Source organism: Antennarius striatus, chromosome 4 (genome assembly GCF_040054535.1).
Source record: "Antennarius striatus isolate MH-2024 chromosome 4, ASM4005453v1, whole genome shotgun sequence".
Lineage (NCBI taxonomy): Eukaryota > Metazoa > Chordata > Actinopteri > Lophiiformes > Antennariidae > Antennarius > Antennarius striatus.
In genome coordinates, this window is record NC_090779.1 from 6577106 (window position 1) to 6692922 (window position 115817).

The 115817-nt window shown below is 40.2% G+C and overlaps 1 protein-coding gene across 1 annotated transcript; it reads left to right on the top strand.

Moving 5' to 3' along the window:
* Window positions 1-1356: 1356 nt before the first annotated feature.
* On the top strand, window positions 1357-108731 carry necab2 (N-terminal EF-hand calcium binding protein 2). The gene is made up of 13 exons (XM_068313129.1): window positions 1357-1683; window positions 5728-5752; window positions 33035-33143; window positions 37924-37949; window positions 38271-38368; window positions 61531-61667; window positions 62123-62247; window positions 70627-70706; window positions 76981-77037; window positions 99751-99863; window positions 106024-106101; window positions 106897-106988; window positions 108234-108731. The coding sequence occupies exons 1-13, from the start codon at window positions 1357-1359 to the stop codon at window positions 108260-108262; spliced, it is 1296 nt and encodes a 431-aa protein (XP_068169230.1). The 3' UTR covers window positions 108263-108731.
* Window positions 108732-115817: the final 7086 nt, after the last annotated feature.

Here is a 115817-nt window from a genome sequence, read left to right on the forward strand (position 1 = left end):
GCTGATCAAGAATCATCCAGTTGACTGTGGCACCAATTTCTCTAGAGTTTTTGAAATAATGGCATTATGAAGTGGCACTGAAAGTTTTACCATGGAGCAAATGTCCTGTGTTTTTGAGACTTTTCCTTGTGCAAGATACTGACGCACAAAAATTACTCAGGGGACCCAGACGAACCCCTTCTACATTCAAACACTTCCAAAACCTGTCATTATGTTTTAGTGGCAGATGTGTCTGTTGTCAATAAAGCTGACGAAGTTTAACTTTACATGTACTGACTTACTTGCACTTTCAGTTTAATTTGAGTGGCAGAGAGAATTACGCTTTATCAGTGTTTGTCTTGCACCCTCACTTATTTTGGAATCCGAATGTAATTATGAAGCACTTGGTTGGTTTATCAAGAAAAGTGCCAAAATTAATAGGCTTTATTTCCTTATCAATGTTGTCATGAAATCTGATTTGTTCCAAACAGGTCACACAGATTTAATTGAATCGAGTTCTCAGATCGTGCTCAGGCCTGTCATTACACCCCTGCTCCACGTGGGGGCAGTCATATCTAGTAAATTGACGATGCATCTTTTTACTTCTCATGGGTACCGTTTGATCATCATTATACCCACAGTTTTAAAATGCCAACTCTCCACCAGGAGTTGATTTTTCCAAATTGTGCTGTAAACTCACCACTGGCTTCTCAGTTGGAAACTAGAGGACAGGATCATTATAAAAGATCAGCTGTGATTATCTAACAAGAGAAGAAGGGAACTACGAAAAAGACTGTGCTGCGTTTTATATAACACAATGATGATGCTGTAGATTAATACAACAAATAAAAACAATAATGATGTTAGTGACTGACTGTAAGTGCAACAAGGTCCCAATGAACTCTAAATAGCTCCTTATAATGAAATTGATGGATGATAATAATCCTCTAACATGTAGTAAAAGGAACAAACAAGTAAATACACACACACACACACACACACACACACACACACACACACACACACACACACACACACACACACACACACACACACACACACACACACACACACACACACACACACACACACACACACACACACACACACACACACACACACACACACACTCAGGAAACAAACCACAAACTCCTAGAGCGCAAGTTTGTGTAACGGAGTTTGAAGGAGTATACTTTTTATCATAATATTATCAACATTTATCAATTTTCGTTAACTTCGGGGGAGCATGTGTGATCTGTGGGTGTGTTTTGAGGTGGGTGCTATGATGTAACGGGTGGAGGAGGTGGGGGCTTCTCTCTCTCTCTCTCTCTCTCTCTCCCCCCATAGAGCGCAGCATGAGCGCTCCGCAGCAAAAGGATGTGTGAGCAGGCAGCGCGCTACTGTAGGGACGGAGTCCACAAACTGATCAACAAAGAACAAGCCAAACTTCGTGCTCAAGAAAGCCGCGAGCAGCCGAAACCCGTAGCCGGTCAGGACAGCGAGTCCGCGACGGCAGCACAGTCCGGAAACAGCGGCGCCCAGCCCGGTGGAATCGACGGGCTCGTCCGCTGGATCGTCACCAAAATGAGCGACAACAAGAACATCTCCAGCCGGGAGTACGCTTCCAGCAAGGAGGAGGTGGCCGTGGCGCAGGAGCAGTTCTTCGCCCCGGAGCCGCGGAGAGGCATCTCTGTGATTTTGGATGTGAGTATGGAGAGGCGCCAGGCAGTGGTCAGCCTCACGCCGGGTGGGAGGGTGTGCGCAACGGAGACGTCCAGTCAGCGGTGCGTCCTGACGCACTGGAACTGCCTTTAGGTGTTCTTTTTTAAACTGTAGTGCTCAAAACTTGGTTTGATTTATACTCTTTACGGCTTCACCCCAGAAGCCCCCATGAATACAGGTCGTTGCTGCAGGGCGGTGGTTTTAGGGTTTTAATGTCAGTTCAGAGAAAGTCCGGCGCGTAACGCGCGTCACCGGTCCGAAAGCCTCTGTGGTTAAAGAAGCATCAGCGAGTTAGAATCCGGTGGTCTGCAACGATCCTTAGGGAAAGTAATTACTTCTGTCTAAATAAATAATACTTATTGGTGAAAATGACATACTGTTACATTTCGGAACATTTAAAGATGCTCCAGATTTGGAAGAGGCCGGTACGCAGGGTCAGGTTTATACAGTTCAACTCATCAATACGTTTTTGGTTACATTTCATCAGGACCTACTGAACAGTTCCGTGAGGCTTTAATGCTTAAACGAGGTTGAAAACAAAAGAGAAAAGTAGTTGAGTTTCTGCAGATCCTGACCAGGACGCAAATGGAATGAAAAAGAGGAGAACCGATCAGTCAGCTGAGATCAGAGGGCGGATACATCCCAACACACCCTCAGGATTCAGAATTCTCTCTCTGTCTCTCTCTCTCTCTCTCTCTCTCTCTCTCTCTCTCTCTCTCTCTCTCTCTCTCTCTCTCTCTCTCTCTCTCTCTCTCTCTCTCTCTCTCTCTGTGTGTGTGTGTGTGTGTGTGTGTGTGTGTGTGTGTGTGTGTGTGTGTTTCTGTTGTGACACAAGAGCTGCTGTATGTCAGTCTGTACAAATACCACAAAATGATGAACTTCTACAAACAACTCCATGCCCAACATTTTAATGCAGCCACACTTCAGTTCACAGTCGAGTCAGTGGAGGGGAGGTTGGGTTTTCTGCACACTCCAGCTCTAAATGAGATAACTTCATATTTATTTCTGGTTATTCCTCAGGATGCTTTCCTGTTTGTTTCTCTTTAATCGATGCCCCCGGGGTTAGTTATCTCTTATAACCGGCTGAATGGTCAGTGCCCTGTGTAACCACACTTTATGACAGCAGTGAATCTGGCTTTTTCTCTCCAGCTGTAAAATGATAGATATATATTTTTGGTATTTTTCGATATTATTGACCTTATCATTATTACTGTGGTCAAAACACCGGCCCAGAAGGACTTGAGTGATTACTTACTGTGTGTGTGTGTGTGTGTGTGTGTGTGTGTGTGTGTGTGTGTGTGTGTGTGTGTGCGCCTACAGGCAGCATTCTTCTCATTAGATCGTGTCCGCTTTGCTTTCCCCTCATCCTTCTCTCATCTTGTCTTCGTCTTCATCCTAACCCTCATGCACCTTCCTTTCTATTATGTAAACTCCTTTCATCCTTTGTGATGCCCCTCCTTCCTTCCCTATTCTCCTTCTTTCCTCCATATCCTTCCCTCCCCAGTCAGGCAAAGAAAACATCCATTCTTAATAAGGTTAAGGAATGGATGCAGCTCTGCCCCTCCCTATTTCTATCTACTCGTTCTACTCCGTTCAAACATATTCACTCCTTTCCTCTCTATCTTCTAACTCTTTATCTCAGCTACATCTCTCATCACACACACACACACACACACACACACACACACACACACACACACACACACACACACACACACACACACACACACACACACACACACACACACACACACACACACACACACACACACACACTGCTCTCTCTCCTCTCCAGCAGTCGGTTATCCTCCGTGGAGCAGCCTGATGCTCGGTGCAGCCAGAGAGGTGAACAGTGCAGAACAGCTTCGTCATCCGGGGCGTCATGCGTCTCAGTAGTTTATGATTTTCATTTTGGATCCGTCCACATGGATGCAGATCTCTGCCTGCATGCACCACATACTTACAGTTTTACTTCTAGCAATAATCTTGACACAACTCCTTGTGTTTTATGCACTTTTGTACTTTACTGGATGATTAAATGAGCCGTATGGACGTGTGCATAAACTTTCCTCCTCTTCATTTCCAAACACAATCATGAACTCTCAACATAATGCACGTACAGTATGTCGTCTAGTAATTTATGATGGTTTTCATCAGCTATTAATCCGCAAACTTTTCAGGATAAGTGATTCATCAAAATGTCATAAAATGCATTTTTTAATTCCTCAAAGTGTCAAACTTGTTTATTTTATCCAACGAGCCGACAATTTACTATAATATCTGTCAGAAACATCTTGAACAAATCCTCATTGTTCAAGAATCACTAGTCAAAAGAAATGTTCTTCATCAGTTGATTAATTGTTTCAGCTCTCCTTCGAATAATAAATGTGTGATAAATCTAAAAAAATTGCTTGTTTGAAAAATAAAGAGCTCTATTTTGTTGATTAATTCCTCCAACAGAAGTCACTACCGGGTTCTTAGGAATGTTATTCTGACAGTTTTGTTCATTTTTATGTGATGCTTCATAGAAGCTGCTCTCACTGATAGAGAGGAATGTGTGTACATCACACACTGATGCATCTTCCCTGTGTAATGAGACAGAGTTTAAGGCACACCGTACCGTAAAGTGTAGCGCTCACCCACCCGTAGGCTGGAAGGCATCCATTAAAGTGATTTCTCTCATAAAACAGTTGCAACTACTGTTCAAAGGTGAAGACAGGAAGTGGCCTGTCTCTCTCTTTTTGTTTTTACTTTCATCGATCGATCGCTCTTTCCTCACCTTGTCTCTGTCATGCTTTGTTTGGGGTGTTATAAAAGTTTATGTCTCTCTCTCTGGCCGGATGACGGGGCTCCTGGACTGTCTCATTTAGGTCCATAATGATAGACTAGTTAGACACTAGTAAACAAGGACCAATCAGATCAATTAATATTTATGATTTAATAGGAAATAATTTGTTATCCGCTCTGCGATGAACTGGCGTCTTATCCAGGGTGAACCTGACCTCGACCTGTAGTCAGCAGGGATAGGATCCAGTGTAAACGCATGACCTGGATCCTGATTAACAGCTAAAGACTATAAAATAAGAATGAATGAATGAATGAATTTGTCATTCTATTCCACTGTGAAACATGGCATTGTGTGTGGTTACCCGTCCGTCTTCTGTTTTATTTCTTTTATTTCAATCCAGATTCATGGTAATCTGTCAAGTGATTTATTATACGTACAGAAATGGTTAAAAGTACAGTGGCCCTAATGTGCAAAAAGAAAAAAACCCACCTCTCATTAATCAGAAATCACAATGGTTAAACAGAACCTACAGCACGGAGAATATATTAACTTGTAACTGCTAAGGTCGTCACTGATGGGACGTGTTTGAATTTAATTTGAATGTATTTTAATTTAGTTTTTGGTGTCTTTTTTTTTTCTTTTTTCCCACGTCAGGGGTTCACAGCTTTAATTTCTGGGTCCACCATGCTGATGGAATGTGGTATGGAACATTTCCTGAAAAGACCTCCAGTGCATCCCTCATGTTCTGGATATTTAATGCGTATTACATCTAATTGGTTATCATCCAACGCTGATCACATCCATCTGTCTGCTCGTAATCTTTTTTTGTTCCATAGCTTATTTTAAACTAGGATTTCCCGTATTTACACATCTAATTAACCAAGAATGGCTGCTGTGATTTACAATTCAGTATTTATTTATTCATGTTTGTATTAATTTCTCTCTCTCTCCTCTTCTTGATGCTACTTATCTGCCTTGCGGGTCACAATTCTGCTAGAGCCTATCCCAGCTGGCTAAGTACAAGAGTTGCGGGAGGACACACCGTCTCATTATTATTCTGTTTAGAACATTATTACATAACATTTCTCTTCCTATTACTGTTTCCCTCTAATGTAACTATAAATTAAGATATGCTTTGAATTGAACTGCAGTTTGTCAAGGACTTTCATTTGACTGCTGTTCATACGCCCTGCAGCCTTCAGTCATACCAACTGCACTTGTTTCCTTTCTGTTCACAGATATTCAGAAGAGCTGACAAAGACGGTGAGTGAATTCATTGATTTTGTTAACGACTCTGCAGACTCTGAGAGAAATCACATCAGTCATATTCATATATGATGTAGCTATTGCCCATCAGCTAGTGTACATTACAGCTGTACTAAATGCTGTACTGTAGTATTAAAGGATGTGTGATGATAAACAATGACTTTATTTGATCTAAGGAGAAGCACAGTTATACACCTATTTGGTCTCAGATGGAACATGTATTACGTTACAGTATACAGCTAAAAAGGTATTTGTGCATATGTTGTCTTTATTCATGGACTGGATATATAAGGAGATAGATTGGGATGTAAATGTTTGATCTACCAATATAAGACATTGGTACAATAAGACATTGCTCTTTAAACAGCTCCCACAAAGGGCCATATCAATCATCAGGGACCCCACCCACCCCCAACACGGACTATTCACCCTCAAAAACTCTTTCTTCCCCTGTGCTATCAGACTCCTGAACATTCCATAGTGTTTCATCAAAGTTCAACTCCTGGCAGTTTGGCACACTTGTATTCAACCATTCATTCATTTTATACACCCGCTACATCTGCTGTTGCGGGTCGCGAGAGCCTATCCCAGCCGCCTACAGGCGTGAAGCAGGGTACACTCCGAGCGCGATGCCGGTGCACCGCGGAGCCACATGTAGACAGACTAACATGCACACACCCACTCACACCTACGGGCAATTTCAAACCGACCAATTCGCCTGAAGCGCATGTTTTTTGGAGGTGGGAGGAAGCCGGAGAACCCAGAGAGAACCTACACAGACACGGGGAGAACACAAGAACTCCACGTAGAGCAGGACTCAAACCGGGAACCACCGTGCTGCCATCTGCTGCCATATCCATCGTGCACATTGTGTGAAAAAATGTCAATATCTAAATAGAGTATTTGTGGTAGCTTTTTATATACATGTTATTTATTTAACAATTCTAGTGTCATTACATGGGGATGGGAAATTAAGTTTTTCATTGTACAGGAAAACCCTGTTTCTTTACTGTGCACATGACAGTAAATGTTTTAAATCCTTTGAATCCTTGAATCCATCTGCACCGGGCCAGAGATTGGACATGTTTCTTATTGAAGTGAATGGTAAGGTCAATGCAATGTTAAAAGTTAGACTAGTTGGTGGTGACTAGTGAAAGTTAGTCAACTAATCATGTTGTTTGTGTGTTCCAGTTGAGTGTTTCAGGGCCATGGCAGAGAAATATTTACAGCTCCTTGTTGATGTCAGGGACAAAAACTCCAGAAGAGAATCTAGTCCAGTAGCTGGACTATTTCAGCCTCACTGCCTGGTTTTTCACCTCAATATAACATTTCTCATCTCTGAAGCTTTTTGCATAGCAGCAAACATGAAGCTCTGTCTGTTTGCTGTGTGAGCTGCTACAGTATTATACCATATTTTTATCATGTTGGGAAATTAAAGTGTCTTCATAGTGGAAACTTTATATTGCTGTATTGCTGTGCCAGGAAGTAGCTTGTTCAAACCCTCTGGCGTTACATGTGCTGCTGCTCTCTGTCTGCCTGCCTGTCTGTCTACGACGTCTTCTTCTCCACAGCTCTTTGTCTTCTCCCTGTGGACTTCTTCCTCCAACTTTTTTGTTATCCTCTTCTTCATTGCCTCTTTTATTTCATCAGTGACATAGATGTATGGATGTAAGAATGTATGTATGTATGTATGTATGTATGTATGTATGTATAGATGTATGTATGTATGTATGTATGTATGTATAGATGTATGTATGTATGTATGTATGTATGTATGTATGTATGTATGTATGTATGTATAGATGTATGTATGTATGTATGTATGTATGTATGTATGTATGTATGTATGTATGTATGTATGTATAGATGGATGGATAGATGGATGGATGGATGGATGGATGGATGTATGGATGGATAGATGGATGGATAGATGGATGGATGGATGGATGGATGGATGGATGGATGTATATATGTATGTATGTATGTATGTATGTATATATGTATGTATAGATGGATGTATGGATGGATGTATGGATGGATAGATGGATGGATGGATGGATGGATGGATGGATAGGTGGATGGATGGATGGATAGATGGATGGATGGATGGATGGATATATGTATGGATGGATATATGTATGTATGTATGTATTTATGTATGTATGTATGTATGTATGTATGTATGGATGTATGTATGTATGTATGGATGGATGGATGGATGGATAGATGGATGTATGGATGGATAGATAGATAGATAGATAGATAGATAGATAGATAGATAGAGCTGTAAAAGCTCTGGTCTCAACAGGGGGATAAACAACATACACACACACACACACACACACACACACACACACACAACAGGGGGATAAACAACCCTCCCTAAACAACGTCTGTTAGTCTGTTAAACACAGAAAATAATCACGAAATGGCTGGCGAGAGAAAAAACAAGCTGCATGCTTTTGAGCACATAGTATACAGTATATAGATATGTGTGTGTGTGTGTGTGTGTGTGTGTGTGTGTGTGTGTGTGTGTGTGTGTGTGTGTGTGTGTGTGTGTGTGTGTGTCTACACATAGATAGATATATAGATAGATAGATAGATAGATAGATAGATAGATAGATAGATAGATAGATAGATAGATAGATAGATAGATAGATAGATAGATAGATAGATAGATAGTTAGTTAGTTAGTTAGTTAGTTAGTTAGTTAGTTAGTTAGTTAGTTAGTTAGTCAGACAACAATTTTTACCAGTTGATCAGATTTGCAGATGACATTCTCTTCTTGCCTGGAGGTGTTCACTCTGGTCTTTACAACAGACACAGTGGCATCTGCTGTCAACATTGTATTTCTTGCTCTTCAAAATAATGTACAATGTACACTATTATGTCACTCTGCTCTGTGAGCAGTGTCCAGTTGGATAAAGAATGAAACAGTTTCTGTCTTTCTCAAACAAGCTGCAGGACTGTGTGCAGCTTTATGATAACAGTCCACTTGGGCGTTTCAAAAAGTCACTTCCTGCTTGAAAAATTTGCAAAAAAGGCCAATTTGAATTTGGATGAGTGAGGGGCTGAGAAATTAGACTGAGAGTTGGAGGGAGAAAGTTAACAGAAGGAGAAATGATGGCTATTATGGAGAAATGTGGTTATTTGATGTATGGACCGCTGACTGAAAAGAAAAAAAAAAACGCTAGCAGAAGCTGAAGAAGAGTTATTTTTATCCTCCTCCTCTCTCGGGGACTGAGGAGCCGTTTTAATGAGTAAGAGAGGAACAGAAGAGATGCTAACGGGGAGAGAATGGTTGAAAAGAGGAGAAGGTGCTGGGAGAAGGAGGATGACAGAAAGAGAAGTGGGAGGTGGCGAAGTCTAAAAGGAAGAGGAGGATGAAGAGAAAGAGTCAGAAGAGCAGGATGGGGGGTGGGGGGGGGAGAAGACACCGTGTCATGGAGCGGACGAGCAGGAAGTAATTGAGGTTTCATTGGCTCAATCCTGTCTTTACATTCGTAGCACACATTTTAAAGATTGGCCTTCCTGGCCCCAAGCTGCTGAAACAGCAAGTTGTGTGTGTGTGTGTGTGTGTGTGTGTGTGTGTGTGTGTGTGTGTGTGTGTGTTTAAATTATCTCTACACATTTATTTATGTACTGCTGTGATGTGTGTGTTTGTGTGTGTGTAATTGAGATATAGGTATACGTATATATCAGTATTCCTGAACATGTTTGCACGTGTGTTCATAAGTGTGTGCATCCATACAGTCACACACACGGTGTGTGTGCTTGCAATTAACACAGCTGAGTATTAGCCATTGGAATGCAGCTGGTGGAGCGTTTCAGCAGCCAACAGTTCTCAAAAAAAAGAAAAGTTGCATCATTTGACAGCACTTAGCTTACAGTTTGCAGTTGCAGTCACACATTTGATACCAGTTTACTGATCGATCTATCTATCTATCTATCTATCTATCTATCTATCTATCTATCTATCTATCTATCTATCTATCTATCTATCTATCTATCTATCTATCTATCTATCTATCTATCTATCTATCTATCTATCTATCTATCTATCTATCTATCTATCTATCTATGTGTAGACACACACACACACACACACACACACACACACACACACACACACACACACACACATACACACACACACACACACACATCTATATACTGTATACTATGTGCTCAAAAGCATGCAGCTTGTTTTTTCTCTCGCCAGCCATTTCGTGATTATTTTCTGTGTTTAACAGACTAACAGACGTTGTTTAGGGAGGGTTGTTTATCCCCCTGTTGTGTGTGTGTGTGTGTGTGTGTGTATGTTGTTTATCCCCCTGTTGAGACCAGAGCTTTTACAGCTCAGAGGAAATAAGAGGGGGCAGCTGCTTCTGTTCACTGTGACCAAATACACCTCTGAATGAAGAGATGTCCTTGTTTCTAGTCCCGTCTCAAGATTTGATGCCCAAATGTGAGAAGCTTACACTGTTAAACTATCCACTGTGAATCAGGCCAGACTTCACTGTAAATGACACTTTATGTTTTTAGTGTGCTCCAGGTTCACCTGTTGATTTGGTGTCATCACCTCCATAGATACTGATGTCACTGGTGGAATGACACCATGTTTTCTCAAGTACCATACTGATGCTGAAGGATTCACTTATAACGTGTGTTTCTGTTTCTGTTTGTGTGTGTGTGTGTGTGTGTGTGTGTGTGTGTGTGTGTGTGTGTGTGTGTGTGTGTGTGTGTGTGTGTGTGTGTGTGTGCGTGTGTGTGTGTGTGTGTGCGTGCTTGCATGCGTGTTGTGAGCTCGTAGAAGTAATTCACACTTTTAAGTGCCATTGCTTGAATCCCCTTGAAACCTGCTTAAACAGCAGTTCTTGGGGGGAACTTTATCCAAGGCCATAATATTAGGAAAGGTTTATGGACGAGGTTTATTCTAATGTCTGATGGATATTTGCTTTGAACAGTTCCTAAGTAATCAGTCATAATATTGATAACTGCATAATCTCACGATGATAAATAACAGACAAACATTATTAGACAACCTACTTGGTCGAGGTAACAATTTCATAAAAAGGTCAAACAACGATAAAACGGTGTCGTCATTTTAAGTTGAATGGTGTTTAATTTTACATTGGTGATATAAAACGTTGTTTTTATCTATTTAACATGTGTATATTATTATAAGTGATGTCAGCAATATGTGGGTGAACTGATGTACTTGAGAGACGTCTGATCCATTGTATGGACAGCTCATCGTAGAGGGGTTAGATGATAACTAATGACGTCCCTATAGTTAGAGGCATCATTGGTTACCACACTTAGCTGAATGTTTACATTTTTTAGACCAAAGTTTAATTTAGCAGCAGAAATCCAAATATCACACAGAGCCCTCAGGTGATTAAAATCAGTTACGCATGCAGTATATATTAAATCTGTCTGGAATGGCAGTGGAGAAGAGTTTTGACTGTGAAACGTTTACAGCTTGTCGCTGAGCCAGTCAGTCAGAATGGTGTCATGTGTATCTAATTACCTGCAGTGTTTAATCACTGAAATTGCTGCTAATGAGCCCCAGTCCAGAATGCTGAGGGAGGGCGAGAGGAGAGCTGACAGGAAAAGGAAGGAAAGGCTCAAGATGTGTTTTTGCTGTAGGAAAAAAAGTCAGAACATTTTCTTCCCTTCTTTTCAGAAAAAACCTCCAAAAACCGTTACTTTTCTCAAATTAAAGTGAAAGGTATAATTTTTAAGATGCCCAGTATGCTGTTGCTGTCAGCCGCCAAAATCCTGCTTCCCACATACCAACAATGATTCTGATTCTGAAAAGCATCCTGCATTCCCATGTTCACATAATCCCATTTGAGTTTGGGAACATCATTCAGATGCAGGAACAATACGAAGGCTGGAAAGAGGATGTGATATCTAATGCTTCTAACAACTGTGAACACTATCTTGCAATGATTTTTCTCACAGACTTGTTGTTTCAATAGTAATACATACTGTATATCACGTGCATTAAAGGGTTTGGTAGGGTTATTTTTTTCCACCTGTATAAACTATGACGTGCCTCCTGATCAAACCATCGTTGCCCCAGTAGATTTGTGCGACGATGAACTGATGTTATTGTTTGGACCTGTCTTGTTCACTATGATCTACAGGATCATTCACTTTTTTGACACTTAATGTATCTTTGGTGTACTGAAATGTATATACAGTGCACCCTTGTTACTCGCGGTTAATGCGTTCCAGGAACCACATGTGAATAATGAATTTCAGGGATTACTGTATTGAAATAATTTCAATGTAACTATCCATGAATTTTTCAGTGTTTCATTCATTTTATTTGTAGATGACTTGATTGCTATCATCTCGTCTGCAGCTGCTGATCCGCCTTATGCTCAGTGGTCTGCTGGAACCTAGCCCACCTCGCCACAGGTGACAAGCAGAGTACACCCCAGATAAGATGGCAACTCTCGGTGTAGGAAAGACAAACATACAGACTTATGCCTATGAACAATTTAGTGTGACCAATTCACCTGAGCTGCATGTTTTTAGTGGTGGGAGGAACCTAGAGAACCTGGTAGGAACCCATGCAGACAGAGGAAGAACAAAGTTTCAGCTTTTTCCCAAAGGCCTTGATGTGTGCAAACAGTAGTCCCACTATTACATCTTTCCTTGAAGGTTGGCATTCAGTGCATTAAGATTCTTGCCTCTCACTTAACATTCTGCTCCTACTCATAGTTAGCATTTCCTCCACCATTGTCTCCTCTTCTTCCTCACTGTATCTGTGTAATAGCCTGTGTTACCCCTGCTTTCCTTTTTTCATCCTCTCCTCATCCCCTGATTTCCTCTTCAAAGCAAGTAAAGCACATAGGATAGAGGAACACCAGAGAGAAAAGGATGGATAAAGGACGTCTAAACAGATTCACAGGAGCAAATTGTCAGTGTTTTTTAAATGTGGTAGTTTAAACAAGGTTACCAGAGTAGGATGAAGGTCTTCAAACTGTTAGATGTGCCTTTCTGAGGTGAAGTGAGGTGATGCATCAGTATGACCTATGGAGTTGATACTGCTTCAGATACATACGGAGAAGATGACCAACTGTCAGAGTCAACGTAGAATGTAACAGAAAAGACTCTCATAAGAATCTCAAACAAGAACGATCCCATCTAAGTTTTCTTAATTTTCATAATAATCCAGTGATTATTGTCTGTACTCCAGTGACTACGTAGCAAACATTAACTGCTGTTGTCTCGTTGGAGAAGTTCTGAAAGACAGTAAGACAACAGTATGATCACAGTGACCAACCTGCCTGCGTAGACTGAAGAATAAAACTATCTTGTGTGTTATTACCTTTCATTCTTTCATTCCTCTGAAATTCATTCTGATCTAAATCATGAGCCAAACCTAACAAAAAAGCACTTAGACCATCAAAAAGACTGCACTTCGTTCACAGACTCTCCAAAAGAGACCCACAGTGATATATTTACGTAATCAGAATAACCTTCTTTACCTGAATTAGTGATCTTCACAACCACTTTTATTGAACCTGCACACAGGTTTTAGTAAGCGCAGAGACTATTGATCGGTGTTCTGAGTGAGGGACGGTTTGAAACCAAAGGTCAAAGAAATTATGAATCCAAACAAGTCATCAGAGCGAAGCCTTTAATCAGTCCACCCAGAGTCTCTGCTTCAGTGTCGGAGGTGTGGGAGAAAATCATTGATTCACTTGTTTTGACCTTTTCAGCCATTCACTCACGCCCACTACATTGTGTCCTGAACTGATTACTCCTACTTGTTGTGTGTGTGATGTGTGTACATTGGTGTGTATATGATTATGGGCTTCTTCCCATACCTTTAGTGTTTTATAAGTCATTCATGCATGTAAAGCATCAACAAAATTAGAAAAACCAAACTCTACAGTGTAGGTCACACTGTCCTAAGTACTGTCAGTGATTTTTGTTCTGCTCGTAATGCAATGTTATATAATGTATAAATTACTGTGGATGAACAAGATTTTTCATGTTTGAATATGGTAATCAGTTTAAAATGGTTCATCATGAGTTGGATTAATGATCACTTAAGTTTACATTACTTTACTTGATCACTCACCCTTCCTTCATGCTGTCTGTCCTTTTTATACAAATACACTATTTACAAGCAAAGATGCCAACCCTAATTTAGTTTGAATTGCATTTTGTGTGCTTGTACTGCAGGAACAGCTCAGCGAACTTTAGCTTTGCTGCTCCATAAAGTCTGTTTTGTGTGTGTGTGTGTGTGTGTGTGTGTGTGTGTGTGTGTGTGTGTGTTTATGTGTGTTGCTACATGCAGGAATTCATTTACTTAGTGTATTTTTGCTAGATGACAGTGTTCAAAAGCAGAAACAAAGCTGTACCATTAGAGGCCTGCTGGGCTGTGAGGTTGAGGATAATATGGATCATATTCCTTCTCCAGTGTGTGCTGGTACAGTTTCTTGCTTTGTAGAATTTCTTGTTGTGATATAAAGTACAGGGATGCTCCGAACTGGGAACTAAAAATGCCAGCAGCTGATACAGGCTGTATAGAGTACTATTGTTGTTTTTTGGTACTATGCCTTGTTTTGGTCAATGAATCATATAAACCTTTATGGGTCACTTACAATGATAAAATAAAATTAAAAATTAGCACTAAGTTTGTACTACACACCCACGGTTCAGCAAAGGAAACACTGTGCAACTTCACAGGTTTTCTAATTCATCCATCCCTCCAAATGTCTGTAACCCCTTATCCAATGTAGGGTCCCAGAGTGCGACAACCTATTTTAGCTGACACCAGACGAGACGTCTGGGACACCATGGACAAAACCGAAGTTTTACTGTAATCCAAATTAAGAAAGAAATCAATTTACTAAGTAGAAAAACTTGGCTTGTTCCAGAAAATCACTGCTGTGATTGTTTACCGCTGTGGGATTCATGTCAACTGAAATTTACTGTGGTGGGAGAGATAAGTAAGTGCTGACTGGTTTTGGAAAAATAAAAACCACTGTAAAACAGGGCAGATGCACTGCCTGAGTTGTAACTGTGAAAATGATCTTTTTTGTGTGGCTCTCTTTGGTCAGTTGAAAAGGTTTTGTCATTTGGAGAGAATAAGAGTCGGGCAATGAGTTGTGAAGGCTCGGGTAAATGTTTTACTCCATTTTTGGAGAAAGTAAACAGGTCATGATGGATGTACATGGCAAATTTTCATTTGATAACTGAACCTCTCGAAATCCTGACAAAAGCAGTCATGCTTTTATAATATACATTAGTTTGACTAGACATTGTAATGCTTAAATCTGAGTGAAATGTCAATGCACGAAAAATATTTATCAAAGTCAAAGTCAGCATTATTGTCAAACGTGCCATATATGCATGACATATAGCACAGATTAAATTGCAGTCCTCTCAGACCCACGGTCAACAGGCAGTACAACACAGGCATACAGGTAACACAACACAGGAGTACAACACAGGCCGTACAACAGGTAAACACAACACAGGAGTACAACAGGCAGTGCAACAGGCAGTACAACACATATAGAACAACTCGGGCAGTACAACAGGCAGCACAACATAGGCAGTACAACAGGCAGCACAACATAGGCAGTACAACAGGCAGTACAACAGGCAGTACAAAAGGCAGTACAACAAACAGTCCAAACACAAAGCATAAGACGAAACACAAAGGGCCAGTAAACATCTCTACACTCTCTAAACCCGTAGGAGAAAGTGACGTGTGCGTTGTCCCTGAGTCGTCAGGGGGTTGGGGGGTGGGGTGGTCAGGTGCTTGGGAGGGTGGGTAGGGGGGTGCTGGGGACGGTGAGGGTAGAGTTCAAGGCTGTGGTAGAGCAGGGAGGGAGTTGAGCCTCCTGACTGCCTGGTGAAAGAGCCTGCTGGTTTTGACGCGCAGACGCTGCAGTTTCCTACCTGATGGCAGCAGGCTGAACAGGCTGTGAGAGGGGTGGGTGGGATCACCTGTAATCCTGATGGCTTTGCAGGTAAGGTGGGTGTTTTAAATGTCTGTGGGGGAAGGGAGACAGACACCAGTGTGTCAGAGTTATGTGCAGTTATTAGAGTTATATGCAAAATTTGAGGGAAAACAATTCTGCCCTCTATCCAAGTGATTGTAAAATAGGGTGTTGCTTTTAACAAAGCTTCCCTTCTCATGACTAGTTAAAGCAGCTAAATTAGCGTATCAGGCTATCTTAGCCTTTTTGAAACCTCAAACTGTCTGAGATGTGAATGTTTTCAACATCATCTTATTATTTTCATGTTATTGTTTTAGTATTATCACTCATCTCTTTTTTGTGACACATTAGTCCATTGCTACCAAACGTAACTGTTTTACACCACTCAAAATCTGAAGAGATGCAGTCTATCTTCCGGATTTAGTTTTGGGAGACAATTCAAGGCAATTCAGCTTTAGGAAAGCAGTATCCAGTCTGTCTGTCAACTGTCTTTTGTGCTGGGTTACACAATCAGTTGCGGAGGGAGTACCTGCCAAAGCACTTAAAAAGAAGCACTTCCCAGCGTCAAAACACAGAGGTTACCATGGTGAATGCAGCCGCAGCAGATGATTGGCAGTGCTGATCATGAGATGTAAAGACGCTCTATGTTTGTTCTTTCCCGGGCTTCATATTGGGAGAGAATCTAGCTCTGGCTGTTAATTCCTGACTTTTTCTCTGTTAATGAGCAGCGGCTGGGCGCTGTCACTCAGGAAAGGATGCATGTTCTCTGGTTAGTATCTGTGGGTATGACTGGAAGAGTGTGGCTCTTCTGTTATGAGTCTGAAAGCACCAGGGGCCCTTAAGACATGACATTTACGTGCCTCATAATTAACACTCTGGCCTTGCTGTGTGTGTGTGTGTGTGTGTGTGCGCGCGTGTCGCAAGGCCCCCCCAGGGGAACCAACCAGAATGGGATAGACTCAAAGAGTGATTGCTTTTATTCATGATTTCCAAACTCTGCATTGTGAGACTTATAAAACCTGAGGACTACTTTAGATACACACAGAATAGTGATACTCAATCTTAACAAGTCAAGAACCTCTTGCGCATAGAAATGTAAAAACATAGATGGTTTCTCTATTTCAGCGTCTGTATCAAAGCATTTAGCTTGAGATCAAGGATTTGGCACTCAGTTGCCCCTGGTTACAGCATCCCTCCGTTTTCCTCCCAGGGGATCTTATGGGCTGTTGTTGCCATGACACTAAAGTTAGCCCCTCTGCTCTTCTCTCGCCAAATAAATAACCTTGCACAAGGCAAACATCACTTTGCTCAGATCAAACTTTAATCCTATAGTGGTTCACGGCTGGTCCAAATGTCAACATTTAAAATGCAAATATTCAGTCTCAGTTCAGTTTAATGGAAAGCAGAAAATGAATTGAACAGTAGATGAGTCAACACAACCTTATATGGCATTCATCCATGGTGCAATTTGCTGGGGGAATTGGTGGGGGCACCCCCCCAGGTTTTTCCATGTCTGCCGAATTGATTTTATCCTCGGGGGTGTAGAGGTTAGGCCAGGCTTTAATCCACTGAGGTATTCCATCTAACTACGTGAATAAAGCGCCGATGTGTTTCCTGCTAATCAAAGGTCCGAAACGCCACTTACTCTGTTTTATTTCCATTAAGTTTCTCATTTAACTCGAGTTAAATGAGATGGCCAAACATTCAGAGTTCAGCGTTCAAAAAACTGTTATGCTTCCAGTCAGAAACCCAACATTGGTTCCTACTTAATACCTGAGCATCGGTTGTCACAGCCTTGCTGTGTGGCGACAATGCCACCCACTGCGCCATGGTGCCGCCTGGGACAATACATGTGAATTTTTAAAAAAATCAAATGACTGGTATGTTTTGAGATTTCTTACAGGTTGCCTGTAGACGACATTGCCAACTCTATATTTCAACCTGAACCGAATTGTCGACAATCTCGATGTTGGTGAATGTCTCCATGAACATTAATACACTGTGCGTTCCTTCCCTGCTCAGAAGTTCACAGAGATATGGATAAAAGAAGAACAAAACTCTGCAGCTGACGCTCCAACATAGAAGAAGAAAAGACCACATGAAGTCTGACAGAGCAAAGTGTTCACTTAGTTTGAGATTTGCTGAGTTATTTTGACATGACAAGAAATCAAAATTTATGGGTTGTTAATGTTATGCTTTATAGACTGTTAGCATTAGGCTAAGTCTCCTCGCAATGTTGGTGTGATCAGCCCTTATCAATGTTCCTAAAGCCTAAGTAGGCCGTCCTACACATCGTGGCCAGCACAGAACATTAAATGTTTCATGTCTTTTTAAGTCTGTGTTAAATATGAATGTTAAACAATTAGGAATTTTGGCTCATAGGACCAACCATTAACCTAAAAAAGAATTAGACTAGTTATTTACACATTTTCTCATTATAAAAAAAGAAATCTTTTTTTTTTTTGACAAATTACGTCTATAAATTATATCTTTCCATCTCAAAGGTTGAAGGAGCAGCAGCGGACATACTTCCTGGACTGTTTAGTCAGACACATCCTTTGTTGTAACAGTTCTAGCTTTACTCTTATCTGAAGGAGTATTCTGTTTGTGTCGCCATTCACTGATCTTTACTACTGAGCCCCTCACTTCACAGGAGTTCAGTTCAATGCAGCTACTTTCAAGTATCTCTCGATGACATGCTTGAAGTGGAGCTGGGGACGGACCAGTGGTCTTACAGCTCCAGATGTTTCACCACACGCAGGGTCTTTGGGGCTGAATGGGGTACAAATGACCCAACCATCTGAGTGAGGATTGTGAAGATGCTGCAGGGGTTAGCACGCCCTGATGTCTGTGCACCAGTGGTCTGGATGTTCACTAAACAGCTTAGGCAATGATGGTGAAAGATAACTGACCTCTGTTCAACACTGTTTGTGCGGAGCACACAGGTTGATAACACTTGAGCCCACTAGCCTGAAGGATATGATTGTTGTTTACATCACTGATGCAGCCATAGCTGTCCTGTTTCCAGAGTCATTGTTGAGAGATGACATTTTTGTCCAAATCAAGCCAACATGGGTGAACTTGAAGGGTATTACTCTCCACTGAGTTGGAGGGAGGAAGGCTGATATCATGTCAGACTGTTGAGGTCCTGACCATGTTTTATCTGTCAGGCAGCATCATCGACAAGAAGCACCTCATGGAAAACAGCAAAACAACTGTTATCAAGTTTTTATGTGATTAATATATAATAAATCAATACACATCGTGTGTACATTGCAAGACAGACCTCAAAGTGAAAACTTTGCAAATATTATACCTGGTAAATCAATGTATGGAATGTTATCATTTTATTTGAATGTTAGCTAAATTTGGTTTTCAAAGCTAGTACTGTACTTTGATTTATGACAGTAGCTCAGAGCACTAGCTTTGATCTTTGACCTATGCAAGTAGGTCATGGTAATATTTTGAATTCAGGGGTGTCGCAGGACGTTGCAGTCTGTGACTGCATTGGTTCTTGATTGTACTGTAACATTTGCGTCATGTTGTTTTCATCACCACCATATCATTGACTTTAAAATTAAAAATGTTCCTCAACAACAGTAAGAAATTTGAAGACATCCCCGTGGGCGGCAATAAAGTTGCGGTTGGTGAGTTTTACCACATTCTACTGTACATCTAATCATTTAGAATGAATTAGAGACTGAATCAAGCCCAGAGGAGCCTCCGGGTCATGAGTGACTCCAGAGGTCATTCCCACATGGTTACGTCTTTCTGTAGAGGTAGCTTTAACTTTCAGCTCTTCCACTTGTGGATATAACTTGCGGCCCCAGCCAGAATCTGCTGAACTCCCTTAAACAACTCTCTGTTGGGCAAAACATATTTGGCATAACTACCACCTCTGATCTTCGTACGATTTTAATTTTTATTTGATATGTGGCTCCCTGTACACCTGCAGCTGTGCCTCGGCCCTCACATCGCAGCTGCTCCCATATTGCCGATACACTTCACTGATTTACTGTCAGCTTAGATTTAATATTCACTTCGCAGCTGCCATCCCGTCCAACATCTGTTACACACAGACAGAAACCGTTTCACGTCACGCAAACAATTGTTTTCAAAGAAGAGAGATTGTTTCTGAAAACCTAATTGTAGCATGACTCAGTGGTTTGCAGTGCTTTGGGTTCGGTTCCACTCTGCATGGAGTTTGGCGTCGGTTTGGGTTGGATTGTTTATTTGTTTTTCAACACATGGATGGTCAGAGTTTTCGGAAAAATCAGTTCCTGCAGTCCCGGTTGACCGGAAAAAGCGACACGAACAAAATGAATGAATTTAAATTCATATCGATCAGACACTGAACATTGTCATGCAAATACTTCAATTCTTCCAACATTATTCATGTCCCCTTTATCTCACAGCTACACTGATCACACGACTGCCTAGAAGAATAGGCATGACGTTAGCAGCTCGAAAAAAATTCTGTCCTAACAACGCGTTACACATCCCAACAGGTTTTCCTGGTTTGCCACCAGCTGTGTAGTTTTCAGCAGAAACGCACATACAGTCAGCCCTCAGTTTTTGAACATAATCCGTTCCAGAAGGCTGTTCGAAAAGCGAGTTGTTCGAAATCCGAAACCATTTTTCCCATTATAAATAATGTAAATAATTTTAATCCGTCCCAAGTCTAAAAAACGGCTTTTTCTAAGTTTTTAAAAAAAAAACTATTTTACACCATAAACTGCACTGTATACTGTTTACCATAAATAAAAAGGGGTAGAAAAAGTCACTGTGTTTTATTTTAATAAAAGATATCCTGTCGAACTCTGAACACGAATGCGCTACGGAGGAAGCATCCCGGGCTTTCGAGTTCGCTCGGCTCCCGACTGAGTCGCGTTCAGGTACGCTCGGCTTCTTTCGGTTTGGTCGAGAGCCGAATTTTGGTCGAGTTCAGAGACGTAAAATTCTCGGATTTTCTGGTCGAAAACCAATTTGATCGAGAACAGAAGCGTTCGAAAACCGAGGTTTGACTGTAATTGGATATATCTAGCAAACTCTGCCTTGTAATGCTTTCCAAATATGTAATAGAAAAAAATATTTAGCAAACTTGTTTTGGAATAAATAAATAAATACAGAGAACAGAGAAATACAGAGAGATACTCTGAGGTAAAGAAATATAGAATACAATAGAATATGCATACAATAGAAAGTGTATATACTGTATACTGTATATCCGTCTACAAGGATCAGTTTTCATTGCTATTTAAGCTTTTGTGTACCTGAATTGTTCGACCTGTATTTTTAATACTGGTGGGGTCTGTTGGTGTTGTCCTCCTCCACTCACTGGCAAAATGTAAGATCAAAATATGCAAATTTTGACATTTTTCTTCCACTCCGTTCTTTTATCTTCTCTCTTATAACAATGCTGTCTTTCAAGGCAAATATATCGAGGAGTGGGGAAACAGTGGAAATATAAGGGAAACATTTTAATCTTCTGTGAAAATAAAAGTGGTTTTTCATTAGTAGTTGTGTGTGAGGAACGAGGGAGCAGATAGCTGGCAGAGAGGATTCAGACTCAAAGGAGGAGAAGGGTGGGAGGTGTGAGGAGGCAAAGAGGAGCAAACAGTGATTAAAACTCTTTCCTGATCTCTCAGGATTCATTTTCATTTTGTCACGTTTTTCTCTTTTCTTTTTTTCTCTCTCTAATTCCTGTCGGCTCCTGTCTTTGGTGTGTCATTTTCTCTCTACCTGCCAGAATTTATCAGTCATCTGAACGTGTGATTATAACGATGTGAAACTCCCTGTTAAGTCTTGTCGATGGTCTTGTTCCAAACGCCTGGTTAGGTTCTAGTAAAAGTGTTTCTTCCCCACCTCTTTGCTTATTAGACTGTTCAGTCATGAGCAGGAAGGCAGATGTGAAAGTGATTGTGATGGATGATGCTAGTCGGGCTAAGCTTCGAGCATTTGTGGTGTCGACTCAAATTGACATCTCTTCTCTCAGGGCTAAACATTAAACTTCATTAGGATATCCTCATTACTAATGGAGGATAATTCAGAACTGATGAGGGATAACCCATACCCGCTGTCCTTTCTTGAACATTACCTCTTTGACGCAACCCGTTCAAGGCTGGACCATTGTGCGTTTTTGCCCTTAACAGGTGTGAAGGTGTAATGAAGGCTTCATTGTTCCACCTCTGAGTCGACACATGGAGGAACCTGGCAAGGCTGCATTATAAGACAGAGGTGTACTTATGTTAGGGCAGCTAGTGAAAGTTAGCAGCTAACCCATCGATCAAAACTGTGTATGAATTAGTGAGACAAAATCAAGGAGCTCCCGGAAGACACAGTCTTCAATTATTCATTCATTCATTCATCTTCTAACCCGCTTAATCCGCAAACGCAGGTCGCGGCCTTCAATTATTTCTTTGTTTTATTGTATTTTTACCCTAACCAATGACATTTGGAGGACATTCTTTTATTGTCTACGTTTGTTTGAAATGTTGAGTTTGGTGGATGTTTTTGACAAGGAGTTAATAATAGCAATTATCATACATAACTGGGTTTCAATCATGGTATGGATCACAATCAGAATACGAGAAAATACAATAGAGGGCAAAATGTGTCATTTGATAGTGTCTGTGGCCTGAATCCTGACTGAAATACATCTCAGATAAACAAGTCAAGTGTCTGGGCTGAACAATGTCTGGAAACTGTTTCCTGATCGTCCAGGTTTCAGCGTTGGCGGAGGTATGAGATCTCAGCTTTCTAGTTACCTCCGCCAAGGAGTTTGTATTTTAGAAAGGGTTGCATGGAACATATGGAAAACGTCACAGGAGCTGCCAACACTGCTGTAATACACGTCACACCTCAGCTTATGTCTGCTTATGTACCATCAACACACTGTCCCAATATCTTGTTCAGAATAAAGAAATAATATATGGCATTTTTCTCCAAGGAGCACCTGAAGACGTTGCTTATTTACTGTATTCTTGTTCTTTTTGCACCCGCTATTTTAAATGAAAGCTCAGTAATTTTATGATGGAGTGATTAAATGTCTCGCAGCACAGGACCATGTAATCATCTAGCTTAGTTCTCATGTGTGTGAGCATATGAATTCTTGATACAGACCATGTCATGGAATTTGAGAGAGGTCACATTGTAAATTCCAGTGTTAACTGAAGTCTTGTGTTTGCAGACTGAAACCAAAACTTTGTGTTCTACTCATTGGCACCCCTTATTAGGACTCATTTAAAGTCACGTCTAGGAGAATATAGCGTCCAACTAAAAACACATAATTATACAAATGTCCTTTTATCCAGCCTGAGAGACATGCAGAGCATTCCATGGTATATTTATTCCACATGTACAACCATTGAGAGGGTCAGTCAGTAGCTTACACTATATCTCCAGGTCCAAGAAAATCCATGAAGTACTGGCTAATTATTGACATCATTTTTATCAACCCTTTTGTTCTGGATTATGGCCGTTTGACAGTAACAACACACTCTTCAGACATCTCCCATGGAAATGATTCCCTCAGTCAGATGCAATAAATAATAAGCATCCCTGCTCCCGTTTAAAATGCATCTTTTTATCCATCCATGCATGTGGACAAAATGGACATCCTCGCTGGCAGGCTTGTTAATCTGCCAAACCACCAGGGCTCTGTGTGATAATGTTAACAACAAACAGGGTAGTGCAATAAGTAGAAACAACCTCGTTTGATGGTTGACGGCCTATTATCTGCCATTAACCACCATCACACCGCATTAAAAAAGCACTGTTGTGGGCAACAGTAGTCAATTACAAGCTGCATTACTAGGAGCATATCTGGCGGTAACAGGAACCATGAAACACCATTTGTGCAAATGAGGCCTCCCCGAAGGGATGCCGATTGGTTTTATTTGGTGGGATCTGCAGTGGAGACAGGCACCTGAATGCATCATTCTCACCGGGGCACTGACATGCAGCTATTATCTGCCATCACCTAGGATTACTCATCATTAGGATGGACCACAACACACATACATCCGATTCCTACATCATACATAGATACCACACACACACACACACACGCGCGTACACACGCACAATCACATGCACACACACACAGACACAGACACAGACACACACCATTACATTCTCGGTGTGTTGTCTGCAGTCACACTCCTCTAATGATTACATTATTATGTTCAGCCAGCAGATTGATGATGATTACATCACTCCACTCTCCGCTGAGACAGAAAATACATAAGGGTGAGTGATGATCATCTACTGGGGCTCATCTCTTTTTACCGAGAGTCACGGTGGGTTGTTTACACAGGAGAGCCATCTGTCTCTGGGGAGATGGAGGGACAATCATATCCTTCTCATTAAAACAAATTATGACCCATATCTCTGTTTTTATTAAAAATTAGGGGGACGGCGATGCTTTAGCTGCTCACAAAGCAGCTACTTGAGTTTAGAAACATTAAACACTGTGAATGTTTGCTGTGCACCATTATCTTTTATTTTGATTGTTCTTGTAAAAACTGTTAGGGTTCCTTAGGGTAGCATCTTTGCCAAATTATTTAAAGGTTGTTTAGGTTGATTTCCACTGGTTTTAATTTCATTACAAAGTAAACATTGAGACCTCAAATGAATGTTGATGCATGATGTCAAGTAAAATTCAAACGCCTCATTCCATAACTTTTTATGCTGCTTTACGCCAGAATACAAACACTCATAACTCATTTTGTACGATTTTTCTGCAACAAAAGTTTTTTGGATAGACCATAATGTATGCTGTTAAGGGCTCTTTGCTGGAGCTGTGCTGTGAGGGCTGACAGAATTCTTTCCAATTTAGAGCATTTCAAGATCAATTTTCTGGTGAGAATTCAGCTGGACAAAAGAACTTGTCATGAAAAACATCAAATAGCTGAAAGTCCAACATCAACACCAGATTGATTGGACAGGAGGGACGTAATCTGACATGACAGCAAAACATATCTTAAAAAACAGATTTTTCTAACCATTAGATTTATAATGACTTTTATAGTTAAGGAAAATCCTACCAATATGTTTACATCATTTTAGTTCAGATGTTGTAAACAAACACTTTCAACGCCACGGAAAATATCACAATCAGCAGTTTGTCTGTTAAATGACTATCATGACAGACTAGGGACCAGTGATGCCTCATTGAAGTGTCTCAGTCTCCATTTACTATAATCGCGCTCTCTATCAAATGCTACTAAAGACCAAAAAAAAAAACAGAACTAAAAAAATTACTAAGAAACTAGGTCACGCTGCAAAAAACAAACAAAACCTGCAGCAAACTGACTGAAAAGTCATTAAAAGGGTGAAAATATTCAAACAATCCCCTAAAATCATGAAGGATACCGTGACCGTGAGTGCTTTACAGATGTGTTCCATTGTAGCTGCTGTCCAGGTGATAGTCATATAAACGTCAGGGGAAAATTCCATCTTAAATGCAAAAGTACAAAGTGAGCAGAAAAGGTTTATAAAAATTCAATGAGCAGCTTCTATTTGAAGTGATCACGTTTAAGTCTAACAAAATCAGGTGAGGAGAGAAGGACAGTGTGTTTTATCTCCTGAACTGGATTTGCAGCCTCATCAGTATTTTATCCAGCTGTTTAGGCTGCACCAGTATTGGTGTTGGCAGAACTATCACTCAAGGACACTTTAGCAGAGCAGATGCTGGCCAACAAACGCGGCACACAACAAAGCTGATTGGTTGGAAAGGAAAACACCACTATTACGTTTAAAAAAAAAAAAAAAACTATGCTTTTTATGTGAGTGTGAAGCGGCATGTAGAATTTTTGTGTGAATGTGTGTCTACCTGTGTGTGTTTTCCATCTGGCTGCAGTGACGGATAGTAAGAAAGGACAAATCCTGACATCTCAGTGAAAATCAGTCCTATTCCTCATCTATCAGAGGAAACAGTTTTCTGCAGCCTCACACACACACACACACACACACACACGCACGCACACACACACACACACACACACGCGCGCACACACACACACACACACACGCACGCGCGCACACACACACACACGCACACACGCACCCTTTCAAATCAGAATTAGTTCCAAAAGCTACAAAGTTTATAAACTCATCTGTTTTTCCCTCGCACAAATCTATACTGTTCTACTACATGAAATATTCCGTTCAATATAGTTTTAAGATCTAGTTGTTCTTTACTCATTTATGTTCATATAAGTTTTCAAAAAGCTCATATGTGGAATCACGGAACTTGTCTCATGACCTTTCATCCATGAAAAAGACCAGACACAGGATGTGATGTTCCATCTCTTTGACAAGTTCTTTTTTTTGCAGAGGGAGAAAGCGAGGGTGATGTAACACAATTCAATTTTATTTCTATAGCACCAAATCACGACAAGTGTAATCTCGAGGCACTTTTAGTAAACAAACTGACTGGTCGGTACCGAAGTCGTCATTCTACAGAGACCCAGCAGTTTCCCCATGAGCAAGAACATGGCAGCATTGTGAAGAAAAAAGCTGCCTTTTAAACCTCCAGCAGAATATGAGCCCAAATGGAGGGTCAGTTCCCATCTTCTTGTTGCTATGACAACCCATCATGTAGTCCCCCCCAAAAAATCATGATGTAAACAGCAAAGAAACCAGGAGCAAATCTGTTGTTTATAGACAAACACGACAAACACATGCAGACTGTGCGTGTCACACGTGTTTTGACAGAAACAGAAGTGAAGAGGTGTCTCTTCTTCCTCAGTGCTTTGTGCAGGATGTGGAGCCCAGCAGGAAGAACTAAGTGCTAATTCCTTCTCGATAGTGTGCACTGAAAAAACAGAGCAGTTAGCACAGTGGGTCCGCTGCTCTGATCGTCCCCTCTGTCTTCACACACTTCTCTCTCACACACAAACACACTGCAGTTACTCCGGGTCTGTAATATAGAACTTGAGTAGTAAAGCCTATAGACTCTCCTCACAGTGTTGCTGCTCAATCCTTTCATTCTGTCTTAAAAGCCTAGAAACAATACCTCCCTTAGTGCTAATCAGTCACTGTTACACAAATATACCACATTCTGGATCGGATTCTTTCGCAGTGAATAAATAAAAATGAATAAGAAACAGTTGTTGACCATTTTTTTGGTCACATTTTGTTTTGTTGTCATTTTTTTGGTTTGAAACAAAGTCTGATTGTAAGACTCCTCGCTCTAACACGCTGAGATAATCGCCTGAGGAGTTCTTTGTTGAAATCCTAGCACTTTTACTTTTCAGCATAGGAACAATTGGACACTTGATAACCTGATTTGTGGACATCTGAATCTTTGTTCAAAAAAATCGATACCATCAACACTGCAAAGAAATGCTGATTATCTTTGAATACAAATGTTTAGGGACACAACAAATAAGAAAAAAAAGTGAGTTAAAAATGCTTGTTCTTAAGTCTCAGGTGTGTTAATGGCCATTAACATTGTTACCATCGATTCTACTGCTTTGGTACTTATAAGACACATTACCACAGCCTTGACTGTTCAACTACGTTTGCATCAATGACATTTGGAAGTATGTAGGCATTGGCAAACAGGTCACCTAGCGATGGATATGTTTCCCATGTTGCACCAGATGTCTTATTGCTAACCTGGTCTAAATCAGACCTGTTGAGATAGTTCTGAATCCTGAGGTGAATATTATTTTTCTGATAGATGCCACTGGAAAATGCTGGAATGACATGATGCTGTCAGAAGGATTAGTGGTTTAACAACATTTTAAGAAATTTAAATCCAGTACTTTCAGATCTATATACATGGACATCTTATATTATTTGAATGTCTCTTTGTTTCTTGTGTTTGTTGCTATGTTTGTATCCTTGCAAGCCTGAATGTTTTCTGTCATCACAATGGTTTAATGTATTTGCAGTTGCAATGTGCAGATGACTGGGATCAGACTGGACTAGCATTCATTATTTTCCGTTCCCTTTTACCCTTCATTTAAACAAATTTGTATTCTTTTCGTGTAATATGTAAATATTCTGAATCCAAAGGAGAATAAATTGAAGTAAAAAAACAACAACCCCTAAAACAAACAAGTTTAATGAAGCAACTCTTTTCACTCAACTAACAAACAGGTAAGAGAGTAAAAGATGTTAGATGTTGATTGATAATGATCTGACGTGAAAACCCCCCCCCAACATACTGTATTAACCTTTATGCCAAGTAATAGATTCAATGGGGCGAAATGTTGATTTAATATCCAATAGTTTTCTGACTGATCATCAGGTGATGCGTTTGAATGATGTGGGTTTTTAAAAAAAAAAAAATCAATGTTCTACTATCAGCATCTTGGAGAGAAGACATTAACCAACAGACCAAAGCTCTAATCCTACATTCAGACACATCAGTAAACATAACGTGAGTGATCAATGTCACGGCAGCTGCAGTCTGTTTCATATGACTGTGACTGTTTGCAGGTTGGTCACTTTACAAAACAAATGTCACACATAAATTAGTCACGTTTGCAGCGGTTGTTTGTGAATCAAACTGTTCTTGAATCAACTCACTGAGGCGGTGTGATGGTGACATTTTCACTATATTTAATCTGAGACTGCAGATGACATCTCAACTACTTAGACCGACTGCTCCACTGATTGGCTGATTGGTATGGTTTTGCAATTTCATTCTTTTGGTATTTTCTAATTGAAGAAGTCTGGTGAAAGAAGAGGTGTGGAAATGTCATCCTGTTTATGACTCCACTTCAGAATGGTATAATGAGTGTAACAAGGGAATACAGCAGGGTCACATTCACTTTGCATAATGTAGAGGTTTGTTTTTGCCTCTGCCCAAGCAGTTTTTAATCAACTGTTCTGCGGGGTGTGTTAATTCATTTATTTACAATTTATTGACAAAATCAGAGCTGATTGACTGTGTTAATGTTCAGAAGTCAAATTTGCACAGGCCGATTATGTTTATCTCTTTTCCAATAACCCCATCCCCTGCTGACATCACATCTGTAATAAATGCCACAGTTTTGTATAAAAAAATACTTAATATCTTCAAACTTCAAAGTAGACAAAAACAAACAAGAAACACACACACACACACACACACGCACACACACACACACACACACACACACACACACACACAGACATATACAGTAGTACATTGAGATGCAAGTTTAATTTGCTCTGTGACTGAGCTCGTCAGTGAATCTGCTTGTATCTCAAATGAATTTTCTCAATTTAAAATAACTAAAAGCATTTTAATCCATTCCAGCCTTGTAAAAAACAGCCCCAAACTCCCTAAATTAGGAAAAACAAATACTCTTATCAACCAGTAGACATGCATACTTTACCTGTGCATAATTAGTTATATATGTTACATAAACAATGATAAAGTATGAAATGAAACACAAAAGAGAGTTTGTTTTTTGAGCAGGAGGACAGCTGAGCAAACATTCATGAGATGCATTTGTTACAAAAACCAAAAAAAGCAGCAAAATGAAGTGGCAACAGAATCCATCCAAGGAGACGTGATGCGTGTAATCGGAGCAGCACCGGGTAGTCTTCATTGGAAGAGCACATTTCAGCTAAATGTAATCTGCTATCACATGCAAATCCACTTCATTCCTCATTCTTTTCCTTCAAGCTTCTTGGGAAAGGAAAGGAGTGTCTGCACAGCCAGTAGGGACAGTTAGATAGCCACTGTGTGAGTCAGATGAGAACATGGATGTCTGTCTGTATGCAATCCAAAATATGAGGCTACAACCAGCAGCAGTTCATCTTCACTAAAAATACTTTCATTCTAGTTCTACACTATAAATGTAATGTTTAAGGTGTGTGCCTGGACTGTCTCCACATCTCCTCTCTGCTGTTTCAGTCTTCATCTTCTGTTCATTAAAGTGATTTCCCTCCACGGGCCATTTTGGACGGGGAAGTAATGATAATTTCAGAAAACAGGGCTACCAACAGCATCTCATTTGGAGGAGATGGGATGCTCTTGGCTTCAGCATAATCTTTTAAACATATGCAGATGGTGAGGAGTGTAGTTCTCAGGGTGGTGTAAAGATGGTGAAGGAACCCGGATGTAGATCACAGGAAGCAGCAGAAATGTGTGTTCTCTCAATGATGTCCTCTATGATGCCTGGCTGTCATATAATATTGGGTTAGTGGAGCAAGACTTATTCCCAATAGAGAACATGCATGTATATGTAACAGGGCACTTTTGTGTGTGTGTGTGTGTGTGTGTGTGTGTGTGTGTGTGTGTGTGTGTGTGTGTGTGTGTGTGTGTGTGTGTGTGTGTGTGTGTGTGTGTGTGTGTGTGACATGTTTACTTTATCAAGCCCATTACCAGATGGAATAAGTTCCAGCTCCCTAGTGTAGCTACACAAGGAAAGTGGTTCCGGAAAATTTATGAATGAATGGATGAATTGACGTGTACTTCAAAAATATTTCATGCTTCATGAAATGAGGTTAGCTAGTTATTTGCTTTTCTTGATGGTTCTGGAGAATGGAGAATACCTAATTGGGTCTAACCAGGCTAGCTGGCTGGATGCAGTAAACTGGGTCACTGCTGAATTATACCCCAGTGACTGTGCTTTCAGTTCATGTTAGAAATAGTCATGGCTGCAGAGTCCAAATTAACAGTCAAGCCTGGGCATCTAGGCAGAGTGGATCTGGTGCCATGAACATAGGATGTAGCAATCTAACACAAACAAATATTCTAGCTATGTGCTGAGCTCCACTCGAAGAAAACCATTGTTTAAGAACAGAATAGTGAGGAACAACCGAGGTTCGGCTTGTACCGTTAACAGTGAGCTCTAAGAGAGGAGACATACAAGATATGGTGAGACTAATAGGGAGAAGGAGTAGAGTGAGATGGTGGGAGAGGACATGGTTGTAGAGTTTGTGATGTTTTTCTGACAGTTTGTTGGTCTGCTTTGAAAACCCTCTGGAGCCTTTTCTTGTGAGCAGTCAAAACCCGACCCATAGTCAGGAAGTACAGCTCGCTGTCACACTGCTGACTGCATGCTAAAGTGAAGTACAGGCATGAAAGTAGTGGCAGGAAGGTTGAAAGGAACAATGAAAAATGGGGGAAAATGCGGTGAAAAGTTGAGTTCATAAACCTGCTTTCCTGATGCCACAACTGATTAATGAGTTGTAGTAGATTCCTGTCTCCAGCACATGTGAATCCATCTGTCTTTAAGGCTGTAGTCCTCCTTTCCCCTCTGGTTTCCAGTGCTCTCATCTTGGCTCAACCTGCTGAATCCAGTCAGACACACTCAAGGACAAACACACTTTGAGGGCAAGGGGATTAATATTTGATATGTAGCTCTGTGCCATGTGGTGAGACAGAGAGGCATGCTAGCAAGCAGATGCAGATAGAGTCATCGCCATGACTCGCAACCAGAGAGCCTTTACCTCTGCAAAGACAAGCTCACAACAACAACTTACAACCCAGGAGCAAAAGTATTGATTGGTTATTTGTGTTGTTAGTAATTTAGTTGGTTGGTTGGTTGATTGGTTGGTTGGTTTGCCGGTCGGTCAGTTGGTTTATTGATTGGGTAAGAAGTGTCTTCTGTAGTATTAGTTGGAAATAGATGCAAAAATATAAATGTTATCTAACATGTCATGGTTTGACTGGTTCAGAAGCTCTGCTAACGTAAGTTTAGGTAACTCATAAATCTTAGTCAAAGTTAGTACAGGATGGTTATTACCTCAGTTTTGCTATAACATCCACTGGAAAACAAAGAAAGAACAGAAAGTGAACACTCTTGACAACTTTTTGCGGTACTATAACCCCACCATGGACACAGGTTAAGCAGCCCACAGTTCTGTCTACACCCGTCAAAGGTTAAACATTTTTGAAACATAAACACAACCATCTTTCTATTTTATCATCATTTTCATCGTGATTTTAAACTTAAAAAATATATATTATACAGTGTATGCTAAAATGCTACTATATTATGCAGTTGTGTTTGTTACATTTGTGATATACCCAGTAATAACACAGTTAAAATAGAAATAGCACTCACTGATATTTTTAGCATGGATGTACCACATTATAGGGAGGAAAAAATGATTTAAATTGACTTAATTTACAATATTGTGTGTCAGTCTTTGGCAGTACAGCCTGGTAACTACTGCAGAAAAAGTTCAGTATTGATTTAGCAAATCTTTACTACAATAAAAATAATTTAAACTCAGTAGATTCTTCAGTACAAACTAAATTAGAACACACTTTAGTTTTCTTTTCTCCCTATCCATAGACTTGGTTGTGTAATTGGCATACACAAAGTGAGGTTGTGTCCTCATTATTTTCAAATATTTTTATTTCAGTTTGTCAAACACTGTTGTTCGTCGCTTTAGGGTAACACCAATTTTGTTTAAATGGCACCTCGGGACAAAACAGTTCTTAGAATGTTACGTTGGTGATGTGGGTGAAGTGAACTAGATCAGCGGTCCCCAACCTTTTGATGGAATGAAATGTTTGCTCTGCAGAGGGTTCTGAGTTGTCTAAAGATCTTTTGAAGATCATTGTTCACTCAAGACAGAACCCTAAATATTTGGGATCTTTATAGGTCTAGGAGTAGACCTCCACACAGATGTTGTGTTTTCAGCTAATGCGTTTTGGTTGATAATTCATTGTTACCTATCTTGAAACGACAGACACTTAAAATATCATGAAGTTTGACGTCAATTCCTGCACCACTGGTATCGATCTTTATATTGTACTTCTAACATTACCAGCTCTTGAAAATTGAAATGAAAGCCAGTATGGTTTTGTTCAGTTTGCTTGTTCGATTGCCTGTAAAAAGTAGTTTTAGGTTTTTGCAACACAATCGCGTTACGTGCAGAGAGAGAGCAGGAATAGAGCCACAGGTTTGTAGCTGCCTGTAGCGAGTGTTGGATTGATTTCACAGAAGCTTGAGACATCACTGATGGCAGGATCAGTCCGAATATGTGTGTGTGTTGTGTGTGTGTGTGTGTGTGTGTGGGAGAGGGAATCATTGTGACTTAAAGTCAGGTTGTCAATGATTGATTTTGATTTAGACTCAAATTTTAACATTTAAAAATATACAACATGCATAACTATGACCTAAACAAAAGTCTTTAGTCTAATATTAATTAAACTTTTTTTTTTTTTGTCGTTGGGCGGAGCTGGTGCAGGTTGTATTTCCTTTCCATCCACAGGCAGGTTCATGCAGCAAAGGTATCACTGTGCTAGAAATCTTTCTTCCAGCGATAATTTCTCAATGTATGTGTGTGTGTGTGTGTGTTTGTGCATCCATGTGTGCGTGCGTATGTTTTACAGATGATGGTAAGCTGTCTCTGGATGAATTCCAGGCTTTCTTCTCTGATGGCACGCTGAACGAAGAAGAGCTGGAGAAGCTGTTTCACACCATTGACTCTGATAACACCAGGTCAGCATTACCACACTATTTGTTGCATGGCTGTGTTTGTCTACAGCACGCAATGAGGCTGTGTAGCTACACGTGAAATAAATTGGATTAGTACATTTACACGTATGTACTCATTCCTTTGTTAATTGTGTTTTCTGATTACATCTCACTATCAGTTATGAAAAAAAGAGAGAAATACAACAGGATATTGCTACGCATATCCTAGAATTATATTTTTTCTGCATGTGTGTGTGTGTGTGTGTGTGTGTGTGTGTGTGTGTGTGTGTGTGTGTGTGTGTGTGTGTGTAAGTGTGTGTGTGTGTGTAAGTGTGTCAGGAGTGAACTGTTGTAATTCAAGGGCTACGTTTTACAAATTGAGGCCAGTTTCAAAATAATACCCATGCATATATGATGCACCACATAAATATTTCATTTTTGTTTGTCATTAGCTCCATACCTTTTGGAAAAAAAACCCATAATTATACATTTTGAAAAAAATTCCAATTTGACACTGAAAGCACAAGACATTGGATTTTTCTTTCCAAATACACAGACTTAAAAACAAGGCATGTAAACTAATAAAGCACGTAGAGCAGAAAATTAAAAGTTAGCTCAGCTGTTAAAGAGAGTATATCTTTGAATGGCATGTTTGCAAACAAGGATAAATCTTACGAAAAGAAGAAAATGACAAAAATTTTCATCATTTTCCTCTCAAAATGAAATACCGGTAATTTGACTGTATGAGAAAAGCCTGGGACGAAATACTCATCTTCCTCATGGAGGACTCATACAGTCATCTCACGTCAGTGTTGTCAGGTGACTTCACTCTGCTTAGGGCTCAGACTTTTCTCCCCTGAAGCATCGCTGACAGGAATGACGATAAGTTTACCTTTAGAGATGACATATATTATCGGATGACAAGTCATAACTGCTTTTCCATCTCATGGTCTCATCTCCCCTCCTATATATTTGAATAAGCTCACTTGAAAACCTCACACTGTCACGCTTTAACTCCACCCACTACCTGTCAATCAAGCGCCCAACCAATCACGGCGCATCTCCCGGTAGGAATCACGTGAACAAGAGCTCCTGTACAACACACACGGAGTCGTTACGGCTTCGTCGGACACACCGTTTTGATTTCTTGTGACGGTGAAAAAAAACAAACAAAAACAAATAAAGTCCGATATTATTATTTTATCGTAGAATTTCCCTGGGTTCCCGTCAGTTAGCAGTTATAATGAAAAGAGCAGTTTGGTGCGATTGTAGTTCCATTATTAACAGGATTTTGTCTTCATCATATCTTTTCAAACATTAGTTTAATTTAATGATAGTTGTGGCATGACCTAAATATTACATCATAAAAAAGAAGAGTCTTCCATGTGGTGAGTCTAGCTGATGGCTAACAATAGGATGTTGGAACCAATGACCTTAAGAAGCTGAAGCATTAGCCAACGTTAGCTAACTCAAAAAATTGTGGATAATCATAACTCACCATGAAGCTCCTGTAGGGATGGAAACATCACGTTTCCACACAGTATTGTACAGGTGCTCATGTGAATGCACAGCATGTCACATCAGATTTACTCGTTTCCCACCTCTGCTGCGTCAAGTCACGTCAGAATCACCACATCTCACTTGTGAATAAGTTTTTCATTGACGTCCAAATTGCATGAAAAGTTGAAAAGTAGGAATCTTTCCCAGTGTAAGCTTTCCTCCCACAAGAAGTTAAAGTAGTGTCGATATACAGTACCTGTAAGACTTGACCGGACAGTGGCACCGCAGGAGCCAATCAGATTTCAGTAGGACCACTGCTCATTTGCTCCCACCCCTGGATTTGCCCATGGTGTGTGTCTGGGTGTTTGTTGTTTTTCGATATTTATATATATATATATATATATATATATATATATATATATATATATATATATATATATATATATATATATATATATGTTGTTGGTTTTTTCAACCAATCAATTCATTGGAAAATGACAAAGTAATCCAATGATGAAGAGGGGGATGGAGGTGAAGATACATTGGAAGAAAACAAAGAAAGAGTGAGAAGTGAAGGAAAGCCTGCTCCATCTGTCTTCCATCTTCTCTTTGTTTCTCTTCTCATTTCTTTTAGCTTCGTCATCCAAACCCTTCAGGACATAAACCTCTCTACATCTGCTGCTCCCTGGGACAGTCTGTCCTGATTTGCTGTCATTATATGACCCTAATGAGCCAATCAGCTCCTCCGGCCTGTAATCAGGAGAAGTGTGCTGACATAGTGGGATACAAAAAAGCGCCTCAGTCAATTTACACAACCTAGGAAACCTGCAGGGGCTTGAAATAAAATGAAACCAAGCAGAACAAATGCTGACCTTTATGGTGGTTGTTGAATTGAATTAGGTTTCATATATAAATCCATCACGCCCAGCCATTTACGGAGAATGTTTTTCTGTTTCAGAATTGGCTTGGTAAGTGGACCATGTGGTCGCTGCCATCTCTCTTGACATCATGAGCTTTCTAAATCTTAGTCACTGCAGTGCACGCAGTCAGAAAAGATTCCACTCATTCGAGTTAAGTAGACTTGGCAGCCACATGCAAGACCTCAGCATTATCATGTGGCAGCATGTAAGGAGGCTGATTGGTCGAAGTGAAAGAACAAACGACGGTGCAAGCGTATCGTGTCGAATCAGGAAGTTGATGGATGGTGAGGAGGGAGGGAGCAGACAGAGAATGAGCATCTTCTTGTTTCCAGCCGTTTATCGCTGTCTCTTCATCTCCAAGCTTTCTTTCCCCGTCAGCCTGTTGTGTGAGCTTTCTGTCACTCTTCCCTTCGCCCTCTGTTTCTATCCTGTCTCAATCTGTCACTTCTTCCTGTCTTCAGCCATGTGTGGCTTCAAGTCCTGACTGTGTTTCTTTTTCAGCGACACGAAGTCTCAGGTGATAAGCAGTCAACTTGTGACAGTTTTCATTTAGTTTATAAATTGTTTTTTATCCTCGGCAGATTCACAAGGAGGTGCACACATCTTTGCTGATTATCTGACTTATAATTGTTCAGATAAAACCCACAAAATTAAAGAATTCAGAATAAAAGAATCATACACTGCTGTCATCGTTAACCTGCTTCATACAGTATTTCTCTGTGTTAAAGAAAGTTATGAACTGTTCCTGAATCTGTCCATCTAAACCAAAGTAATAATGAAAGGATGAACTGGAAGGAAGGAGAAATCTGATAAATCTGAGATTATGTGTTCAGCGTCTGCTTGTCTGTTAGCAGCATCACAGTACGTGTCAGCAAAAATAGACAGAGAAGATGAATGTCAATGAGACAGGAATCCAATTCAGCTTCCTAAAGGTAAAGACTGAGCCAAAATCCATGAAAAAAGGAAAGTTCAAAACACCCTCAATTAAGACATTAAGAATTCTTTGGGGGCAAAACTCCAATGTAAAGCCAAACACAAAGGAAATGAGGACACACTTATTATTAGGTGCCAAACTTCCACATTCAACCTGACCACTTTAGGGATGGGGGTACCTTCAGACTATTATATATGGAAATATACAACATTTTATTACATTATCATAATATTTAATTAGTACTAGGATGACATACTCAAAACGGTTCAAAATGTTGGTATGGAATAAAGTGTACGCTTCTCCCTCCATGGTTGCCATATTGGCTTGGAGGAAGGGGAGGGGCTTACAAGATTGTGAAAATGAAATCTAAGGTGGTGAAAGTTATGGCAGACGACAACAGAAAACAGAACTAATCGCTTTAGTCAAATGATGAAGAAAAAGTCATTTATATATTCATTTAAAATTTCTGCGGTTATACAAGATAGGTTAGATTAATAAATGGGAATGTAATTAAAGGGACTGTTGGGCTGAGAACAATATAATTATTTGTTTGTTTCCTCTGCGAAAATTTGTATTCGAATAGTAAACAATCTGCCACTTTTTCATTTTAGCCAAGGAACAGTTTTCAAACACAGATAAACATCCCCAATGCATGTTAATTTGAAAATAAAAAATAAAAAACATTTAATGATTCTTAAATCTAAATGTTTTGTGGTATTTTTAAGCCCATCTGTCACAGTGACTAATTAGAATTCATTCTGCCAGAACCTCATGTATTTAAAAGAATCTGCTGCTTACTGACATAAAATGGACCACTTCCAAATCATAAATGTCAAACAATGATCAGTGAGTCCAAACAAAGCATTAAGGACATGTTGCTTTCCTCATAAATATATAACAAAAACCCAAAGAAGATGTGGCTTTTAACCTAAATTTCCTGTTTTCTCTTTATTGTTCACAGTGTTTATAATTAAGAGGAACAGATGGAGGGTTTCCTCCTGTCCATCATGTTCAGTCTCACATCTCACATCCATCTTTGGGCTTCTTTCTCTTCCTTTTTTTAATTTCAGCAATTCATCTGCATCCTTCTATCATCCATTGCTCTCATCCCTGGTTCTCTTCTCAACCAGGAAGTGTTTTCAATGCCAAATGAGTCCCCACTCAGAACGGAGTATGAAGGATGGCAATGGATTGATTCAGACTCCTGTCAGAGTCCTGTTAGATTGCTCTTATCTGCCAAACTGCAAGAGTGTGTGTGTGTGTGTGTGTGTGTGTGTGTGTGTGTGTGTGTGTGTTTGTGTGTGTGTGTGTGTGTATGTGTACATATGTGTGTATGTGTGTTTGCATGCAAGAAGTCTCTCCTCTATTGCTGATCCTGTTTCTCTCCATCACTCTCCCTTCCCTTCCTCCTTTTTTCTCCCTCTGCTGCTCCTCTACAATTCTGTGATAGTAATGTTGACACTAAGGAGCTGTGTGGTAAGTATGCTGCACACACACACACACACACACACACACACACACACACACACACACACACACACACACACACACACACACACACACACACACACACACACACACACACACAGACACACAAATACACACACACACGCCATTGCAACCGACATCCTCTCTCTTATCTATTATTAAAAAGTGGTTCTCAGTTGAAATGCAATTATTTTTTAAAATCTCTGATATTACTTCAACTACATTTTTAACCATGGCAAACTATTTTGTGACTTCAAAACTTGTATAAATTTTGTAATGTGCCAATTTGCCTGTGTGTGTTTTATACAGACTACTTTGCTAAACACATGGGCGACTATGAGGGGGTTCTGGCCTCATTGGAAACACTCAACCTATCCATCCTCAAAGCCATGGACTTCACCAAAAAGGTGTGTATGTGTGTCTGTGTGTGTGTGTGTGTGTGTGTGTGTGTGTGTGTGTGTGTGTGTGTGTGTGTGTGTGTGTGTGTGTGTGTGTGTGTGTGTGTGTGTGTTGACAAAGCTCACCTGAAACACACAGACATAGAAGCCAAATTCTCCACCGGTATTTAACAACTTTTTAGCAGCTCACATGCAGCAGCCTCCTGTAGCTCCACAGGTGCAACAAAATTCCTTAAAATTCGAAAAGCATCACCTTGAGTTGAGCTGACGGGAGGTTGATGGGATGTCTTTAACATCAGAGTTTTTTCTGCTGTCTACTTCTGCTTGGGTTTTGTGTGGTTGTGTTGTGATTGGTTTTATACCTGGCAGAGTTGGTTCTGCACCACCGTTTCACGGTTTGGTAGCTGCTGTGTGCAAGGCGTTATACCGTTCTAGTGTTTCCTGGAGGTGAGAGTGTTCTTCCTCTTTTGTTAATAGTGGTTGCACGCGTACTGTATGTGTTTTACCACCATCCTCTGGCTCTAATATGGTGCTACCACCAGATGCAGGCAAAAACCTTTTTAAATATTTTAAAAGATAGTCACTGAACCATTTTTTAGTCATTCAATGTTTGTATATTCAGAAAAGAAGGTCTAGCTGTTGGTTCAGAGCCATCTCATAATTACAACCTGATCACCATCGAGGTTTTTTTTGTATAAATTGTTTTGTATATTTGATATTATTTCAGATGTCAGAGGCGCAGGTGGCTGCTTTCAAAAAAAGAGCTCAACTGATTAACAATTAGCCAAGACCATATTTCCCTCAGAAATTGGTAAAAACCATATGCAGAAGAAAAAGAGTGTAAAATTTATTATTACACGTGTTCGCATGTTGTCTCTGTTAGCTCCATGTGACCAAACATGTGAGTTCCCTCTGTGGAGTTCACTGGTTTAAAAAGACTCTTCCCTTGGATCTGGCTTGGTGTATGTGTGTGGTGTGTGTGTGTGTGTGTGTGTGTGTGTGTGTGTGTGTGTGTGTGTGTGTGTGTGTGTGTGTGTGTGTGTGTGTGTGTGTGTGTGTGTGTGTGTGTGTGTGTGTGTGTGTGTGATTATGTACGTGCATGCTTGCATGTCTACGTGTACCGACCAGTTTATCTTTCTTGGCTATATTTCTTGGCTATCTCTCTTACGTGCACACACACACACACACACACACACACACACACACACACACACACACACACACACACACACACACACACACACACACACCCCTCTCCTCTCTCCCCTGCCTCTCCTTTGTATGGGATGTCATTATACTGTGATCTAAATGAGCGTCATGGAGCTGCTGTGTAGAGGAGTGACCGGCTGAAGGAGTCAGGTGAACAAACGTACGCTCAGACACTGCTGAGGGAGTTTTAGTAGATTTTTAGATCCGTCATTTCCCAAACAATTGACCTTTCCTGGTTCATTGTCACACAGCATTTGGACGTTGTATACATGTCATGAACAGAGACTGCAGTCATTTTCAAATTTAATATCATTAAATGTATTTCTTAAATGGCATTATAAATTAATTTAATTCTTAATTTAAAGCACACATTTATCTAAATATAATGGTTCCCTGTTTATGATTGTGTAGCATCACTTTTTTTGAGCTTTAAAGTGAGTTGTGTCTCATTCTTTTTTGATAGATGACTTCAGAATCTCAGCTGTCCCTTTGTTGTCATATTTGCTCTTCATAAGGCTGCACACATTATCAATGGGTTACAAGTTTTGCTTTCAAATGCACCAGTCTATTACTTGGAGTCTTTTACACACTTGTGAAGCTGCAGAATGAGGCTTCATTACTTCAACAGTTGGACTCTTTGCCCGCACATTTCCATAAAGCATTGAACTTCCTTCTGTTGTTGCTTTTGACAGACAAAGCCTGTTCCACTCTATCACGTGTCAACGGGCTGGTTTTTTTTAGGAGCTTTCTATTATTACCCCTTGACTTTTTACCGTTTTTAATTGGACTGAACGTCAAGAAGGATTAAATGACATGTTTAAATTCTGTGATATTAATGTTTCCCAACTTTCTTGGAGTCATGAATTTACCCTCTTACTCACTTTTTTGCACTCGTGCCTAATGACCCACCTCTTAGCCACCTGTTCGTATGAACCTTTGTCCTCAGCCAATTATGCACTTTATTTCTTTTGTCAATTGTCACATAAATAAATGTAGAATGTAAATCCCACGCCTCTGCTAACAATCCTACATATGTCTGTTTGGCTGTTAAAAAATGTCCTGTCTAGTTAACAAAGGAAGGAAGAAAAAAAATCCTGGATCTGCTTCTTAATCCAAATCATTTCTGGCCCAAGATCAATCCGTCCGCCACAATTCATGGAATTGTCTTGTAGTTCTTGTGTTATATGGCCAATAGACCAACAAACAAACAAACAAACAAACAAAAGAATTGTCAGTAAGTCTTTCTTCTGGACACATTTGGTTAATCCTGTACATTACAAGATTTTTCCTAAGACTTAAATGTCAAACTTATTATTTGTATTTAATGAGTCATAATTTAAAAGAAAGCATCAGAAATGAAGGGAGCACTGAAGTTGCAAAGAACTAACAGAACTGATTGATGCTTGATCATAATGCATCTAAGAAATACAAAGCGGCTAAAGTGGAGATGGTGATGTTCTTAGCTATCATTTTGTCAAAATGCATTTTAAAATGAGGACAGGGAATGTGTAGGAGCGTCTGTCTGTATCATTATACATCATTAACATAAAGAGGTTGGCCTTGGATCAACGCTCGTTTCTTTTACGTTGGCCTTTAAAGTTATTACAGTGAAAGGCAAAGGTCTCAGGTTACATTCTGCTCTTACTAACCATTCACTTCATTTGAGTTACTCTTTCAGTGTTTCACGGTCAGACAGTTCACACTTTAAAAAGTGTCTTCCTTCTGAAACTGGAGTTTCTCTCCTGAACAAAGGTGTAAGTGGACCGTCTGAGTGCTGCTCCCTGAGTGGGGATAAGAGCCCGAGTCACTGGGCAGCCAGTAATCACTGCATATGTTCCAATTTGCATCACCTAAGCGCTGCTCATTTCTAGTTCTCCTCTCATTATTCTCACACTGCACCATCTTATTTACTCCCAGTCCTACCTTTATCTTTTCTCTCCCCATTCGTCCATATTAAAAATATTCATATAACTTATTTGTACACCATCCATGCAGTCATCTTCTACAGTCACGTACCCGCCTTACGGGTCTGACTGAGCCTATCTCAGCTGGCTACGGGCAGAAGGTGAGGTACACATCATCGCGGTACCACACAAAAGACAAACAAACACACACACTCAAAGGTCAATCTGGAGTGTTCACATAATTCACATAAGCTGCATGTTTTTGTAGCGGAGAAAACCCACGAACACACGAAGAGAACATAAAAACGCTGCACAGAAAGGAATCAAACCCAGAACCTTCTTACTTTGAGGAAACAGCGCGACCCCCCCCCCCAGGCAAGTATTTGCAAACCTTCCAGGTAAAAACTGGATCTCTTGATCAAATCAGGACCGATGTGAGGAAGTGGAGTGGGTGAAGTTTAAGATAGAGCATGATATTATAGCTTGAGCAGAACGCTAAAGCCTGGGCCACGGCCTTTTGGAGCCCAGTGAAAATTGATTAGCTTTCCATTCACTCCAGTGGTTTGAGACACGGAGAGAAGGAGAGAAATATGAAGGCAGACTTTTTACTCAGTATTTTCCCACAGTACTCTGCAGGAGAAGGATTTATACTTTCTCTGAAGTGCGAGGTTGGAACATTAGGGCAATCTGCAGTAACAATAAATTCTCCATATTATTCAGATGAAATTCATACCCTAGCAGTATTTGGCTCTGCTGTGGTGTAATAACCTCGCCAATCCTTTCAAGATAAGATGAAGAAAATTACAGACTTCTTCTGAACGAAACAACACGTTCAATAACAAAAACCTGCACAAATGTGTAGGCTTTTGTTTTCTGTCAAGAAAAAAAGTTTAATATGTACAAACTGCTAGAAACTAAAGCAGTATATGGAGGGTTCTTTTTTACCCATCATCTCTCCCTTCATGCTACCACACTGACAACAAACACACTAACAGTATCTCATGCAAATGTGATATTTCCATTCAGCTCATGCAGTATTCATTATTTTCACTGTCGAGGTATTAGTTATTGGCAGCAGTCATTCCTGCCTGTCTGGAGAGGCTCTTGTCATTCCGCAAAAGAGGCTGATCATGAAATAATTAGTGATAATTAATAACCTGAAATCACCTCTGACCTCAGATCAGCCATGCAGTTAAATGTAATTATCATGCTAATGCTCAAAGGAAGTGACAGTTATTTCAGACACAGACACAGTTGTACCTTGAGATGCGAGCTACTCCACACAGGAGTTATTCGAGATACAAGTCGTCGCTCTGTCTATAATTTTTGTTCGACATAAGCAAGAAAATCTGAGATCTGAGTCATGTGTTGGGACACCATCACTAGTTGGCGGATGGATACAACATCAGCTGAGACCAGATCACATTCTCGTTTGCGGAGTAAAAACATAACACGTATTCTCATGACTTTTGCATTTCTTTTCATGCTTTATCATTATTTTTATAACTTATATCTAATTTTTAACTTTTTTATTTAAGGGTTGGGTTTTTTTGCAAGGCTGGAACAGATTAAAATGTTTTGAGTTATTTTAAATCTGGAAAAACTGAGTTACAAGTTATTTGAGTTACGAGTTCAACCACGGGACAAATTAAACTCATATCTCAAGGTACTACTGTAATTCTAAAATCCTCCAAACATAAATGAGGGAGTACTGTTTCATATCCAATCAGAATCATCATACAGTGGCTGTCCAGAGAAATGAATCTTTATGCCAACATTCAAATTTTTTTTTTTTTTTACATTTTCTTTAAATGTTGAAGCCAGTCCAAGGCACAGGATGGAAGCTTGTATAATAATTTTCACTCTTAGAGAGTAGGATTTTTATTTTTCTGGCTACAGAGAGCAGTGGTAATTTGGCGAGTTAAGCAGTGAGTGAAGAGAGGGAGCAGTGTTCACAGCAACAATGCAAAGAATGAGAGAAATAAAAATTATTCTCTATTTTTTTAATTAAAGCACAAACAAACACTCCCACACCTCCGTACAGCCTGCAGGAAGACGTCACACTGATGTCTTTACTGATGGTGCAAATCGAACAAACACACCTAAGCTTTTTGTACATTTGATACACACCGAGCAGAGGACAGTGATGTCACCTGGTCACTGCATTACCAGCACAGTCTGACCTTTAACCCTGCACAATGTTAGGGGTTCATCGCAGAGCCAAACATATAAACAGATAAACACGCACATGCAGCGGGAGAACTCAGAGAGAACCCACACAGACACGGGGAAAACACGCACAATGCGCATAGAGCGGGACTTGAACACGGAACTGCCTCGCTGTGCGGCAACAGCGCCACCCACTTGCGCCACTACGCCGCCCCACACTGCATCCACGTGATGAAATCACTCTGATCAACTGCATTATGAGGCATAGTGGGTTTATTGATCACAACATCTAGTGATCACCTCAGCCAAAGCTAGCTACATTTACCCTTATAGATGCACTGGGCTTGTGTTGGGGAATCAAAAATGTTCAGATGTATTGAAGGTCGCTGGAAGTGTAGTTTAATAATACCTTAAGCACATTGCCTTCTTTTTAAATAAATGGAACAATATCACCATCCAATCAAGGATGACATTTGTCAATAGCAGGATCTTTTTTCCATTACTTCATGTTGGTTTTTTTTGTTTTTTTTAATTTTATATACTGGTTTGATCCCCGAAGGGAAATTAAGAAAGCACACTTATTTCAGATTTGTTCTCTTGTTTTCTTTTTTAGCTGTTTTATTTGTGATTTGTTGTTGTGTTTTATGATTTGGTGTTTTTAAAAAAAAATTGTTTTGTGATTTACACATCTGGGCCACCATAGGGCATTCTTGACTGTATGTGCAAACGGAAAAATATCACAAAAAAAAAAGTCTGAGAATTTTGAATGAACGTGATTCTCACTAATGTAACCCCAACAACAACAACGCGCAGGAGCTCCTGAAGACAAAAACCTAACACTGATTTTATATGAATGCTGTACACTTCAAAGTCATACTCTGACAAATTTATCTTTCTTTATCTTTGATTTATATGAAATCTGGACAAAAAAAAAATAGTAAAGTTGAATGAAAACACACTTTTTGACTTCATTGGCAATCTCAACTCCTGAGATTGCAGCTCATGTCAGCAACACAGCGAGCATCTGTGCGAGTTATGGTGACAGTTACCATGGAGGCAGAGTACTTTGGGGACTGTAGTCATGGAGACAGGTTGAGTTAATGTCACTCTACATTTGAGCTCATTAGGCGATTGCTCAGCTAACTTGTGAAGGCAGATCCCACTCATGTCGTCATTCAGCATCACAGACAGAAAACACGGTGGGCTCCTTCAGCATCCCTGACATCTGTCTGATGTTACATCCTTCAGCATTTCTAGCAGCTCCCACGTTCAGGAGCCACAACCAGTTTTGTGCAGAGAGAAAGACCACTGCCATTATGGTTTGTGCAAAGCATTGAAAAGTTTAAGAAAACACTTCAGGGAAAAAGAAAGTGACAGTCAGTTTGTTTCGGACTTGTAATTGTGGAGTATATACCCAGATGTCAAATGTCAATGTTAGAGATAAATACACATCCCGTTGCTCAGGGATGGAGTAAATTCATTGAAATGCTTCCAATTCAGTGCCTGTTCAAATATATTTATGTTTCTGGTAGAAGTTGTGAAAGCTTTAATGGTCAGAAGTGGTTCCAGAAAACAATTTTAATTGGCTTTTCATCAGGTAATGCTAGAGCAAGAATTGACCCCTCCCATCAGGGTGTTTGTGTGTGTGTGTGTGTGTGTGTGTGCGTGTGTGTGTGTGTGTGTGTGTGTGTTTGAGGGTAATGACAGCATAAGCAGGTAACAAAAACAAAAGAGGAAGGATTCATTAAATCTCCTGTCCTGTCTGTCTTGTATAAATGTTGTTTCATGAGCCGCTCTCATTAGCACTTCAGTTTTTCAAGCTTTCACTGTGCGAGTCATCACAATTGGTGACGGCACTACAAGAGCAACACATGCACGCACACACACACACACACACACACACACACACACACACACACACACACACACACACACACGCAAACGGGTTTTCCAGAATAAAATCTTGTTAAGCTCGTCTTTTTTCACAACCTGTTCAGGAAATTGTTTCGTGCCGCTGAGTGACCCTCGGCAAGCTGTTTAGCCACTCCTCGTCTCCTCATCTTCTCTTTCTCTGGTCTCTCTTTTCCTCTCATCTTCGCTCCTTTCATCTCCTATCTATTGTCTTCTTCCACCCCCAAAGCCATTGCCTCCTCCCTCTCACCTCATCCTCTCATTTCTTCATGAAGATTGAGGTGAAGCAGATCAGGAGGTGCAGAGGTGATTCGAACTGTACAGAATAACGCCAGTGAGATGAGGGAGATAACAGCAGAGGAAAATCGATGGAGGAGAATGGGTAAAGCAGACAGTGCACTGAGGAAGACAATGAGAGGGGCAGAGTAGGGAAGGAGGAAGGGGTGTGGTAAGAAGTGAAGATGATAATGAATGAAAGGATGAAACAGAAGCCAGTGGCTGTCTCAGAGGGTCTGATGTGACTTTGTGTTGCATTCATCACTTATTCATCAGGAATTAATGGGCTTTAGAATGAACATTGTTCAGCTGGTCATGGAGTGTCGGAGTGGATTTTATATTAGCTTGTGTTTGTAATCTGAGCCTGAACATTAAAGTACACTAAATCAGTAAATCAGCAGCTCCATGATGTAATCACACACGGCTTCAATATAGGTAGATTTATGCTCATATTGTGGTAGTACATTTATTTTTTATAATGCAATAGAAATTATTTGCATTATTTGTACAGTTGTTGTAGTCTGCGCACACACACACACACACACACACACACACACACACACACACACACACACACACACACACACACACACACACACACACACACACACACACACACACACACACACACACTGTATATAAAGTGTTTGGTTAGTATATTTAATAGGTTCATTAATCTTCTTCTTGAGGCTGTTCTTGAGCTGTTGATTGCATTTATCACATACACACACTGCTTTCATTAAATACTTTATGTCCACTCCTTTACTACAGTGTCCTCAACAAGATTTATCTTCAACATGTGTTAAAAAATCAAAACTTTGATCACATTATAGTAATAGAAATCGTAATAATTCGATGGTTCTGCCAATTCATCATCCTCAAAAACAAAATGCCACGTGGTTGTTTCGGTGTTCGGGGCGGGGGACTAAACTCAGCAGGACGTCTCAGAACAATGGGCACTAGATTTTAAGAGTTTTCGGTAAAGTAAAATCTAAACTGAATTATGTCGGCCGGTGATCGCAATGCAGTCTGTGATAAATATTATACGATTACATCACTTTAAAAGGACTGTACCGTAACATGTGCTGATGGGACAACTTCCATTGATTGACTTAAGTTGACATTCTTATTGTTACTGGGGTCATATACGGTAGAATTATGGCCTTTAATTCAAAAGTGCCTTCCCTTGGATGAAATCCAATATTTGAGTGGTCAGTCAGGACAGAGCGTTTGCTTATTTATTATTTTTAATGGTGGCATTACATTAACATTCCTGATCATGAATACAGGATACACACTCTAGAATCAAATACAGTCAATGAACTTTGGCCAGTATTGGGTTTCGAATTTACAAGAATACAGTAATGAATGGAATATTTGTTTTTAACATTTCAAATACTGTACTAATCAATGGTAAATAAATAATTCAATAATTCAATAAAAATTCAGTCTTTTGCAGATGAAAGTGCTGCAGGTCATTATGGTTTACAGTATAATATTTTACAGTGTAGATGTAAATCAGAACATACAATACTGTACAACCCATACTTGGGTTTTGTTCAATTTATACATGGATTGAGAAAAAAATACTTAAGTTTACATTACTGAATTATAGAAATGCAGTTTTAAGTTAGAAATTGTACGATTAAAATTGTGAAACATTATACTTACCTTATTTACCCTGAGGAGTATGTTACGTGATGGTGAGATGGTACAGTTTTCAGACCACAAATAATGCAAATTTGTCTTGACAAGAAAGTCAACTAGATTGTTGGAATAAATTGATTGTTTGAATAAATATACATCTAGTTTACCTTAACTCTGCGTGCGTGCTTCCTACGGATTGTGTGTTGAGACTCGTATTGTCGGAATTGCCACTTAAAAGTTCTCAGTACCAGCCTATTTCAGACGTGACTTCTGGCCAAGTCTCAAAAGAAACAAGACAAGACCAGCCACCACCAGAACTGAAGAAGCCTCTTGGATGAGATATGAATATTTTTCAAGGAATTTACTTAAAATTCCAGTGGATTGATTTAAAACAACGTGGATCTCCAAGTTTAACTTTCAAACCCATATTATTATTTTCATGTCAACTGAGAATTAACAGCGATAACTCATTGGAATACCGTGATCGCTCATTGGAAGAAAATTCTGAATATTGACAAGGTTAAATGAGTGTTAAAATGTAAAATAACAAAAACAATTTGGGTCCAGTGGTCCTCACAGCAAGAGTTCCAGGATCGATCCCTTTCTGTTTGTTGTTTGTGTTTCATGTTGCCCTGCGAGAGAATCAGTAAAAATCTTGTGCTGTCATGGACCAACATTTTGTTGTCAGCATTGTGAAGAACAAGGACAGCACCATCATGTAATTGGAGGGAAGTGACATTTACAGGCTCATTCATATGCTGTTTAATGTCCTGCTACAGAGCTAGCTATCCAGGCTGCCATTGAGTATGTTTGTTTGAGAATCTTTCAACACGGTAAGGTTCAAGACAAAATGTGCGCATGTTTGCGAGGTAGATGAGGAGGGAAACTGATCTGAATTTGAAACCTCAGTGAAACCGCCACCAGCAATGAAAACTACAAAACTGAAGCATGATTACAGAATATACATAGTACAGTGAATAACTGCTGTATAATTAAAAAGGTCAAACCTAAAAGGGTTTGACTTAATGAAAAGTATACATTTTTATACTTATTATTCTATTGGATAAACTTAAATATTTAAAAGAAGGTATTAGTAAGAAAAATACTGTTTTCGTAGAAATTGCATCTGTAGTTCCCTCTGAAGAGGGGACTACAGATGAAAACTAGCCTTCTGGCTAATTCTGGCTTTTTTAACCTTATATAATCATGTGTTTTATGAACTTGCATTGTCCCCTTTCAAATCAACTAAACTAAACTAAAAAAAATTCAATCCCATCCCATATCCTTTTACTTCATTATATTTTAAGTTTAGCTGCCCCTAATGGAACATCAGAAGGTGTATACATACTCTGACCATAACAGGGCCTATGTGAGATAATATTATCCAGAATATTGTGAATTTAATACTTCTTAACTTTATTGTTTCTGAATATCCCAACATGATTTCACAGCACAAAGGCAGCTGTGTGTTTTGTGAGGCTTGTGTTATCAGTGGCCACCGGGCAACAGGCATTCGAACAGCCAAGACACACACATACCTTTATTATACATACAATACACACTGATGGGAAATGCTTCCCTCATTCTCTAAAGGATGGCTGCTGAGGTTTGCATTCCCCTGTCAATCAAAAAGCACAAGGCTGAAACCAGCTGGGGTCTGATGCTAAAGTAGTGAAGTTAGACGAACAAGGCAGATAATAATTAAAAACGTCTGGGTGAGGAAGGATTTCACAAAGGGCAAAGAGGTAAGGAACAGACTGTAACAGAGGAAGAGAAGGTGAAGCTGAGGGAATAAAACGGCAAAAATTAATTAATGTTCCAGCAAGGAGCTTTCAAGTATCTGACAGAAGTGTAGAAGTACGTAGAACACGAGTCGAAGATGAGGCAAGAGGTTAGTGAGAGCAAAAGTTAAGGGAGGTCAAGAGTACAACTCGTTCTCATAGCTGGAAAGTATCCCACTTGGTATCGTTTCATCTTTGGTAGATCAGTTAACTCCGTTCATAAAGCCCACATTATCGCTTTCAACTAATTTTGGAGGTTTTCATGCACTGCAGCTATGGAATAAATGACTGTGAACTGTGGCCATAGCATTCAGAGAACGTGTTTATTGTGGGTGAGCCGGAGCTGTGTCAGCTATGTGGTGTAGTGAAACACGTTGGTTCTCCTTTCATCTCATGACATCCCTCAGTCCTACACATTCTTCTATTTCTTATAGGCACCTTCAATAAAATGAAAGAACCTCACAGCACAGCAGAGTCACATGACCAGCCGATCGGAAACTAGTTTCCCTAATTATTCATGAGTCAAGTTTCTACTTTGTATACCTTGAGCATGCAGGGATTTATTCATCAGTGCGTCTGCACTCATTTTATGCATATTCCAAGAACTGTATAGCTTCATCAGAATTTTACAGATATTTTATTCTTTCTACAAACGGAAATTTTCATTGAAAAATGTCATTTTCAGGTTATCTTGATTTATAGTCATTGTTTTCATAGAATACATCCAAAACATTGTCCACTGCTAAAGGATTGAAGGAGGTATGATATAGTCATGCACAGTTTTTTTGGTCAGGTTGGAGGAAATATCTCTTTCACTTGACTTGTTTGATGATACAGCAGTTGATTTTAATATATTAGCTCTGACTAGGTGGCAGTAGGTCAATATACACTGAAAGCAGCCACAGAGTGACAATAACTGTGCTAACGAATGCAAATGCACATTAACATTAATTAGGACCAGGGCCTTTAATGGGGTGGAAGTGTTGTCTCCAAAATTCATGAATTATATGGCAGCATAAAGAAAAAGAGGATCTACTATCATGACTTTTTTTAAATGAGATTTTACGTCATGGTGCAGCTCCTGCCCACGGCTCCTCTCTATGTAACTGTACTGTGAGTTATTTTTAAATGCATACCTTTGCAAGAGTCCTGAATTTGACCCACAACCGTTAAAGATGTGGACATGAATAATTTGTCTGAATGTGTGAGAGTGGGAGAGAAAGGGTGTATGTGGTGTTGTCAACTGGGTGTGTGTTGACTGATGCATGAATAATGCAGGGTACTGTAGCAGTGTGTGTGTGTGTGTGTTTTTTGTGTGTGTTTGTGTGTGTGACGGTAATTAGAAAGGAGAAAGGAGAGCAAAGAGCTCCACTTTGGGATTTGATATGCAGTTGAGTGAGAGAGAAAGAACAACCTACAAATGAAACATATTTTCGCTCACCCCCCATTTTTTGTCTTTTCTTCTCTACAACCCCCCAGCTCGTCCTCCTTTCTCCTCCTTCCTCTTCGTCCTCCACATTATTGAACTCACACCTTTTTGAATAACTTTTTTATTTTTTACCGTGTTTTCAGTCTTACCTGGAAACACACGTATTCCCATTGCTTTAAGTTAATTACTTATTTAACTCTATTTCTATGTTTCATAATTATGTATTAAAGCCCCGCATCCATTGTTACTATTGCCATCACAACTTTCTGCATTTCATAGCTTTATGATGATAACAGTTGCACAAACAACAACTGAAACCTTTCAAACAAGGAGTGGAGTTGGACTGTAATTAAACTCCATTAATGAGCAGGACAGAGCCACTAATGTTGTGTCTTATCAACAAAAGCTGAGATGGGGAGATACAATCCCTCCAGAAGGGGAGCAGTTGAAATTCATGCCAGAAGCACAAACACAAACAAATGTAGCCTGGTTTGACTCAGTGGATCCAAAATAAAATTAAACAGGACTGTCCGAGATGAGATGAGGCAGGATAGGATATACTAGGTCAGGTTAGGGTAGGATAGGATAGATCTAGAGGTCTAAAACTTGACAGGCGGACCAGCCGAAGAGCAGATGGATGGAGTGTTTATTTGTATTAATGCAAATGACATGTAAAAACCATTACATAAAAGTTTTGGCCTTTGACAGGCAGGAAAGCAGTAATAAATAAGGCTTATATCTGCTTTACAGCAGCATTTATGTCAAAAAATTAATTATATACACCGCTTCATCCGCTGTGGGGGGTCGCTGGGAGCCGGAGCCTATCCCAGCTGACTGAGGGCGTGAGGCGGGGGAAACTCCGGGCGCGACGCCAGTGCACTGCAGAGCCACACAGAGACACAGACAAACACACACGCACACACTCACTCCTAAAAACTACAATTAAAATCTAAATTTTGTTGCTTAAATGTGTCGTATGAGATCCGTATGTCTTAACTCTGACTGGCAGGAAATAGATGCTGATAATGAAGTATGTGTGTGCGTGTGCGCATATCCGTGTGTGTGTGTGTGTGTGTGTGTGTGGGTGTGTTCATGTGTCCATTCTCAGCTTAGTGTCTTGCTAATGGACTGGTAGATGTCTCCAGAGGAGAAGCAGGGGGTTGTCAGTCATACTAACTGACCATTAGTGTTCTACCACATACAGAGACAGACAGACAGACAGACAGACAGACAGACAGACAGACAGACAGACAGACAGACAGACAGACAGACAGACAGACAGACAGACAGACAGACAGACAGACAGACAGACAGACAGACAGACAGACAGACAGACAGACAGACAGACTCAGCCAGTGAAAACTCATCAAACTCTCAATGACCCAAGAGTATGAAGATTGAGTAATTAATCAGAACACACTCATGCATGCTGCTTTTATTTGTTTTGTGTGTGTGTGTGTGTGTGTGTGTGTGTGTGTGTGTGTGTGTGTGTGTGTGTGTGTGTGTGTGTGTGTGTGTGTGGTTGTGTGTGTGTTAGTGTGTGTGTTTGTCTGTCCTTCATGTGGCTCTGCAGTGCACCGGCGTCGCGCCCGGAGAGTACCCTGCACCAAATCCACTGACATAGACTCCATGAACCCTGTGACCTGCGACAGAGGAAGAAGCGGGTATTGAAAAAGAATGAATGAATGAATGAATGAATGAATGAATGAATGAATGAATGAATGAATGAACGAACAAACAAACTTTTAGAATATTACATTGTGTAATGCGAGAACCTTGTGTAAACTTACGCTCCAATGCCTCTTTGGGTTCTCTCTCTGGCACCAAGGATATATTGACTGACTGATTTTTAGCGAGTCTGAGTTGGATCTCCGTCTTCAGTCTGTGAATGAAGCAGACTGTCCTGAGGTCCAGCATCCTTCTGCAGATAAGGCAGAGAAAGGGATTGTTACAACAAGGCTGTGATTGCACACTATCCCTGCCACTGGTCCCTCTAACACTCCCACCGTCTCCCCCTCTCCTGCCACTGAATTTCATCCAAACCCCATTTAGGTTGTGGAAAATATACAACACATATTGCACATGTTCTGTCCAGAAAAATAAACCATCTGCTATCAGCAATGATAAGAGTAACTGAGAGTCTGCATTGACTGCAAATGAGGCATAAAACTGAAGACCTGCTGCTTAATTCAGATCATTGTAATGTGTAGGTAATGTGTAGGTAATGTGTAGCTGCTGTAGAAGATTCATCCAGAAAGATCCGTGTGACTTAACAAAATTGTGAGTCTGTGACACATTTTGTAATACTCATATTTTTTATTTTGTGTGTATTAAGATGTTTGCTGTTCAGATATGATTTCCTGCATATTGCTAAAATGGTATTCCTTAGAGACATATTGACTGCGGTTGCTAGGAGACCATTTTAATTGGTTGATGTGTGTGAAGCTGAGCCAGGGTAGTGGGGGTTTTCAGAGGTAGCGGACCAGCCAGGGAGCTAGGCTTGTGCTTCCTAATACATCAAACCTCTATTATTCCTCTGTTATCCAATCAGAATGAGAACTGCCATAGGGAGACGGCGCTGCCTCTACACAGACTTGTGAAATAAAAGTTTATTCCGCTTAAGGCGTGAACTGAAAGAAACACCACCACCTACAGTCAACACAACCTCTAATGGTCATATATGTTGCAATTGAAACAACGTTTATTGATCACCATGGTGAGAAAATATCAAACCAATAACAAGTAATAGAAATTCTAGAAATAGACAGCTGGGGAAGCTTGTAGAGGCACGTCTTGGTTGGCTAAGATGTGGGCGTTGTACTGCCTGCGGTTATTTGAAGACCAGTGGAAAGGAAGTTCACGAACAGAAACTGCTCACAGGATAGATCCTGTGAACCACAGCTTTACATTATCTTCTCTCTCTTACCTCTTCTTGTCTCTCCAGCGGTGACGGAGTGGCAGGAGGAAAAGAGGATTGGGTAGAACATCTAATCCGATCGAAACCAACATTATCACCTTTTAATTGAAAACTTTTTCACCCCCCAAAATAAGCCTCATTCATTATCTATTCAGTCTTATGTTGATGAAATGTTGGGCAAAGTATTGCGTTTGTTAGGCTTAGCTGCAAAACAGGATTGCATCATTCTGCTGAACAACAGGACTATCAAACAATAAAAAATAAAAAAAAAGCAAAAAAGAAACAAAAAAGAAACAAAAACAGCTGAAAACAAACAGAAAATGACTCTACAGCTCTTTTGGCATACGTATTCCACGTCTCCGTAAGCCCCAGGATCCCAAACCGATTTAGCTGAAGACTTTAGCCTCTAAAGTAAAAGCATTAAAACCGTCTTAAGATGCATGTGCTTTTCCTGAAGGATTAAAATTAAAGGTTACCACTAATAGAATGTTGTCTGTAGAGTGTCTACTTGATATTTGGTGTATATTCATTATTTTGAGCAAAACAATAAATTTACTATGTATGGCTAATTTAACAGTTAAAGAGGACAAAAGGAAAGATGTTCATCCCGTTCTATTTCAACATCTCTGATATTAAATACTGCTTAATGAAGGACAAAATCCTCTCCTCTGGTCCATCCAATCTGATCTGATTCCGAAGAGTGAGTTTAAATTTGAATGGTTTTCAATTTCAATTGTATCCCCTTGTTTTCACCGTGTTAGTCAGTTGATTGGATACACCCAGTGTTTGTTGGGAGGAACGGCGTCTACTGAGAGATCACCTCCGTCCATTCAGCAAGGGGTTCAGATAGTTCTGTCAGACACTCATGTGAGGGTGGAGAATGTTCTGTTTGTGGCTGATGAACAGGTGGGGTGGTTTGCTGCTAGAATGAATACTGCTGCGGTTTTATTAGTTTAGGATGAGTAGCTGGTTTTCCAACTTACGTATATAGAGGTGCTGCTGTTTGTTGCCTAAATCTGGTTCTGGTGTTCCACTGGTTCTGGTTCTGGTGTTCCACCATACATTCCGAATGAGCTGTTGGGGAATGAACTCCTTAGGTTTGGTCAATTTGCTAAAGTTTTGTAATGTAAAAGCCTCAAACTTAAGCAGGTGCCAACTCTGAGACAGCAGGTCTTCATGTTCCTGGATTGTCACTCTCAAACTCTGGAGGTGTCCCTCAGGGTCCTGGAGGTGAACGTTACCTGGCGTATACTAGCTCTGCTTCGAGTGAGGTGATGTCGGACACAAACATTTTACATGTCCACATAATAAGGTGGATCTCAGGTTAATAGAACCGCTCCGTCATAGTCTGTATGTAGTGTAGTTGTAAAGGGGAAGCCCCAGTCAAACAGACCAGGTGCTGCTGTGGCTGCAGATAACAGGAACAGCTCTCAGGATTCCACTGCTGATGTCCAGTCAGAAGGCTGAGGAAACCGGTTCCTGTGATGGTAATGAAAATGTCATTTCTGCTGAAGAGCAGTTTGTGCTCAGATGTCTGTTGAAGGGGACATGGAGTGTGACTCTGATAAGGTGTCAGTGAGTCACACCGTGAGTCAGTGAGTCCTGGACTTGTAGACTTTGCCTGAGGTAAGGAAGACAAGGTGGACGGGGTTTTGTGGCTCCGTCAGTTGGGGGCTCCTGTACAAGTTTGTCATTGAAAGATGGATGGAAGACCCCCAGTGGAGGACTGCACATGATCCAGAGCAGCCACAAATACAGTAGATACCGACCTCATCTGGATCAAGGGGTGGGAGATGAATGAGCCTTTTGTTCTCAGTGCAAAGTATCAAACCATTTGCTTGTGCAGTATTCTGGTCTGTTGACTTTTAAAAAGATGGTTCCCTTCGCTTTCTGAGGTTTTTTCTTTCCATTTATTCATATTGATATATTGAGCTAAGAAAAAGTCTATACAGTCTTATAAACCTTTCATCAGGCTCTGTGTAATTGGCCATATGGCTGATGCACAAGAACCAACTAGAGAAGTCTGGGTGTCCAGAACATCTGTGAGTTCTGGAAGGACGTCTGAAAGCCAGACTGAGAGTGTCACATACTTCTTTATGAAACGATGGACGCTTTCTCTTCTCTCCTTTCCTCTCCTCTCCTCCAGATGACTCAGTTTTCTTTTAACATTGAGAACGAACAATGGATAAATATCAGCATCGCGCCCCCTCTCCTACGCTCATAGCTGTATGGTTTCCAGCTTTTCTTCTCTCAGACTGCTTCATGCATACATTCAAGATCTCTACTGTATCATTATGTAGATGAATCACCACTACAGTCCAACACAGACACTACACTGGATCAGAGGATATACAGAAGAGCCACTCAGTGTCTTGTTATGCAGTAGCCTGTCATTACAGATTGGGGGACGCTATTGTGAACTGACATTCTTATGTTGACCTCAATCCTCCCAGTTTGTTAAGAGTGAATGAAATCAATGAGATTGACTTTCTGTGACGTGATGAAGCACAGCAGAAGGAGAGCTCAATGTGTCTGGAGATAGATGGATGGAATCTACAGACAGCATCATGAATTTCAGTGAGCAACGACCAGAGACAGGTCTGTCCTTATACGCAATTAATCTGTAGACGACAACACAGACAGAAGGTTGTTTATGTTGTCTTTGTTTATTAAATGGAAGCCGCTTGTGTTGTCGTGGAATATTTATTTCATTGTATCCGCTGGAATTTTATATTCATTTAGATAATTTCTAATTTTCCTAAATGATCTAAAGTATTGTACTACTTTCTACACATAATTCCTCATTGCTCAATGTACTGAATGATCCAACTTAATAATTTGTATTTCACAGCATAGTTGAACATTCAGTACATTTATATTTGTACTTTAATAAGTACAAATATATATTTGTACTTTAAGAAGCCAGAGAAGTGTGTAAGGGCATACAGTATTTTCTGATTTGATTCAAAGGTGATTACAGTCGCACAATAACTGTTGACTTAATCACTACATCTTATAAGATAAAAAGAAGATTCTGTTTGTTCTGTTTTTTATAATGCGCTGTACGTCTCATTTTTAACAGCAGGCTGTGTGACCACATCTCTGACTCTCCCATCCCTCTGTCGATGGGCACATCTGTCTGAGCAGCATTTCACCAAGTGAATTAGACACAACCGTGTCATAGGCTGCTTGAAATAGAAACACTGCTCTCCATGATTGTTCTGAAGGTCCAGATGAGATGTCAGGGTCTGGATCACACAGGTCGGGGGACAGAGTTGACCATTTTTTTTAGCGGTTTAAAATTTGTAGTGAAAATGAAGCACACTGAGACTTATTTTCTCATGTCTTCTTCTTCGCATGTTATGTAATAGTAAAATATATGGAATTGAAGACTAAATCCACAGTTCTAAAAAAGATACGCATTAGGGGAAAGCAGATACAGCAGCTCTGTTTCCAAGCGTAGAAAAACTCCTGCTTTATGTCTGGATATATGTGTGCGAACATTCCAAGCAGATAACTGGAAGGCTTTATCTTTCTCCCTCTGCCCCTACACAAAGCCCCTCTATCACCATCTGAAGATGGAATAATTTCCCCCAACTAGACAAACCACTGTAATCACTGATTACCACGTTCCACAGCCTGCTGTAATCATCCACCATCCATCTTATCACAGGAGAACGCGTGTGAGCACTCTGCAGTCGAGGCTGTGATCTCCATATGGGGACGGTGTAGGTGGGTGATAAGAAAGTGATTTTTTATTAGCCTCAAGTACAGTACACCAGATTTAAAGCAAATAAACACACACACACACACACTCAACCACACACACAGAGTGGCTGCTGGCTCGGTCAATTACTCGTACCAGATTAGATATTTCAGGTCTTATAGAAGTCACGTCATTTTTGCTTTACAATGAAAAGGCCAGGCTGATTGCGTCTGCGTGTGTGCTGCCATCGTGCGCTATTTCAAATGATTTGTGAACAATGACAATGAATGATTTGTGAACAATGACAATAGACATCCTGGAAGGTGTGACGACCTCGACAGAGGTCCTCCATTAATCATTGCACATAAGCAGGCACAAAAACACACACTGAGACACACTCACTCCTCCATCTTTGAAGCAAGCACGCACCTACCAGAGCATGTCCAAATACGGGAATGGCATAAATATTACTGTTTGCAGGAATGCACTGTAAACATAAATGTAAAACATCAGAGCATCATGGGATGTCAGGATTCAATGACATTTCACACAGTTTGTCAGACCCCTAAAGTTTTGATTCTACTAATTAATTTCAGGCAGATTAGTCACATTAGCACAAACAGTAGTACGTTTTTTTTAATTGTTATCTTTGACTTTTATTATTTTTATTTCTTTGTATTACGAAAAACCAGTTCGCTTTTAACAAAGTGAAGTGTTTGTGTAATACGTATGCTGGGCTGTGATATCAACATTTTTAGAAGAGTTGAGATTGAGCCCATTTCCAGAAGTTCTCTTGTTAACAAATGACCAAAAATAACAAACATTTACCAGTTTGTGGTGAACAGCCTCTTAGTATTGGTGTGTGGATGATGATAAGTGCTACTGGTGAGGAGAAGGTGCCTTCCCCTGTGTGTGTGAATGGGTAAACGCTGGCTTCTGTTGCGAAGGGCTTTGAATAGTCAGTCAGACTAGACCGTTATATAAGTACAATCTATTTCTTTAAATATTATCAAATTCAGCGTTGATTCATTTTTTGAACATTTACAGTAAATATGCTGACACAGCAGCAACCAGTATGGTCTTGTAAATTTACAAGCACACTATAACTACTTGTAATAGTCACTGTCTATCCATCCCAAGTAATACACAGTACTCCTAAAATGCAGTATGGATCTTTAATAATAATAAATTAAGTAATAATAATAAATGACTTGTCGATGAAGCTGCTGCCAGTGAAACATTTGCAGTGTGCCGTAACAAATCAGCAGCCTGTGTTTGGAGAGTCAGCAGAGACTGACGGTGTATCTCCTCCCAGGTCAGCGATCTGTGTGAATTATAGATCACAGCTTTTCTATCCCAGGGTTTGAAGCCAGGCCCCTGGGACCGAAACAGGGAGAGAGGGGGAGATGGACACATTCAGCAAAGAGAGAAAGACAGATGGTAAATAAAAAAAAATCACAACGCGTTGATTTATGAAATTTTTGCATTGAAGTTTCACAAAATTTTCAACATCCTTTTTGCCAAAACGTTTTTGAAGCCCACATTCACAATCATGCCGACCATTTCCTTCTTTCAAAGGCGATCCGTGTTGAACTTCGTCCGCACTTGTGTGCCCGTGTCTCTTCATGGTTGTGGTTACTGTTTCACTATTGTGATGTCTGATTTCTGATTGTGTTTTCAGCGCCTCATGGATGAGAGCAGGACCCCTCTGATCCTCTCATCATAGTGGTTTCAGTCGGTAGTTGTGTACCCAGGGCTGTGATTTATGCTTTGAGCCAATCACGTTATGAACCAGAATGACCTGACTGGACCACCCAACAGATGGGCACACTGAGAAGAGAATTGTAGAAGTTTGAGGGTTCATATGTTATGTTTGGACACGTGTGTGATTGTGAGTAAAAGCCATTGACTGTGATAATGGAAGTCAATAAGGCCTGGGTGATTCTCCGTCTCGTGGGAGTGTTTATCTGTGATTAGAGTGCAGCAGAGAATGGCTGACTGCACAGGAACTGTAATTGTCTTCCCAAATCGCTGCAGTGTGACTTCTGACAGCACAGCTGACCCGACCCTCTCCGGTCCCTGGAGACCAAACTGGAACATGTCACATATGGTGTGATGGTTATTTGAAGATACGATTTCATATCATTTTGTGACTTGAGTCTTCAGGTGTTGATCAAACCCCATTCTCCTCGGTCAGTGCTGCACCTACCTACATTCATAGTGAATTATGGCAGATGTCAATTCATCAAAAATCCATTTTGATATGAAGCAGAATGAAGGAAGCATCGTATTGCAAGGTAGCACGTCAAGATTTTGCTGAAAATAATTGTTAATTTAAGAGAAACAAGAAAAAACCTGAATTTTGAACGTTAATCGTATCCAGGAAAAACTTCAAATGTTAAATTATGCACTAAAAAGGAAACAGGTTGCGTCTTACCTTGCAGAAAGAACTATGATTGCTGGCGTCTGTAACATGTAGGCTGCTCTCAGCTTCCTTTTCCAGGACCTACTTTATTTCTCATGGACAACATATTCCAGAGATTTCAGGGTGGAAATGGAAGTTTATTACAAACGAAACCTCAGACAAGTGTCCCATATTTTGGAGTAATATAATAACAGTCACTTCTGTGTGAATCTATTACTGCTGAAATATAATGTGAAACAGCAGAATCAGGCCTTTTGACTCAGTAATGCGATGTAATTTCAATTATGCATGTTCTGCTTGGTGCTGTGGTTTCGAAAGCTAAACCTGGAAACAAACTGCTGGTTATGCAAAATAATCAAATAAAAAACATTTATTAATTACATCCATATATTTTGAAAATTAAACAGGTGCCATGTTGCTCCTGTTTAACCCACCTAACAGTGTAATGGATTTTAATCATGAGTCAGAATTTGCTGTTATCTTGTCATGTAAATGTAAATGCAAATGTAATCTACTTTATTAAACCCATAGGAAATTGTTCTGGTTGTGAATTAGTTAGTTCAGATTTGATGTTACATGTAGATGTTTTACTGTTGTCTTTGTCTGCTGGCATCTCACAGCTCTTTCGGAAATATACTGTATGTTCATATATTATTATCCTTTTATCGTTTTGTTTCTGTGCCCGATACACATCGATAAAAGCAAAAATTGAAACAATGACTTTAAGTTTGCCAAAGATGTTACATTGCATTAGAAGAGCTTTAAATTTCAGATAGAAATAATTAAACCCACCACTGTAGATTCTAGACCCTTCAGCTGTTATGACCTGCAAACCTGATTTATAGCCAATCACCAGCTTCTGCTGAATTCCTGAGGAATCTTAGCCTCTTCCCTTGTGAATGTGTCTGTTATTGGATATGATGTTTGAGGAGTTGAGTCATTTTAACTTCACTCGGTAAAATTGATATTTGTCATGAATGTAGTAAAAAAACCCAACAACAATCATGATTCCAATGCATTGAGATGCTTTTTCATGTTTGATGTAGTAGCTGTAAACATGATTAATAATGTACTCTACAACCGGATTGACTTTGCTATAGTGACATGCTTCCGTTAAGGTCATCACGTCATGAAACTTTGCTTTGGTGTATCTGAATTTTGAAGCCTGTGGAGACCCGCTGTGCCTGGTTACTGTTGCTAAGCCATGATTAGACAGGTTGTGTTCAGGGGAGGTGTTTTTAACAAGCAGTCAAATCCCTAAATAATTAATGGGTGCCAGTGATAAAGCCTTACCATAGTTGCAGTCTTATCTGAAACATTCAAATCCTCTGACAGTTCAATGTGTTCCCCCGTGAGAGAAACAGTTCAGGGACTCTTTGATGATGTCATCAGTATGTTTCATCTCATATTTCAATCCTCTCTTTGAGTCTTGTTGAAGGTAACAGAAGTCAGGCTCTGCACGTTAACTAAGAAATTCTGTTTCTGGATAGATTTCTTCACTGCAGCAGCTCTCACTATATAAAGCAGATCAATGAAAACAATTGATTACCTATGAGTCAATACTTTTTCTTTTTTTTACGGTGAATCAGATAGTCTAGAGAGTAATGACTGATGCTCTCATGTAGAAAGCTTAACGTGGAAGTTCAGAGATTGATGCTGTAAACATGTTGTCAGAAGTGAAGCAAACAGTAGAATCAGGCTGCTCTGATGTGTGAAAAACGTGTTAATGGAAAACAACCTTTAATTCTTTTCTTTTTTTTTCATTCACTTGTGTTAAACGCTGATATTTTTTCTCAGGTGTACGAGAGAGGAACCAACGTGGAGCAGTTTGTGACCCGGTTCCTCCTGAAGGAATCAGCCAATCAGATCCAGTCTCTCCTGAGTTCTGTGGAGAGTGCTGTGGATGCCATTGATGAGCAGCACAGCCAATCAGGGTGAGCTAATCAGAAAGTCCCCTTGTCAGACTATTATGGGACGTGTACGTAAGTGTTCACGACCGTCCACATGTCCCATGGTGCAATGCTGTATGTAAAACTGAACTCGACACCCAGTGTGAGCCAAAACCCAAATTAATCTCCAATTAAAACACCTGTTGCTCATAAACACACACACACACACAAACACACACACACACACACACACACACACACACACACACACACACACACACACACACACACACACACACACACACACACACACACACACACACACACACACACACTTTTACTAGTTCTCATCTTTTTCATCCATTCGCGATATTCAGCGGGATGTGCACAACTTGGTCGTCCGACCACCTAAATTCTGATTGAAATATTCCCATAATCCCAAAATATTTTAATATTTTATCATCTACTTTCTTTCCCTGCCCTTCCTCACTCTGTTTCAGTCACACACCTGCCAAGGTGAGTCCACGGATGTCAGGGAAACGCAATGAAAACACCGTTCCTGACTATCCCCCCAACAACAGAGTCAGTGCCAGGGAGGCTGTCAGGACCATCAATACTGCTTCAGGTGAGAGACACACACACACACACACACACACACGCACGTGTGCGCGCACATACAAACACACACATACAGTATGTACCGTATGTACACACACTCATACTGCAGCATTGAATTCATGGTCGGAGGCCATCGTGTGCGTCTTTGATTACTCTCATGTCGACAACTTCTACAAAGGGCACATCACTCTAGTGTAGAAATCAAACTCCAGCTGCCACTCAGCAGTTTTTCATCCACTGCACACAAACACACAGAGAAACACACTTTCACACTTGTGACGTTCATCCTCCGTTTAAAAAAGAAAACAGTCACACACCTGCACAGCTTTGATGCAGCGTTCCTACAGCGAATGAGGCAGAACAGACAAAAGAAGGGAATAAATGAAAGAGTAGGCTTTAGGGAAGTGGAAGGGGGAGGAAGAAGACAGTTCGGTGAGTAAATAGTTATATTTCACATTAATATATCTGTTGGCAGCACAGCTAGTAAAGATCTAAACATTACAGTCAAAGCAAAGGGAGAGTAGAGTCTTGATTGTCAGTTCCAGAGCCTCGCTGCAGTTCTTTAAAGGTCAGTGTGTCATTCTGTCGACGTCCACTGTTGTGGTTCGCTCTGTGAAAGGTAACACGCCAGAAGTGTTATTTATAGCGTAAATAGTAATCGCATACAGTAGACACACGGGCATTGCTGCTGTTGCTGTTCCAACAATCTTTCGCTGTCTTGTGCTAAAACCCGTCGGACATTAATCAACAGTCTGCGTTGTTGATTAACGTAATCAAGCTCACAACTATACCTTAAATTACAAGTAGAAAACACCTAAAAAAATGTAGTTTTTCAGCGGAAAATAGAAACCAGTGCTACTGCGGTTCATTCTTTCAGACAGACGAGCACGACTAACCAAACCTTTATTGATTATGAGAGTGATCAGGAGAGCTGACATCAATCTTCAGTTTTAGTGCTCAGTGACTGACCTGCGGACCTCCGTCCTACATCAGTGTGTCCTGGGGGCCAGATAATGTGTGAGATGTGACTGACATAACGTGGACATGACAAACAGGCCGACTCAGTGTCATTTGACCTAATTTAACACTGTTGAACATAAAACCCAAGTTAAATTTAAGAGTTGGCTTGCCTTGAGATTCGTTTTTGATTTATGGTCTCACTGCTGCAGTGAGTTACTTTGCTCTGTATTAAATCTTTTTTCATTGAGATGTCACACACACACAAACACACACACAAACACACTCATGCACGCATGTATGCTCATACACACGCGCACACACTCATCCTGACATCTCTGTCAGACTGCATGAAGTTCGGCAGCGACGGCTTTTTAAAAAAATTTTATTCCACCTTTACTCTGACAGTACTCTGCTGAGGAACGGTCTCTCCTGTCATCCTCGTACACGATCCACACTCTGCTGTGACAAAACAGGCCATTATTTTTTACTTTGGTCAGACAGCAACACATGAAGGCAAACACAGGGAAGAGAACATCGGAGAACTTCAGATGTGTAGAATACTACTACAGTATATTAAGTGTTACACTGAGCAGCTCCAGTTGATGCTGCAAACTAACTTTCCTTCTCTGTAATCACACATCTGGCATTTTTATGAACACTGAATCAAGTCAAATATCTGCGCCTTTGATTTCTGCTGCTGGTGGGGGTAACTAGGTGGCGCACAGATGCTTCGTGAAATCCATACAGTGATCTGCTGTAATAATGTCTTATAATCTAAAACTGTAAAAAGCAATGTAATGTGGGAGTAAAGAAAGTATTACAGCAGTTTGCTTTAATTATTTATTTTTAAGGAGTTCCTCTTCATTTATTTATGCCTTTCACTTTGTGGAAGTGTTAGAATACAAGACACCGACATCAAATTATGCTAAATATTCAGCTCAAACAACACCTACTTGAAAGACTAGAAATAAGAAAAGAGTTAGCTCTACTGAGACTCTGCCTATCAGAAACCCTAAAGCTCTGAACAAGCTTGTTTTTCTGTCCCGAAAACCGAAGTCAAAACTTTTTTTTTTTTGCCTGGAGTCCTGACATGTTCACATAGTTGAAAGTGAAACCACAACATGATGTTTTTAATGCTTCTATTTTGTACAGATTAAACAAATACAACATTTAAAGTTCTGGCGTGGAAATCTTTATTTAGAGAAGTGGCGTCTTAAAAAGCTGCTGCAGGTTAATTTTCCAAACCACAGACCAGGATCTTACTGGATTAAACTTAATTTACATCAGGTTAGAGTTTATGTTCATGCACTTCTCCCAGCTAAATTATTGATGAACACCGTCAAATAAAGATTTATGTTATTCTAATTTTACACCATTCTACATTCATATAAACCCTTGTGCAGAAAGACTATACTGTGAGAGCATCCTGATGAAAAATTAATAATGAACATACTAACCAGACAGTGGAGTGAACAGCCACACCTCACCTCTCATCCAGTGTCTTGATGGATGAATGGATGAATGGTAGGAAGGAAAGATGAACGCACAGACAGACGGATGGATGGACCCACAACGACAATCCAAACCACTGCAGAAGCAGCTGATGATTAAAACATTTTGTGTTCTTAATCACAAGATCAATAATTAAGTTTTGCTTTCAATCTGAGTAAAGAATTGATCATTATTTTTATTATTAAAAAGCTTCTCTGCTGAATCAGTAGAGGATCAATTAAATCACCCTAATGAAAAGAGGCTCCAGCGAAGGCGTTGTGTTTATTCCTTTGCTGCCTATTGGCTGTGGACGGTCACAGTACATCTGATGCATCTGGCTCAACACAAACTGCCTCAATGAGGACAAAACACTTTTTGTAATTAATAGTTGAAAATACACTTAGACCACGTCCAGCATCACAATGAAGAAATTATTTTAGGATTATACTCTTTGAAGCACACAGCGCACTAAAAGAAAATTATTGCTTTTGTTTGCATCACACTAGATTTTCCTCCTCTCTCTTTTTTTGTTTTCGGGGCAACAAAAGTTTTGTGTTTGTGTCATGCACCAGTCTGGTTTAGCTCCAAAGTTTGTTGAAGTGCATGAATTGAAAAATGGATTCATGCTGGATGACTTGTACAAAGATGACAAACCCAACTGATAGCTTACGTTAGAATTGGCCACTGAGCTGAGCATCCTCCTGACAGAAACTTTCAAATGCATTACATTTTAAGTTGAAGGTTTAATATCTTTAAAATCTGTGTTTACTTTTTCTCTCTACCATCAAGTTTCACATCAGAGTTTCACAAAAATATTTGCCGTGGCTGCTCTGGGTAACACAATCAAACAGTAGTGGTAGCTTGCATTAGCAACTGCAGTATTTAACGTCAGAAGCACTGTGTAGCAGATGTACCGTAGCATTTAACAGCTATGTTGTGTGATATTTTCAAGCTTTCATTTCATATCAGAATGTGTCACAGCAGGAGTTCATCAGTCCCTTAATTCTTGCTTTTGGATGTTAAATTTAGAATGTAAATCTCATAGAAATTATTTTCTCCCTGTTCTCCATCATAATGGGTGTAATGTACCAGAGGCTTCTCAGTTCTTCCTTACTTATTTTAATGAGGTTCATCCTAATTCCACATCCAAGTCAAAGTTTCAAAACTTATTCAAAATGCTCATTGTCAGGCTCAAAGTCTTTTAATGCCAAATTCAATCCTACTTTGTCCCTCATCTGTTTTTCTACATCACCTCAGAGGCTGTGTGGCAGCTTTAAACAGTTGAAGACTGATATCAGCTATACTTTGTCTTAAAACAGGATAAGCTGATTAAGGCTCCAAAATCCTCTTTTTTTTGTCCCTCTCTACTCCTTTACCTATCTTACACCAGAAAAAATACCCCTGTGCTACCAGTTCTTTCCTATGTACTGACGTTCTATGCTGTATGCACAATTGTAAACTCTTCTACTGTGTTTGCTTTCCATTAATTGACCAGAGTTTCAGCAGAAACTCTCAATACAGCTGGAATAGAAGCAATAAATTGGAAACAACAGAGCTAAGAAACAAGCAATGAGAAAACAAAAGCTGAAAGAAAAGAATAGTGTGAGCGATAAAAAAAAAAAGAAATTCCACCGTATTGTTGCTGCATTCAGCGCTTCAGCGAATTTCCCCTCTAAGTACATTTGTCACTTTGCAGAGGAGTTCTAATTGAACTACGGTTTATCGCTCACTGCTTTCTCAAACGTGAACTCGCTCACAGAATAAACTGTGTTCTGTGTTCCACTACACTGGCGTACAGTAATGTTCTTACATTCGTACGCATGGTGGTGGTAATGGACAGTGAATCCTCATACGACTCTGTCATAATGAAATATTTCTTGTTAACAGATGTTCAAATGCGACACTGATTGTTCAGCCTTCCATACTGATACCCCTCTTGACCTTTGCTGTGACTGCATTCTCATGTAAAATAAGTGTAAGAGGTATAAAACTAAAGGAGCAACAAGTGTTTTTCCAGTGGACTGTTTAGTACAGTTCAGTTGAACCTTCCTCACATGCGTCACGTCTCCTCTTCTTATCGATATATTCTCACCTTATTAAACCCAAAGCTGAGGGAGACCCACAGTAACAGCTAACATGTAGTTTGTGCCCCAATAACAACCACTTGTTGACAAAGTCTTCACTATACAGTGAAGACTTTATACTATACGGTGATTCTATCATTTCATCCCTGATTACTCCCTGACCTCCCTTTCACTGCTCATCTTCTGGGTGAAATTGTCATCATTATGAGGAAGGCGTGCCCACAGGACGGGGGTTTGATAAAGACAGAGAGAAGGACAGAGACGGAGAGAGATCCACAAGGGTCTGACCAGGGCCATGACCATGGGGGAGCCAACACACTGCAGGATCTTCTAGAAATGAGGAGACCAGATCTGTCTTATCTACACCCAGACTGTCCACTCTCAGACACGGGAGCGGGGAACGGCCTCGGAACATCCGTCAAACAAAACCCCTCCCCTCAATATACTGAAAACTAATGAGTGAAGCAGGGGTGGTGACTGGACTGCACCCCAATGCCACAGACGTCAAGCAAGAGGATGATGATGAATTGAGGTGGAATCTTTCATCCAGCATACAGATGAAGGAGACCTTCCCCTCTATGACAGCCTCAGAGGGGGGGGGGTGGTGTCACACCCGTCCCAACTTGCTATGGCACCTTTTTTCTGGAGTTCTCCTCCCTGATTATGACAATTTAGTGGAGGTGTGTGCAAGTTGGTGTATTTTGCAGAGCCAGAGAAGTTCCGGTTAGCATTTTAGACCCAAGCACCCTGACAGTTGATGATACCCGGCCACCCCTGTAGCTCTGGGGATTGGACATGTTGTTCTAGTCTATATGGTTGTTTGTGACATAGAGCGGTAATGACCCTGGGATGCTGTGGCAGCTCTGCTTCTTTGGGGAGGGTGTTACAGAAGTCCCTGTACATACGTGGCTGGGAGGAGTGTGTAGGATGAAGACTTTGCTTTGGTGATGGCCCTGATGGCTTCAGGCAGCAGTTTTTCATTGTCGACACAAATGACATAAACATAAACGCAAACTTTGCTGCTTCACAGATTTTTTTAATCTTTTCAGCTTCTTGTCCACACGTTTCTGTTTGAAACAGGCAGACTATCCCTACGTCCAGCATTCTATGGCATCATTCCCTCAAGCACTCCCTCTGCCTTTGAGCTCTAACCAAACCCCACTTCCACAGAGATATAGTCATGGTATAGTTGAGGTCAATAGGTTTTGTTGTAACAGCTGTTCCATGGAGGGAGTCTCCCTACATTGGGTTCACTCAGAATTAGGTGTCAATTTAAGAAAACCAGGACAAAGACGCACGACGGAGCTCATATGCTCTGTCTTTGCAGCAGCACAGCTGGCGCCGTCCTGCAACATTATCCATGTCATCTGTCAGGGGTAGACAATTCCTGGGACATATGGAATATGCCCCTGTGTGGAGAGATAGTTTTCACTCAAACAACATGGTTACAGCGAAACCCACAGTTCTAAGGTCAGGAGGAGAGGTCAGTAAAGCCAGAGGAGCTCACCACACAAAGCAGCATCACTATATGATTGTGTGACACTCTAACACCTCCAAAAGGAGAGCAATCGAAGTGAAGTGTATAGGAGTATTAAAATAAATATCGTACATTTATTGCTAAGGCAGTTGAGCTATACGACTAGTTTACATGTTCTCCCCGTGTCTGCGTGGGTTCTCTCCGGGGTTTCTGGCTTCCATGTCACCTCCAAAAACATTCCCATTTGGTGAATTGACCACTCCAAGTTGTTCAAAGACGTGAGTGTGTGTGTGTGTGTGTGTGTGTGTGTGTGTGAGTAGTTGTCTATGCGTGGCCCTGCGATTCGCTGGTGACACATCTGGGGTGTAGCCAGCTGCAATAAGCTCCAAAAAGTTGTGACCCGCAAAACTGAAGAGAAGACGCTTTACGATCATCTCGTCGACAAGAAGGTGGATGGATGGATGTTTAAATACTGGTTAATACAGAAGAGAACATTAAATTAGGAGTGTGTAGAATAACTGAAACCAGCTTGAACTGAGGAGAAAGTCAACAGAGACTCATCTCGTCTCACCATGCTCTAATTCCTATAACCACCTCTCTAATTGACTGGGCCACTTATTTTTTTAAGTCTGTCAAGTGACCGCTAGGCTTTTAACTATCACCATGGTTACAGTCTATGGTTTAGTGGATGAGTGTGTGTGTGTGTGTGTGTGTGTGTGTGTGTGTGTGTGTGTGTGTGTGTGTGTGTGTGTGTGTGTGTGTGTGTGTGTGTGTTTGAGGTGGGGGGAGGTAGCTCCTAATTGACTGGTTGTTAAAGCTTTTAATGAAGAGTGGGCAGCCAAGTCTCCAATTAACTGTGAGGGGCCATCAGGGGATGAAAACACGAGAGGGAGGAGGAGAGACGAAGACAGAGGGAGGAGAGGAACATTTAGGGAGAGAGAGAGAGGGCAGCGATAATAAAGAAGGAGTAGAACAACAATTCTGTCAGATTTTTTTGCTGGTAATGTGCAGATTTTCAGTCGTATCGGCACAAATAAATAAGAGTCATCAGAAACAAAGGTGATTCTTCGTTGCCTTTATTGTTGAGTTGCTTCTATTATTATCCTGTTGCTGCCGCTAACAGTTGTTCTTCAGTCTAGAAAGAGCCCACTTACATTGATTACCCAAATACATCCTTGTACATGTGCACAATGAAATCGAAACAGGGGACCGGACTCACAAATATATCGCAGTCATTTCATCACTCTGAAAGCAATCAAAACATTTGTTCACCAATATTTAACCACTTATGTAAATGTTATTGTTAATGAGACATGGAGAAAAATTCTTGCCCTGATCCAGATCTCTCCTTTGATCGACGGGTCACTCTTCTACCATTTAATTGAAATCCATTAATAGTTTTTTTTGTTTTTACATAACTTGTACACAAACAAACAAATACACAACATGCTGATCACAAATACACAGGGGGCCATTTATCAAGCAGTGTGTTCAGATTCATTCATATTAACATGAAAAATATTGACTTGTTCGTTCGTTTATTCATTCATTCATTCATCCATCCATTCTTTAACTAAGTAAGTCATTTGAGAACCGGCTCTCATTTACAGTGATGACCCCACCAAGAGGCGGCATGAATAACAAATCAGTTATTAACAAGCAAACAGGCAGATTCTGTCCAGAATAAATGGTCATACATGGTGGTGAGGTAAACACACTCCATCATGTTTTGTTATCAATAATGAGATATTTAAAATCATCAGTTCGCATGATGGATCGCTCTCTTTTTTTTTTATCATTAGAGATGTTTCCTGCAAAAACATTGCACAAAACAAAGTGAAATATTGCTTTAAGACAAACCCTAATTATAAAGGGTCCAGAGTGGTTTGGTGTCTAAATGCTGGAATAAGAGCCAATTAAACAGAGTGCCTCAGAGAAGCTGGCTTCACATCCATCCATTTCCTTACAGTCTCTTCTCTTACACTTCCCTCTGATAAAGAGACGTAATTGCTTACTTTTTTGTTGCCTCCTTCGATGGTAACTTCTTTTCTGATTTATGTGGGACCTCATTAGCTGCTTCTGAGGTAGCATCTCTTCGTCCTGTGGACCGCGCACAATCAAACATGCGACAAAATGTATGAATGGCTTATCAAGGAGCAGCATTGATTTTAGTGATAGAAACCAAATGATGTGCAGAAAGAAACAAATCACAAAGAAAAACAAAGATATGACCCTTGTGGTAACTAGACAGACAGACAGACAAATGATAGATGTTTTGGGGTATTTACAGTGTGTGTGTGTGTGTGTGTGTGTGTGTGTGTGTGTGTGTGTGTGTGTGTGTGTGTGTGTGTGTGTGTGTGTGTGTGTGTTACAGGTACAGTAGAAGTGAGAAAAGAAGGTCTGGATGCTCAGATCAACCGTCTAGCTGAACTAATTGGACGACTGGAGAATAAGGTAAAGGATACTGCACACACACACACGCATGCACGCACGCACACACACACACACACACACACACACACACACACACACACACACACACACACACACACACACTCATTTATGAAGATTTTGCAGTGCCTCACATTAGTTCCCCGCAGGCTTAACCCAACCATGACTGCTACAACCTCATAAAGGCATAAGGGTGGCAATAGTCAATATTTTTTTATTGTCAACAAATCCCATAATAGAACCAAAGTGAGCATGAGTAGAATCTGTTAACATGTGCTGTGTGTGCATTCAAAGCCTGAAATATCTTCATCTGTGTCAAAGGGCCCCATTGTTTTCCAAAAACTAATTACATAGCAGCGATCCTCACTGCTGCACAGGGTGACATTCATTACCATGAACACTGTAGTTTATTTAAAGTGAGTCCCACACCCACTGTCATAAACACTTACTACTGTATCTACTGTGTATTAGACCACAGATGAAAGTAAGACACATATTTGGCTCCAGTTTGAGTTCTTCAGAAAACATCAATTGACAAATGTTTTTGAAAACTGGAAAGCCATATTTAAAAAGTGAAACATACAGTATGTATGGCCCATTTCAAAGCTACTGCCTTGATCTATGAAAGCAGGTCAAAGCGCTAGCTTTGATCTTTGACCTATGCAAGTAGGTCAGGGTGCAATTTTGAAATCAGGGGTGTCGCGGAATGTTGCAGTCTGTCTTTTGAATGTGTGAATATGTGATTTCTGAGAAGTACCTGATGTTACCGCATGTATCTTTAGATTAAGAAAGAAAGATGAGGGAGGAGGCCAGTGTGTGTAAGACTGTAAATCAAATGTAGTGCTTTGATCTATGAAAGTAGGTCAGGGTAAAATTTGAATTCAGGGGTGTCGCGGGATGTTGCAGTCTGTGACTGCCTTGGTTCTAGTTCCTAGTTGCTCTTGTTTGTAGCAGATCTCCAGATCATCCTCACTTATGTCTTCCTCCATTCTTGCTGACCCTCCCCCCTACCCCTTGCCTGCGTGTCACCCAGCGGTGAAAATGTGAAGGCTAATAGGGCCTCAGTAGACTCAGCTGCCGTTTAAAGAACAGGTCCTACAGCAGAACGAGCCAAGAATAACTGATCACGATATGCTGCATCGGAAGGGGTTTGCAGTCAATGCAAACCTCCAACTAGGCAATTTCCCCATCCCTCCTGGGCATGTCATTGTCTCTTTATTGTCCAAGCACTAGGCCACATCCAGGGAGTTAGGGGGAAAAATTGTGAATTGTTCCAATCATAAAGCCTTTTAAAAGTGAAACCAAGATCCAGATCAGAATCTGGATCAGAATCTGGATCAGAATCTTGATCTCACATCACAATTAATCCTGGGTTCATAACCAACTTTGCTAAAAAATGTCATCACAATCTATTCCTAAGATTGAGGGTGATCCTGTCACAAGATGGAAAAACAAACACACACCTCTCTAGTGGAGAGGCTGAATATGTGATCACCGTTGTTACGTGTTTATTCCAGACCATTGCCTTCAATCGTTGTCCCTGTTTAGAAAGGACTGGCAGCCCTTAACCCTACACACTAATTTAATACACTTCTAATGAAGTGGCCAGGATAGAGTAGAATTGTTTCACTCAGTTGAGTGACCTCCATTCTCAAATGACTGATCGAAGTCCTTCACCTGGAGAATTGTTCTCTAATCACTTGTGACCCTGATGCCCTTTGAGAACCTGGGGCTTTTCTCCGAGGCCGACTCATTCATGTTAACATTGACACAAAGGCACATCTTTTCACGCTTGGGTAAACACAGTCAGGTCTGATTTTTCTCTTCTGGAATAAAAATTCAAATGAATCATCAATTAAAAAATTTGAGATATTGAGGAATAATATATATAAAATGAAACATTTTCAGTTATCCATTCTTTTTCCAGTTACTTAACAATCCACCCTAAGACTCTGTTTTCGGTCCAACTTTGTTCCAGTAACCAGCCAGTCACATGGAAGGTTAAATAAAAGTTTAGATTACAGGAACTTATAAATTTATTTAGAATCAGTAAGAAACTTACATACCATATATGAGAGCCCAGGCCACACGGGGATAATTGTGTGTTAGTTAAATTTAATGGCAAATCAATTGCATTATTGGTTTTTACCTAATTGAGTTGACATAATCTCATTGAATTCAGAATCAGCATCGAGCATGATTTCTTTCGATTTCACATGTCTCCTAGGAGACAGTTGGTTAATTGTGTTTGGTTAACACACACAAATCAACATGTATGTTTTGTTAACATGTGACATGTCGTGGTGTGAGTCACACGCCATCTGACTCCACCAGCCTGACCTATGACCCTGACGCTAACTGACTGTGATAACTACAGCTGCAGTCAGAGGAGCACACAACTCCAGCTGAGCCAAGCAATCCAATGATACTTTTTACAGTATTATACCCCAGTCCCTGGGGTCAATGCAGCCTCCCTTCAAAATTATTAAAAACAAACAAATAAACCGACCATCAGAGAAAGGTACACACATCGAGTACTGAGAACAGACCTGCTGTTGGGAAACTAGAGCGCAAAAAGAAACAGGAATGAATAACTTTTTAAAATTATGACACAACTGTACAATCTGCTTTTATATGACGTCTTTGTTTTCTCCATTAGCTTTCATTGGCTTGGTTGATCTGATGTTTGACAAGTTGATACTTGAGCTCTTTTTCAAAGAGGTGGTGGGAAAGTAATGTGCGTCAGTGAAGAGTTTTTACTGGTTAATCCAGTCATACCTTGAAGAAATAGTTCAACACTTGGTAAATATTCTTCACCATTTCTGACCACTTCCTGAATCTCTACGTGGCGTCTGACAAAATAGTTGGCCAGAAATTCTCAGTGCCATCTGTTGAAACTTGAGCTTTAAAGGTTAAAATGTTCCCTTGCTTTTGAGTCAGAAGTGATAAATATTTTGGAGCTCAGAAATGGAACTTTCATGTAAATTTAGACCTCGGTACTCCACTGCTAAAGCACATCTGTGGAGGTTGGCTCAGTGTTTTAATATCATCTGGTGTGTACATATGTCTCATATGAGGATGCTATTAAGTAATTGTTGTATTTTGTGTTGAATGAGATAATCAGACAGTTCTTTATTGTTTGATTATTGATAACAGCAGATAAATATCTTTTGTTAAATTTTTTACAAACAACATTTGGGGTTGAATAATAATGCTTCCAACTGTAGCTGCATGAATCTCAGTGTGATGACTATGCAGGAGTTTGGAAGAAGAGATGATCTCATGCTGACTCCATGTAAATTTGCTGAATGCATAATAAGCAATGTTGCCTCTGAAGTTGAAAATAATGCCTTCTTTTGGCACCATTGCTCTGAGGAAGCACATTGCAAATCCCGATACCCAAGCCCAATATGAAAGATTGCATCTGAAGGTCTCTTCCTCCACCTTGCTGTGTTCTGTTGGTTAAAAGTATCAGGCTTTATTACTCTGTGTGCAGAAAGGAAATGCGTTTCTCTTCTGGAAAAGTTGGTCTGAGATAAGGATAGGGATAAGACTTTGATTGTAGCTGCAGGTCTGGTCTGGGCGATACTGAGGCTGTAAGTGCTGAGTGGATGTGACCCATTTTAATGGATCAGTATTAACTTAAATAGCCCTGTTAAATATCAGATCTTTTTTTTTTTTTTTTCACAAAAAGCTGCTTTGTCCAGACTCTCCTATTGTTGTACATAATCACTATTTGAAAGAGAACATAATAATCACCAAATAAAGAAGACTATTTGTCAATTAAACTCAATTAAACTCAATTAAAATATTTAAGCATCAAGTCACATCTAGATATTTTTTATTTCCACAAATAGCAAGTGAACAATACTAAGATAAGTGATCTTAAGCAATAACGTCATCTAGTTTGTGATTGGCAGAGAGAAAACAATATCAGTCTCAATAATCTGTTTTCCAGACTGGTGTTTTCTTATTTTTGTTGGTATGATAGGGACTTAATGTGTCACACTGCGTTCATTTATTTTTATTTAGTTATCACTTTTCCCGTGTTGGATTGTGAGCGATGGGGCTTGGAGGGGGGTTCACCCTGGGAAAAGTCAACGGTTTATCACAGGTCTACACAGAAAACAATCACACTCACATTCCTGCCAATAAACAATTAGGAATCTGGACAACTCAGAGGGAACGACACAGACACAGGGACGACGTGTCGTAGGGTGACACCAGCATGTCGCCCCAACTGACTAAAAGGTAAAAGTTAATCCAGATTAAAACATCAGCCTTGAGGAAAAATGATACAATAAAACGCAGCAGCTTTACAGAGAAGTGACAGACCTCACTTATTTATGGACAACAACCAGCCGACACAGACCTCCTTCCCCTCCAATCCAGCTGCGAGCAGAACGGCACGTTTAACCATTAAATCAAACCATTTGTCCCAGAAATCAAGATGTTTCTGGAGCTTTCCTTCATGCATTTTACACGAATCTCATTCACCCTGCAAGTGATGCAGAAACTATTAATTCACGGTTGCAACAGTGATCCTCATCAGTCACCGTGTTGACAGAATGCCGCCATGCTTACTGTGATTTATTGGATCCCATGTGTATTGCTCTGACTTGCAGGCTTTGAAATTGGAGGAGAACATCAGAAATCATTGTCACATTATCTTCAAACACAGACACAGCAATAAGCAATCTACACCAGCCCCCCCAGTGTTAGTTTGATGTTAACTGTGTCTCGTTCACCAAAGTCATGAAGGGGAATAATTGACCTTTTGCTAATTGCAAGTCTTCCCCTGCAGTAGACACAAACCTCCTCTATAAAGACAAAAAATGGTGGTGTCTCTTTCAAACCTTTATAAAAGGCTCATTTAAACTCCCTCTAAATTACTAACACGTAAATACGTCCAGTCCGACGAACGTGTCAGTGACCACATACATAAATGCATCCTTTATGTTGATATTTATATTTTCACAAGTGACAATCAAGTGTCAAACGACCGTACCTTTTATAAAGAAACAAACAGTTTAGGAAGTGATGTTCACTCTGATCTGCGAGGACTTTAATCACATTAGTTTGTAGACAGAGAGCTTTTTTCACTTTATTTTTGTGTTCTTCTTGGTCGGATGACATTTGTAGTGTCTCCTGGCTAACCTGCTCCTGATGATTTCTGTCAGCACTGCTCCATTTTGTCTGTTTCAGAGAATATATACAAATATGGACAAAGGCTCCATCTGTACTGCTATTTGTCTTTAAAATGTTTCATGGAACTGAAGGAGTTGCAGTGACAACCTGTAAAAATTCCCTGTCTGGCCAACTATCGTAATCCATATTACATCTACGGTACATACCATTAGTTCCAAAGGCAGGGTCAAACACATGTGTTCAGGGCCAGAACAAACAGCGTGTGGCAGAAGATGGTAAAACGTGGGAGTCCAGAGGAGTGACTGATGAGTTCTTTTAAGAATGTGGATGTCATTTTTTGACAGGTCATTACTACAAAACCCTAGTAGCCTGTAAAATGCCCCTTTGGGTCCAGAGACAATATTTCCTTTGCAGTGTGGCCATGAAAATAGAAGTATTCACTGGTCTGAAAATACGCACTAAATTCTGTCTCAATTCTGAGAAATGGATTTTTGGACAAGTGGGGGGTTTGATCCAGTTGGACATTTGATGTTTTGGAATAATGGGACATTTAAATAGTGGTCAGTAGCCCTGAATTTCCAGCCAAACTTTGACTGTTTATTAATTAAAGTGATGTCAATGAAGAGATACAATGAAGACTTTGAAACATAATTTGCATCGCAAGTACTATTCAGTCATCCATCTTTTAGGATTATTTAATGCAAGCATTAGTTATTTGCATAATTAAAAGCTTATTGTTTCTAAATAATTGTGCTGGAAAAAAAGCATTTTAAATCAGTTACATCAAAGTTCCATCCACTGAATTTTCACATTAGCAGATGAAAAGCAATCGAGTTGGTTTATTCCTACAATCACTATTTGCTGTCCTGCTGTTGGTTGTATCTGTTTCTGTCACGCTGACGTCTTTCTGTCTTATTTTTAGCTTCGCTCATGCATGCATCCCCTCTGCTGTGAGCTTATCTTCATGTCCTGCTTCACTGTTTCTCCTCCCATCATGTCCACTGTACCTCTTCTTGTGAATGACCGATGCCTGCTTGACGATGCGTTTGTTGTACTGTAGTTGCCGTTGTTGGTCTTGTTGATTGACATGTTGCTGTTGGTGTTGTTGTTGTTGTGCTTCTCCTTGCAGACAGTCTGGTTTGATCTGCACCAGAGGCTAACAGACACAGATGGCACTGCCAGCGCAGTAAGTAGACGCTAAACGAATGACTGTTACATTACACTGCAACACACAGCCCTGGGTTTGGCATCATTTACTCCTGCGGCACAACAGCAAACAACCGTTACAGCGTTCCCTCCGGCTGAGGTCTACACATGATTTTGTGTTGAAACCAACATGAGACAGTGCATCTGGTTCTGTCCATCCCATGGGCCCCAACCGTTTGAATTATTTCCCAGGAAATGTACTTGCTTTGTTTGTTGAACTGAATAATTTATAGAGAATTCCATGCAAGTGTTAACGCCGTTGCGTCGTTTATCACCTAGAAAAAGTAATGAATCAGCATTCTCAAAACATACAGCTTTGCTTGGGGTGTGATGTTCTGCGATACTGATCAGTGACTCATGACATCCAGCAAGCTCTGCGCTCCTCTGGCTGTGTTTGGATTGGATCATGCATCAGAAAACCATTTGACATTATTCTTATGCCTGTGTTTTGGTGATAGTCAAGGCAGGAGGCATTAGACCCTGTCCTCCTGCCAGTGTGCAGCTCAGCATAGCTGTCATGGCTAGTTTCTGACCATGACTCTTGACATTTTCACACCCTGTACCCACAGTGTGTAAGTCACAAACTTACTTGCACCCAACTGTGAACCCATCGGTGTGTTGGCCTTAAAATAAAGAGTAACCAGGTGCTATCTCTGTGCAACAGAAAGTGACCACATCATTGACCAACACACATCAAGTCCAAAGTTAAAGGTGCAGTCGTCACCTTGCATTTAATGGGTTCATCATTTACATAGTAAAATGTTCCTACATGATTGCAGTCTGTCATACACACAGGATGCTATTCAGCTCTCCTGCTTTTCACTTATATCAGTCAACTGAGATTGTTGATGGGACAGCTTGTGTTTGCTTTCACTCTGCGCACTATTAGCAGATTTGTTTCCTCTGTAGAAAACATTTGCTCATCCAAGCCGCCAAATCTTCCATTTGAAGAGCATTGTGTTAGGTGCATTAACAGAGTAAATACAACTCCTTTGTACATTGTACCTTCCTCTGAGCAAGATTATACCTTTGGCCCATCCCTAATACACGCCATGCACAATGAATTTAATAGGGTAGATTATGTTCTGGGGTGTTTGTTTAGCCATTGGTAAATCCATACACCCAGTCTTGTGAACTCAGAGACATCATCAGTGAAATTGTTTGCATTTTGCAGAGGAGATTTGGTCATTCCATCTCTATCCATACTGTAAAACTTTAGTATGGTATATAGGACAGGCTTCGTCATGTTCACAAGGTTCACAAGGTTTACTCATGCTTGACTGATTTTATGAGTGTTCTTGAGTGTGAACACGCTTTTATTTGACTAATCCCAAATGGTCATTTCCTTGTTAAACTGACACACCATGATAAATGGGCAGTAGGAGAACTGGGGCTGGACGGGGACCTGGCCACTGACCTGCTTGGGTCTGCTAGACAGGTCCCTCAGTGCACCTCAGTAACACTCTCCTCTTTTCTGATGAAATGAAGTTTCAGTGCTTGAGATGTGAGGGGTGAGAGCCGTCACCATCACAATGAGCTTTCCTGAAGCCCTCAGTGATAAATAGAAAAATGCCTTCACTAACAGCTCAGGGGTTTCAGCTTTATATGTCGGACTGTGGTTTAGTTCACTCCATTAATTCTTTCCTATAAAACAGGCTGCTACATCACTGGCACTAGTATAAGGCTGCAGTACATTTACTCCATATTAAGTGATATGGATATGGATACTGGAAAAATGGAGCAGTTACTTCATACTGTATACATGAATAGTCATTCCTGATGGAAATCTATTGAGCTGAGGTAAGGAGTTCTGAGGAAACAGATGATGACTTACACAGGAGTCATTGTATTGATGAGCACCGCAGACAACTAAAAATGAGCGACACATTTGAACAGTTTTGGCCCCGCCCCCAAATCTAATCTGTTTTACATTGAAGAAAACGTTTTCAGATAGATCGATGGATAAACTACAGAATTGCACTGCTAAAAATCTGTACTCGTCTTCTCCATTTCAATTATCAAGCTGTTTGTTTAATCACATTGTGGTCTCTTCCCACACGCACACTCACAGGCCTAATTTCCACCCCCACTGTTACCTATGAATGGATCAAAACGGCACTAAATTAACAGTTTACATATCACCACTCATTAGAGCTGTTAAAGAATAGTTTACTGTCTGGGCTACATCAGAGAGGTTCAGCAATACCAAAGCAACTGTGTCACTAATTCATCACATGTAACTGAGACATGAACTTTTGAAAAGATGCAGGGAAACTGAATTTAAAGCAACATTATAGAAACAGATTTGCTGCATGATAAAGGATGTCAAACATATAGCATTACACCTGCAGTTTAAACTGTAAAATGATGCCTCCATGGTAAATAAACAATAGGAAACTTGATTACAAATGAACCAATGAACAACAAGGATGTCTGAGCTGCATGAAACTGGAGATGCTTCTAACAGTATTTGTTGAGCAAATATACCATTTAGAATGAACAGGCATATTGTTTACTGGCACTACTTTGATACTATTACAGTAATAGAAGACTTGTTGTTGTATAATAGTATAATGTGGAGTCAATTAAATGATATTACTATAGCACCAAATCACCAAAGTAATATCAAATGGTTTAAAGAGAAGTAAAGCTTTACATGTTCATTATTGAACAGTAACTCACTACTTTAGTGAGTGAGCAGTCCCGTTAGCCAGTTTTGAAAAACTCCCAGTGAGTTATTTTAATAATTTTTTTGCAAATCTAGTAGGAAAATACATGAAAATAATAAAATGAATACAATAAAAGCTAACAATAACAAAACTAAAAGAACACGCAGTGCAGGCTTGCTTCTTTGGAGTTAAACATTTTGTGTGATATAACACAACAATGGAGAATGATACTAATGGAATTTCTTACAGAATTTCCCTCAGGATTAATAAAGTATATATCTATCCATCTATGTAATGATCGTGTTAGAATCAGTCAGGAGGAGACATGAGGACGACTCACCTTTTACCTTTTACCCACTCCAGTAAGGCCACCAAATGCTCCCCATGAGCTACCTGCTAGCAGTCAGAGTCAGACTAAATTGTGTAGTTGTCTTGGGTGTAGACACAGGAAGGTTATTATGAGAGATGGCTCACATTGTTCCACGCTGTGATTTAGCATCAAATAAACAATACACCCAACAAAAAACACTTATAAAGACATTACGAGACCAAAAAGGAGAGTAGGAAACAGGAAAATTAAAATCAGAAACTGGTAAATGTAATGTACTTAATAAAATGAGAGCTTTGTTGCTTGGGGCATAGTCTAAAAAGAAAAACATCCCCAAAAAAAAGCAATTAAAGAATCGGCTCTAAAGGTTGGGAAACGCTCGACTTCTGCTCTCATGATCATGCAGCGGGGGTTTCAGCAAACTTCCTGGTAAACCATTGAATGTTTTTCAGTCTGCAAACCCACACATGAATTTAAAACTGATTCTGATTACGTTGTGGTTGTTATATTTCAAAAACAATAGCCCCTTGCACCGTCGGGGTGATTTGATGAGGGTGACCCCAGAGCACCACCTCTTTGTACTGTAGGAGTCAGCTTCCTGTAACACACTAATGTAATCAAGGTCTCTTTTTTACTCCATCCCTCTAACCGTACATCCATCCATCCATCAATCCATTCATCAATCCATACATCGATACATCCATCCATACATACATACATAAATCCATACACCCATCAATCCATCCAAACACCAAAAATTGCAGCTCAATATATCTTTAAAATTGCTCATCAGATTGGTCTGTTTCCATTCTGTTGTATTAAAGTAATGCCAAACAAGCAAACAAACAAACAAAAAAACAACAAAAAAACATGTAACCACCTTGACTGAGGTAAAGCCCAGTGAACCTGCTTTCAGGTCAAGCCGATGCTCCCTCTCTGCTCATCGCTTGGAATCAGAATCATTAGTTGCTGAGTTTATTCTGTGTCTTCCATATTCTTTGATTGCTTTTAAATCAATTCATCTGCATTTCCCTTTGAAAAAGACACACTTCACTGAAGCCTCACAAACTGTGCCTCCAGGCTGGCTTCATACCATCAAACAATTCTGCTCTTTTACTCCCAAAATCAGCTAAAGATGCTGCATTTGAATAAAAAAGTGAAACTAATGAAAATTTCCTCACCCACCTTTCACCTCCTTTTGTATGACCGGATGTATTGACACCCCTCAAGCCCCCTGTTCCTCAGAAACTCCCCTCTCCCACTTCTAAACATAGATTGCTTTTAACAAGGTCATGCTACTCTTCACTTTACCATAATTTCACCCTTCCACCCACAGCCAACTCAATCTATCCCCTCTGACCTTCTACTCGCCACCAGGGGAAACATCTAACGTGATTATCTGTCATCTCCCCCTTCCAGTTTTCTGTAGAAGTAATCTTCCCTCGTCTCCAAACAAAGCTGCCTGACTGAGTTATATCGCAAATCAGGGGGTCATAATACACTAAGATTGTATATGCGGTATACTCTGCAGTTGTGGGACTAAATTTTCATATGAATTTTACCTGTAGTGGATACTTATGAGCAGAAAAAGGTTGGCTGACAATGATTTCTGTCATGTGAAGTGGATAAATCAATCACATTCGCTATATCCTGTCCATCTTTTGATCCTTTGGGGACACAATAGAGAAGGAAGCTGAGGCTCAGACAATAGGAAGATGGGTGAGTAGGATGGAGGGGTCGATTCCAGGGAATGAGAGAGGGACATGATAGAGATTAGGGAATGAAATAAGAAAAGAATAGGACTAGAGAGACACAAGCATGTGTCTGTTTTTAAAAAGTTGGTCAACGTGCTTTTATTATTGCATACTTTGTCTTCTCACAGCTATATTCATTTAAATGAAACACATTAATTAATGAAGCTCAGTGTGGAACACAGACAGCAACGCTTTTCTGTTTTCTGTCTTGTTTAAGCTGCATCAGTTTTTTCTACAAAAAGAAAATATCACTTGCCTGACGTGATGAGCAGCGGCTGAAACCCCCCCGTCACTCTGCCGTTTCACCAGATTGTGCCTTGACCCAGCAGTTCTTTGAGATGAGTGCAGTCATGTGATGACAATAAAATAAAATTGTCTGATTCAGCGTTGACTAAGTAAATTTAATAGAAGGATGGTCTGAAGAACTCTTGTGAAAAATAAATCAAAATATTATAAATATAGATATTTCCATATGAACAGGTCACCCACTCTATCGCAGCTTTTCCTCCAATGGGCCTGGTCCGTGAATTAATCATATTTCTCAAGCACTAGCAGTTGAGAATAAAGCAGCTGCATTAATAAAAGGTCCTATAAGAGGTCCTATCTTATTATAGAAATGGGTCAGCAGTACATGATGGTGCGGAAGCTGTCTATTTCATTCAGAGCAGTGATCTTCTGAACATATAGGCAAAATTATTTCAATAGTTGTTCTCTTGTAAGCATTCAACTTGGTTCACAGAAACAGATTGCTGGGCTAATAGCAGGCTAACATTTCCACAAAAAAGGGAAAGTAGTAAAGGTAGTAAAATGACATTTTAGCATTTTAGATGGAGTAATTTGTCAGACCTGGACCGGAAGAGGAAGAGTGACCTCCTGAGTCTGTTAGACAAGAAAAAGGTCATAAAACGTTTCAGTGATTTTACACACAGACTGGGTAGGTCTTTCGGTTATGTCTTCATTCTAAGTTCAGCTAGCCAGCTGCAGCTGCATATCCGTCATACAGACTCCGTCAGTCCTGTCTGCTAACGTGTGGTAAGAAAGTAGATCTTAAACATGTGTTAAACTAAAACAAAACAAGGTTAATCTGGTTTAGTATTCAGACTGGAAGGTAGAGGAAACAGTGATATTATCTAATTGTAGATGATCTGCTAATCAGCACTCAGGATCACAACAACATTAGTCACTCCTCTTAAGCGGCAAGCTGACTTTTTTTTTTTTTTTGTCTACAGATATTGTTTTAAATGAAAAAAAGATTTTTGTCCCTGTTAACATTCACTGGCTCTGGCTTCATATGGGTAAAGGTTTCCAACAGGCGTCATCTTATGCATCAGGTTTATCACTCCTGCCAGCCAAGAAACACCTGATTACATTTTTTTGTCTGTAACTTTGAAAATATAACATTTTATTGCTCGTTTTCATCTCACAAAATCAAAGAAATCTTCTGAAGAGAAAGTCAAGCATTGTCGTGTTCATTCATTCATTTTCATATTACCACCGCTACATCCGCCGCAGCGCGTCACGGGGAGCTGGAGCCTATCCCAGTGGCATAGGGCGTGAGGCGGGGGACACTCTGGGCACGACGCCAGTGCACCGCGGAGCCACACACAAAGACATACAACCACTCACACACACACTCACTCCTACGGGCAATTTGGGACCGGCCAATCAACCTGAAGTGCATGTTTTTGGAGGTGGGAGGAAGCCGGAGAACCCGGAGAGAACCCACGCAGACACGGGGAGAACATGCAAACTCTGCATAGAGTTGCTGTGCGGCGACAGCGCTACCCACTGCGCCACCGTGCCGCCCCTGGTCGATTTTTAATAAGGCTGAATCACGCAGATGAGTCTTGTGACGAGAAACTTGCGTGAGATTAAAACACAATGGTGATTTCCGGGTTCAAAATTTAAGTGGAGAAATGGATAAATTGTAAATATTTTTGTTGAATGGAAGTGCATTTACAGACTGACGTTGTCTGATGATTGTGCGTCCCTGGCAAAACATGTGCGTCAACGACGCAAGGAAACACTGTCTATGTTTATGTCACATTTAAGTATTGAGAATAAAAGAACCATGCCAACGGTAAACACTAAAGTGTAGTACTGGAGGGGGGATTGAGACCAGTGATTCTTCACACCTGAGGCTAAAAGAAGGTGTTGGTGGGGGGGGGGGGCGTGATTGACTTTACCCAATCAAATGAGAGGAGGCAGGATGATTGTCTGTTCAGACTGAATTGGTACTTTTACTTTATAAACAATCCGACATATTTTTAGTTTTCTTATAACAATTCTGAATACAGTAATCCCTCACTTGTTTGCGCATCAAGAGGCATGGCTTCACTACATTGTGGATTTTTAATAGGTAGTCACGTGATATCGTACTCACATTCTATTGGCTGACAGCATCCGGAAGTGTGCTGCGTTTTGAGACTCATGGAATGGAACGCACTTTCGTGAAACACAAATGTGCTTTAAACAGTCGATAAGACTGTGGGAAAAGGCAATAGAGATACAAGTTGGTTTAATATCAGTATGGGGAGGGTTCATAAACTTTTAGATTACCGTAAATAATAAAATTAATAGTTTGTCGCTATATCGCGAAATTTTGTTTTTCACGGGTGGTCCTGGAATACATGAACCGCGAGTAACGAGGAATACTGTGTTCTGAATAGTATTTATTTAGCGACCTGACTGACTTGCAGTCCTGTCACAAGCAGCTGTTTTTGAAAAAAGCTGTTTCAGCTGCATTTTGTAACAGGCACCATATCATTATTAAACTTAAGTCATACATTTTAAATGACATTTTTGCCAAAAGAAAATATTCCCACACAGAACTGAAAGCAGAGCATCCTGTCCTAGCATTATTAATCAGTTCTCTAAATAAACTTAATGTTGAAAGATAAGTCTTGCAGTTTTCTTTCTATTTCTTCGTCTCAAAATCCATTATGCACAATCCAAAAATTAACAAATCCTGCAACTGTCTGTTATACACAAAGTCTGATAAATCTGATTCTTCTGCGCCATAGAGTCGTTTAAGTCCACACCATTGAGCCCCATCGTTGAATGTACTGTAAATACTGAGCAAAGCACCTAATTAAATTATTAATCTGCTGCTTAAAAGTCCTCAATCAATGTTCTCGCTCCTTCTGCTTGAATAACTATAGTGCCCATCAATTTTAGGAAATCACTTTGTAATTGTGGACGGAGAAAATTTATGTCTTCAGTGAGATAGAAAGGGCAGAGGAGCACGGGCGGGGTGAGGACGTATTCAGAGAAGCACTCAGAGGCAATGCTGCTGATTTATTTCTATTCCTTTATTAAAAAAAAAACAAAAAAACAGCCATCTTCGTTCTCAGTCATAAACATGTGTCTGCATTATTTTTCTAATAGATTACTTATGTTCAAGCACCAATGTGAAATATCTGAAGTAAAATAACAGCAGTATTAGAGAAGATTTCTTGTATAGCCTGTATGCTATCTCATACATGTATATGTGCTAAACATGAAGACATGAAGACTCAACTTTCTAGGATTAGGGCAATTTAATTTCCTACGTATGAACTACATATACCATTGGTGTAGATTTAAAAGCAGCAAAGGAATATTTTAATGCAGATAACAAGTAATACTATGTAATTCGATGAGTCTGGAAACCCACCTGACCATCTGGAATCTACAATGCATTTATCATCAATTGTTCATGGGTTAACAGACAAAATATCCATCCATTTTCTAATCGCTGCTTTATCCGCCATAGCGGGTCATGGGGAGCTGGAGCCTATCCCAGCTGTCTTAGGGTGTGAGGCAGGGCAAACGCCAGGCGCGACGCCAGTGTGCCACGGACAGACAAAATATAATCTTGAATAATGGTGGATTTAGATCTTTTGTATGTCTGATAATTATTCTAATCATATATACTATATATATATATATATATATATATATATATATATATATATATATATATATATATATATATATATATATATATATATATATATATATACATACACACACACACACATATATACATATATACATATATATATGCACATATATATATATAATTTATTTATTATTATTTATTTTATTATTTTTTTGGTAGGCAGTCATGTGATACCGTACTCACATTCTATTGGCTGGCGGCATCTGGGAGTGTGCTCGGTTCTGTGAGTCTCGGACTTACGTGGGACACAAAAGTACTTTAAACAGTCGATAAGAGTGTGGTAAAAGGTAATACAGATAGAAGGTAGTTTAATATCAGTACTGGGAGGGTCATAAACGTTTAAATTACCGTAAATAATAAGATTAATAGTTTGTCGCTCTATCGCGGAATTCATTAATCGTGTGTGGTTCCTGGAACGCATTAACCGCAAAGAACGACTGCATACTGTATACTGTAATGTGTGGATTTTCAGTGTCTTGATGTATGAATGCAGTCGCTTTTCCCCAGAGCTGTACAAATGCCCTGGTGAATGTTGGTGTGTTTGTATCCTCGGTATCAGATTTTCTCTTTAAATTCAATAACTGCTCCGTGTGTGCATTAATCAACCACAACCCACAATGCCTTTCTCATCCCTCTCTCCATCATTGCTTGTTTCTCCCCCTCCCAGCATCTGTATCAACTGCAAAACAATCCACTGTATAGTCCTGTGTGTGTGTGTGTTTGTGTGTGTGTGTGTGTGTGTGTGTGTGTGTGTGTGTGTGTGTGTGTGTGAGAGAGAGAGAGCGAGAGAGAGAGAGAGAGAGAGAGAGAGAGAGAGAGAGAGAGAGAGAGAGAGAGAGAGAGAGAGAGAGCTTCTCTCTCCTATGTCTCAGTATGTTTTATTGACCCTTTACTGCCTCCCATCGCTCTTTAAAAGACTTAATAGACCATTTCATTGCAGGCCTTTATTCATCTGACTAGCTGTATCAAATGGGTCCTGTTGATCTGCTTTTACACAGTTAGCTCCCTTTCACACGAGTACAGTAACAAGGGTGCATTTAGGAAAATTAGGTAAAAGCAGGGTGTTAAAAAGCAAACAGCAAAAGAAAAGAGAAGAAAAAACTCAGGAACAAAGTCCTGAAAGACAGAACGGTGTCGGTTTTGTTTCGCTGCACTCAGCTTCAAAGCTTTTAATCATCTCTTAGAGTCAGCACAACAGTATTTCATTCACCTTTATGGCTCAATGAGTATGAATCACAAAGTCACTGTTCCAAGGCCATTCTCATATGTTTGCAGTTTCCTGACAGGCAGGTTACAGACCTACTATGTTTTTTTAAAAATAACTTCCACACAAATTTTCATCTTGTCGACTCAATCAAAATTGAAGAAAGTTTTATTTTATCTGTTCATCCAATGGCAATTCCATTTCTTGCTTCTCATTGGGTGGACAGCTAACATCTCACCTGTGATGTAGTCAGAACAGAGGGCTATATGTATAGACAGTGGTTTGGTGCTGCTGCTGAACAACAAACATGTTGACCTACATTCATTTACTTTATCCAGTGACCTACTACACTTTTTGTATTATGCTTTGATTTTTTTTAAGTTTGTGAACAAGCCTGGTGCTGCAGCTAGATAAGATAAGATAAGATAAGTCCTCTGCGCATGCTCGAGCAGGCTGCAGTTTCCTTTGCTCAGAGCAAGTTTGTTATTCTTTATTTTGCGTTTTTTTTTTCTATGTTTCTGTGTATATTATTCTAATATAAATTTAGATAATGTATAGCAATATGCTAGTGTATTCCAGGGAGGAGTTGATGTCTCTGAGGGTCAAAGGAGACCCAGTAACACGCGATCTCATCCCCGCTGAGCTCCGACGGAAATATCGCGGATGCCGAGCGGGTCGCGTCGAAAGGGCTAGACTAACGGCTAGAGCCACTAACCGGAGGAGAGTCAAGCCCTCCGTCCCCTCCGTCATCATGGGGAACGTGAACTCTCTACCGAACAAGTTGGACGAACTGACGGCGCTGTGCAGGACTGATCATCGCTACTGGGAGACCAGCTTGTTGGTGTTCTCTGAGACGTGGCTAACTGGTGACGTGCCAGACGCTAACGTCCGACTAACCGGCTTCTCCTCCGTACGAGCGGACCGGGACACGAACACCGCCGGTAAGAAAGGAGGTGGATTAATCCTCTATACCAACGATAGATGGTGCCATCCGGGACATGTGACGGTGAAATCAACACTGTGTAACCGCGATCTGGAGCTAACAGCTGTTAGCATCAGACCCTACTACCTGGCTCGTGAATTCTCACACGTCATCGTCCTCGCCGTCTACATCCCTCCACGTGCGGACCCAGAGACTGCACGAGAAACCATCTGTGGGACCACCTCTGCTCTTCGGACCCGGCACCCGGAGGCGCTCGTCATCATCACCGGTGACTTCAATCACGTCACCTTGGACTCATCTCTCCCCACAATGGTCCAGTGTGTAGACTGTCCCACACGAAAGAACAGAACCATCGATCTGTTCTACGCTAATGCTAAGGAGGCATACACCGCCACCCCCCTCCCTCCACTTGGTAAATCAGACCATAACCTAGTGTACCTACAGCCCACCTACATCCCGCTGGTGAAACGGCTGCCAGCAACAACACGACAGGTCAGGAGGTGGTCCCCGGAAGCAGAGGAGATGCTGAGGAACTGCTTCCAGACCACCGACCGGGATGTTATTGTGGGCTCACATGGGGAGGACATTGAGGGGGCAGCTCAGTGTTTTACAGACTATATGAACTTCTGTGTGGACACCGTGGCCCCTGTCAGGACAGTCAGGTGTTACCCCAACAACAAACCATGGGTAACCAAGGGAGTCAAGGCCGTCCTGAACAGGAAGAAGCGGGCGTTCAGGAGCAAGAACGAGGAGGAGATGAGGAAGGCCCAACAGGAAGTGAGACTCTGCCTGAGGGAGGCCAAGGAGGCGTACGGGAGGAAGCTGGAGAAGCAGCTGGGGCGCAACCAGGTGCGGGAGGTCTGGAATGTGATGAGAACCATCACCGGACACGGGAAAGGGCGCAGCACTGTGGAGGGGAATTTTGAACGAGCGAATGAACTAAACAGCTTTTTCAATCGGCTCAGCTCCCCCATCACTCCCGGCTCCTCGTCCCAGGCCTCTCCTGGCCTACAGACCTCTCCCGGCCCTGCAGACCGCTCCACTGATGCTCCCTCCTCCTGTGCTTCCTCTCCTTCCACCCCTGCCACTTCTCCCGAGCCCCCCGAGCAGACTGGACTGGTCACTCAACTCAGACTGTGTGTACAAGAAGGGGCAGGGCAGGATGTACTTCCTGAGGAGGCTGGCCTCCTTCAACATCTGTCCTAAGCTCCTTCTCATGTTCTATCAGTCCGTAGTCTCCACTGTGCTGTCATACGCCATTGTGTGTTGGGGTGGAGGGGCCAGGAAAAGAGATATGGACCGTCTGAACAGACTCATTCGCAGAGCGGACTCAGTGGTCGGACTGAGCCTGGACTCTGTGGATATGCTTCTGGAGAGCAGGACCATGTCTAAAGTTAAGGTGAACAGCACCAGCCCCTTCCCCCCTGCACACCACCAGAGAGGCTGAGGTCCTCCTTCGTGCCCCGTGCCATCAGGGAGTACAATGACTCTCTCAGGAGGAGCAGGGGGGAGGTGGCGAGGTCAGCACCCAGTTGAATGGATTTAATTTAATTTTATACTGTTTATATTTTAATTTTGTACTGTTTATATTTTAATTTTGTACTGTTTATATTTTAATTTTGTACTGTTTATATTTTAATTTAATACTGTTATATTTTTTATTTTATACTGTTTATATTTTAGTAATAGTTTAGTATATAAGTCCTGTTAGTGCTGCATGTGTCTGTTAGTGTAGTGTATGTCTTGTGGTATGTCCTGTGATGTCAGTGTTTCTTTTTCTCTTGGTGTTTATCCAGTATTTATTCGATATGTAATGCCTGAGCAGTGGATATGAACAATTTCCTCCGGGATTAATAAACTAACTAACTAACTAACTAACTAACTAACTAACTAACTAACTAACTAACTAACTATCTATCTATCTATCTATCTATCTATCTATCTATCTATCTATCTATCTATCTATCTATCTATCTATCTATCTATCTATCTATCTATCTATCTATCTATAAGATATGATAAAATGCACTTTTTCGAACCCAAACTGGGAAATGTAGAAGCTGCAGAACAGTAATACCACTGTTTACAAGCACTTCCCCAAAGCTTTCTCGTCTCTCGGATGCCTCAGCTCCATCTCCTCATAAAGTTGAAGTTAATCACTTAATTGTTGATACATCGTCTCAGCCAGATTTACATTTGTAGTGTGAATAGTTTTTGGAGTCCTTCATGAATAAGGAACACATTTGGTCTTCACTAACAAATGTGTTCCATGTCAGATTTGTACAACAACTCTTGAAAGACATAAATATGAACTTAAAGAACAATCAGTCCTGGTTTCATCAGGAAAGTGAAAGCTAACTGTGTGAGAGAGCATCATAGGACGGGGGGTCATGCATATTTAGAGAGACTCTGTATCGGGCAGACACAGATAAAAAGACTGAAAGAAGATGGTATAAAAAAGAATTTGTCCTTGTCCTCATAGTTCATCTGGTTGTAAAACAGGGCAAAGGTGCCTGCTGGCATTTCACTCCTGTCTTCTTTATGACCCTAATGGTAACTCATGTATTAATGAAGAATTAGGAGAATACAAAGTCTTGTTCTTCCAAAAAAACCTTGAGGATGTACATTTGAATTGTGGAGCTAAATAATTAACTTCTTTAATTCCGTATAAATAGTTGTGTATGTGAAGAGATTTGCTGCTGTTCCAGCAAACTGAATGAATGGAGTTGCAGTCCTGCAGGGTAAGAAACTCATAGTGTTCAGTGAATTATTCACCTTAATTCAACCCGGCATGTCACCCATTCGTAATCGTGGATATATTCTCTGAGATTGGATTGTGTTACTCATAACACGTAGGAGCTGTGCTCTGCAACTGCAGTGTGGATCTATTCACTGATGCTGAAATTGGAGGTTCCAGTTACAGATAATTTATTATTGTTATTGTTGTTGTTTTTGTTCATGTTGTTTCAGTTTTTGATGACTTCCTGATACTGCAGGATTAGTATTCCCTCTTCCTCAGATTTCCATCTGTAGTCATCTCCCATTTAATGAACCTGTAACCAGCATGTTGGAACGAGGAGAGTGCCCATGGTGGCATCGCCTAATTCTATTAAAGCTGCATAATTAGATTTTTTTAATGGGTATATACTGTATAATCAATCAAAATGAAAAGAGATGACAGCGGACTTCACTCCAGCTACTTGGCCGTTTTTTCATGATTAGCAGAGCGGGAAGATGTCTGCTGGATTTACATATGACAATGTCGACCATGGAAGCTGTAATGCCCACTGCTCCTCAGAACCATATCAGCACACCTGTCACCTCTGAAGCTTAAACAAAGAGCTAACTTTAGGATTTTGGTGAGACATGGGCTGAATTTGTAATGTGATTTTAATTACTGGGTTCTGCAATTTAGATAGATAGATAGATAGATAGATAGATAGATAGATAGATAGATAGATAGATAGATAGATAGATAGATAGATAGATAGATAGATAGATAGATAGATAGATAGATAGATAGATAGATAGATAGATAGATAGATAGATAGATAGATAGATAGATAGATAGATAGATAGATAGATAGATAGATAGATAGATAGATACTTTATTAATCCCGGAGGAATTTGCATATATCCAGTGCTCAGGCATTACATAACAAATAATACTGGATAAACACCAGGAGAAAAAGAAACACTGACATCACAGGACATACCACAAGACATACATTACACTAACAGACAGACACATGCAGCACTAACAGGACTTATATACTAAACTATAACTAAAATATAAACAGTATAAAATTTAAAAATATTACAGTATTAAAATATAAACAGTATAAAATAAAATCTAAACAGTATAAAATTGAATTAAAATAGAAAACAGTAAAAATAAATAAATAAATAAATAATATATATATATATATATAGATATATATATAACAGTATAAAATTAAATTTAAATTAAATTAAATTATTTAAATTATTTATTTATTATTTAAATTATTATTGTTACTGTAACACATGTGTTCTTCTTTATTATTTGGAGGAAATACTTCAAATCCTGTCAGCAAAAATCTTGTAAATGAGTCCTAACCTGTAAAACCAGCTCAGAACCTTGAAAAACATTGAGATAAATCAGTGAAAATCTGAAATACTGGACACTACTGCCCTGAAACTCTGAATAGATGCTATGGCACTTCAAGTTTCCTCAGTATATACGGCCAAATTAACACATAACACATTAGCCCTAACAACTGTTTTTGGTTTTGTAGTTCCAAGTTACTGACGAAAGATAACTACTAATACTTGCTTTTGCTTCAATCAATCAATCAATCAATCAATCAATCAAGTTTTATTTATAAAGCACTTAATCATGGCAACAGACATTTCAAAGCGCTTTAACAGACAAAAATCCAACCGAACCCTCTAGAGCAAGCATAAGCGACAGTGGTGGGGAAAAACTCCCTCATTGAGGAAGTAACTCTGGACAGGACCCAGACTCTGATGGGTGGCCATCCGCATTGACCAGTTGGGTGAAACAGATTTACAATGAAGATAAGGACAGGGTAGGAGAGAGAGAGAGAGAGAGAAAGAGTGGCAGATAAGCCAGATGGACTCAGTGTCTTTATGGTTATAGTTAGACGATTTGATGCAAGCGCTGAAGTGGGAACGGGAAAGTCAGGCTGCGTTCACTGACTCCTGGGTTGTTGTCTTCAATACATGTTCCCCATCATGTAGTTGGTTAATTCAAAGTACAATTACAGATTGACTGTATGGTTGCACAAAGGAAGAAAGGCAGCAGGACCCCAGCCAATGGATCAATGAGGGGTGATACTGTTGGGATGAGGGAAGCAGGTCCACAGCGGATGAGAGGTGAACCTGAGAAAAAACCTGTGACATCATAGAGCACAGAGACTCCAGGGAAGAAGTTGAGATAGTTAGACGTGATTGGAGACTTGCAGAGAGGTTGGAGAGGAGGAGTAACAGAGAGGGTCAGAGAGAAGAAGTAGGAGAGAGGGGCTCTGTATTTCTTGATGTTGAGTCTCCAGTAGCTTAAGTCTATAAGAAAAAGCCGCCTTAATTGTAAAATTTTTGAAAGAATAAATGTTTTAAGTTTAGTCTTAAATAATGACAGGGTGTCTGCCTCTCGAACCGAGGTAGGGAGGTGGTTCCACAACAGAGGGGCTTGATCGGGGCTTCAGCATAATGTTTTTATTTGCCTAATCTAAACTGATTCTCATGTCCAATTACGTTGGGCTGAACGACCCAACTGATACTACAGGACTCCAGTCTGTTAGCCTGGAAAGGAAAGAACAACATGATCTGGTAAGGTGAGGCACAAATGATTGTAAGGACTGCTTCTACTTACTGTAACACATGTGTTCTTCTTCTCCCACTGCTGCAGTCAGCAGGTCGGTGTACTGTAAGCCATACTGTAGTTATTCATCTCTTATTGCAGCCCAAGGAAAGATATGCTAATACTTACTGAACTAACGAATGCGTTTTCTTTTCTGTTTGAATAAATGAGGGATTCCTTGAGTCCAGAGCATAAAGGAGTGAGAGCAAATGGGATATAAGGAGGGAGGAAGGGTAGGAGAAAGAGGAGGGACAGGAATAATTGAGGATGAACAATGAGGAGGAACGACGAAATGCATAGGGGAGGAAATATAAGTGACTGTGGGGGAGAAGACTAAACAAGGTGGTGGCAGAAGGCTGCAGAGATGATAGAAACAGCAACTGGGGCATTGGAGACCTGCAGAGAAGACAGAATGGGGGTGTGTGTATGGAGATGAGGGGTCGAGAATCAGAGAAGGTGTGAGGGGTTCCCATGGCAACGCTAGAGGATCTCCCCCTCCTTGCTGTGCAACTTATACTTAGACATCTTTCAAGCACTCCCATTTTCATACCCAGCGGGATAACATCCCACTGTACTGCATGTTAAACACACGCACACACATGCTTAACAGCACGCCATATCCTTGTCCTTGATACATGATGAGAATTTCTGCATATTTTATACAGTTGTCATCTTGTCTTCACTCTGAGGAGTTGGGCACAGATCTGAGACAGAAGATGGGAGAAAGTTTGTAGATGCCTTACATGTGGTGTAACAGTACTTTAATAGATGATGAAAAAGACACAAAAAATTACAGATGAGCAAAAAAAACTTCTAAAATGGCACTTGTAGATTGCTGACTATAGTTTGCTGACTGCAGCAGGTTGTTGTTTAGCACTATATATATACTATACAGTATATATATATATATATATATATATATATATATATATATATATATATATATATATATATATATATATATATATATACACATATATATATATATATATATTATACACACACACACACACACACACACACACACACACACAAGAGTAATAGAGGCCAATATCTACCACAGCAGATCTGACCCAAGGTGCAGGCTATGTAAAGAAGCCCCAGAGTCAGTCCAGCATGTGGTAGCAGGGTGTAAGATGCTTGCTGGCTCAGCATACATGGAAAGGCACAACCAAGTAGCTGTGATAGTGTACAGGAACATCTGTACCCAGTATGGACTAGAAGTACCCAAATCCCAATGGGATATACCACCGAAGGTGGTTGAGAATGGCAAGGCTAAGATCCTGTGGGACTTCAGCTTCCAGACTGACAAACAGCTGCTGGCTAACAAACCGGACATTGTGGTGATGGACAAAGAGCAGAAGAGAGCAGTGGTGATAGATGTGGCGATTCCAGCTGACTCCAACATCAGGAAGAAGGAACAGGAAAAGATTGAGAAATACCAAGGGTTGAAAGAACAGCTGGAACAGATGTGGAAGGCCAAGATTAATGTGGTCCCCATGGTAGTAGGAGCACTTGGGGCAGTGACCCCCAAACTGGAAGAGTGGCTCCAGCAGATTCCTGGAACAACATCTGAAGCCTCTGTCCAGAAGAGCGCAGTCCTAGGAACAGCTAAGGTACTGAGTAGAACCCTCAGACTCCCAGGCCTCTGGTAGAGGACCCGAGCTTGAGGATGACACACAGATACCACCCCACAAGGGTGAGAGGGACATTTTTATATATATATGGCTGTCACTTTAACGCGTTAATTAGATTAATTAATTACGCTGCAAATTAACGCACTATAAAATTAACGCAATTAATCGTGAGTGGCACATTTGGCCCATTGAGGTACCCGTAGGCCGCAGTGATGTCACTTCCTACCTGCGCCACTCGTCAAAAGCAGGGTGACTGACAACAGAGATGGACGCGACACGGGAGAGCGAGGCAAGCCCACTCAGACCTTTGGGCGGAAAGTTTATTTCTAAAAAGAACAAAGACAGGACTATTAACAAAAACGCAGTGATTCTGCGCTGCCAATCTGCGCTGTAGACGCCTCTGTCAGTCTCCCCCAGGGCAGCTGTGGCTACACACGTACCTTACCATCACCAAGTATGAATGAGGAGTGAATGAATAATGGATCCGATGTGAAGCGTCTTTGAATGTCCAGAAAAGCGCTATATAAATCTAATCCATTATTATTATTTTATCGTTATTATTAGTATTATTATTTGTACCTTTTTAAAAGAGAATTTTCATATCACTGAAGCAGCTCCAGCCTAACGTATCATTTAAATGCAAAACATGTCAAGGACAGAGTTGTCTGTTGTCAGTTCCTGTAACGTTAGCTTAGTAGAAGCCTGTTGGCATTTTCCTATTGATGTTGCCTTATTTAGAGGCATGTTATACTATTCACTTTGAATTGCTGTATTGAGTCAGCTTTAGTATTCATTTTGATTGAGAGTCTGCTTATGTGCTTATTTGAGAATCAGCCTTATTTTATATCTGAAATTTATTTATTTTATTTAACTATATTTGTATTGTATTTTTGAGAAATGCACCTGTCCTAATTGGTTTGCTGATGTGCTTGGCACAGTACACTTAACCTATAAAAATGTGGATTTCAAATCGTCTCTTCTTGGTGCATTCTATTGATTAGTCATGCACTACAATTTTGTAATGTCCTAGAATTCAAAACCTTTATTTGGGGGCCTTTAGCAGGTATGAGAGTAAAATGTGATTAATTAGATTAATTACAAATCCTGTAATTAATTTTTTTAATCGCCTGACAGCACTAATATATATATATATATATATATATATATATATATATATATATATATATATATATATATATCGTATTGTGTGTGTGTATATATATATATATATATATATATATATATATATATATATATATATATATATATATATATATATATATATATATATATATATATATATATATATATATATATATAATTTATTTATTCCCCGCCTCCAAAAGCTGGTCTATAAAAACGGTTTTGTTCTCTATTCAGAAGTTGTGTCGGTTTATTAATAGAGTGAGAAGAAGCAGCGGTATATTGTAGATGCCTACCTATGGAACAGAGGCTGACAAATCCTTTATATGATACTATGTAACCAAAACACAAGGCAGCTCCTCAATAGTAAGAAAGAATGACGAGTCCTTAGCCCAGCACAAACGTATCATTACCTAATACTTACTACTTCAATGTAACACACAGGTGTCTGTCAATCATAATTAAATATGTTTCATGATGTCCAAATACTGTTGAATAATGGTCATCTGATATGACTCACAGAGGATGCCATCCATCCATTTCTTTTTGTAGACATATTTTCATAATTTCAGTCATTTTTAGCTTCCTTTCTCAGTCTCTGGTGCTCCCCTGGAAGTGACATGCCGGGGGAGCAACCAAATAAATGCATAGAACACATGCAACCAAATAAATGCATAGAACACAGTAACACCTGGGATAACATTTGTACACAACACATCACAATGTAGAAGGAAAAGGTCAAAAAGAGTAGATGTAAAATTTGCATTAGCAACAACTTTTTCAGAACACTTCATTCAAAGTGAGGCCGTGTTCACACATTTTTTTCCAGAACAAAACCGGTTGCTTTTAGCTCTGGTCAGTGTTCTGTTCACACGGCTTTGTAAAAAAAAGAAAAAAAGCCAAGAGAACTAAATATTAAGATTTACAGACTGACAGTTAAGCCTTTCATGCAACTGTTTGTCCATCCCGTGAAGTCTATGCAGTACTTTAATTGTATTTTTATGTTCTCTGGTGTCACAAACAGCTCATCATGAAATACATTTACAATTTCTGATACCTCACTGCAATCAAATGCATGTTATGAATGATAATGTAGACCTACTGACGGTTAAAAAAAATCTATATTGTAGGTTGAGAAAAAAATGGCTAATGTAATTCTATTGATTCAAAATATTGCAGTTCACCACTAATACAATTATCATTACTGTTTGTCCTTGAGGTGTCAGGAACAGTGACTTCATTGAGTTTCCTCTTGCTGCCATAAAAGTCTGAAGTCACAAAAGGCCAAGATAACTGATTCTTCTGTTTTAAGTCTTGCTGCTAAGCCAATTTAACTGTATATGGCGATATCAACCTTCCATTGAGCTCTTGGCAAGAAAACTTCAGGTGAAAAAGGCCTATTGATTCATTAACACACAGTAGAACAGTATGATGGAAACAGATAGTAAGCATTCTAAGCTCGTGATTTATTTCCTGTATGGGGCCTTGTGTCAGAAGGGAGCGGTTTACATCATTCGGCCCAACAATATGAGGGTTAATGGAGTGTTGTGATCAGATTAACAGGGGCTGCTGGGCAATGTGGTGTCTCTAATTGAGTTAGCGGCATGTTTGTGTTTGTGTATGTTTCGTGTCCAAGGTTGAGTGTACAGCGGTTATGCGTCTATCATGACCTGTTTATGGTGTGGGTGCTTCACACATGCAGACGTAACTCCTCTGACAATTCAGCCAGGTGTTCATTCTTGCAGATTAATGTTGCAGTAATTGCCTCATGGCAGCAATTGAAGTTAACGGCAGCAGATAAACAGCAATGTCAAGAGATAATCATTACATGCCAATAAAAAGAGACGGATAGATATGTAGCAACACGAATGTCTTGAATACTTATAGTTTGTATATTTACAAGCAGGAAGACCTGCCACTAATATTTGCTAAATAAAGACAGCTGTCCTCTTGGAATAACCTAAAGCAAGCTATCATCTGTTACACAAATGATGTGTAATCTGATATCTGTAGTCACGCCTGATAGCAAAGGTCCATCCTGTTTCTGTGTTCGCTGTTATCTCTAATTGGTAAAAATTTTCAGGAAGACAGAGATTATAACAGAACAAGAAAGGGATATAAATAGCATCCAGCGTGGGTTACCAACGCAGTTTAAATTTTAAAGCATGTTGAAACCCAGACACAAACAGGATTTAATCTTGTCTTTATTCTAGAGGAGCTCCAAAAAGAAGGTATAATGAAAGAAGCACAATGAGGAGATGGCAGAGAACAAGGATAGTAGAGTCAGAGGAGGTTTGGTGTTAGGTAACAAGGGTTAGACGAGGCAAACATGAAGTAGTCTCTTGTGTTTCTAGGGCTTATGTTTGCTTGTCTGTAGACTCTGAGTTCACAAAGTTGCTGTTTACAACTTAGGTTCTTGAATTTTTACCCATCTGGAGTCCCTCAAGGCTCAGCTTTTGGTCCCACTTTTATTCTGTTCGTTGGTCACCACTTGATTGTGTAATACAGCACATCCCTTTGATTATGTGTCCAGTACTATGATGATAAATATAATTATCCGTTCATTATCATGAGCAGCAACTACACCTGTCAGTGTAGGGGGGTGTATGAAAATATTGAAGCATAGCAGAGTAGCTGTGTGAAGCATCTTCAATTAGAAGAAAAATGATTTACCTGCAAGAATTCAAAAACCAATGCTACTGGAATGAAGGTTTAGACAACTCCTGGGAATCCCATTTACTTTATACCGCTGGCAGTTTTTTAAAGATTGTCATTGTTTCAGACCACTGAATAAATAATAATAATAATAAGAAGCAGGCTTGAATTATAAAACCTAAATGAAAATGTGCACATAAGAATGTGACATTTGTGCGCGTGTTCATCGATGTGTACTATCAAGTCTCAGTGAGACACAGCTGGACTTATCTAGGTCAAAGTGGATGAATTTTTAATTCATCCACTGTGAGCTACAATAAGGCTGGCACATGAAGAGCTGAAAATAGCAGCTTATCTTATCTGATCAAAGCCAAAGAGGCAGTAGTTGGTTTTCATTGTTGTGTACAGGATGCATACAAAGTTTTGTTAATAATCCTCCAGGCTCTAACTGTAAAGCACACATACAAACTACTGTACTGATCACAAAGGTAATCTCAAGCAGGAGCGCTGCAGCCGAGGATCTGACACACAAAACTTACTGCAGGTGTTCATGTTGTACCTCATGTTTGTTCGAACCCTCGGGCCCCAGGAGGCTTCTATCAAAAGATTTCCACAGCCTGTGTGAGATGGTGAGCGATTTGCTTTTACCTGGAAAATCAGTTCTTTGTGTTTGCTACTGCTTCACATGGAACTACTACTGTACACCACAACTGAGAGCTGAAGCTATCACATGTGACATACATTTGCAAATCAAACTTCTACCGAAAGAGCTTGTGTAGAACATGACCTATTTGTAGCATACGGAACAGTGAGGTAGAAAGAATGTAATAAATAAAGCAACGTATCAACAGGAGTAGCCGATTTTTAAGGATATTTCAAGCAGGTATTGCATCTGAAAGCTAAAACTTGATGCTGCCCTTGGATGGGTTGTCTAAGTTAATGCTGGCTAATGTTCTTACATCATACAGTATGGTATGTCTGTATGTATATGTGAAGTGCAGTTTCACTAATATTAAAACATCTTTAATAATGCCCCTCTGTCTCGTTTCATCCAGTCCCTGCTGCTGATTCGTCAGGAGATGGTCGTTTCTCAGAAGAAGCTTGGCGAGTTCTGCGAAGCTCTGAAGCAGTATCTGAAGAATGTGTCCACTCAGAGAGACTGCTTTCAGTAAGTCTGCCCACTGATTCACGTCTGCTACCTCCACAGCACCGGGTTGCAACCCCGATCATTTTCAATAATTTAATACATTTCATTTTCACCAAGTGGACCTTGCTGTTTTTCAACTTTATTAAAAACTGCATCAAATTTTGCTATTGAATAGTGCAACTATGCAACACACACACACACACACACGCACACACACACACACACACACACACACACACACACACACCCTTCTTTCAGTCAACATTTCAGTTGACATTTCATCATTACATCTGAATACTGTAATGCCAATGGGGTTTTCATCAGTGGAGTGTACATATTATGCAGCACACCCATACAACATCACACCTGTAATGAAGTCTGATATACACGGTGCGTACCTATTACAGATCTCCTGTTCCACCCACTCTGAGCCTCAGGGTGCTGTGAAGCAGCCCATTATCCTCTGAGATTTCTTCAAATCCCACATGCAATCTCTTGTATGCATAGTCCAGCCTCATATTCGGCAAATGCTGCTGGCAACGCTTCAAGGTTCTGGCTCTTCTGTACTTTCTCTATTTGTGTTACAGTTTTTCCCACTAGTAACTGCAGTCTGTTTCTTGGGAAACATTCTTAATGCACATAAATAACTGAGTACTGACTTGGTAGTCAATATGTTTGACTAATTTGAGACACAAAATCTGGCTATGTCTTGAAAAAAAACTGTTAAGCTGATTTTGTTTGTCTGAACAGAAGCAATTTTAGCTCCTTCTTCACTTGGCTACAGTGCTTAAAAATGTCTAATGGCATTTATACATCCAGCAGACATGATCAAGAACTTGATGTTGAATTTGTTTGTACATAATGAATATGGCATTTTATATCTACTCACCTTTTATTTCTGGTCTGTGTAAGAAGTGATGATCATTATCTGAAAGTTCATCCTGACAAGAATTCAATTTCACATACAGGCAATCATGCGACCCACTGTTATTAAAAATAACAGATATTAAATTGAATTCTAACTGATTCCAAATGCAGCGGACAAGACAAATATATCTAATATGGTGTTTTATTTACATGCTACATGCTATCAGTCAAGCAGCTAATTAGCTGTTTCTGTTTTTAAGGTTTTTAGCGTAAAGTTCCGTGACAACATCTTGACTCACTGATTCAGCAACAGAGAGAAAATATAATCTATCGACTGCAAGATGCCAACAAGGGTTCAGCTGTTATCTATACAACAAAATAAAGATGAGCACAAATAGTCTCTTGCAGGCTACATTCACTTAATGGAATGCATCGCTTTTTATTCATGTGGTTGTCTCACCTGCAATCCTCTAGGAATGTTGGGAAAAAAATGAAAAACTAAAGCAAAATCTTTATTTAAAAAAAAAAAAAAAAGCCGACCCCCAAACCAATTTGTTGTGAATGTTTTAACTACACCCAAAATAAATAAGGTTACGGTTAAGATTATGTTCAAAATCAAAATCTCAGCCTATTACGATTAATATCATTTTGATTCCCTGCACTAACAGACAAAAAGTTGCAGCAAATACGCCTTCATTCAATCGATGGTCACCGAGAAAGTTGTCTCGACATTCTTAAGGCACAAAATCTGTGCTTACAAATGGTCACTGAAAAGAAAAGTGATTCAACTATTACACTGAGGCAGAAAAACAGTGCAGGCCAGTCAATACCCTACAGCAGCCATACAACTCCAAACAATGCAAACGAATGATCTCAAACACCATCAACCTGAAAGACACCAACATTCTGTTAGTCACAGATTGTATCTGTCCTTCCTGCAGTAAGATGATTTCCTTGAGTGTACAATCTTAAGAATTCTGCAATAAAAAAGAGTTTTTCAGAATATTTGAAGGGATGAATGCTTAATGGCTTCTATGTGCCCAGGGAAAGAGTCCTGTAAATGCAGCAATATATGAGACAAAGAATAGAAAAAATGACTTGATACTAAATGCTAGTCGGCTCAGTATGAGGCAGAACAGAGGCCACTGCAGACAAAATGTCACGTCAATGATCTGGAATATGTCCAGACCTGTCGATGAAGTTAATGAAACACTTTCCCTCTTGTTACATCAAACAGCCAACATGTGAGATTTATAGGTTTTTAGTGGTTTAGGCTGCTTGTAAACGTCTGCAACAGAGCACTAACACCATACAGAAGTATTCTCCAGATTAACAGTTGTTGCTGAGTGGACAGGAAGCTTCTTAAGGTTAATTTATTTTTATCAGTTGTCAATATTTGTCACACAAATGTGAATTCCAACTTGTATGTATAATGCCAAACAAGCTTAGACTGTTATTTATGGTTTAAAAGAGGTCTGTGCTCATGTCAGGTTAAGTTCTCTGAAAATTGAAATGAAAGTTGTTTTCTGTGATAAGAGGAATCCTAAGCAGGCAGAGACGCAGGTGTAATTTCATGCCAAAATAAGTTCCAGAATTGGAAGGAACTGCCTTATCTGTATAAACAGAACATCATCTCCAGCACTCCATCCACCAACGTCTATGCGTTTAGAGCCAGAAAAATGTGCAATGTGCATTTTTTCCTTTTCGCAGAGTTTCCAGACCTGAAAGTTTGAACCAAGGTTCAAGTTTTTGTTATACTGAATACATTTGTTCCAGTTAGTTTTGGTTTCACACTATGATTTTCCCATGGTACAAAATAATATTCTGTGACACATCACACCCAGATCCTGTGACTATATATGATGTGATGTGATGAGATGAGATGAGATGAGATGAGATGAGATGAGATGAGATTAGATGAGATGTGACGAGATGAGATGATACCAGAATGCTGCCCAGGCTGTGATAGGTTTGCGCCCCTTTAAAGGGACAGTAAAGTCAAAATGAACCCAGGGTATTATTTGAAGTACATTATTAAACAAATGTTTTGGTGGCATTATTATTTTTTTATGATCAATGGGGACCTTGGCCAAACCAAACATGCAAATCAAACCTATGACTTCCATACTGGATCGGTGGAGGACCGCTATCGGTCCTGTTTACCTACAGGGTGCCGGTGGAAATTGGACCACTGTTGGTCGAAGAAGGAGGGGAGGAAAGTGCATTCGTAGGAAGAGAGAGAAGAGGAACGCCAAGAGTATAGGACTGAGAATAGGGACGTTGAATGTTGGAACTATGACAGGAAAAGGTAGAGAGTGATGCAGAGGAGGAAGGTAGACATACTGTGTGTCCAGGAGACCAGGTGGAAAGGTAGCAAGGCTAGAAGTTTAGGAGCAGGGTTCAAGTTGTTCTATCATGGTGTAGATAGGACGAGAAATGGAGTAGGATGGAGCATAGGATGGTGGTGTATAGGATGACTCTGGTGGTGAGGAAGATGAAGAGGACAAAGACAGAGCAGAGGACGAAATGGTGGAAGCTAAAAAAGGAACAGTTAAGACATGCTCTGGGTGGCCAAGAGGTCCTTCCAGGTGACTGGACAACTACAGCTAATGTGATCAGGGAGACAGGTAGGAGAGTACTTGGTGTGTCATCTGGAAGGAAAGTAGATAAGGAGACTTGGTGGTGGAATGAGGAGGTACAGGAGTGTATACAGAGAAAGAGGTCAGCCAAGAGGAAGTTCGACACTGAGAGGACTGAGGAGAGTAGACAGGAGTCCAGGGAGATGCAACGTAAGGTAAAAGTAGAGGTGGCAAAGGCTAAACAAGGGGCTTATGATGACTTGTATGCTAGGTTGGACAGTAAGGAGGGAGAGACCAATCTATACAGGTTGGCAAGACAGAGAGACAGAGATGGGAAGGATGTGCAGCAGGTTAGGGTGATTAAGGATAGGGATGGAAGTCTATTGACAGGTGCCAGTAGTGTGATGGGAAGATGGAAAGAGTACTTTGAAGAGTTGATGAATGTGGAAAATGAGAGAGAACAAAGACTATTAGAGGTGACTGTTGTGGACCAGAAAGTAGCAAAGATTAGTCAGGATGAAGTGAGGAGGGCATTGAAGAGGATGAAGAGTGGATGATGATATACCTGTAGAGGTATGGAAGTGTCTAGGAGAGGTGGCAGTAGAGTTTCTGACTGGGTTGTTCAACAGGATCTTAGATAGTGAGAAGATGCCTGAGGAATGGAGGAGAAGTGTGCTGGTGCCCATTTTTAAGAACAAGGGAGATGGGCAGAGTGCAGGAATCCCCATGGACTATGATGTTTGCAGATGACATTGTGATCTGTAGTGAGAGCAGGGAACAGGTGGAGGAGAAGCTAGAGAGGTGGAGGTTTGTCCTGGAAAGGAGGGGAATGCAGGTTAGCCGCAGTAAGACAGAGTACATGTGTGTGAATGAGAGGGACCCAAGTGGAGAGTGAGGTTACAGGGAGAAGAGATCAAGAAGGTGGAGGATTTTAAGTACTTAGGGTCAACAGTCCAGAGCAATGGAGAGTGTGGAAAAGAAGTGAAGAAGCGTGTCCAGGCAGGATGGAACGGGTGGAGGAAAGTGTCAGCTGTGATGTGTGATTGAAGAGTTTCAGCAAAAATGAAAGGAAAGGTGTACAAAACTGTGGTGAGACCAGCGATGTTGTTTGGTCTAGAGACAGTGTCACTGAGGAAAAGACAGGAGACAGAGCTGGAGGTAGCTGATGAAGATGCTGAGGTTCTCTCTGGGAGTGACCAGGATGGATAGGATCAACTGCCAGGCAAGAGGCCTAGAGGAAGACCAAAGAGGAGGTTTATGGATGTAGTGAAAGAGGACATGAAGGTAGTTGGTGTGAGAGAAGAGGATGCAGTAGACAGGGTTAGATGGAGGCAGCTGATTCACTGTGGCGACCCCTGAAGGGAAAAGCCAAAGGAAAAAGAAGAAGGGGACCTTGGCCAAACAAAATATATCATAAGTCACGATGCACTTCCTCACAGTGGAATCGTAGACATCAGGGTGAATCCATGTCAGCACCATTCTATAAATATACAACAAGCGACAACATAACAAGCCAACATTATCACATTTATTTATCAAGAAATCATCTCAAATCGTGTCATCAGATTCGGAAATGGAGATCCCTGTGAACCCAGCTGGGGGTGTAATTATCCCCTATAATTACCACTCAGTGTTATAACTGCAAACTATACAAGCCCCTATATGATACCAATCAAGGAGATAACCCTCCAAAATCGGTAATCGTTGTAAATTAGTAACAAGCCCCAGGGGAAACAAATCCAATCAATTGACCTGTCTATCACTTTTGATATTGTTTACTTTTTTGCGAGTGCCATAATCGCATGATAAACTGGTCAAATCTCTTTCAGAATCATCCAGGGTGAAGTGCTCATGGCAGATTATTGGAGCTTTGGTCATTTTGACCCTGTTTATCCTTGCTTTCCATTGCTCTCCAATCTTTCCAGAAGGTATTCTGAAGAAAGATAAGTTCTTATCTTTGTGTCTAACTCCTGTGGTGTTAGAACTTCCATTCACCTCACAGGTAACCATGATTTTGTCAGATGTATGGCTTCATTGATCGTATTGTGCTATAATGGCTAATTTGACTGATGAAGCGACTGGTGCAGCGCTGCAGCACAGATTTTAAGGTGTCCTGACACCAGGGCAGATGCCAGACAAAGCCCCTTTGGCTTCTTGGCAGAATCTTGAAGCTATTCCTCAACATACTCATGCTGCTATTGAGACAACCTGGAGCTCTTCATTACCACAAAGTGTACCTTGTAAAGTGCCTCAAAGAACTGGTCAATAATATCTTGCTTCGTCCGTATTCACCAACCTGGTCACAGATTGTTCCACTGTATTATTGCGCATTTCATTTTTATAGATGGAAAGCAATTTCCAAGGCTTCATCTCGGTGTTCAACTTTGTGGCACCAATAATGTGGGATATGAGTAAACAATGCACCATCTTCTGTTTCTTTTTCATTTCAATAATAGGTATATAATGTGCACCTGTCATGACTTATGTTTCCCTCCCTTTCTATAACTTCTTTATTTCCTTTTTATCTTCTGTCTCTCCTCCCCTTTACTCCCTCCTCCGCTGTGCCTGGTCTATTTTTTTCCTCTCCTGCCACCATTTATGTCATCAATCAATTGTATACACATATTTCTTCCTCACATTTCTCCTTCCACCGCAATCCACTTAAATCACACTTTATCCACCCATCCACCTCTCCTGCTTCATCATGCACCCATTGTCCTCTGTCTCTGCTCCAGTGTGACAGCAGTCCGCCTGCCGGACGGTTTATCCTTTGTCGTATACGAGTTCTGGGATGGAGAGGAGGAGTGGAAGAGGTAAGCTGTCAATCACGTATGGTTGTACGTAATAACATCTCAATCTTAAGCCCCTGGCTAATACCTGTCACCTGCACCAGCTTTAAGAGTGTAAAAGCGATTTGATTTTTGGTGACCTGTCTGAACAGGCTAAAAAAGGTGCTGATGCATTTGAAGAGTTGCTGTGAGACTAAAAAAATCAGCTCAATCAGGAAGCAGAATAAAATGTCTTTAAAGGAAGGAAGGCCCATTGCTGCAGCAGGTTTCATTCCAATGCTGATCCGCTCTAAACTACTGAGTGTCATTACTCGTGTGTGTGTGTGTGTGGACAGGTTCCTTCTGAAAAGGACTTCGAGTCAGCATTCTGGCTCCTCTGAAGGTTTTTTAGGCCTTCCTGCCATCGCATTCATTGATTAGTGATCACCAAATAAAGAGAGCGCTCCCTTTTCTTCCATTACTGTCACGAGGTTGAAGAATAAATTTCTCCATCCACATTTAATTAGCTCACTCCAGCCATTCACTTTCACCAAAGTTGCTGAAGTACTGGAGTTGCATCAGGTGATCATGATGTAGTGCTGGTGCTGGGCTTGAGGAGATGCTGCTGATGCAGCTGCCTGCTGATCTGAGTTTCTGCTTCACTGCTCACAGCATCTCACTGCCATTAATATTTCAGCTCCTACAGTAAAGGCTAAGGGCCACGCTAAGCTGCTGGATGCTGTGTGCGTGTTGATGAGTGTACTTGTGAGCTTGTGTACATGCAGGTAGTGTTTGTGTCTACCTGCGACTACGCTTTCTGAGACTCCACTCTGATTCCAGACACCTCCAGTCCGCCCCCAACAAAGCCTTTCAGCATGTGAAGGTGGACACACTGTGCCAGCCGGAGGCCATGTCCTCTGTAGCCGTGCCAGGTCAGTGAACTATGACAAACAGAATGGAACGATCGCCGTTATTTTATCATCAGTTCAAAGGAAGTGACTGCATACACCAAGATCAGCTCACCATGTGTCTTTTGTTTAACACATGGGCTGAGCAGGGAGTTGCATTATGGGAAAAGAAATGATACAAGTACAGTTAGGTAAGAACTAGAGTCCAGCTGTGAAGTACTTGTACGGTACTTGAATATTTCCATTTTATTTTCCTTTATACTAAGCACTGTGGATTATTTATGCAAAAAAATTACCCACCAATAAATTATGACATATTTATGTGTTTGCAGTAAAACACTGAAGTACCATAGGATGTGTAAATCATTAAAATGTATAATACATAAAATGTTACATTTTCATAATAATGTGGTATTCTGATTTTACTTCATCCACCACGAGGGTAACATGATATGGGTAATGAGGCCATCACAGATAACACGATAATAATCATTTTTATTTTATGTCCACGTTAGCACCTCCAGTAAGGCTGTGAGGGTGTGGACTCAGACGAGGTTATGATAATATACCAAGTCAATAAACGTAGCAAAAACAGAGGCAGTGATTACTGGGGAGGCTATTGAGGGTGGATTAGGGTTACAATCACACATTATAATGAAAAGTAAACCAGATGAAATAATGAATAATCAGAGCTTAGACCTAGGAGGCTGAAGCATGAAATAATTGTGTCTGAGAGAGAACTTAATTCTTAAATCTTCGTCAAACTCTGATGTTTGCTTGATTTTACTGAATAATGTGATGGAGGCTGAGAGGTTCTGGTCTGGAGGAAGGATTGCGTCCCCCATAATGCACTCAGAGGGGGACAATGAGTCAGGAAACACCTCATTACATATGGACAGAGAATTCTTTTACTCCACTGCTTGATTTTTTTTTTCTTTTGTCATGTCCGTGGTTATTTTCACATTCACATGCTGCGTGACATAAATGTTCACAGTAAAGGAAAGGCAGATCAAGTTGTGCTCAATAAATTACAGCTAAATGTGTCTACATTCCATAAATTGGCAATTTTTCTCTCCTCCAGTTGAACAAAATAAGTCTTGCTTGAATTATTTCCACACAGCTCCCGACAATTTCTGGTTGTACTGCTGTGTTTCACCAGTCTCCCCTGTATCCATATGATTTAGGAAATGTGCACAACTACAAGCACACAGTATGGATGAAATCTATCTGTTTGGTCAATACGTCTGACTCTGACCTCTGTGTTCACAGCCGCCTGGTGCAGCGTGAACAGAGACTGAGCATGAAGATATTCGACTACACGCCTGGACTCCTGGACACTCCCCACCTCCTCTTAAACTCCCATCCAGCCCTCAAATCTCTCCACCTCCATCTTACCCGCTGTCACTCCCCCCATCCCCATCCCCTTCCTCTTGCAACCCTCATATTCCTCACCTCTTTTTGTAAGTACTTGTTTACACAGTGCAAATGAATGGCGTCAACAGCAGTGAAAATCGAACAAACAGTGCATTATACAATGTGAATTACTAAGAGTGCGTTTGTATCTCAGCATTATACTTTGCTGGCTCAAGATATTGGATTACGTCACGCCCGCATTTCAAGTAGCTTCGAGCCGCTGTGAAGTGGAGTTTGTCATGTAGCAAGGACCCCGGTTGAGTTTTTCATGTAGCAGTTAGCCTACTGTTTTTTAGTAGAGCATTTGGGAATGCAGCTACAACAGCTAGCTCATCTATTTAGCTGTCATTTCATAGTAGCCACTTATTCTGCATTTGCTCACATATATTTTTTCATTTCTTATTTCATAACTGACCAAATGATTTTGGCATTATTCTCACCTCAGCCTTTGTGAACTCACATCAACGTGCCGATCAAATGACCACCATCATCAGAAGTGGACACAAGTTTAGCTCATAATCTCAGGAAAACTGAATGCTTGACATAAGATTGGAGATTAGTTTAGTTTTAGATATTTTTGGTGGGATTATGTAAACATACGGTGGATTCCACTATGAGTTGGGGTACAAAGTGTTAAGGCTTTCAAGCACTGAAGCCAAGACATAAAGAAAAATTAATTAATTAATTAATTAATCAATTATTTATTTATTTATTTATTTATTTGTTTGTTTGTTTGTTTGTTTGTTTGTTTGTTTGTTTATTTATTTATTCAGTTTATTTTTCTTCTTTCCAGACATGTTATTACAACATATTTCACTTTCATCAGTGTTGAAACATCATCGACAACATCTGAAAAAAAAAAAAAAAGGGTTGACGGGTGGAAGCCATTGGCTTGTAAGGTTCCTGTCCCCTAAATCATCAACAAAACATCTCTCTCATTAGAATATGTAATAAACAAACTGAGACATTAAAAGTTTTCAACCAGCTCATACAGTGAATTTTGACAGACGTTCATACCCTTATCCACTTCCAGATATTAGCCTTTTACCATAGAGCATAACCATGTTTACTTTCTTCCTAGGAACACAAGGTTTGTTAAAATCATTGATAGTCAAAACTACAAGTTGGCCTTGCCATTGTTCTCCACAAGAATATGACCCAATATATGAATTATAATACGATTCAAAGTTCACCAGACAACAGTCAGCATCATCGTTACCCATCTGATAGCTCAAATAGAATAGTAGCCTCCATTAACTCTTATTTTGAAAAGTCATGCTGGCGAAGGAAAATTGACTCCCTCGACTCCCTCAAGAATAGCAGAAGTAACATTTCCGACTTAATCAAAGAATTAAAACAGTTGTATCTCAAAGTTCCAATAGCTTGTAGTTGTAAAATAGTCGACAAACACTCTTTTCTGTAAGATTACCTCAACTGCTTTATGTGTGAAAATACATTCACATTCAAATCTCAGAAGGAGCTACACCCAGAAGTAACCGGCACAGTCAGGCTGTCAGAGAACCAGGATTATAGTCAGAACGTCCTCATTTTGATGCCAAAAGGCAAAGAGAGGCTGGTTCTGCAAAGTTATTTTAACCACATAGGCTGTGATATTGTAGCCCAGAATACAAACCTTACTTTGCCAGTTACCTTTCCCATATGGTCTTTTTCTTGTTGAGTTTATTCACGGCTGCTGTGAGAGTAATGTCTATGATGGGATGAAGTCAGTCTTTAATGAGCAACAGAATCCTCAAGTCAAATCTGTGAAGTCGGACGTCATGTATACCATCACCCTCTGATGGACAGAATCTGATGGAGAGTCTCTCCATCTCTGCTTGGCGCCAACGATCAGCCAATAAGAGAGGGTCAAATCCTGAAACAATGCTGCTCTTCTCAAATATCTGGGAATGTAGACGCCGGCTTCTGATTGAGGGCTCCTTTTTTCTTAACATAGTTTTTATTTCATGAACCACTGGGACTAACGTTACACCTCTGGGCGTTGATGTGAGGGTCATGTTCGAGGTGATTAGATTTTTTTGTAAGTAAGGGTTAATCTCTGACTTGGATAAGTGTCTGCTGCCACCTTTAGACTAAGCAGAGACGTAAAAGACGTAAACGCCTCATAAATCTCCATGCAGCTACAGTTTGTTTCTTTTCACCTTCTGTTTGTGTATTCCTTGGTGAAGGGTAGCTTATATTAGCTGTGTAAGTCTAGTAGAGATTGTATTTATGAAAATGTTGTTCTATTACGATTAGATTTGTATTAATTGAAATCTTTTGTGCTATGGTGCAATTTTTTTTCCTCAGTGGAAACGGGAAAAACTTCGTAGGCACTGCGACATCTCGTAACAGTTGGTTTGATTCAAAATATCATCATAAAGTTCAGACAGATAAACCAATCTGGATGACTTTTAATATGAAGCCTTAAACATCACCGCATGATTGATGAGGTTTGAAGGGTTTTCAGAGGACGGCTTTTGTTTTGTGATGTGACGGAAACTCCCAGTGAGCAGGGAAATGTTAGCATCAGAATGCACGTCGCCAGTTTTGAAACGTAGTTTTCACCTTTGCACTAAACTTCAACACACCAGACTTGGAACATCATTTAGCATATGGTAGCATAGCCACCTCAGTATCAATATCTCTAACACAAAAAGCACACATATAAGGTTCATTCAGACCAGAGGAAAGTTTTCACAAGTCTAAGATCTTTATTGTGTCTGTTCTGGATGAACCAGTCGTGGTTGTAGCTCGTAGACGTCTGTTTTCAGGGATATTTTTGGCTGAGGATTCAGAGTAGCGAACCCCTCGATGAGGGAGGAACATCAGGTGATGTTAATGTGAATCGATTGGTTGATATCAATGCCAGATCAGCGCATCAACCTCCATTTTTAAAAACGTGGTAACAACAGCTTGTAACAATTCGACTATCGATCAAATCCTATATACCACAGACGTGATCGGATCGATCAGATTATGTCACGTCAGAAGTTGGGCGCGTCTTCTGAGAGAGGCCCCAAAACCCAAAGTAATTTGAAGTGGAAAAAAAAGTGTGAAAACTTAAAAATGGAAGAAAAAAAAAAAATCATCAGAATGAAACACTGGATGGGTTTGATCAGCTCTGTGTGGGATAAATGTTCGCAGTAAAGGAACAGTAGATCAAACTGTGTCAGTAAATTAGATGTTAATGTGCCTCCATTCTTTAAATCGGTAATTTTTCTCTCCTCCAGCTGAACAAAATAAGTCTGCTGAGGTTTGTGTTTATTGCATTTGGCCTTTCCTGTCCTCTTGAACGATTGGATGGAAACCAATCAGATCCACCTCTGCATCCAGTGTGATCTTTTTGATCTCCCCTTCTTCAGAAGTGAAATATTCCCAGAATAAACTGAGGTCAAACATCCAGATTCAATCCTCTTTCAACAGCTAACACCACCATAAGCCCACTAGAGGAAAACATCAGACTGGCTGTCAGAAAGCACAATGTAAAAAGAATTAGTGAAATTTGTGTCTCTAAGAAACTGTGTATTAGAGGTTGTTGAGTGTGATGCTTGATTTATGGTATTACCGTTTATCTGGTGAAAGGTGTGTTGATGAATCACTCCTCCTTTTAGCTTGAATCTATTAAAGGTGCCATCTTCGCCATCCACCCCACCGTCCACTCCACTCTCTCTCTGATCATCAGTGAATGTCAGCCAGTCTGTCACCTGCCAGTGCTGTGGCAGCACTGAGTGGGATCCAGTTACTGTGATGCTAAAATCGATCCAGTTTCACAACCTCCTTTTGGAGCGCTGGGCTGCACTCAGCAGGGCTGTGGGAGATGTGGACGTGCTAAATTACGTTAAAGATACAGAAATACACAACAATAGGCTTATAGGACAAGAAAAGACGTGATTGCTTTATCTGTGTCTAGTAGCACAATGGAGCAACAGACATGTAGTACTCCACCAATGACGAAGATGAAGCTGGTAGTTAGCCAACATGGAAAAAATCAATGCAGGATTCAGAATATTAAAAAAATGTGTTTGCTGTTCTGTCACTTTAGAAGTGTCCAGCTTTACTGGGGCACTGACTTATCCAGGGATCCCATAAAATATTTCCATTTCTTGCTATTTTAAAACACCTACATTCCTACTTATATTTTATTTGAGTATATGAATTTGAAATCTGAATATATTTATTTAAGTTGATGCTTTCAACAAAATGATCTCAAACAAGTGTATTTAAAAGATAAACGGTAACAAACAAATATGGTAATAATAACACAACTTCTATACTAATGTCCTCACAAACACATTGTGCCTCAAACACATTAGCTCACTTAGGAATAAAAATCATTCTTTTCAAAAATAGTAACAAGTTGATCTAAGATCCAGCCTCTGACTTAGAGGATAGTCATACTGGAAGATGATTGGACTGCACCCCAGACCCCCCTTCTGGACACACCCCTGTGTGATGAAGTTGAACTAACTTTATGTAAGTAAGTAAATTAAGTACTGTAATAAATATTGAATGGATCACCATGGCTCTCATCACACTTAACTGTTATATTGATTAGTTTTATAGCCTGGGATCCTCCTCTGCACTCAGGTTCGAAGGTCGTCCTTTTACTTAGTAAAAAAAAAACAAAACCCCCCCCCAATTGTCTCATATATTCTTTTAAAGTTTACAGTGGATTTGAAAGATCATTGAATTATGTTCTCAGTTTAAAGCATCAGTGTAATCCTGAAGCTATATTAACTGCTCATTGCTTAGGAACGCTACTTTGACCCCCCCCCACTCTTGAGTTCTGAACAAACACAGAAAGCCATACTGCATGGAGTCAACATCTGCATGACCTACCAGAGTTCTTCAGTGCTCCACAGCCCAGCTGACTGCAGCCCACATGATCTGATGGAGGTGTTTTCTTGTACATTGTGCCCATGGTTGGGTTGTGTATAATAGTGAGTGAACTGTCACAAATACTGACCATCAAAACAAAAGCCAATACTGTTTCCTAATAATACATTCCTGAATGTCCCTCAGACTGTGCTGCCTGTTCTTTTCTATCCTCCTACTCCTCAGTGCAACCTGTGCTTCATCATAGAATGAAAGAGTTGTGTCTGCATCCAGTTAAGCACAGAACGACGTGAGGCCCGTAAGCGGCTTCCGTCTCTAGATGAGGGATGCTGGTGGAAGCGCGTCTCCAGGGTTACCTCCACCTGTTTCCACTGGATTTGAGGCCAATTAGGAATTTGCCGAACTGATCAAAGACATAACTCTTCCCTTCTATGGTTGTGTTCTTTTCTATCCTTCAACTGAGTGCATGTCAACTGAATGTCCAGTAACTTCCTTGCTGTAGTATTAGGCCATGCTACTCTTCAATGGATTTTGTGCATTTCTTACCTTCTTTCTTTTCTAGTATTCCTATAAAAGAAGACAGAGAATAAAATCTATTATATAATATATATATATGACTAGAAAAATGGCATACCAGAATGAAAATTCACTTTTATGGCAATGTTTAATGAATTATTAATTCTTAATGTATGTTTCAGTAAAGCAGCTTTCTCTTCTTATGTGTAGAGACTTATTGCAGGGATGCAAGTATTATATTTGGTCTTTAAAGAATATCTTGTTGAAATTCTAGACAATGTAGAGTGATGCAATTCAATAAAATTATAAAACTTGAAAGCTGTGCTTTGCTTGCTTTTGATTAATTTGAACTTTCATCCGTAATGATTGTATCCTTAATCCCCCAAACAATCCATTTCAATAGATTTGATTCCAACACAACAAAGACTCTTGACAGTGATTTTACATAAATCTACTGGGAAAGTGGTGATATTAAGTATGCAGTCTATTTTTCAGTGCACACTGCTCTCCCACAATGCAATACACAATGGAAGAAGAAAATTCAGTAATTAGTTCACACCCCTGTAAAAATATCTTGCCAGGTGCTATTAAAGATTCAGCTCGAAGAATGATTATTTCCTTTGTATGTTAGGGTTTTGTGTTGTTGTTTTTGGCAAAACCTACAATTTATCAGCTATTTGCAATAATTGTATAAATCAGTAACACTTTGAAAAGCTCAGCACACCATATATTACAAGTGTACATTCAAAATATAACACTAATAAATAAACTTTTTCTGATTCCTGAAACTCCTTTATGAAATGCATCACTGATGACCTTATAAGACGATCCAAAACTTCTGAAAACAAGTCTCAACGGACTTGGATGGGTCTTTGGTATGTGATTCTTTTAGGAACATCGACAAACAGCCAGGTTCATCCTGATACTTGAATGAATCAGTCCGACCCTCCACACCCTGCAGGTTCCCAGGGTTCTGAAGCAGAGCATCTCCAGAGAATCAGACACAGTAGAAGTTTTTCTTCTCCTCATGCCGATCCACAGACACCAGACGGTCCAGAACCTCTGTCTTATCTAGATGGTTCTGATCTTCTTGAAATTAGTTTTTTTGTGGGTCTTCTTCAGGTCAGCTGCGACAAACATGTTGAAGTTCCCTCATGAAGCTTTTTTGTAAATGCTACCGCTACAGTAATTCTATGGAGATCTGATTTCTAAAGTATATTATGGATGCATTGAACCAATTGTATCATGTTAATCACAATGTCTTCTAGGATTAATAAAGTATCTATCTAATGTGATAGCTCATTCCCACAACTGATGATAATCTTGAATGGAGGCGTTTGTCTGGAGTGAGTTTGCTACACACATAAATTCCTCTCATCCAGATTATTAACCTGTTATAATTTGCTTGCATATACCGTAGTGTAATTTGGGATACACGGCTCATTATATTCAACATCTAAGAAAAGCATTATTTACATCTCTGTGGCTAAGGGATAGCATTTTGACCCCCTCACCCAAAATAAATAAATAAATAAATCATGTCGTCCATGCATGCTGTATTTTTTGGGATTCTGACCCCATGGATTACAATCATGAATATCTTTTGATCACTTTTTATTTTTTTACATGTGCCCCCAAACCTGCAGGTGTAGTACCAAAGGAACCTCAATCCCTGCCTGAGGCGGCGCGGTGAAAACCACTGCCATGCTAGTTGCTGCCACTGACAATCATACTTCTTTCGAACACCTTGTTGTACCAGGACAGCTACACTTTTATAGGTTTCATAAAAAATTATTTAATTCAATGATATTTTCATCATCTCAGTATTATTAGATTGTATCGTCAGTGTACCCTATGAACGCTGCTGCTTTACAGGTTATTACTTATACATTAGAACATATCCTGTATCAAGTCCGCACAACAGATACAATAAAGATTGTTTACACACTCATCCACATACAGACACATCCAATAATCCTCCCTCCCCGTCCCTTGTGGCCTCCTCAAGCAGCCTGTCAACTCAGGGTCTGGCTCAACAATGCATACCAACTGGATCTCGTAGATAAAATATCAGACCCCCCCCCCTCA

Excerpts from the sequence above, each read along its gene's own strand:
- necab2 (XM_068313129.1), top strand. The coding sequence starts at position 1,357 with ATGTGTGAGCAGGCAGCGCGCTACTGTAGGGACGGAGTCCACAAACTG. Across the intron at positions 77,038-99,750 it reads CAGATGGCACTGCCAGCGCA|TCCCTGCTGCTGATTCGTCA; the intron begins GTAAGTAGACGC and ends CGTTTCATCCAG. Across the intron at positions 106,102-106,896 it reads GGAGAGGAGGAGTGGAAGAG|ACACCTCCAGTCCGCCCCCA; the intron begins GTAAGCTGTCAA and ends CTCTGATTCCAG.